Source organism: Amblyomma maculatum, chromosome 3, assembly GCF_055883805.1.
Source record: "Amblyomma maculatum isolate TAMU_Amacu chromosome 3, ASM5588380v1, whole genome shotgun sequence".
In the NCBI taxonomy this organism is placed as follows: domain Eukaryota; kingdom Metazoa; phylum Arthropoda; class Arachnida; order Ixodida; family Ixodidae; genus Amblyomma; species Amblyomma maculatum.
Genome location: NC_139346.1, coordinates 173,312,518 through 173,456,696, shown reverse-complemented (window position 1 = coordinate 173,456,696; position 144,179 = coordinate 173,312,518). Strand labels below are relative to the sequence as shown.

Here is a 144,179-nt window from a genome sequence, read left to right as displayed (position 1 = left end):
TAATGTTAAAGAGTGTAAGACTGCTGACGCACTTGTTGACTTGACGGAATGTGATTCAGTTTGGTGTTTTATTGAAGTCACCTGAATGCATAAGGTAAGAATCCAACTTGCAAATTCACGTAGTGCAGCGGTATCCACTGGTTTCCACTCGGTATTCACTCCCTCCACCTTATTTATAACATACTGCGGAGTATATTAACTAAGGAGAATGACAGCGAGCTTATTCTCAAATACGTTGCGTTTTCACACCTTCCAAAAAACTTTGTAAAATTTATTTGCTATTATTGACAGTGTACTGAAGATAGCGCGGTACCTCATTGCGTACTATCCTTCTACAAGTGTCCACCCACCTTTTTTTTTTGTCTGTGTAGTCCCTTCACCACTGTAGTGTTGATGACTGCGCAAAGAAATAATAGAAACAGGATTCCTACTGTCTGAAACAAAATAACTCCGGCAAATAAAGCGCCTACATTGTGGATATATTGTACTGACAGATGCGGAAAGAAGTAACGTGAACTGAGCATAACTAACCCCAGCTCTTGTCTTGTTCACCTACACAACTCCATGATGTTAACTGTGCTGTGCGGGAATCTTACGTCGCCATACATGGCCTGTAGAATGTGCCAGCGCTATAAAGCCCATGTATTTTTTTCTTTCTCCCAGGAAAGCAAAAGAGAGATTTAGCTTGCCGGAGACGTACTGACTTAGATGTATACGGGTTTGCCGGACCCCTCATGCGCACACGCATTGACAGGGGTGAGTGCAATCGCACCCACTACTGCCTGGGAAGGGTACGGTAAAACGGTGTACATGAATACGTCTCCGGCAAGCTAAATCTCTCTAAAAACGCTTCCTAATCGCGCTTGTTCGAGGACACATTCGCTGCAGTTAATTCGGCTTCCAGGAAAGAGTGTGTGCTTGCTGCGCAGTTGCTATACCATAATATGACAGGAATCGAGTCTAGTGACTTGATACTTTTCGCAACAGCTGCATAGCTTGGCTTCGAATCACTCAGCCGTTTGGCTAATCTAGGCGTCACGTTGCCAATGCTTGGAAACGCGCTGTTGTCCGTAAAGATCGCTCACAGCGGGGGCTGCGCATTCCTCATCGTATTGCTCATCAGACCGTATTGCAGCTGCGTTACACGGTGATTGCTTCCGTGTCACTGTTGTTGGAGCATTGGCCATTGCACGCTCTGGGCTCTCCTCTCAGTTTTGTCTAAACACAGTTTCTTATTTCTTTTTTCGCTGCAGGTGCAGTGATTCTGTGTGCATTGACGAACTGAGCAAACTATTTTTACTCTTGCGCTTGGTTCCTCTCAAAGAAATTCTTGCGCGCCTTTGCGCACACACCTACGCTCCGACTGCATACCTACCGTTACTTTCTGTTGACGGCTGACTCCGAGCTAGCCATCCGGAGATAAAATAATTTGCCTAACGGGAAAACGACTACAGCGGTAATCAGGGTGAGAGCACGCAGGCGGGGCAGCAGATGCCGAGCATGCTTCGGCATTTACACGTGTGTACCTCTGCTGTACTGTAAAAGGTTCCTTGCGAGCCATTGGACACAAGTGCTTTGAAACTCTCAAACCGTGGACATTATCAATAAGCCCAGTGTAGTGCCGCGGAGGTGAAGCTTTAACTTCTGCACAGAAATGGCTCATTGCCACTGAGGATGCTGTTCAGTTCCAGTTCAGTCGTTCAGTCGTGTCCGACTCTTCGTGACTCTATGTACCATGTCACGCCACGCTTTCCGGTCTCTCACTATCTTCCTGACATCACATAACTTCATCTGCAGTGCCTCGAGGATGCCATCTAACCATCGCGTTCGCTGCCTACCCCTTCTCCGGCGACCCGCAACCTTTCCCAACATCAAATCTTTCTCCAGCTGCTCCTCTCTTCTCATCAGATGACCAAGGTAGCTGAGCTTTAACTATAGAATTTGACCCTCCAATGAGCAGTCAGGGTTTATGGTCGACAATATCGACTGATTTGATCTTCTTGCAGTCCAAGGAACTCTCAAGAGTCTCCGCCAGCACCACAATTCAAACGCGTCAATTCTTCGGCGGTCAGCCTTTTGTCACAGTCCAACTCTCGCATCCAGTTGTTCGCTTTAACATTCACTCTTAGGACATGTATTCATAAGATTTTGATTTAGGGGTATGAGAACTGTGTAAAATTATCCACACAAATAAACAAAATAAATACATCGTTTCTTGAGGAGGTTGTGCTCATAGACTATTTCGCAAGCTACAAGAGTAACCTCAAATTTTATCCACTGGAGGTTGGAGTCTGTCATTAAAGACAGATGGGGGGAGTCGGGACTGTGTGTATTGCGCTGCATATTGTAACCTCCGAACCTACGTTGCCGTGCCTTTTAAATGATTGCCAGAGGGTGAACACTGTGAAGGCCGCCCACATTTCTGACATATTCCTTCTTTGTCTCTCCCTGGTCATGTCTCGCAGATTGTCGTCATCATCGGCGCCCTGTGCGGAATGTCCACGGTGCTCATCGGCACCCTGTTCGCCCTCACCAGGATCGCGTACGCCATGGCTGACGATGGCCTCATCATGCACATGTTCGGCACAGTCAACAAGCGCACCAAGATACCGCTCATTGCCATGTACGTGTTTTCGGCTCTCGCCGGCCTGCTGGCGGTCATCCTGGACATCGAGACCTTGGTGGAGATGATGTCCATCGGAACGCTGTTCGCCTACCTCGTAGTCAGTGGTGGCATCATCATCTTCAGATACAGGAAGCCTGCCAAGAAGGTACGTGCGCTTTGCCCCTCGTTGATATCACTCTTCCTCACTCCGCTAGGCTTACCGTTGACGGCGAGAGAGTGCGCTGATGAAATCGCACCTTGTGCTTCCCTTCTTCTCCGCTTCCTGCGCGCCTCGATGGTGGCTCCGCCGGTGCCGTGCGTGCCCTAGCAGGCGACGGCTTGAACTCTGGGTGAGAAAATGCGCGGGAACATTTTTTGAGCCACTAGTGAAGGGATTTTTCAGGGGTAATTTTCGTCATTCAGCCAGTATATTTATTTATTTGGTTACTATCAGGGTCGTTGAGGTGTTACAGATAGGAGTGGTAATACTACTTATGCAAAATTAAGTATAAGGAAAATTTTTCAACACAGATAATGAAGAAGCGCAGTGAGAGATTGGTCCGGCCGCACACCGGCGCTTCGTGGGGATTGTACGTGCATGCGGCGATGTAAACAATTCTCGAGTACACCTCGCTATAACTAAAATTATGTACTTAATTGATATTTTAATTCCTAAAACTTGTGAAGGCAGCCGCAGACTGCGCGCCGATGGTTCGCGGGGTTCGTCGCCGCAGCTGGGACCACGGAGTCGTGAGCCGGCCATGTAGCTCTGCTTGGTTTGATGCAGTGTGCGTTTGTGTAAAAAAAGCAACAGCAGCATGCCTGCACAAAGCGCGGAGCTTCGGCAACGACGCCTCCCGCGGATGGCGATGATATGCGCTGCTGCCTGCCTGCCGTACTCGTCTCTAGGCCTAGTCTGTTTCGGCGGACAGCTCTCCTGATTCCTGAACAGGTCAACGGCCTCAAAATTGTAACAAAAATTCGTTTCTTGCCATCGGTTTACATGGAAGCCCATCTGAGTGAAATACATCGGATAGGACGTGCGTTTGGCGGTCGTAACTTGTTATCCACAAGTAGCGCCGACGAGTGCTGTCGGCCGCTCGTAGCATTGCTCGGCGGAACTGGTCGCACCGGCGCTTCGTGATGATTGTACGCGCATCTAAGCACTCGCCGATTTCAGTTCATTGCAGTTAATTTTATACTCTATGACCATTTTCATTCGTAAAATTCGCGAATTTTATCCACAACCAGCAAATTTGTACAAGAGAAAGCGGCGCTCAAGACGGTGCACGAAAGCGGTACCTCAGTGCGATGCAAACTAAAGCCCACAAACATTTACGTGCTGTTAATATCGAAGGCTCAGCTCCCTTCCACGCGGCGGGATGTTCCACTCTAGAGGCGACGACGCGGCGGCGGCGGCGGCTCCGTGCACGGCTAGCTCCTTTGTCGGTAAAACGCGGTGGTGTAAGACAACACATCGGTATTTTGCCGCGCGCCAGACAACCACTTCTACGCGACTGCCGGTCGGTGCCTTGGCTCTCACGGCTTGTATCAAGGCCGGAGACTGATGATGAACAGGTATGACGTGATCGGATCAGCGAAGGTTGCGTGGGCGAGCTGTATTGTTGTGCGGTGAGAACGCCGATTCGACGTCCGGTCGAGGAATTCCACTTGTGTTGTGTTGCAAGCCAAGGTGGTGTTCTGCCGGACTCGTGTTCTCACGGTCGAGGCCTGGGACTGTGAATGCCGATGCGCCCAGCCGGCGCCAAGTGTGAATTTCGGCCCGTAACTGCAAGAAGCCACAACATCCTCTCCGAGATCATCGACCGGGTCTAACATGCGACTCCTGGACAGGCGTCTTCGCTGCCGTAAGCCTCTGCCCATTCCTCCAAACCTCCTACTGCTTATCACCTCTTCGCGACGGGACCTGAGGAGATCGACCTGGGTGAGAGCCGAACCGAGGGTTCCACAGTGCCCTCGTTCATCGTTTAAGCAAGTTCAGAGTAAGACAGGCCCGCGTATAGCGCATGACGATATTGTAGCGAAATGGGCGGATCCTGACATCGGCGCCGCAACGAGCAACAAGTTTCCGCGGTGTGGCGCGGCGTTGCCCAACTGTCGAAGAACAAGTCCGCGAGCGCTGTTGGCGGGAAGCGACATGTTTCTGAATAATTCGTGTTGAGGCGACGTGAGAGTGTCGCCAACACTACGAGAACACGCTGTTGAAGGACTGAGTTAACAAACTGTTTCCGCAGTGTGACTCCGCCTTCGGTTTTTTCCTGATACGGCAAATCGGCAAAGAATGGCCTGCTTTGACCCTTCAGCAGCTGCTCTGAGCTGTTCGAGAAGAGGTAGGAAAATTGTTCCGGGAGGGCGGCTGACAGCGGCTCTTGTGTTCAGTTTTCCAAAACCAACCGTTGCGATGAGTAAATAGACACTCTGCTCCTCGGTATACCTGTCGTATCCAAGCGCATTTTCCCGTAAACTTGCTCGAAGAGACTAAAGAAGGGTGGACAGCGTCCATATAGTTGCTGCCGAGTATCGAAGTGCTCTGCACTTCTTGCCATTTATCTTAACCTCCAGCATATACATTTCCAACAGTGTCATGTCTATGTCTGTCTGCCGAATTTTTGCAAATGCAACTTTCTCTTCGCAGTTCTTTGCGATGTGCCCTTCCTTTCTGCTGTTATAGTAATTCAATAGCTTCCATCTTTGAAAAGAACTTGTCGCATCGTTGTCCTGCTGGGGAACATCGTTAGCATTTTTAGTCATTCTGTTCTTCCCTTACCGTTTTCTTTTTTAAGAGTCCAGTATTTGCGGGACTTGCGACGCGTGAATGGCTTTCGTTCGTTGGGCTTCCTCGAGAAAACATCTTTCTTGTCTATTTTTTCTAACCGAACGGCCCCGCTGTGCAATCTTCGGCGGATGTAAAATTCTTCTGCTAGTTCTGCTGCCTTGATAAACTTAGCCTCATTTAGCCTGTCTAGCAATCAGAGTCTGACATCATCGATGCATCGGTAAAACTGCTCTAACGCGATGCATTCTACGACTTTATCGCGGCCGTCGTAAACCTCTTCGCCCTTGAGCCACTCGACTAGATCGGCTTTTAGACAAAACGCGATGTCGACGTGCGACTCATTGTCCATATGTGCATGCCGAAACCTCTGTCGGAAAGCTTCAGGCGACAATCTGTACTTCCGCAGTAGCGCTTCCTTGACATCGCTGTAGCTTTCAAACGCCTATTTGCACAGAAACGTGATTACGTCAGATGCCTCCCCGGGAAGCAAAGCTATTAAATTATGTGCCACGATGAATTGCTTGATGTCATTCCGTTCGCACAGAGGCTCAAATTTCACGAGTAATTTAGCCATATCCTCGCCGACTAAGGGCAGCATTTAGTCATGGATTTTTGGACCGTTAGAGGGAAATGTCGTAGAAGCAAGACTAGTGGCTAGCTTATGACGAGTTTTATCTCTTTCATTTTAAGCTCGTGATCACGGCATTCTTTTTCTTTCTTGCCCTCTTGCTCACGCCTGTACTCGATTTCTACCCACACCTCTGCAGCTTCCTCAACCGTCACGTCCCTTTTAAAACGCGAAAGGCTAACACAATGCTGCTCTCAAACCTTTCTCTAAGCTATCATGCTGCTGAGAAGCTGAGTCAGAGAAAGTCTGGTGTTTAAAGGGAAACATGGCGTACTCACTGCTCCGAGGTGCGTGACGCCGGTCGATCCGCAGCTTCCACCCAACATTGCGAGGTCACCGGTGCCAGCCAGTTGCACGTTCACGCCTGGGACATCCGACCGCTTTTTAGCAATGTAGCGCCACGGTCACGCCTGGGCATCCCACCGCTGCCACTAATGTTGTGCTGAAGGAGTGCTCGTTTCAAATCTCCCGCGCACGAAGGCGACTCGCCGCCAGGGGCACGGCGCCGGGTTGTCTGGGACTTTGGGTGTTCTGGAACGCGTTGGCCGCCGATGCTTACTGGCAACACGGTTCTGCTTTGCGGAGGAGCGCCAGGGTTTGCGAACGGGAAGTTAGGCAGAGAAGCTTGACGTTCGAATGAGCGGAATGTGGGCGGCTTGCCCAGGCACAACATCGCATAGCTTTTACTTGAGGTAGTGGGTATGTCATTTGAATTGAAATTTGCTTGCGCTTGACTGGATGTCTGCAAAGTGACATAAAATAAAGGAACTAAGAGCAGGCAACATGTATGAGTACTGTATGACAGTATAGAGATATCAATATATCAAGTGAATCATAGGCTATGATTCGTCGTGTTCCTTGAAAATGGGAATCTGTATTCAAAAAGGGTTAAAATAAGGAGGAAGAGTGGATTGTACCGCATAAAGTAATGAGAAATAAAGGGAGTGAGCTAGTAGCGAAGCTACTGAAACTGTAAGCGCCAGTAGCTATTCAGCAGGAAACAAGTGTGAGTTACATCCTTCTGGATGAAGAATTTTAAGCTCTATGTAGGTTGTGTTGAAATTGAATTTAAAACAAAACTACCAAGAACAGCATTAGATTCATGCGGTGGATGGTGAGTTACAGACACTGATGCTTATGACAGCTAATAAACGTTGTCGTAGGAAGGACAGGCGCCTCTGTAAGTGCAATGAGTGACTTTCGAGAATAGCTTCCTGTTCAGTCTTTAACTCCTGTGCGTCATATGTTTTGTTTTCCTGTCCTCCTGCCTTTGACACGCGTCATAATCATATGTCTAAGGTAGAATGGTACAGGTGATTTTTATTCAAAGACTCTGTGTGGCCTTGGATGGGGCTGTTTTTAGCTTAAAGTAAGTCGTGTAGGTTACTGTCCTCCAGAAACCAGACGAAGTTCCGTATCTTATACTTAATCCATTAGCCACAAGGGCAGGTCTTCCTCCCATGTAGCCGACAGTCCTTCTTGTAGTCGTCTCGTTCTTGATGCTGCACAAATGCTGCAGGAAGCTATCGTTTTCACTGATAACTTTTTCGTGAAAGCGCAATGCCCCCTTTCGTGTTCGCACACTTGAACATTTATTTTATGGTGTAGATTTAATTTACGTTCCCAGTACCGGGTATGGCGCTCTGTTAAGAAATGAACCCCGACAGGTGAAGGTGGCAGGTTTATTACAAAGCGCTGCCAGTTAAGAACACACTGCTGTAAGAACAGTGGAAGAAATTCTGTAGTGTAGCGCTTAAACGAATCGGTAACGATGTTTTAAAGCTATTCTTTAAATGCAGTGCGACGAGTTTTGTTGCATATAAAGCTCGATTTCGAGGGCTTGGCAGAGAAGAAACAGTTCCGGGCTCGTATGCTTCTCTCGCATCAGTTGCGTCGGGACTGAAGGTCTTTGCATGGTAACATTTAGATCAAAACATTAGAGCTGCATTTAGTTTGAATTTGGATTCGAGACTGATGTTTAGGATGCAACATATAAAAATAATTGCCAGTTTTTAGCATATCTACGAAAATTTGTCCAGCTTAATGTAGTGTTTAAGTTCAAAGTTCAAATAATGTGCATATTAAAATATTAACGTTATGTGTTCATTTTAAGAGCGTAGCTCTTACTGCTTCGATTTGTTGGTTTCTCGTCTTTTTCTCGGTCACTCTCAGATTCAAGGTGGCGACCAAGTCACGTGATCAGCGCTACTGCATTGCGAATAATTTCTTAGCTACCATGTGACCACCCATACAATGGAGTCCACCACCTAGCTGGTCCAGCATGTGTAGAGTCAATGTTCGCCAAAAGAAAAAAAAAAAAGGTTACCGGGCCTACCCCACCTCTGCATTAATTACTATACTATCGACCGGTCTTTATACCCTACCTGGAGAAAAAAAAAAAAGGTTACCGGGCCTACCCCACCTCTGCATTAACTACTATACTATCGACCGGTCTTTATACCCTACCTGGAAATGGGTTTGTGTGTTGCATTATTGGCAAAATTGTGGTTTACCCATTTGAGATACAGGCTTCTTAGTGGTGTCAAACGAATCGGCACCATATGGCGCACAGAATTGTTTTTCGAGTTGATCCTAACATGTGCGAGGGATTCGCACAGACGACCTTTGGTCCTCTAAACCGTGATGTGGTGCGACTTTCTAGGGACCGTGCTGGATGAACCAGTGGCCGTATAGAGGTGCGGTGTTACCAAGCGAACCGTTGTTTTGTGGTGTACACTTTGGTACCAGACCTAGGATTAAATTCTGTAAAACCCGAGCTAACGTTTTTAATAGTACGCCTGCGGGGGTCGAGCTCGTTTTAACAATAACATAACATTAAAGTAAAGCATGCAACATTACTGTAGCTTGCATAAAATTATATAAAAACAGTGTAATGCTGAGTGCTGCTTGAGCCCTGGAACACCACACGGCCAGTGCAGCGTTTTGTAACTGTGAAAAGGGAGGCGGGTTATCTGACAATAAGTGCACAATAACGAGGTGCGTTTAAGCGTCTTCGATCATGATTAGTGTATAAGAGTATAGCAAAGTAGCGCGAAATGGTGTTTGCGTATAGAAGGATACAAATGTAAGGCCAGGAACGGCGGAGAGATCAGCAGGAGGAATGTGTCATTGGCCTGCTACTCTATGCTGAGGAAGAAAGAAGGGAACTTACATTTAGATGGGTTATGGCTGTCCAAAGTATTTAAGAAGGAAATAAATACCGATGTAAATTTTATAATATCGGAGGCGATGCCATATTGTAATGCCGACACGTCCACGAAAGTGCATACACACTAACACTTTGAATACAGCCTGGTGAAATGACGTCAACAGGACAACGAGGAGAGGCCATGAATTGTAGCTTGTCCACATGTCAGCTCATGGGAGCGAGCTTTGTACAAGTTTCTTGTGGTTTCGTCACACGGTCTGCTTACACATCATTTACACGCCTGGACTTGCGTGCACATGTAAATTTTATTACAAGCCCATCGGAGTGCTCGTACCACTGATACATGACCCCTTTCCACCTTCATCCTCTCTCTCTCTTTCTACTTCCCTTTGACTAGTGCAGCGTAGGAGGTGAATGGAAAGGTTAGGTTTCCCCGCTGCAAAGACAGTTACTGCACCTTGTCATACGACCAGTACCCTTTACTACTAAAAATACTAATATAAAATGAATGCTTCTCAGACGGATCCCTCGCTATTCACGGCATAAACCATTTGGTATTTGCGTGCTACGTATTGTAATCACAAGATACGACTTCCGCATCGTAACCTGACAAAACTGTTTTGTTTGCATTACTTCTCACCAACCACAGGAGGTCGTGGAGATGGGCGTCATCAACGAAAAGCAGGCCAACGGCTCCAGCAGTCCGACTTCGGCTGCTTCCGCTGGCGACTACTGCCGTATCCAGCCGCGCTTCAGCTTCATGGCCTCGATGCTGGGCGGCGTGACCACAGACACGCTCATCGCACTCTGCGTGTTCGGCATTGTGTGCGTCACGCTGGTGCTGGGCTTTTACGCCCAGAGCCTCTGGGCCGAGATCTCTGAAGGCGTCTGGTGGGCGGTGCTCGTTCTAATCGTGCTGTTCTTGGTCCTGCTGACTCTGTGCTTCCTAATCGCCATCCACGAACAGGCAATCACCGAGCAGCGATACAAGGTGGGCCCCACGCTCATCCGCTCTCACAGCTCCTCTGTGTGCAGGTAGCTTTGATGCGAAGGGGAGCACTCAGTGCTTCACAAGGACTCACGCGCTCAGTGCTTCATAAGGACTCACATTTATGCGATGTCTTCACTAGCATTGCCATTTCTGCACTGACATTTCTAGGACTACATCATCTTGCAAGTGCTTGAAACTCAGGAGGATGAAATGCAGAGCATGATCGGGGACCAAGAAAGGCAAAGCAGAACGGTCGGGCTAAATATTATTGCGCAAAAAGACAAAAAAAGAATGTTTGACGGCCTCTTAAGGGAACACTAGTTTGTGATAGGTAAAGAGGCACTGGAAGTGGTGTGGGATTACACCTAATTTTTCTTTAGAAGGACGTGCGCTGCTTGGATTCGCGAGGGCATTAATGGGCGACAACACAAGACAATCGGTTAAGCGCAAGATCGTTTGCGCGCTTAACCGTTTGTGCCGTCTATTAAAGCTGCCCTCGTAAATCCAAGCAGCGTACGTCTTTCCCAAAAACATGTTCCAAATAACCCAATCCTAAGCACTTCTGAAAATTTTTACTTGGAGCCAACAGTGACTGCAGATTGGGACCACGCAAGTGAAACAACCAGAAAAATAACAATGAAGTGGAGCGCAGCTCGTATGCACACTTAGATCATGGTCAGCCATTTATCAGTATACCTCAAGGGGAAAGTAATGACAGCTGTATGTTACCGGTACTCACCTATAGGGCAGAAATATGGAGGCTAACAAAGAGGGCCGAACTTAACTTGAGGGCAAAGCAGTGAGCTATTGAAAGGAAGATGATAGGCGTAGCGTTAAAAGACAGGAAGTGTGCAGAGTGGGCTGGGGTACAATGTCGAGTTAGTGACATTGTTGAAATCAAGAAGACGAAATGGGCATGGACAAGGCATATAATGACAAGGCAGCATAACCGATGGCCGCTAAGGGTCACCTATTGTATTATAAGGAAAGGCAAGCATAGCAGGGGCAGCAGGAAGTCAGCGGGCGGATAAGATTAGGAAGGAATGCAGCTGGCACAGGACCGGATTAACCGCAGGGATATGGGAAAGGCCTTTCCCCTGCAGTGGGCGTAGCCTGGCTGGTGATGATGCACTGAAGCTCGCCGTGTAAGTCAATCAGAAGAAATAGTTCAGGAAGAAAAAGCACGATCGTCACTAAAGCCATTAGCGTGGTAAATCTGAATTAGCCTACCAGATTCGGTTGGCTAGTTGAAGTACGTAAGTTGGTCCTGTAGTTCATTGCGCAGATTGACAGATACCAATCAATTGTGTGGCTAACCAAAAGTTTCCTGCTGTTGGCCAGAGCGCAGCAGGATGACTTGCCAAACGCCCGCAGAAATACGTGCATGCAAAATAATTACTGCTTGTATGCTCTTACTGCTTGTGTTCCACACATCGCCAGTACCTGTGCATAGCTGCGCACGTTTAACAGCCATAATGCAGTGCCGTGCTTCGTAGAAAAAAAGAAAAAAACTTGAAATCAGCGCAGTCTTGAAATCTTAAAATAAGAAGAGTGTGCATGAAAAGGTTAAGAAAAGACGCGTAAATTTGTAGCACTGACTTCAAGACTTACATAATTTCCAAACTGCTCTTAGCTGCTTCTTTTGCCACGTGAGAAAAGTAAACCTAATTCACAAGCAGATTACGCAGATGTATTGCGTAAGGACATGAGTAAAAGCTATTTTACAAGCAGATTACGCAGATGTATTGCATGTTTACTTTTTATTTTATGTTTATTTTATTATTGATGTTTTTTTTTAATCTGAATATTTCTTAGACCTTGACTTGTGTTTGTAAATGGCATTGAAAAATATGCGTCTGAATGTCGCCGCTGCGCCTTTTGTTATCGCTCTTCCGGATTTTTTGGACTTGGCAGGTTTACTTGTTTAAAAGGTTATTTCATCAATGACGTGCTAAAAGTCTACTCCTATTAGAGATACCAACTGCCGTGATTCAGTACGATAACATTGCGGCAATATTGATCCACTACCATGATCCACTGTCACGATCCACTACCTTGATCATGCGTTGCCAACGATCCCGACTCCCTACTGGTTGCTTCAAGGCAGGCGAGAGTGCCGCCTGTTATTTGCTATATAGACTTTGCGAGAGTTCTCGCGACGGTGCAACCAAGCTGTACAGCGGAGCCATACGTCGTTATTGCAGGAGTCGAGCTGCGAAACTAGAAATGCAGTCGAGAAATAATTATTTTGTCTGTCCTAATATAAATAAGTCACCGACGCTACATTTCGAACACAGCGCGGCACGCCGTCCCCACGAGTGATGATGCAGTGTAGCCGGAGTGCCTGTCGGTATGGCTTTATGATGGTACATAGTTCCTTGGCCGTGAAAGAAAAGAAATGCGGAACTCTGGCAAAGACAACTGGTGTCACTTGACGCCCTTCAGGCGATCTGCGCTTGAGTAGAGCCACCCCGCAGTAGCGGGTCATGGTAGCGGATTCGCGGATCACGCTGTGTTGTAACTCTAATAATGCTGGTTCCTAGCTGCCTGCTCGTGACAAGTTGACTTCAGTGTCGCTTCTGTTTCTTTACTGCACAGATGCCTTTTGTCCCCTTTCTCCCGATCCTGAGCATTGTGGTCAACACTATTCTCCTGACGACCCTGCACGGACTGACCTGGCTTCGTCTTCTTGTCTGGGTCGCAATAGGTGCGTAAAGTAACTGTTTAGCAATTTTGCGTTGCAAAGCTCATGTCTTCACGAGAACACTTTTCCAGAACGAAAACGATGTTTATACATTGACACGATATTAGTGGCCAAAAGTACGTGTTTACTGCTTTCAGACTGAAAATTAGCTGACGATCGTATTCATAACATACTTTGCTGCCCCACCTTATTACTTTTGCAACGTCTCGTGAAAGGCTACCATGCCAAAAATATTTGAAATAAGTAAAAACAGAAATATTTGCCTTCAAATATTGAATATGCTCGAAGTGTTGTAATACAAGGTTCCCAATGTATAAACCACAAAAAGAACTGGCAAGTATTACCGAGAAGCGCTGAGTCTACTGATGTTTCAATGTGCCCATTTTACTCCGGTTGTGACGAAAAAGTAGCAACATAGAACGTTGCTTTTAGCCAGAGCCTAATCGGTGCACCTCTCAAGCTTGCAATAAATACATCTCATGGAACAGCGCGACAAAACACGGAGACAGAAGAAAGCAAAGCACAGAACAGCGCTCGCCCTGTGTCTTTATTTCTTCTGTCCCCTTGTTTTGCCGTGTTGTTCGATGCAATGGATCGTTAACAACTCGCTCTACGTCGTAATAAAATGTCTGACGGACGACTGCAATAGGGTGCTTTAGACATGACTGTAGGAAAAATGTGCTAAAAAGTAATTGTTTGCATATAGTTTTTAGTTGTACGGCTCGCATACTACGGCTCGAGCTCTTTCGAAAGATTCTAACGCCCCGACTGTCTTTTATGTCTTCACTCGGATTCTGTCCAGGGCTTACGGGCTACTTCATCTACGGAATTCAGCACAGCAAGTTGAACAAGAAGCTGCAGGAGCAGAGTCACAATCACGCTGTTGATGGCGGCCCCGCAAGCAATGGGAAGTCTCAGCAGCAACATTCTGCCAATAGCCACCTTTGAGGGAGGGCTCTTTCGGCCCGCCTTCATTTCCGACGTGGCATAGGTCGGAGTGGGTGACATTGTAGTGGACAGCTTGTGCACGGTACGATGGTAGCTCCACCATAACCAGCCTCGTACCTGCATTCAAGTTGGACAGACGGGTGACGAACCAGTTTGTTTACGTTTGCGTGAGTGCGTGGAGACGAGCAAGCGGCGAGGTGCCTACACTCACGAGAGCAGCGGCAACCTCCACGTGCCTCAGCGATGACTGTGGCGCTACTCTCATCTGTACATAGCTTCTTTTCACGCAGTTTTGTATGAACGGCTCTGAACGGCGCATCTAAAGTGCGAGTGTGTGTGAGGGAGGACGGGGGCGAACAATGAAATGTGTCCGCCCTGGAACGGTTTGGACACAGCGCATGATGCATGGATGGAATCCTCCGTTCCTCATTCCTTGCGTATGCTCGCAGATCTCGTGTCATCGACGAAGGCAGCTGACCTCGCCACTTGAATGATCACCTTCACATTTTCGCGTTGTTTGTTTGTACTTTTCCTGTCATCTTCCCATTTCAACCCCGATGGGACGAAAGGTGATGACCAAAGCAGAACGCTTTTTTTTTCTTTTTTGTAGTAGTAGTAGTTTTTCCTCCTTATAGGAGGTAAATTTGTTCGCTTCCCCAAATGAACTGTAGCAAATTATTGGCGCTGCTTCTTTTTGCCTGTGAACTGATCTCGAGCCGAAGGATCAGACTGCATTTGTCAAAGCAACGCAGATTTCGAATATTCCATCTTGAACTCGCGCTGGTGTTGCAGCCAACAAAACAGTCTCTGTTTCAGGAATTTATAGGATCAGTTGACTTTTAGCGTAGATTTATTATTTGAGGTCAATGCTTTTACTGTTTAGAAAATGCCATTTTTAGCTGAATATATTCACTCTGCGATGGTTGTAAGCTCATTAAGAGGGAAAACAAAACAAAATGACCAACTGTCTTTGTCGTTAAACAAGTATTGCCGTGATTCATTTTATAAATAAGTCATAATTTTTTTTTTACCTAACTTCAGCTCCACTGTTCTGTACATTGTATTTTTTGTTCTCTTGCATTTTGCACCGAGCTATCCGGTCTTCTTTCGCGTAGATATTTGTATGGCTTCCTTTTCCTTTTAATTAATGTATCCCCGCTTTTTCTATGCGCGCCTTGTAAATAATCTGCAGACATAACTATTTATACGTCTTAAGCTTTCTCAAGCCAGCGTTTTCAGCCTGTTGTTTTTACATTGCTTTTAACACAGAAGCTAAGTTTTTCGCGCCCTATCATACACCGCTTAAATGGTTTGATATTTTCGCCGGCATTCTCAGGATCATGTGGGTGCTGACCGAAGAACACAGGAGAAAGTATGGAAACGCAAAGGGGTAGTTAAAGCATAAGTAATTCGAACGTTCACAACCAGTCCTTTAGGGACCTTATATTTAACTTCATAATGATTATTACTTGCTTTTAGGGTTATTTATGCTGGCTGAAAACCTATAGATATGTACATAAACCTGTACCCATAGTTGTGCATAGCCTGTGCACATATACATATGTGTACCATATGTGTACATAGTAGCTCTGCTATATCAGGTAGCTATGAGAGCGAATATCACATAAAGCGTATCTTTTTTTTTCCGACTAATGTTGTCTTTTTTTTTTCTGATCATGCCCTCAGCGCATACTAGAAAACCAAACTAGAAAACTAAATCTCTTTGTATAAGTCACGTATTCTTCTTTCTCTGCAAGATGCACTGCTGGGTGCAATTCCTGATTTTATAAAGAAAGCAAAGTGAATGAAGTGACTGCCGTCTTTACGTGCATGTAAGTGACAGCTGTGATCTTCGCCTTGAAAATGTGTCAATCTCGAATGTTGTTTTTGTTGACAACACTAGAGTAAACTATAGTGGTGCTAATCTTTTTTCCAAGTAATAAACGAATTGCTTCATAAACGGAGACTGTTTTTTAACTGTATTCTATTCTGCTCCTTTTTCCGCATCCTCTAACCACTGCATAATGACACTCGTCGCAGCAAAATGCCTTGTAATCACAGCAACAGCGATGAACAGAGATTAATTAAGCATGCTAAACTGTACAACGCACGCTTTGGGCGTATCGCTTCAGAAGGTAGTGCATCGCCTCGTCCGCGGACTTATGCACCAGGCGCCTGGGATTCGCTGGTTTTGTCCACCCACGTGGGACGCTACTATTCACTAGAAAAAAGAAACCAATCTTCATTATGACATCATTAGGAAAACTCTTCGTACATTTCCTCTTTCTGATAAATCCCTCACTGACACGCAAACACGTATTCTTCGACGCATACAACTAAATACACTCCTTACTCCTGCCCGATCGTTTCTATACCACATCAGACATTCTCCCACATTCCCGGATTCTCCTGAACCCTATGCTAACTCGGAACACTGCATGTTTTCCTGCCCTGTTTCAATTAAGCCACCTCACTTTCCGCACCCTCTTCTCCTAACGTGGCGGGCTTGGTTAGCCTCTGAGCAGCTGAAAGACCAGTTAGTCTTGGTGACCCTGGCCCAGGACATTCTCGACGCTTTGGTGCGGTAAATAGTTTTCCTCCTCCTCCTCCTCCTCCTCCTCCTCCTCCTCCTCCTCCTCCTCCTCCTCCTCCTCCTCCTCCTCCTCCTCCTCCTCCTCCTCCTCCTCCTCCTCCTCCTCAAAAGCCGCATGTATCTAATTTTGCAAAGTGTCCTTGCTGCCACCGTATAACCATGAACTTGTTCACGCATCATTAATTGGGCGACTAGGGCATTGATTAGCACAAAATTTGAGAGAATTACCCGATTTCACTTGATGTCATTAACCAATGGACCTCAGCGCCGGAAGGTGAATAATAAAATCCGTAAATGCTTACAAATATCTCGGTGAACAGTAATGCAGGCAAAGTACAATACCAGCAGCATCTTCAGGACTATTGAAAAAAGAACAGTGTTTTTGCAATTTGCAGTGCAGCACGTGCGTGAATATTATTTGTCGTCAGACACCAGCTCTGGCATTGAGCACCAGATGCTTAGTTTCATCGAGAGATAATTGAGTGCACAACCTCCAGCAAGAACGTACTTTAATGAAAGACACTGTCGAGTTAGTTGGTTCCTAACGTTTTAAAGGTGCACTAGAGAGCGTTCTGGAGAATTTTGTTTTCGCATCTATTTTGTTTAAAGGTTTCCGTGATGTTTTTGTCGCAGGCAACATTGTCGTAGCACAGCCGTACTCTTTGTTTTCGTTAGGCTCAACCTATTCACTCTGCGGTGGCCAATAGAAATGCTGTAATTCGTTAATATACAAACGCGATGTTTATTACGCTTCCGGACTCAAAGTAAATATTATTTTGGTAAGACCGCTACGTAGTTGTGGTTCAGAGAACATTCCACGAAATAAGTTCGAAGCAGGCGGACGATGTTCATAAGATCTCACTACGCGTGTCACTCCGCGATAGAGCAGCAAGCCGCCATACAGTCGCATGAGGCGCTCCTTGTGTTGATTGATTCCTCCTACCGTCGGCGGTGACGTCAAAAAGAAAAGGAACGGGAGCTGGGACGTTTGATCCGATTTTAATTATAAAGTCTCCTTACTTTGAGTTTTCCTGTTGCACTGTTCCTACTGGTTAAAAATTAGCAGAAGATGTTTACACGCTAGTACAGCACATCCCGACCAGCCTACAAATATCCGAACTTTTGTGGGACAATAATGCGAAGTTTTTAAGAATGCTGGGAGAGTTTAACCGAGTTCCCATCACTAAAAAAGTAGTTAAAATTCTCTTTAGCAGACCTTTAAGCCAAAAAGGATTGCGCTGCAAGAGAGTTTTAATGTTGCAGTATTCTTACCGGGTTAAATTTTATCACAACACGTTTACACGCTAGTAGAGTGAACTAGCATATCGGGACGAGCCTACAAATATGCGAACGTCTGTTATAAAGTGACTTGAACGCTGCAGTAAAAAATTGGAGCCATGTTGCACAGCGTTCTTTTCTGACAATATATATATTTTTTTCATTAGCAGACTGGGACACAATGCCTCTTATAGAGAACATGATCCACTGCATCCTTGAAAGCGTGCGTACACAACAGGAGCAAGCGGAAAAAGTTCGTTGTGAAGTGAGGCTGCAGGTAAACCAGCTGGTATTCACCGATAAATGAAGGCACAGTTATGCATGGTGCAGTACCGGTCTGTCTCTTCAGCATATATGTCGATATAGGAACTTGAAAATTGGGCTTCAGCGCTGACTGACACAAAGCGTTTCGGAAAACTGCGCATTACTACAGCGTAGGGAATTGTTAGTGCTGTCCACGGAATAAGATAGGCGCTGTCTGACTACTGGTCCAAGGCAACTGGCCGTTACGTATACAGGGTGTCTAGGCTAACCTTAGCCAAGGGTTAAAAATAAGCTATTTGAATTAGGCTAGGCAACCACTTTCATACAGCTGCCAGCTGTCTAGAGCACCGCAGGTGATTTTTTTTTTCAATTAACTAATTAGTAATGAAGATAATTTTTCAATTTACTAACTATTCACTTTAAACAATAAATGTGATATGCAGAATTGGGGAGCACTCTCTAAAACCCCCCTTTCATTTATTTTCGATAAAGAAAATCTCACGTGTATCTTGTTTCAGAGCTCTAAAGAACGCCTGCGAAATACGAAAACTATCACGTGACTACCGCATTCGCGCGCCACGATTGTGGTGCTCCCAATCATGGTTTGAGTGAACGAATTAGCTGCGGCCGTAAGTCGACGGCCCAGTTTCAGTGGTAGCTGATATGTTGGCGATGGTTGAGCTCGCTGCAGTCACATGAGCCGACTAGCTGATGAAGGCGAAGAAGCCAGCGCAGACATATCGGCCTGTTGCTGCTGATGGAGGTACTGCTTCAACTGATTTCGTGAACTCAAACCAGGGTTGAGAGCAGCACAATCGTGGCGCGCGAATGCACTAGTAACGTGATAATTTTTGTATTTCGCGGAGTTATTATTTTTTTTTCAGCTCGGAAAAAATGAATGGAATATTGTAACTTCCGACTCGAGAGCGTTTTCCACTCATCTGGGCTGCGGCTGTGGAGAAGGTAGTACGGATGTCCAGAACAAAGTACCGGGGACACACGGCGAGCATCTGGGGAGCTAATGGAGCATACAGGTTGAATTCCCGAGATTGGCGAATTCTTGCCGGACAACAGCCTGTATAAGGGATACCGTAGGGGCACTGTCTGGTACCGATAGTTGAGAAACTGAGGGGCACACTGCTTCTAACTCCCGGCGCACAAGTCATGTCAGGCTGTCGAATGTTGGCAGAGGGCAAGGTGGGGTTGAATCCACGCAGAACGACGTCGCAACCGTGTTCGGCAGCCGCGTGAACTGAGAGGAAAACGGCGGCTTTTCGCTTGTTCAAACCGGCGGAATTCTTTTAGGATCGCGTCAACCGTTCCGCAGTCCTTGTACACAAGCAATTTGAAGGCATCGTCTGCTATTCCCTTTATTACATGACCAACTTTATCACCCTCTGACATTGCGGTGTCAACTTTCGTGCAGAGAGCCAAAATGTCCTGAATGTGTGACATTTACGATTCTGTGGACGATTGCTTTCGGCATGCGAGCTCCTTCTTCGCGGTCAGGTGACGTCCGATTGGCTTACCAAACAAGTCAGAAAGTTTCCGCTTGCAGAGTCCTCCACATCAGCACCTTCCACTCCATTGAAGGTTCCGGGATCACGCGGGTGGGCAATGATGATAGCCGGGGTGAGGGACGCCGCTCGTGCGGCCCCGTCGCTGGTCATGTCTAAAGAGCCGGGAAGTCGAAGACCACTGCGGAGTTCCGTGCTTGCTTAGGCTACCCCACACCTCCAACCAAAGATGTAACGTCGATACACGCACACAGAGACTGGATGTATTAACAAATATTTACAAAAGGGTAGCTGACCACAGACTAACAACTTCAGGCCAGCGGCGCTCAGCACGAACCACCCACACTTCGTCGTCCTCGCGTTCCCCACATTCCACACGCGAGCACAGCACTTTGTCCTCGTCGTCCCTTGACAATATGTGTTTCCTAAAAGTGCTTTCCAACTTCGCAAATCACATTGCCCAATGTCAATATTTATTCATTTAGAACAATTATCTTAATTACTAATTAGGTAATTGCAAAACAAAAATTGCCTTTGCTGCGCAAGACGGCTAACAGCTCTATGTAACTGGCTTCCCTGGTCTATCTGAAATATTTTGTTCTTAACCCTTGGTTAAAGTTCGCTTGGACACCCTGTAGATGAAATAGAATATGGACTTAGGTTAGGTTTGATTTAATTTCTGATCAGTAACGTGTCTATCAAGTGGCATTCGAGTGGCGACACAAAGTGCAACCGGCTCGCCGAAACGATCGTGTGAATACTGCAGTCAGCATTTCGAAAATCTAAGCGGTTTTCAGCGCGGCACGATTTACGACTCTACATTCTGTTTTATAGGAATTATTACGGTGTGATACTGCGCGAAAAATTGCGCGAGTTATTCGACTGCTAACATGACATCTGTCGGGCAGAAACTATAAAGACTGCTTCTGAATTATAAACAATTGTAGCTAAATAGATGTGCCCGTTTCCTTGTTACCTTGATAAACAACTGAATAAGGCTGAGTAGGTAGATGCGCGACACGACAAAAGCTATTCTTTGTAGGTATACTGAAAAAACCAATACGAGTGATAGCCAATACGTTGTTGGGAGATGAACCTGGCGAAACACACGAGGAGTATCGTAAGGTGGGCAAAGGGAAGGAAGACGAACGGTGTCCGGAGACGGCGGTTTCATCGCCCTGAACGCCCGCCGAGCGGCCGCTCGCAAGTGTTGTGGCGCTGGTGCGTGTGCGTATGTGTGTGCACGCGCTGGCGGCCTAACCACCAGATGCGGGCGCCTGACCGCCGAGACATCCGAACCAACAATGGGCCTTGAGCGGGCGCCGATGAGGCGACGAGGATTCCTTTTACCGCCGCCGCTGAATCATATTGGCACCGCAACTGCCAGGGTACCAGAGCCCACGCAAACTGGGGGCCTCCCTGGAACGAAAACGGCAAAAAGAAAAAGGAAACAAAGGAAGACCTTGAGAGTGGAACACGGGCAACTGTCGGCGCAGACAGTGGCTTGCAAGATTCAGAACGAAACAGTCGTCGATGTTATTTTAGGTACAGTTTTCTTTATATCGTGTACCCATTATATCAGTTGTTAAGTTTACCGCAGTTTTCTTCTGTGACCAACTCACATCTATATCTACATGATAGTATAGTATCGGAATAGTATCTTTCACACATCACGTCTAAGGCGAGATCACTGCCACGTTCTCAAAGCTTGCGATTACAGGAGACTTATAGAGTGAACCAGTCGTGTCATGTTCAGTGGAAATAAGGAAAGGATTGTTCGTTTGTTTTATGGGGTTTAACGTCCCAAAGCAACTCTGCCTGTGGAGACGACCGACGCCGCAGTGGAGGGCTGCGAAAATTTCTACCACCTAGGGTTCTCTAACGTGCACTGACATCGCACAGCATACGGGCGTCTTGCTTTTCGCCTCCACCGAAAAGCGGAAAAAGTGGCTTGACTTGAGTCAAATTAGATTTGCATATAGCGGTAAAAGCCTATAACTTCAAAGATGATGCAGCTGGAAGCAATGACCCTAAGACGCGCGGAAATTGGAGCGACAATAAGAACAAAATTGGAACAACAAGAAAGAAGATATATAGGAACGAGAAAATATGAGCGAGACGCGCAAACACTGTTAGGCTGTCCGGCGTCCTGGTTATTCAACTTGGGCAGAGAGTAGCTAAGTATGCATTGCCGGAAAGTCCGGCTGATGAGTTTTCACGAGGATCGATGCTCCCGTAGAAAGAACACAAGAATGTATACAGAGCTGATACTCTAATATTTATTTTTTGAAAGGACCCGATGGGGGGTGGGGGGGGGGGGGGGGGGGGCATGTGTCCACTGAGGTTATTAATCGACTCAAATGCCAGTGTCGGCCCCTTTGTTTGATGGGTAATCTGTTCTTTCTTTTCTGTCACTGTCACTGTCAACAGATCGCGTGAAAACTGCGGCCACCTGTGAATCCTATTACGGCGCTGCTTTCTCGCCGACTGGAGCTAGGCGGTTGTGCGATATCCATGAAATCGAAATCTACGTTAGCCCCAGCACGTATACCATGACCCGGGTAAGCAGATTTTGGCGTCCCATTTCAGAGACGAGCGCACGATTAGTGAGGGACTCGCTGCTGCTAAAAATGGCTAAACATTCCATCTGCGTGGATGTAGTCAACTGTATGAGTCTATTATGGAACAATAACAAACATAAAAATGGCGGCGAATAGTCGTAATATAAATAAACCGCCTACATGGTGGTCCACAGTGAAAGAAAATTTGTGAAAATATGGCCGAATGCAAGAATGGATCACACTGGGGACTGTCGAGGCGGATATGCCGGATGTATGTGTACACGACTGCAGATTATCCGTGGCGACCTGAGATTCATTCGCGCTTCTTTGGCACCAGTGGCACGCGGATCACCCCAGGCCCTCCACAGTAAGAGTTAGTACCTTTTTCCTGGAGCTAAGCACGGGACTTTCCACTGCTTCATTCTTGTTTATAAACATCGTACTCATCCTTTCATGCTTGTTGTCTTATGAGCGCTGTCTAGCTCGTAACATGACCCGAAACAATACGATCTCCCGGGGACACGGCCGTAATATCCGTCTTATCTGTTTCTTCGGCCCACTTGTTGACATAGCTCCATCACGAGCCTTAGTTTCTTGCTGGATGGGCTTGCGTCCTGCACTATGGTTCGCGAACTTTCAAGGACACCCCCGGCAAATCTTGATGCCCTGAGCTCCTGGGCGATTTATACATAACAGTCATATTTTCGTTTTAGCCAAAATACCTTCATAAATTTGGAGTCTGCGTGGCGCGGTTTGTAAGATTATTTGTCTGTATCAAGGCGACGACTTTCGAACACGGTCACTGGCAAATTTGTCGCTCATTGATCGAAAATGAACCTGCGGATTTTTCCTACTGGAGACCACCACAAAGCTCTCCCCCACGCCGGGGAGAGCGCCCACACATCGCATAAAGCTATTCTTTACTGCTTCTACCAGCGACCCTCCTTTAATCCTTCTTTTGCCCCTTATGTGGGAAAGTATGCACTACTGACTATATACAACTCGACAATTCCGGGTCATTTTTACACATCAACATATCCCCGATTCGACACTTGCCTTCAAGGATGGGACGGCTAATGGACTCGAGTCTGACGGCTAGCAATGGCCGGTTGAAAACTAAGTTCGGTTAAGTTGGCCTTGGTCGTAGGCCAGTTGAATAGGCATAAAGTAGATCGCGCAAGCTGGTAGAGGTCTGTTTTTATTTTGCTCCTACTACTACGATTTTTGGGTTGAGCGTCGTTGTCGCAGTAACAGCCGCACAGCATTATCTACGATAAGAACTCGGAGGTGGAAAGATCACGGCAACGCACCACTTTTAGTGGTCTAATCGCAGTGACGACACAGGTTAATAGGCAGTTCTCCCTCGTAACTACTCTCTTACTGCTCAGAACACAAGGCGTCTTTTACCAAGGACGTCTACAGAAGAACTCTGTGAGAGTGAATATGCTGCAAAGATAAGAGTGGTCTGCAACTGTACATATATGTATGCCGATCTCATGTTCGTTACTTCATCGTATAGCAAAAAGGAAATATCACTACCGCTGTCGGTAAACCTTGCGAGTGGTAACCACCCTGTCGTTTCTTATTTCGGTGAATAAAGTTTTGTTATCATTATTATTCCCGTGCGCCGCTTTAAATCATTATTCGCACTTACAGTGATGGAGAGGCCACTCTTTTATTAGCATCACACTTCCTCTTGCGAGCTGTCCTTCGAGTCTCTTTCGTTCACAGGCTGTTCACTTTATGCAACCATCGACAAGAGCACAGGAAAACACGTGCTTCCGCTGCCAGCACTTCCGCAGTCGAAGCGCATGGCCGCGGGAGGCGAGGGAGGAAGAACCGGGGGGCCGGACACGTGTCTGCGAGCGTGCACAGGCTCCGCTCGAGACAGACACTGGCGGTCCAGACAGGCAAACAAAAACCCCGCTCCTACTTCTGCTGCTGCCTGTGCGACGGCTCTGACTCATGGCGCACGCGCACTGCCACCCAGCCCGGGGTTCACGCGGTGTGCTTCGCCGGAGCAGTTTATTGATCGCGCATGGGGGACCCCGACGAACAGACCCAGGCCGCCTCTACCGGCAGCGCCCACGCGAGACACCCCGCATGTGATTCGTTCGTCCGAGGGGGAGCGGCCATTGCGTGCAACGCACACACGTCCGGAGCACTGTTGTTTCGTTGACCAGCTGGTCTCCTGCAGAGTCATAAGCCCGTGTGCCCGAGAGCGGTCGTTCACGCATCAGGACTCGGGCGGTAGAACAGCATGTTGACTACCCCGCTAGGATTTCTCTCGCAGCGTCAGTGATTGCACGACTCCTCCACCCTGGAAAGCGAGGTGAGATATTCGCCGAATTATCGCAGTGATTAGCGAGTTACCAGGACGTGAGCGAGTTCCCCAAAAAAAGCAAAATGCCACCTAGTTTCCACTAATAGACACCGCTCGTTTGCTCTCTTCCCACTTTAAAAGCGACTGTCAGCTGTTTTTCTCCAGCTGCGCTTGCGATCCCGGCAATTGCACATATGGTGCCGCATGCAGTGACTTTGTTGCATCGCCGGTTGCTGCACTGTCGCAGTGTCAGTTTCGCTTGGGTTCCATGCGTTATAAGGGGAATTAGTGCGGAGAAACGAGCTTGTTGAGACATGCAAACTCTTGTTTCCGTCGTTGCAAGAGCGAGGCCTCTTAGCGTTCTTGCAGCGAAGCACATATGGTTGCTTTGAACCCCGCGCCTCCCGTTACTGTTCGCGCTGTGATGCGTGCGGACTTCGCTGTTTGTGGTAAATGGCCCAACGCTACGTGCAAGTAACGTGATATTATTGCATGGATTAGGTAAGAATTAGTTTGCTGGTAACATAATAGGAAGCAATGTAGTGCAGGTGAATGCCATATGCCGGTGAATGGAAGTTTTGTGCTTTCTGAAATTTTGTACACCGGCTGCAGGGAATGCACAATTGCCGGTTTAATTTTAATACTGCAATTTTTTCTTGCAGTCGGTTACAGTTCCGTGCTATTGTGTCAGCCAGGAAGCCTTTTTATTTCCACAAACAGTCAGCGCACAGTATGTGACACAACCATTACGGAGAAAATATTGACGCTGCCAATTGTACGATTTCGGGTGATTCTATACTCTACGGTCTGTGCTGAAATATATCATGAGCAATCGCCAAGCCGTAAAAGGGCAAGGATGTTTTTGTTCGCAGACAGATGAAAGTGGCATTTTCATATACGTATGTAAACTCACGTCTATTCAAGGAAATCTGTTTTCACTTGTTTGAAACCTGAAACATGCTCGGCACGACAAAGATTCAAGAAAGATAAATTTTGCATCTTTTTTATTGTGTATATTCTTCTAAAACTCCGTGGTTCTCATCACTCTTGTCTACCTCTCGGTATGATAAAGAACGGCTTGTGTAAATCAGGCTTCGGAAAGGCGAGTGGAAACAATAAAGCTGGAATTTGTCAAGCAGACAATTCGACATTAGTCAACACCGTGACAGGAAACACTGCGTCATTTCCGCCTCTTCGAGCTAAACAGCATGAAATGCTTCGAAGCGACCTTTGGAAACATGTGCTGCTGCCACCGCACGTGGCTTTGCGGACGTATATCTCACTCTATGTACTTGCTCAGTTCAGAACTGCTTGCGATGCTAAAATCTAACGTGAACTTTTGACAGCTTCCTAACAAGAGCTGAAGGAATATGGCTTGCTTCTATGTATCCTCCGCTCCAGATTCTTCTCGAAGCATATGAAGATTTCCAAGGCTCAGAACTGAGATATTGGATTACATGCGGGTTATACATGGTAATGTGTTATTATGGCTTACGTATTTTTTTTCTCGCAAAGGTTTAAAAAAAACAGTAATCACCTAATAATGGTGTGCCAGCTAATCAATGAGTCGTGAGGTTACGTAGTTACTCAGTGCTGAAACTGTTTTTCCCGACTCCTCCAGGTTGTGACGCTGAGGAGTTGACCGGAAACGTTCACTCTACTGCCTAGTCTCCCAATACGCTTCCCGTCGTCAAGATGGATTCGGGTTTCAAGGCTTTCCTCCGCAAGCTCCGGAGGACGAAACCGTTGGGCACTGACCTGCTCGAGACGTCTCTGAAACGATGTCTGTCCACCTTCGACATCACCCTCCTGGGCATCGGACACATGATGGGCTCGGGCATCTACGTCCTCACTGCCACCGTAGCCAAATCAGTGGCCGGTCCTGCTGTGGTCCTGTCCTTCCTGATCAGCGGTGTGGCTTCTCTACTGGCTGCCTTCAGCTATGCCGAGTTCGGCGTTCGTTTTCCCAAGGCCGGCTCGGCCTACTCCTACACGTATTTGGCCGTCGGCGAGTTCTGGGCGTTCATCGTCGGTTGGAACGTGGTGCTAGAGAATGTCATCGGTCTCGCAGCAGTGGCGAGGGCATGCAGCGCCTACGTAGACTCACTGCTAGGCAACGTCATCAAGGTGTGGACGGCGGAGCACGTGGGCAAGATACATGCGACATTCTTCTCGGAGGAACCGGACCTTTTCGCATTCGTCTTCATAGTGGTCTTCGTGATCGTCATGTCGCTAGGCGTCCGGGCTTCGTCGCATATCAATAACATATTCTCCATCGTGAATATTGGCATCGCTCTGCTCATAATCGGCGTGGGATCGTACTTCGCCAAGACCGAGAACTGGACCAATCCGGCTACAGGAGGGTTCATGCCTTACGGGTGGCACGGCGTGCTGGCTGCATCAGCTTCCTGCTTCTACGCTTACATAGGGTTCGATTCCATCGCCACGTCTGGAGAGGAGGCTAGCGACCCGCAGAAATCACTACCTCTCGCGACGTTCATTTCCATGAGCATCGTTACTGTCATCTACATATCAATATCGGCGGTGTTGACGCTCATGGTGAACTACACCGACATAACGAGCGAGTCCGGTCTCCCAGACGCTCTTGCTGCCAACGGTGCCACTTGGGCTAAGGTAAGATGGCTACGTTTGCACCAATCATTCAATTAAACGAATGAAATCTGGCTCTTCAGTGTGTTTAGATTGATGAAGGGGCACATAATTAGACGAAGCATTTGTTTAATCGATTATTGCATTAAATATTTCGTATATGAACTACTCGCTGTCACTGATAAAAGGGCACTTTAAAACTGCATATTCGTATTCTTTTCTGTGGCTTTTTGTACGGCTGTACAACTTTGTGAAATATGCTTCAGTCCTGATTTTTTTAAAAATAAATGCTGAATTTCTCCCTAGAGCTCTTTAACCGACAGTCTTGTAGCGGCAGTCGAGTGGGTCCTCACTAGGGTTGTGCGAACGGTACTTTTCCCATACCGAATCGAACACGAACAGTGCAGCTTTGCTATCCAGTCGAATACGAATGATGTAGCTAAAGATCGAATCGAACACGAATCGAATGCTCTGCAGGTTATGTTCATATCATTTTTTGCGCTGATTATGAAATATAAAGTCATGTCTAAAATTCAATTTCATTCAGAATGCTGTTTGATATTCAGTTTACAACAATGCACAGCTGTGTCAACCTTGACCACAGGTAAGATCAAGTCCGAATCTTAAAAAAAAAAAAAATGCGAAAGTATCAGTAATCAGAACAAAGTAGTGCTCGCGGTAACGTGAAGTAGAATTTGAACGTGATAATAAAATTACTAGATGCAGCTTGGCTAGATGTACAGTATGGCACGACTAGAGCGCACAACTAGAAATAAAGTACTGTTAATATTGCATCAGTCGAATAACATCGCATCAACTAAGAGAAGATAAGACTTTCTCAGACTAGTCATCAAAAATATTTAAAATGCTTGACTAGATTTTAGCACTAACATAGCTGGGAAAGGGCATAGAAAATGTAGACACAACACTGGACTAACGTACAGTTATTCCTTAATGGGTTATTGGCTAGGAATAAAATTGGTCGTAACAGTATGAGGAACGATCATTCGCAAAGATAAAATTTGATATCACAAAATGTGGAATATTAAAGTAGTGCAGAACCAGTGCAACAAAGCGCTTAAAAAAAAAAATTGTGAAAGACCGGTCATGTCGCAATGGCAGCACTGTACATAAAACGAGTATTCGAGAATTATTCGGAATTTTGCGAAGATATTTGAACAGTTTAGAATAATTTTCAGTTTACACTATTTGATTGGTTTAACAAAATGAATATGAGGATATGCGATTCGATATTCGAAAACGTTGGGCATTCGCACAACCGCAGCCCTCACCACTCACATCACAGTGTGTCACCAGTCATAAGTAGACAAAGACGGTTAGTATTCTGTCATTCTGCCTTTGATAAACTATTGAAAGTCATTCAAGCGACCTATCGCTCATCATTCGAAAAGGACGGTATTCTGCTATGACCTTCTGATTTAGAGAATCGTGAGATGTACATACGAACCTCGAAACGAGTGAATTACATCCACTCTAACCAATTTAGAGGCAGCACACAGGTACGCACATATCTACCGGGAAAAATTACACTAAAGGCAGAGAAACCACGCTATCAGATGTATCTCAAAGTATACATATATGCACCGCGAAACGAGCGCATGGGTTGATTGTGAGAGCGCGGGTTGACGTGATTGCGAGAAGGTTGGTTGACGTCATTAGTGACGTTATGAAAAACAGGCATAGGTCGTGTCAGTAACCACATTTATAACAACAAGACGCTTGGTGACAACAGAAACACGGGCAGCGCAGGTGTAACGAAACTTCATCAGAGAATCGTGCAGGAATTCTATGCCACATTGGACAATGGTAAAAATAAATACTCTATACTCCGCACTGGTAATCTGTAAATCGCAAATTTTTAACTTTTAGAGTTCTAAACCTGAGAACTGTATGCCGGAAATCACGATAGCCGGGTTTCGGAGCCGAGCATCGCCACAGGTGCGATCGAAGAGCTTTTGTCTTGACAACAGTTTTCTTTTTTGCGGCGGCTAGCAAACGCTGCCTTTTTTGGTTTTAACCAGCTAACTTTGGCGGCTTCATTTACGCGGTGATCAGGCCGCGGCTGCTCAGAGGGTGTGGTTCCAACTGCTGCGCCAAGGCGGCGTGCTTAAATACCGGCTACGGCGGCCGCATTTGGACGGAGGCGAGATGAGAACATACGCCTGTGTTGTGCGATGTTAGTGTGCAACAAATTACAACAGGAGGTCGAAATTATACAGCGGTGACTCGTATAGCCCACGAGAAGCTTCCTGGCAAATCGTTTACATACATCAGGGTTACTATTTATGACTGAAAAACAAAGCTATCTCTCCGAGGTTCTTGTCTCATAAAAAGAACTACAAGCCACCTACGATGCTAATTAAAGGTCTCGTAGAAAGAGGCTTTCAAAGTTCCATCAAAATCACTTAACGGGATTTCTTGTCTTTCTCCGTTCTCTTCCCAGGTGATCGTGATAATCGGCGCCGTGTGTGGTATGGTGACCGTGCTGATGGGCAACGTGTACGCGCTCACGCGCATCGTGTACGCTATGGCCGAGGACGGCCTCTTGTTCTCCTGGTTCTCCCGCGTGCACCAGCGCACGCAGCTGCCGCTCACGGCTATGTACTCATTTTCGGTGCTGTCCGCCTTCTTGGCCGTCTTTCTGGACATTCACACCTTGGTCGAGATGATGTCCATTGGCACGCTGCTCGCCTACCTCGTGGTCAGTGCGTCGCTCATAATCGTCCGGTACATGCCCGTTTCCAGACTCATGGTGAGGAAGTCACGATTTCTCTGCACCGTATGGTTGAAAGTGCTTGCTTATCGTGAACATGCATGTTGGCAAATCTTCGGGTGATGTTTCCATGGACCTAGAGTTAAATATCATCGGCGTCCGTGTTAAGAGGCGTTGCTGATCGGTCCCTCACCGTGCAATTAGTTTTCACGGCGATCGCACTCCACAGTTTAAACACAAACACAAAGAGAAGGAATACACAAAACACGGACGAAAGCTGCACTCTCAACTGGTTTATTGGGAAAAATTTCCAGTATAAAAGGTTCACACGTCTGCGCACTATAGAGAGGATAAGAACCCGCAACCATGTGCCAAGGTAAAACGAGAAAACATCTTATCACAATGTGGTTGCGGGTTCTTATCCTTCTATGTAGTGCGCAGACGCGTGAGCTTTTTATACTGGAAATTTTTCCCAATAAACCAGTTGAGAGTGTAGCGTTCGTCCGTGTTTTGTGTGTTCCTTCTCTTTGTGTTTGTTCCTAATCGCTGCCGGTATGAATCAAGAATGTTATCAACTTGGCCAAAAACTTGTTTTACACTCCTCAGTATCACAGAAACGACTATTCGGTCTGCTGTACAGTATAGCACTGAACATGGAACATTTTTGCTAAATTGTTAACTCTTACTTCTCACGTTTGGCGATTTCGCGTAGGTTTGTCCGGGTCTGTCACGTGACCACCAAGGGCTTGAGTTCGAATTTCTAAGTTCGAAGCAGTGTTCACATAGGTGGGTTGACACCTTATCCCAAGATGGCGGCCATTCTAAGGCCCATCCTGTTTTACGTGATGCCACCCAAGATGTCGGCCACCTTAAGTTCCACCCTAGGTCATGTGGTGTCACCCAAGATGGCGGCCACTCTAGGTTGCGCGGTGCCACCTAAGATAGCGGCCACCCTGAGGCCCACCGTAGGTCACGTGTAGTTTTATCTTCTTATTACCTTCACACTCACACTTCATTTCACCTTGGGCAGAGAAATTTTCTGGCAGAAACTGGTTGATCTCTTTCAGATTGAGCTCCCAATGCACGCATTAAGGAACAAATTCTGTGCCGCACGTGAACGACACCTTCTCATGGTTTTCTTGACAATAAAGTGACAATTATATGGATTTTATGCGGAGAACTTAGCTGTAAAACAGGGGAGAGTGATATCTTTTTCGCTTTGCAAGGCGGAGCTAAAACCTTTGTACCCTTTTAGAGAGGTATAGTCCTGGACTGCGTATTTATAGAAACTCAGACTTTTCCGCGTAGTCGGTTTGGACATTTGAACCTCTACGTCACAGTTTCATGCCACCACTCGACTTGTGGCGCAGCACATAAGGTCCTCATTACTCAGTAACCTTTTACAGGGATGCGCATAATATTGATGCACCTTGCCGTGCCATTCCTTAACCACCTGTTCTCATTCCTTTATTCTATTTGTCATGGCGAAAGGCAGCTTACCTGATTGGCATATATGTGGTTTGACCTCCCTGTGTTTTGCTTGCGCACCTTTCTCGCTGCCATATTGAGGTAGCATTATAGCTTTCAACACCTGGCTGATATTTGACTGCTGAAAAATTTCGCAGGGTGAAGACAATCAGGACCCTCCCGACATGGCCAAGCCTTCGTTGCCCGAAGAGGAAGGTATCTTCGACGGAGCTGGCGACGTGGCCGGTCGGCTGCGGGCCACGTTCGCCTTCTTGCACCGACTCTACCCGTTCAACCAGCCGCCGGGTATAGTGGTCTCGTACTGCATCACGACGCTCACCCTTGACGTCTTTCTGCTGAGCTTCCTGACGCAGCTGCTCATAGAACCCATCGCCAGAGGAAGCTTCTGGGCCATCCTCCTCGTGGTGTTCCTCTCGCTGGTGGCGCTGTTCTGCTTCGTGGTCATCCTCATGCACCAGCAGTCCACCACATTGCTTCACTACAAGGTAAGCGTTCGCAGCACGTTTGGGCTAGTTGGGCAAGAAAGAATGGAAGCCGCTAACGGTGAGTGACGAGTGCTAGCGGTTCAGTAAATGACTACCACATTGATGACAACACGCCGAACTACCATAAATGACCACTGAACTCCCCCAGAATCGCCATTGAACTGCCATTGGTGGAGCACTAATACCTGCATGCCCTATGAATGGTTTGGTGAATTCATGGCTGAAAAGAAGTGCTTGTACTCTGAATCACAATCAGGGCCAAGGTCTTCGGTTTGAATACGGTTACCTGAGATGGCCTTTGCAGGAAGGTGGAGGCTCAGGTAAAATGCACGCGCCCCAAGTCAGCAGCTTTCTAGTCCGGCTTTTTTGCAGGCGAAATTGGGCATATATGGGCGAGACGGGGCCATCGCTGACAATTATTGCAAAATGAGGAAAACTATATCAATGCAGCTTGCACCCTAAAACAAAACTCTGTATCATCTTATTTATGGACCTGCAAAAATTGTGCTTTATGAGCGCGAAAGTTACTTTCGCATTGTGGTTGTGTCATTGGGATACATCAGCATGCATGTAAACGGAAATTAACTGCAACCATCAGTCTGATTAGCGAAGTTCAGGTTTTTTGCAATGCTTGTTGACAGTACGTAGACACTTCGGCGCGAAATCGAAGATGTGTTCGGTTGTGTAGCGTTGGCGCTTTTGATATGGCTTCAGAACTTGTCAGTTAATGGCCACGAAAAGCAACCTCAGCCTGAATATTTCGTATTTGGGCACCCAGGCAGTGCTATAGGGGAAATCCTGCGTGCGCTTCAAAACTACTTGCGGTCGTATGAGACATAGCTTGCCACCTTTGGCAAACATTCTATTCACGTTTGTTGCTTATTCGAGAGAAGTTTAAGGAGTAACAAGACTGCGTAAAGCATGATGGGCAACACCATGTTTATTACAACTCATTCATTGTAGTCGGTAACAAGACTCACGAACGCAATGTTCGCTTTAAAGGTATAGGAAGAAACCAAAGCATATGTTTAATTCGACTACATCTTTAATTTGTTCGGCGAAAACGAGGTGAGTGCTAACTTCTTTTTCTGATGAAAATCTTCAACAACAGCAGCGGCAATCGCGGTCACTTTTTAGAGAAATTTGATTAAGATTTGGACGTATAACAAGAATTAATGCTTATAAATGTGTAGAGAGAGACAAACTTATTTAGAGCAGGCGAGAGAAACTAGAGCACTGCGCTTATGTCTGCTAAAGAGCGCAAATGGTGAAAGCTGCTTTACAGGACTGTCTTCACTAACGGCATCGTCATTGTCATCCCTACTGTTAACCTCATCATTATCATTACTATCATTATGATCAATTAAATACACAGCTATTGCCATCGCCACTACGATCATATCATGTTCCCTGACTTCATCTTCGTCATCGCTCTATTCTTTAGGCAAGGAGAATTACTATCGGTTCCTCACGAGCCTGGTGTGGCAGAGTGGTTTGCGTGCTTGGCTGACAATCTGAAGTGAAGTCGATTCTCGACGGAGACACATTTATTTTTAACTGTCAGTTTGTGCGAACCTGCCGACAATTCCACAACCCATGAGCCCATAAAGGCTTTCGCCCTAATATTCGCCCTAGGTGGGCAGTCTCCTTAGTTCAGGAAGCTGTCAAACCGAGCCATATCTCCTCTGTCCTGTCGACCAGACAGATTGGGGCATGGCAGCTGCAGCCTCCAACTGGTCTTTGATGGTTAAGAAAATTTTGATGGTCTTTGATGGTGATGGTTTCATATAGTCCCTTGCATCCTGCACCATTTGTTATAGGGCGTTCGCAAGTTACAGAATGCACATTCATCGCTGCAGGTGGTGAGCGAGATACTATCCAGTAAGATGTAGTAAGGGAAACATGACACGGTTTGAACGCACTTGAACTGAGTAGGGCGTGCGAAAGTTTTTGCGCTCAGATGGAAGTCGATGAGGACGATGTGAAATACACAACACGAGAGCGTTTTTTTTTTTGCGTTTTGTTTTGCAATATGTACGCTGGGCAGTCGGCTGCGGCGATATCTAAGACGTACCTTATCGATTCTCATGAGGAATTCCTAGGTTAGTATCCGATTAACTACGTTGATTTATTTTAGTGTAAAAGCACTACAACTGGACAGACACGCGTTAGACAATTTCGCTGGGCTTTACTCGAAATTTAACCTTGTTAGACCGATGACACCGTGTGAAAACGCTCTTTGAATTACCGCGCCAAAATACGTGGATGGTGACATCACGATCTGACGGGCCAATCAGGAGTCAGGCATAAACAAGGTGATTGTCCGGCTCTGGCGATCGTATGAATGCTTTCGTAACAGAAAAAAAAAGGGAAAATATAGAGAAAGAGCGAGAGAATGGAAAGGCAAAAACTCTGTGTGTGCGTGCACATTTCAGAAAACTTCATCCTATAATTTTGTCTGCAGATCATGTCATTAAGTTTTACTGCTTTGATCGTTGTCTCCTGCATTCAGAGGCCAGAAAGTTACTCTTTTTATTTGTTTACGCGTTGACTGAACTTTGCACATGACGCATTCATTTCAGATGCCACTGGTGCCATTGCTGCCTACGTTAAGTATCATCATCAACGCGACGCTGATGACGACGTTGCAGCCGCTTACTTGGGCCCGGCTGCTTATATGGGTCGCTGTTGGTAAGGTGGACCTTTACTGTTACTATCGCGACTGCAAGAAATCGTTATATCGTGCTCAATGCAGACGAAAACACCCGCTTAATTTTATCACACTGCGTGTTTCTGCCCCGCTACGTAGTCTCTGCAGGTAAATATGCGCGATGATCTGATCAACACCATTCAATATTCAGCGAGGAAGTCAGTGGTGCGTGACGTATTACGCTCCGAAAAGGAAAAGCAAACAGGAAGTTATGGAGCCAGCCACAGCTGTTTCTCCCATGGAACGCGGATCTATTGCTGATTCGGCAGCTCCAACAGCAGCTGTGTTAACTATACCGGCTGGCGTGCCAACTGCGCTTTGTTCTTTGCATTTTGCTTCTCTAGTTGCCTGCACCTAAACAAGTAGCTGCAGCTTCATGGTCTCCCTCCTTTTACAAGCAGATGCATTGGCGCCTCTCGCCAGTTTTCGTTTGACCATGATTAGTTAATTCCGGAAAATAACGTAGTAGGCAAGTAGTTAGCCCGGTCTGCTCTTCAGCAGTTGTATTAAGTGCAATAACTAGTGAGACCGTACACAAGTGCAACTAGGAGTGGGGTATAGTGACACTGTAGTACATTTTGTTAGCTTATAACTGCGTGGCTTTTTCTACACTGAACGGAACTAGTGACATGCAGCATGTTCCCGTATTTATGAGCTTTTTGCATGCCGCGGTAGTGCGAAGCTGGTCGCCAACGGTTGGTCGGGCGGTGGTAGACAGTACATAAGTTGGGATTTGTGGATCACCCATGACGTCATCATTATTCATGTATGTAGATGGGAAGTGCGCGCACTGCTGTTTGTACTGGTACTGAGACCGGGAGCCAGGAAAAGAAGTCGACAAAGGCTTAACGAAGCAAATTTACTCCAGAACGACTATTTTTAAACAGGAAGCCATACTATAAAATTGAAAACCAAAACATGTCTTAACGAATGCGGTTGCTTTCGTGCATTATAAGCTAAAAGGTATCGGTACTGGATCACGGCTTCGTTACTTGCATTTGATAGATGCGTTTATTCTTTGGAAAGGGAGAGAAGTAGGCCGAAATATTCACTGAGTAGGCTTAACACGAGCCTATAGATATTTGGGTAAATTAATTGTACACACATATATGCAACCTGTCAAGCAAACTAAGCAGAAAAGTGTACAAAAGCTTTTCCAGAAACGCGTGAATATATTTTAACGTTCCTAGTGGCGGCCTTGTACTCTTTTATAACCAGCTTTATGCCTAACGTATCCTAAATCCATGTCAATGTCACGCATCCATCTCAAACCTGTCTCAACCCATCATGGTAATTAACCTTGTTGTAGTTATTGTGTTTGGCTGAAACGTTTGTTCGCTTCTGCTTGCAGTTCTCGAAGACCGACCTAATTCTTAAGAATAGACTGCCTTGATTTCATAGCAGAAATTGTCCTCTGAGCTTCAGTAAGCAATATCTATATATGTTTCAGATGTGTCCCAAATAACTACTCTTGCCTGTAGAGTGCTCGGCCGCATTATCTAAGATAACTTCGCCTCAGCACGTTTTTTTTTTTTTCATTTTTGTTTCGTCTTGCCTCTCTCCTAAATTTATATTGGATTTAACAATATACTTCTCTCCTAAATTTATATTGGATTTAACAATATGCGTCAAATCATGTCTGCAAACTGAATTTTAACAGCTTTTGTGAGCTGACAAACTTTCCTCATCTTTCCTCAGGAGTCTTTTATATCAAGGTGTCATAGTGAGCTCAGTATTATGCCTTATCAAATACGAACGGAAGCATGTTACAACAAGTTCTGCCAAGAGAATAGTGTAGCACTTAAATTATTGTACCATCTGTTTTTTCTCAGCAAACGAACTTGGGTGCGCATTGAAGTATTGGAGAACCCTTTTCTTCATTGCTTCGTCTTTTGCTCTGAAATTAACGTATACTTACTCGGGCACACCGCTTTCGATGTGGAGTTTTATACTGGTCTAGAACTCATCCGCTCTCAATATTGCGCAGGGCTCCTGGTTTACTTTATTTACGGCATCAAGCACAGCAAACTGAACCCGGACAGCGTCATCTCTCCTCAGACATCGCTGTTGGCCATGGAGTCTCGAGACCAGCCTCGCAAATGGGGTGCCATGGACAAGGAAGTGTCCGCCACCGGACTGGCCGAAGCGGGCGATATCACCGACGACAAGGAGCCACTCGTATCGTCGTCATCGCCCCCTCCGAAATCTTCGTCTTAGGTGTACATGACAGTATTTTCTTTCGTTGCTTGGATGTCACACTGCACGTTACTATATTTATTGTCATTGAGAACAGTCGGAAGCTAGGCGCTCAGTGCCACTCGATCGGAGAGTGTCACTCTTCTGCATCAACGTTGTGCAGCTACGCTGTCGTCCAGGAGACATTACTGCCTGTACATCTGTCGCTAGGAAGTGAATGAGGGGTTGTCAATGGACGTGGCTGTGCGTCGCAGTCTACTTAATATACGCCGATCTAATTCGAGATGAGAGGAACGAGTAATTCGGGAAGGTGTCAACAGGAACGAGTTGATTAACACAACTCTATGGCCAGCGGCATAGCCAGAAATATTTTTCAGCTGCTGTTCTAAGCCGACGGTAAAAAAAAAAAGAAAAAGAAAAGATGAGCGAAATAAAGGCCGAAAAGAGGGGACCGCTGCTCGTGTGTTGCCTACCTTGAGTAAAAGTAGGGTCCTTTGCCACTACCGGGATGCAAAAGAAATGCCAGCGTTGCACGGAGGCTAACTTTCCTTCGTTCATTGCTGGAAATTCTTTCACAACAATTCTCTCGTGCCATCAGAAATAACCTGAGAGACGGTTTCTAGCACTCTCATGCTATATTACACAAAACCGTCACGGCTCTAAAATACCCACCCGCCATTTTTGAAAACTATGTGATGCATCTACGTGCGCTGTCCTCTATTGAAAACCGCGTTTGAAACGCCCACAAGAAAGAACTTTTACGACCAATAGAATAGGGCAGAAATAAGCAAAATAATAAGGGAGCGTTCCGGCTGCCTGGCTGGTTTATCTTGTCTAATTGTCGACCCTGTCTGCAAGACTAACGCTCCGTGTAGCTAACAGGCTGCTCCTGCACTTCATCCGAAAATGGCTGAAGTTTAACCCTTCTAAACCTAGTTAGACGAAGCGAAAACGTTGTTTTGCTTGGTCTTGTTTTGGTTAGACTCAGGTTTAGACATAGCCAGACATGGTTTAGCAGCGATAAAATTGCCGAGGCTATGGAGTCGAGGACGCCGTCAACTACAAGGTAACGCACGCGATGCTGGATCTGCCGTCAAAGGTCAAAAGTCAAGTGGCTGTAGGTGGTACCATGTTTAAGCTAATGGCCAACAATGTAGACGCTCGGGCATGTTGGTTAGACATTATCGGCGCAGCGCATACCACGAGGACGAGATGAGACACATCAGCACTATGCGTCTCCTCTCGTCCTCGTCGTATACGCTGCACGATAACGTCTGCTTTATCGCACTGCGACCTCTGGCTCTCTGAAGGTCAAGCGGCCCGGACTGGCTGACCTTGGCTGATAGATGGCGTTGTAAAGCTTTCACTTCAAAATTCAAAATTATTAAGAATTATGCATTATGAATTAAGAATTATGAATAGCAGGCAAGATGAACATCTGGCTTGCTATTCAGCTCTGGGGAACGACAAGTAGAGAGCAAGGGGGTTCGTAATGGTTGATGCTGTGTTAAGAGAGATGAAAATGTATACAGACACATTCATTGACATCACACTTAGGAGCCGAGATGTGTGTTACTAAAGATTCTTAAAATGCAGGAGTTAATAGAAATGACGAAAAAGTAATCAAATCAAGTCCTTGGTGCCGATGTCAGGTATTTTGTGTTTGCTTCGGCCGCGACACTAACAAAAACAATGACGATGTTACAGTCTGAAACAGTCTGGACGCAGCATGTTGAATAATTGCCTGGCAACTACAACGATGAGATGAAATTAGTGTACACCTTCAGTATACGCAGAATAATCTACGAATGGTGCGTGTACGCCAAGGTCGTTGGCACTCCGGGAACTTACTTTACTTCAGCAGACAACTAACCTTTAAGAATTAACAAAAGCTCAGGACGTCAGAATTAAAGTATGTGCCTTTTATGACATTTGCCTGAGCGGGAGGCTGTTTTTATTATTTGTAGACTCTGAAGATCCGTACAATATTCCCAATGCTCCGATTTGTAAAAAAAAAAAAAAAAAAAAAAAGATAATAAGGTTGAGGATAACTTACACGTTCATTGTTTCAGAAGCCAGCGTGTAGTACCTGAGGTTCTTCGCTATATCTTTCAACTTCTTACCCGGCAGCCAGCTAGCTGCTAAAAATAATTAGTTGTTATGCCCAGGTTGTTGAGAGCCTTGCCTAAATCTATTTGCAGTGAGCGTCATCCTACCTTACAACCACCCTGTTTGCATGACTGTTTGCCTCTTCTGCCACAGTTAGCGCTTGGAAGCAGCTGAAGATCGTTAAATATGTAAACGTTAGATGAGAGCTCATTATTTTTTATTCTCTCTCACACCTTTATTTCGTAACCGGGGTTCTTTAAATTTCACTGTAAACCGACGGTTCACGGGCGCATAGTTTTTCAAATCCGTCGAAACGCAGTCGCCGCGGCAGAGGTTTGATCCACCATTCAGCAGTAAAACGCTGTAACTACTGAGCCGCCGCGGCGGGGCACTAGGTGACTAGTTTACGAGGTGCTGTGGCAAGCAATTTCGATCAGTAATGGCAGAAATAACTAAACAAATCATTTGAATTTTCTCTGTAGGCACCTCCGTTCTTCGTAAATGCGACCCAAACGTTCAAATTTCGCGCATTAGGCGACCTGAATTGGTGCTGCCACGGGGCGGCAGCCAGCGTTACTTGGCGGAAGCAACGTTCATAGACCGTGGCATTTTCTCTTTATTTTTTTTCCCCAAAAAGTCTGCACTATTTTTAGCAAGCTGATGAACTAGAATGAAGGTACAGTGTCTGCCGAACTATCAAGGTAACAAGCAAGCACGGAGGCAAGCAAGTCAATGTAAAGCTAAGGCGTATCAAATATCCTATGACTTGTTTTAAAGTTTCAACTTGTTTGAGGTCTTCGCGCCATCTATCCACAACGGAGCAAACGTTTTGCGAGATTGATCGCGCGGTTTTCGCACCAATCCATCAGGTGGAGACGCTGCGCGGAGGGAAAGTGCTGTGGTATGGGATGGTAGAATGGCGCCAAATGGCAAATTCATTGTCCTGTAGATGGTTTGCCATGGGTTCAATAATTAATTTAAACTTTCTAATTGCTTTGTTTGATGCCCCACAATACTTTGAGGAAATGCTCTGCAGTTCTCATTGCATCATGTAGATCGAAATGCCTTCCGCAACGACCTCCTGGCACTGCCGGCAGTAGGAGAGACAACAATTGGTAAAACGTAGTTCTTCAAAAGAAGAAAAAGAAACCGTCAACGAGATGCTAGCACCAAGAAGTATTTTTCAGTATAAACCTACACCAGTACGCTCAACTTGTAGCCATTTGTTAAACGTTAAGCCTGGTTCGAAAACTATATCGCCTCCGTTCGTTCCAGGCTTAGAGTAAGCAATCATGTGACCACAAATTACTGATTTGTTTTGACCTGTGAGTCAACACGTCAATGGTTTGTTCTCCCTGGCGAAAAAGGGATTGATTCCATGGTCTCGGAGTGCTGACATCGAAGTGAATTATCAAGATAAACGTTACTCGATCCTCGCCTCTGCAAACTGATGCAGCGTTCAGCCAGTTGAAAGACGCGGATGAGTGCCATATGATTTGTCAAGCGCCGGTGCCATTGAACTTGTGGCGCCAGGCGCTGCTGTGTAGCTTGACAGTGACGCAGCCAAGATGACGAGGGTCCCAAAGCAGCTAACGGCCTGTCTTGCGTAGCCTAATTAGCATTAAAAGCAATGGTAGCCGATGGGCGACCATTTGAAAAAACTGAAAATGAACCAATGTGCAATTTGTTCTTTGAGAAGAATGCTCTTTTATAGGTGGTTACTTAATACTCTGTCTAGAAAATGATGTTGGTGCTTTCAAGTAGGCCGCTTATTAGTGCATTTGCGAACTGCAGTGGTGGCCTCAGCAAACATAACACATTGAGTAACTTTATGGTACGTCCTGTTTTATATCTTGCGAAACCAAGTATGCGTGTTCCGGTCAAATGCAGCCCGGGTACGGCTTAGGGACGTAGTCGCGGTATTTATTATCTTTAACAGGCTTACTTTGACCAAAGCGGCGTACGCCCTTCTCTCATTGCTGAGCAATTTCGCACAACGAAGACTGATTTTGATGGCCGTAAAAAATTAATGAAATGTAAATGCGTGTGTCATGTGCATTGTTTTGTTTTAGGATTGTTTGCTGAAAATGTTGTAGATTTATTACGTATGAACAAAGCAGAGGTGTTTACGGAGGGGTAAAGATCGAATTAAGTGCACGATGTTCATTCTTGGGCCCAAGATTACAGCGATGTGAATAAAGAGAATTTTGAACAGCTGGGTGGGCGTAACAAGGGCAGGTGGGGGCGTCCTGCCTACAGCCGGTTTGTGTTGGCACACGCCAACGCTAGAGGGCTTTTGGAGTGCTAGAACTGTCTGATAATAGCTCTTGGGAATCTATATGAGAAGTGATGCCCTTGGACGCTCTCTACTCAAACCAACCTATCAAATGTAAGAACCTCGATGTCTTTCATGTGAGTCATCAAGAGAAGAAGCAAGTATATCAAGAGTACGGACCACTTATTTTCGAGATGCTACTTAACGCTTTAAAAAATGCGGCAGTACGTTAAATATCTACAGTTGTGAATGCGCAAAAGTCGTATTCCTGTGATCCTGTAGATTGGGTGAAAATACTTTTAGTGATTTAACTTTGTTGCAACGGTGATTGGTCATTCATGTGACGAAAAATGGCAAACTGTTTGCTTTCTTGCATGTGCTGAAGAGTGTTGTGACCAATGTTTTAAGATGTTGTGAATATGGTTTAGAGGCACTGTTGACACGCCTTTAATAAAGGAGATTATATGTTTGTTGCTAAACTGTTCTCGCCAATCCTTGCAAATTGTTGCTGCTCTTCATGTAGCATGTATGGCTCGAAGAATGTCTATCCTCAGTCTTCGCAGGTACTGACGGATGCGCTGCGTCACCCATATGATTCCATCAGCCTGAAGCCTTCGAAGCAACTTTACAAATACATTCAGTTATAATATGAGTGGGTCTATGATAAACTATTTAACTTAACTTAACTTAACTTAACTTAACTTCACTTAACTTAACTTAACTTAACTTAACTTAACTTAACACACACACACACACACACACACACACACACACACACACACACACACACACACACACACACACACACACACACACACACACACACACACACACACACACACACACACACACACACACACACACACACACACACACACACACACGCACACGCACACGCACACGCACACGCACAAGCACACACACACACACACACACACACACACACACACACACACACACACACACACACACACACACACACACACACACACACACACACACACACACACACACACACACACACACACACACACACACACACACACACAATCCCGGCCTCGGCGGCAGCTTTTCGATGGAGGCGAAAAGCAAGGCGCCCGTGTGCTGTGCGATGTCAGTGCACGTTAAAGAACCCCAGGTGGTCGAAATTTCCGGAGTCCTCCACTACGGCGTCTCTCATAGCCTGAGTTGCTTTGGGACGTTAAACCCCACAAACCAAACCAAACCAAACCACACACACACACACACACACACACACACACACACACACACACACACACACACACACACACACACACACACACACACACACACACACACACACACACACACACACACACACACACACACACACACACACACACACACACACACACACACACACACACACACACACACACACACACACACACACACACACACACACACACACACACGCACGCACGCACGCACGCACACACACACACACACACACACACGCACGCACACGCACACACACACGCACACACACACACGCACGCACGCGCACACACACACACACGCACGCACGCACGCACACGCACACGCGCACGCACGCACGCACGGAGGAGAAAAAGAAGACGCACTCAAAATAGGCTGACAGCTGCCTGCCGCGCATGCCGTGCACACTGAACCCTGGCCAATCCCCCTTCGTGGGTATGTGCCAAATATCAAGGAAGAAGAAGAAGAAGGCAGCTGTACCCGAATTCGTAACCGAATTGAGCTAAAAAATATAATCTGATTTTACCAAGCGAATTTTTTAAAATGAAGCCCGAAAATAAAGGGCCCTAATCAATCATTAAGCGCAGCCACCAAATACACTATCCCGTTACACAAGCTAAAGTTCTTAAATTTTCTTTCAGGGCTCAGTGCAACGAGCTTATCGGGGCTGGACTCTAGTTTTACTAGATCACCATACGTACACTTTATGAACGACCCTTTAAGAAGGGCTTCCTAAGCGTTCTTTGGCGTACTCTGAGAGCATCAGAGTAATTGCTCCGTGGTTTAATTTTGTCGAGTTCGCTGCAGCCCCGCAATAACAGGTACTGCTTCCCTTGCGGCATTGCTTCCTTGACCATCCCCGGCGCTTGAGCAGAGCCGTTGTCGTCTCAGTGGTACGAAGGCAGGACCTTTGCTCATTTTTTTTTTAACCCGGTATCATTGCTGTTTTTTAGGCGATGCTTACCTGATAAAAACGTTCTCTAGCTATGGGCCTGGTGCGCTGCAGTTTGGGGTGTACATGTGGCGCCATCTAGGAGCCGCCCCTTCACTGATGTTTACCTCTTTCTTTGACTTGATTATTACGAGCGAAAGCACCCGCCGCGATTGCTCAGTTCTTAAGACTCTCGACTACTGAATCCGAATACCCAGGTTCCAACCTACCGGTTGTAATCCGCGGGTTTTTTTTTTTTTTTTTTTTTTGTGTGTGAAAGCAGTAAAAGAGGTCATGACCAATCATGGTCAGTTAATGGCCCCGGCTTCCACCTGGCCTACCCCGATGTGAAGAAACTTAGCTGTGCCGCCTGTGGGTTGGAGTAGCATTTAAAACTCTTATTCTTTTGTGATAGGTATGGCAAATAGCCCTGCATGTACAAACTGCGGGTGCGACGAGACTATATAGGCCACATTATTTGCGAGTGCCCCATATACAGCGAGGAAAGACAGTGTCTATACCGTGCACTGGAGCGTCTAGATGGACGCCAGCTGACTGAAATTAAGATCCTAGGTCCCTGGCCACGGCGATCGTCTGCGGTGAAGCCTCCCAGGCACTGCTCCGCTTTATGAAAAGCACAGGACTGATAGAAAGGCTATGATTTTTATGTTACGTGATATGACTGTCGTGATGTGATATGACTGTACTGTCTTCACCCATCCCTCTCTCACCCACAACTTTTATACCCACCTACCCCTCTCCCCCAGTGCAGGGTAGCAATCCAGTTCCTTAAGCGGTTAACCTCCCTGCCTTTCTTCCTCATTTTCCTCCTCCTCCTCCTCCTATGGGCCCCATCACACTCTTTGCTGGCTGGTGAACTTAGGAGACCCGTCGGGAAGACTCGCGCGTCGGAGTCGCTACATCAGACTTCGTTTTAATTACACCCGTGCGTAGGTCAGATGACTGTGACCTCACGAGACTGCTTAGCCAATCAGAGCAGCGCCAGAAACAAGATCGGGCAAGAATCTTGGTCAGTGATGGTGCTTTCAAACTGATATAGGTTTGTATTCTTTGAGCTCTATTCGGGTACAAATTTGATTTGAGGAAAAAGTTACAAACCATGGTTTTAATTTCCTGTCTTTCTTTTTGCACGAAACAGCAATTAACTTCAAAAGTTCTTGTTTTTGTGGTGCATGAAGTGTGTTTTCTTTCTCAGTCTTCTCGCAAGTAAGGTAAAAATGGCACGTTCCGCTAAATGACATTTTTATCATCATCAGCCAGATTATGCCCACTGCAGGGCTAAGACCTCTCGCATTTTCCTCTATTAACCTGGTCCTGTGCTAGCTGCATCCCACTTGATGCCTGGAAATTCCTTAACCTCTTCCACCCACAAAATGTTCTGCCGCCCCTGCTACGCTTTTACTCTTGAGACCATCGGTTGTCTTCCCTTCTGGCTATATGTCCTGCCCATGCCCATTTCTTCTGCTCAATTGCCACTAGAATATCAGTAATTTGAGTTATTATCATAACCCATTATTCACGCTTGCTATCTCTTAACGTTACACCTACCATGTTTCGTTCCATAGCCCTTTGCATCGACTTCATCTTAAGTTGAAACCTGTTCGTTTACCTTCATTTTTTCAGCCCCATAGGTAAGTACAGGTAGGATGCTACTGTTATACATTTTCCTGGGTATAACATTTTCCTCTTAAGGAATACCGTTGAGCTGCTAGTCATAATGTTTGAATAACTTCCAAATGCGCTCCATGCCAATCTTCATTTGTTTTTATTTTTTATAATGTATTGCAATTACTCTGCCATACGCACTGCGGTATTCTTTGGAGAACATCCGTGTCCGTGCAGTTTCTGCTTACTATTGTGTGTACACTTTGAAAACATTCGTTACCCATTACACAGCGGCCGTTTTAGATGCACGCGTGGCTCTTGAGGAAGGAGTCGTTGGCGCCTTTAATGCGTGTAGCGCATCATGCGATACTGACAATATTATTTCTACTAAGTGTCCGTGTCCCTGCCTTTCGCTTTTAGCATATATACTACTCTTCAAACGTATCCTTAAGCTGAGCCTTGTCATTAATAACATGCGTTAGAGCATTATCGGTGCCTCCACGCATTGATGATGGCATCGACGTCCTCCGTTTTAGCTTCGTTGCCTATGTTTCCTTCATTGCTTTACGATCCGGATACCGGCGAACTTCCATGCATGTCCGAATGACAAACAGAAGATATGGAATTTTTAATCGCTGATCGGCTGTTGTATGAATTCAAGGTGGTGCCATTTGGCCTTTGCAACGCTCCTGTCACCATTGAAACTCACATGACGTGTTTGCATGCGTCACCCGGGAGACGTGAATTTCGGAATTCGGAGACTTCCAAGGAACACCACTGCTGTTCAACACTGTCCATCATCGGGGAAGACACTGTGTGAGACTCTAAGAAGCGTCGCTTCGGTGAGCGCCAAGTTGTTGTGCTTGGCCAATTCGTAAATATGGTGGCAGGTCAGATGCGTATAAGGTTGAAGCTGAGAACTGTGTCAGAAATCTAAAATTGCTGAAAGAGCTTGGAGGTTGTCGGGCCTTGCTTCTGAATTTTGGCGCTTCTACCCCACGTTGTTTCACATAGTCTGCCCGCTTACATGCATCTTAGAGAAAGGTATACCTTTCAAGTGTACACTTGGAAGATATATCTGAATGAGATTGCGCGTTTTGCCTGCTCAAGTTTCTGCTAACATCTGGGGGCGCGGGGGGGGGGGGGGGGGCTAATGCTGCGTAATTTCTGCCCAGCAGCGCTGACTGAACTGCACACTAACGCCTGTCGAATCGACGCGGGTGCTGCGTTAATGCAACGCCATGACACTAGTCAACAAGTTGTCGCTAATGTAAGCTGGGCTCTGAGCGAGTCCGAAAGAAATTACACTATCGATGAACTAGAGTGCCTCACCGTCGTTTTGGCCTACATCGATTCCGTTCTTATCTTATGTTCGTTTTTTCACAATGGTCACATATCACCGTTCACTTGGTGGCTCATGCATATGGGTTCCCCTGTGGTTGGTTTATTCTTTGGGTATAACTGCTCAAGGAACTCAACTTCACAATGTTTTTGTAAAGTGGCCGCTAGCCCGTCGACGCTGATTGCTTCTCGTGGCTGCCGATAGCCTCTATTAAAGTTGCGATGAAGAAAAATTCGGGATGAATATCCAAACGTCGCTTCCCAGGCGTTTCCGGATTTTGTAACATATTAAGGCAGAATAGTGAAAGTATCAGCACATGCGCCACTTTTCGAAGAAATCCATAGCCCGGAATTGACGAGCCCTTTCTGCATTGGCGACAGTGGGCTTACAAAGCCAATTACGTTCGAAGTGCGCGCTTTCTCTTCGTCGCTCCGTGCTCGTATTGCACGATGATGTCACGTTTGGACAAGTGGGATTTGTCAGGATGCCAACAAAACGTATCGCTGGCCAAAGATGTGCCACTGGATTAAGCTTTACGTGACCACCTCGTGCAGTGTCAGCAGCAGCATAAACTTCCTACAAAATCGCCGCCAGATTGCTTGCACTCTGAGGCACCCCAATCATCCTCTATGAGGTCTTGGCCTCCTAGGCTCATTTCTCCGATCGTCCAAAGGTAACCGACGAGTTAAAATGCCTTCATTGACCACCTCACCCGTATCTTCGAACCTGCCGCCATATTGTCTGCTATCGCTGCTGATGTCTCTATCCTAATTGTTCATAACGCTCTACATCACATACCTCCTTGTGTTATCAGGGACCATGGCCGGTAGTTTACGGCAGATGTATTAGCAGAGCAGGAGCTTTGATCTTGCCATCTTGCTAGTTACGTCACTCGACGCCATATCACTCCTTGACGAATCGACTCGCTGAACGCACAAACCGGGAACTCATCAATATGCTCGTCACGTACTTAGGTACAGTCTTTGCCAAAAGTTTAGAGTTCAGGGTGTTTGCTTCTGAGCCACGCACAGTTGCTCGCAATAAATTCCCAGAGTTCAAAATCTCGTACAGGTAAGATTTTTTGTCATATCCTCTCCAATAGAAACGCGTTACATGAACGCGAAAGGAGCGCCAGTACAAGGCTGCGAAGAAGAATCCCGGCTCTAAACTTTTGACAAAGACTACACGTCGACTCTCGGGGCAGGAATTGGGACGGCATGCTTTCCTTCATACTAAAACGCTGTAATGTTCAGAACAAATGGTGTGGTCGTTTTTTTTCTTCTTTGTCCATCCGCCTCGAAACTGTATCGATACCATGTTAACTTTCTATTTTCACAAAGAGAATTCAATCCCAGCATACTAGTCCTCGCTGAAGAAACTCCTTGGCTCGCCTGATACGCACCATGCATGGTCTGGCAAGGTCACTGTACTAGGACCGACAGCACAAGGATGTCTGGTACGCGCCCGGGGATTTTATATGGCTCTCGACGCCTGTCCGAAAGGGCGGTTTGATTGAGAAGCTCCTGCCCCAAGACTCGGACCCGTTCATTGCGCTCTCTAGCGTCAGTGATCTGAACTACGTGACACTTCGCCAAACTGCACAAAGTCGTCGCTCAAGGAAAGCCCACGACGCGCACGTCACTTGGGTGAAGCTCCTCCACTCTCAGCGACCTCGCTTGACTGTCTGAAAGGGCTTCGTCCACGAAAGGAGAAATGTCACGCAGGCCGGCGAAACAACAAATAACTGTAGGTATAGAAGAAGAGGTTCAGCATCTTAGTGCCGATTCGCCTAACGCAAGTCGGCGTACAGCTGCAAACAAGATATTTATCATTGTGTTTAAAATCACCCGTTAGGTGTGAACACCCCTCTGGAAAAACTGGGGACACTTAAGCCCCGCCTTCAAGGGTATCAAGCGAACGGGGTAATGGCTCGCATCTGCGGCACTCCTAGTGGATCCCTGTTCTGGCGCATGTACTTTGATCTTGGCTTATTATCATTAATTCTTTAATACGTGCCTGTATGATCTCACATACATAGTAGCATTAAGTCGTAAGCTACTGCATTTTTATACACCACACGACATAATTATGGGCAGCCCAAATTATTCGTCCAATATTGGTAATACGTACGCAATATCCGGCCCAATATAGGGCCAGTGACTTGCCAATATAGTACCAACATCGGGCTAATGGTGTGTGCTGCCTAGGAATAAAGTACCGCTTTAGCCAAGCCACACGAATTACGTACCTACATGGCCTAGGGAAAGCGCGTCTATAAGGGATTCAAGGATCAAAAAGAAGGCTATTTTCATATCACCGTCCCATCTCAAAGGAACTACTAGAATTGGCAGCTCCCACCAATCGGCCGGCCATGTCACGTGATCTCGCGACGTCATAGAACCCGCCGACCAATCAGCAACCGATCGTGTCAACCACTAAGTACCATTTGCCAGAAGCTTGCTCGTGATTTCTCGCCTCGATGCCAATGCTGACTCCGACAACGCCTGCTTTCTGGAGAACGGGGATCGTGACCCTATCGCATTACTAACTGCGAGGCATCTGCTAATCTCTATGTCGTTTCTGTAGCCTCGCACATTTGAGAATTACATTGCCTGGAAGACGCCTTTTCGTTTACGTGCGTAGCTTACCGGGATTCTTAAAACCTCTGCGCAGGTTACAAGAATCTTTTCACCCGTAAGCGTATATAGGTTTCGGTGCATGGTATGCGACTGCAAAAAAAAAAAAAAAAAAAAAAAAAAAAAAACACCTTGTGTGTTACAATGGGTTATACAAGGTTTTAGCAGGAAATACAGTGGTTCGAATACCGGACATAAATTGAGGTTTGCTCATCTTCTTCAGCTAACATCAGTAATCAATCGCAGGGAAGTATTGTAATTTTTGTTTTTCGTTTACCTTGTACCTACCTCATTTCTTGATTACACGATGAGTCAGTCTTCAGTCGAAATCATCATTTAAAAAGAGACGAACTGGGAGCCAGAACCAAGATGTGGAGTACTTTACCGTTGACAGAACGAAATTGCTCGCAATCTGCATCTATTTTTTTCAGCCACGTCCAGCTTAGCTTTTGCCGGTATTTTTTTTTTAAATCAATTTTTCTCACGCCCGTGTAATTCTGGTACCATGCCATTTCTTTTCTAAGGTGTAGATGGGCTAAGCCTGCGACATTCGCCTTTAGTGATGCAGGTAGGATAACGGTTCTACGGAGGAAACGACCCTCTTCAGACAGGAGCCGGAGACTGGAGCGCCGGTGTATTATGTTTTTTTTTTTGCTTTGTAATAGGAGCCTATTCCCACTACGGTCGCTTTCTTGGACACGAATCTAGAAGATGTGAACGAACGTCGCTGAAACGGGGTGCAAATGATTGATATTGCCGAGAGGGTGAAGTTATGCCAGAAGTTATTGAAGTGGAATCAGAAAACGAATGCGCAAGGTCAGTATAGGGTGCGAGCACTATTCAGTGCAGCAGCTGCGAGTAACAAGTTTATTTCAGGTGTCGTCGTATTCAAAAGACGTGGCAGAATAACAGACATCACGTGAGAAAAAGATGTGCGTATGTACAAGAAGGGTGTGCGGAAGGATAACCTTCTTCAGAAAGGAAAGTCGTGACCGTGACGCTTCAGGTAGCTCTGCGCCATCTTCTCGAATGCCTGTAGAAGAGAAGAAGTCACGAAATTAGTTGAAATCAGCCACGTAAAATATGTTCCGAAAGAAACTTCAACAGAAGGCAATTTGAGAGAGCGCTTATTGACGGTGGTTGCCCACAACGAACTCTGGTTATCATAATTGTTTTTTTTTCTAAAAAAAAAAAACAGGAAATGTTAGAGAAGAGCATAGATGTATAATTCAATGCAATGTATAAAGGGCGATAGAAATCACACGACAGAGGCTAACGATAGGCAATATTCTGTCTAGTTATTTTACAAGACCTTGAGCCCGTATAAAGTGCCGTGATGCATGATATTAATGTGAGGCTCGAAATAGGAAGAAGGTATTGAAAAACCGGCAGGATCAGTAGAAGAACCAGATACACATTCTGGATGGCAAGCGTGCTGCTTCATTATTCGCTAAATGTGGTCATAAACGCATAGCTAGCTTAGAGAAAAACGAACAAATTGCGGAACAAATACCTGAAATTATTCGATGTGTTTAGAACAAGCACATTGCTTGTTCGCCAACTTATGTTTCAACAAGTTCGTAGAATTATTAAGTCGTTCGCAAGTAAGGTAAGGAAATGCTGAAGCTGTATTTCAATAGCGTATCGGGAGCCAAACTCCTCTCTACTTAGAGGCATTATTAGTCTCCAAGAGTAAGCCATTAGTACTCCGACAACCTCTGGCGCTGCATGGTTATACACAAACACAACACACACACAAGCGAATTAAACCAAGACGTTCACGCAGATGATGCGCCATTAGTGTTTTGCGTATGGAGGCCTTCAGTGTTCAGTAAAGATGTTGTGCATGCTAGGTCATGTCTCACTTTGGGGTGTTGAAGAACTCACGTATATCATTTAGATAAACAATGAATGTCTAAATCGAGCAGCTCTCATCGCATGCTGCTAAAGGCAACAGTACGAGTGCGCGCCACTAAAACGCGGTGGTGTAAGGGTCGCTGTACTGCTTAACAGCTCTGTTTGAAATAATTAAGCATGAAATGACGTATAGGTGGTCTTTGCATTTGGTGGCCTTTATTTTCTGATTAGCATCGAACGACAAGGCGCTGGACTCTCTACCCACTGTGGCGACGACGACTGAATGCTTTTTACATGAATATATTATCGGTTGAATGTGGGTGACGACCACAGTACAGTACTATCAGAAGCCATTGAGACAGGGCTGTAATAAAACTCTAGATTGTTCCCGTTGAGCCGGACCAAGAGGTAGGAATCAGAACTCGAGCTGCCAAAGCCCGACCCGATGACGTCACATGAACTGTATTTAGTGGAATGAGATCGCAGTGGTCTCGATAACGTTGAGGAAAATAGCCCGAAGTGAACATGAATTCAGCCTTTTTGATTCGTTGCATAGACCTTGCGCGCAGCAGATCATGGCAGCATAAAATTAGGGCGACGCCTCAAGAAAGACAAAATAAACTGGTCTCCGCGCTTACTAAGTACAGCACGCTTAATCACGACGACAGTGTGACAACTTCTAAAATCACAATGGTGTCGTTTCAGCGGGCTGGTAATGGCTGCCGATATCTAAATATGTGGAAATCATTTACCAGCCACTGACGCTATGTTCGTGTCGCTACGGATCAGACAGAAGCGTTACATCGTGCGATATCCTTAAGAAACCGACTCCGTATACATCACTTAATGCAACTCGCAGCTGTAGCTTAGTGGCTATATATATGACAGCCAGCTGGTGAACCCAAAGACGCCGGATAGAACTCGAATCGTGGCGGCCATATTTTTATGGAGCCGCAATGCAAAATCACCCGTGGACTGTGCGATGTCAGCTCAGTGAAAGAACCACGGGCGGCCTAAATTTATCCGTAGCCAAACACTACTGCGTGCTTATAACACCACGAACGGTTTTGGGACGTCGCACATAATGTACAAAGGGGGACTACCTCTTTTCTGCCTTGTACATATGGGATATTTCGCTTTGACATTGGACTGCAGTAGAATGCATGCTGCGTTTAAGCCTCGGAATTCTAGATCGGACGTAACGCTTCCTGCGTGCAAAGGGTCTACTGTTCTAGCGAATCATTTGCGACAGCTTTCTTATTCGCCTCATAAGATGCAGGACGCCGTTGGACGAAGTGCGCGACCACACAGACGGTGCCATTCCTGCTACCAGCACACATTTTTCAGATCTTCCATGTCTCCCTAGCTGTTCAGTTTTTGTATAAAGCAGCATTCCAAATGTACGCTACCTCAATCTCGGCCAGTATCTCCGGGTCGATGTTGCAGCGTACGTTCCCGTCAGGGTCCTCGGAGAACAGCTTTGACCCGCTGTCCAGGCTACGCAAGTCGTCCTCGGAGCAGCAGCTGCCGCTGTCCGTGTGCAGAAGGGGAAGTTCCTCGTTCCTGGCCGCCACCGCCGCAGCCAAGGCATGGGGACCGTCCTTGGTGCCGTCTCTGCCGGGCTCGGCTCCTGGTGATGCCGCCTCTTCGGGAGGCGAGGAACCGGCCCTCCAAGCCGGGTGGCCGTTCCCTTCGGCCTTCGATGAAGGCGGGTGCTCGACTGCCGGTGACGGCAAGCGGGACTCCTGCTCCAGGAGCTGTAGATACGGCAGTTCCATGTGAGGCTCCTCTGCCGACATGAGCGAAGCCGCATCGCCCGAGGCCTCGGCGCAGGCGACGACAGCTGCGACGGCTGCGGCAGAGCGTGTGCTGCTGTGGTGAGCCTTTAGTCGCTTGTGTTCGGAGCGGCTCCGGAACGACTGCGTAATAAAAGGAATTCGAAATAAGGAATCACCGATTGGCAATGTGCAACACTGACACAGTGGTGCGATGCTGTCGTTCGCCAGTTATATTTTTATTTCAGATACTGTCAATCCCCGTTGGGAGTTTTACAGGATGGGCATATAATTGAACGCCGACTATAATAATGGCGATACAAATGTTACAAATACACGAATATAGAAAAAAACAGCTGCTGCACGTGGTATGCTTCTGCATCGGTTTCAACAAAGGTATATCTAGACTTATACAAAGCTATACAAGGCATGTAACACCGCAAGGAAGTGTGCAAAACTAATGTCACCAACCTACACCACCACTAATGAAAGAATGCTTCGGACCATCATCATTTGTAGTAACGTTGGCTTGCACGCGCGTAATCTTTTCTTTTCACATTTCCCCCCGCTTTTCTCTAATTCATGGGTCGAATAGCATGCCCAAAATACACCTGCGTGGTCACCTTCTACGCTTAAATTATTGTATCTTCCTAATTTGTCGTCAGAAGACAAAATTTTATCTACGTCGCCTCGCTTACTTCCCCTTCATTTCAGAAAGAACCCTTTCCAACGACCGATTTAACATCACATGGGCTTGACCAGCTAGTTGGTAACGCCAAGTAGAAGATCAGAAATTAATCATTTTTAGAGGGCATAATTGGTCACGCACGTCTCCCGGTTTGACCTTGCGATGCGTGCTGCCGAAACGTCCCTTGCGCGACTCCAGAAAGTCTCCGATGATGCGCAGTGGACTCCGACGGCTCTTAGAAGCCGTGCGTGTATCTTCCATCTCCTTCGAGTCCGAGCTCTTGGTTGTGTCGTCCGACTCGTCGCCTGCCTTGCCCGAGCCGTTGTTCACTGCAAAATGAATAGAGGGGGAGAGGCAAATGAAACCTACTTCTACAAGACGCATGCAACATCTCGCGAAGTGTCTTTCCTTAGCTACAAGAAAGAGAAAAAGAAAAATCTGGCCCCCAATATCTTCAGTCTGAAAATGTGATTTATTTTATGTTATGAGCGCTTTAAGTGTATTTCGCCACCGTTCCCAATTTGCACACTGTTTACCTCGGCTCAACTAAGTATTTCAATTTGTGCCCTTGGTTCCAAGCGTACCAATGCGGCAGATTGCCTACTTAGTTTCTACATACGTCAAGACTGCGGTAGAAAATGCGCCTATCTCAACTGATCCCACGGCAATGTTGCTTTTTTTTTTGTCCTATAAAAGATACAGAAATAATTTAGTCCGCACCACTCATTTTTTTTGTATTATTCTGCTCTAGACCTTTCCTTTTTTTTTATTAAGTCAGATAATTTGCATAAGCTCGAAAGAAGCCAATTTAATCTTCTTGGATTCGACTCCGGATAACACAGAATTTAAGGGAGGATTTTGAATCGTACTCTGGTACGCATGCATTTAATACCTAGCAGAATGTCAAACTGACCGTTTTAGCGCCAGAAAAAAAAAAAAAAAAAAAGAACATGAGAAAAGAAGACGTAGGGAGCGCGCTTGAAGGGTTATGCGAAATGCGAACAAAGATATATAAGCCTCTTTTCGATTACGATAGCGGAATAAAGGCAGGAAGTGACGCGTCTTATTCGTGCTTTTCATTGCCGTTCTGGTCCATGAAATAGCGAAACGAATGTTCACCATTCTTTCTTTCTACCTGTCTCACAGTTTCCTTTTTTTTTTTTCTTCTTAAGAACGGAGTGCGGCTCAGTTTGTAGGTTTAGCTTTGTAGCTCAGTAGGTGGCTGACGGAGAAAACAGGTGACAGATTTATTAAAAGGAGGACGCAAAATTTAAGATGCGCCACTAAGACAAACACTACCATAAAAAATTGAAAAGAAATTAGTCCTCACTCATTATGGATTTGTTCTTGGAATTGGTACAGGCATGTTTCAAAGATGGTTTGAACCATATAAAGAGCTCCCGATAAGCTCAAGTGAATGGGTGAAAAAATAATCTAATTACGTTAATTTGCTTGAAGTTCATTTCTTTTTAATCTCAATTACGGAACATTGAAACAAATTTATGTAATGCAGGATTGTTGAAGCAATTGTTGTAATATCCGAGTAGCGAATATGTTTGTTGGAAAACGATATTACGTAATAACGTCGATGGATCAGTCTTCTATGCAAGAGACGCGATGCGTCTAATAAAGCAGATAAAGCAAGAAAGGAAACTAATTGTTTGCCATTAGAAAATTGTATGTTCCCGAATGGGGGAACAGTATGAGGCGATCGGGTGGATGACGGAATAAATGTTTTGTGGCCCCTAGCACCTTCCGTTCTTTCTGTTCCTGAAATGAAGGCATTTGGCTCAGTTGGTACTGCCTTTTCTTTTTCACAAAGATGATGGCATCCATGTCCACATTTAACTAAAAATAAAGATTTCATATTCGTACCTTTTCAATACAATAAAATGCCAATGATTTCTTGGTTTCTAGAAGCTTTCTAAGAAGCAATACACGCTGTCCAGTATTATAACAGACAGGTATATAAACTGAAACTGGCTGTGCAACGTCTTTCTCACACCCCAAGTCGCTCTTGTTTTCTTCATTGTAGAAGCTTTTCACTTATTATTGGACTGCTCTACCCCCTGTTCATCTGTTCACGTAGCCTCGGCGCCTGTTCACGTGAACCAAATATGACATTTGCTACCTTCAGATGAATTCCCAAAAATAATAATAACGATTGGACTATCCACAATGGCTTTAGAAAGGCGATTTTGGCTCAGATCCGGCAAGGCTGCTACTTGTTGGTTCGGTGTTTAGGATGGGAGGGACTGGGGCACCGAGAATATTTTCAAAAAAAAAAAAATAAATTAGTTCTGGTTTAACTCTGGCTAACCTTGGTTGAATTGGGATAGCAACGGCGGAAGCTTCTTTTGCCTGATACATTATTCCCCTATCACGGCCTATCAGTGTAAGGTGCTACATTATTGGGGACACTAAAGGTCATCCTTTAAGGGTATAACGCGAGAGCGTAAGTTATACCAGCTTACATATAAATGAGAAGGGTTCAATGCTGCTGAACCGAGTGTGGAGCGAAAGCATTAGCTGCCGGTGACCGAGCGTTCTTCTTCTTCTTTTCCTTTTCCTTTCTCTTTTTCTTCTTTTCCTTTTTCCTTTACTTTTTCTTCTTTTTTTTCTTTTCCTCTTTCTTTGTATTTCTCCTTCTTTTTTTCTTTTTCTCTTTCTTTTTATTTTTCTTCTTTTCCTTCTACTTCTTCCTCTTCCTCCTCTTCTTCTTCTTTCTCTCTCTCTCTCTCTTTCTTTCTACTTCTTCTTCTTCTGAATTACATGATTTCATGCTGACCTAAAGCTGTAGAAAATGCACTGATACACCCTAAGTCGTGAAATACTGAGGGAGGTAGCAATTCGGGCTAGTTGGTCTAGATAGTTCATTGCGATACTCTAATGCAGCGACAAAAAAACAAGAACACTCGACTAAGACACTACAAACGCTGACACTGCCAACTGAAGCACGTTTTTTTTTTTTTTCCCTTTTCTTTCCTATGCCAACAATTGCAGGTCTTCAGTTTTTCTTCTTCTTCTTAAGCCAATAAAAAACAATTGAGGTAAATCAATTCCTTTTTCAAGATCACCATTGAAGCCGAGATAACACAGTTCTGTTTCCTCACATGAATGACAAAGGCTTCATCTGGTCGTTCTTTATTTATGTCTTCATTGAACACGCGTCTGCTCCAGCAACGAACCGCATTCCTTGCATTGTCTGCAATGAATTGGAAGATTGCTTCCCGTACCTGTCCTCACTGATTTTGAATGCTCACGGAGCAGTTCATTAAGACACTTGCCTGTATGACTGACATTGTTTGGCCACATTTATACGGAATCTAATATACCACTCCTCTCTGACAAGGGCAAATCGGGTTTCGTATCTTATACGTACTGCACCGCGGCCGTTTAGTTCCTTGAGATTGACCCTCCGGTAAGAGCGCCGAGTTTTTCTGGCGCCGAAAACACGCCACGAATGGCAGCACGTTGTCCAGCGTTCTTTATCCGATGCGAAACAGAATGCATGTACGAAAATATGGCAGTCTTCATTGTACACTTTCCACTGTCGCCCCTTTTCCTTGCCTCTAGGAATTTCTGTCAGAATTAACGCCGATCGGTTTTTGAGATAAATCAGGGGCAACCCTGACTCTTCCAGTCTCTTGATCTGTGATGCGAAGGTGTAACCAACTTCATGATGGCAAGATCTTGTAAGTGCATTTTGCATCGCAGCAATGGCAACACTTCGTTTAAAAACCTTCGAGTTTGCAGACCTATAAGACAGAGGACATTTTCTTGATCGTAGAGCATACTTTCAGTACAGGTGGTGACGGTTAAAGTTAAAACCAAATCCAGGATCATAATCTTCTTCTTCTTCTTCTTCTTCTTCTTCTTCTTCTTCTTCTTCTTCTTCTTCTTCTTCTTCTTCTTCTTCTTCTTCTTCTTCTTCTTCTTCTTCTTCTTCTTCTTCTTCTTCTTCTTCTAAAAGACATTACAGATGATGGTAATGTGATCATTGGTAAGTTCATCATGCTGACAGTCGAAAAGCACGAGATAGTCTCAACGGACCAGATCCTTGTAATGTTAACGTATCGAGCTTTCCTTCCAATTTCCTGTTACGGCTTGCCAACTGCAGGTCGCAGAGCACTGGAGCTGTGCAAGAACCGATGCACAGACCTTTATTCTGAGTGAAAATACTTCCTTGAAATTCGGCCCACGATGGCATTAAAATCCTTGGAACCATTGGAATCCAAAAATGATTCCGGTGTTGTCCCACAAGCAGTATGAAAACGGACAATGCCATACCCTTCTATGCCTTCAGTGACTGCTTCAAAAATATCCTCTTTAGAATATAGGCCCCTTACTTCAATTGAAAAACCACTCACTGATGTAGGACTTCTGTTTCGAAGGTGATAAGAATCATTAAAAAAGACTTGTACGAGGTCAGTGCTCAACGAGTTCAAGTATCTTTGTAGGAACCCACCCAAATGAACACTGCCAAGTCCCACGCTCTGAAATGACGACTCGGAAGAGAACTGTATCCTTATGAGACTTCACAGTTAAGAAAACTTCCAGGCACAACCAGTTATCCTGTTAACGGATACTTGTAGTGCTGGGAAGAAAGATGGGGTGGAGTGGCAAGACGTTTCTTGCATACGACGTTCTTCTCATATATCCGCTGGGAGGGGGCAGACGCTCCAGAAGGCAATGATGTGAAAGCCATGAAATATGCACTGGCGTATATACCTGTTGGTGTGTGACGTAGTTTTGCGGTGGCTGTGTCTTATGGGATCATATACAACGTCCTCAGTGAACAAATACTGGCGGCTTCGTTTTCGCATACCATGGCTTGGCTGTTGTGAAAAGCTTTCTCGGTGAGCAGGTGTCTCTTGTGTTGCAGTGCCGGGTGAGATATTGCATGCTGCCTCAGCGAAATCGCTCGTCATGCCGTTTAAATTGATCAGGGTAATAGTGATGATTTCATAGATTTGTAGCATTTGTACACTTCGCTACAAAGCAAAGAACGGTAAGTCGAGTCCGAATTAGTTCCGACCCCCTGATGGTAATAAACGTGCACCGAAATACGAGCGCAGTAATCGGCGTCGGCCCGGCGTTCTCAGACTCATCAGCTCAATTAACCTCTGAAGTAGGTTATGGTAAAAGATGGCGTATAGTTACGTTTTCTTTTCTTTAGTTTTCATTTCTAATGTACAGACTCGAAAAGCAAGCTAGGCAAGACAGTATCAAATAGGACGTAGTGGCTGACACCAACAGGCCTGCTTGGCAAGCGCTACGACGATCTGCAGTCTCTAGAAGGAGGGTTCTCGTGGTGTCCAAGGTTGACTTTGGAGAAGCGGATGCACTGGACCTTGACCAACATGGCTCCATTTACCTCCTGTTAACGCGATATCGTTGAAGGGCCAATGTCTCTGGCAGGCTTTAGGTGATAAGCGGTACGGCCATCAAAGCTTCGCACTGAACCAGTTGATTTACGCTCATCTTAAGGTAAAAGTGCGCTAACGATATACAAGGGGACATAGCGACGGTGCCTTAATTGTGCTGTGCTTTTGTATTTTGTTAATGCACGTTTAGGTTAAGGTGACATGTCCGGCTACTAATTGACCGCCGAGTTATCTGAAGTCACGAGACCACACGACTTGATTGAGCTGGCACAAGCTGCCAACTCGAGACGCTCCTGATAGATGGGATGGTAAGACTGGAATCGAACCAGGGACCCTTAATTGGGTCACGAGTCAGACCTAGGCCACGTAGGCTTATTCGCATACGGCTTCTCGGGGATCTTTTCGTATAATTTTGCACCTCACGACTGAATACTATTGAGAATGTATTCATTATTAGAGACACGGATTAAAATATTGGTAATTAAGTGGCTATCAAGGTTCATGTACGTGAGCTAGGATTTGAAAAGGGAGCGGTTAACGTTATCGCGTCATGATTTTAAGGTGGAGCCCTATTTGTTTTTCTCTCCAGAACCTGACATCTCTGGCGGAGAATCCGATTGCAATACCAAAGGGCGACGCTGGTTCTTTGAATGTTTATCGGCCACTTGCGCGGCTGTGACGGGCTCATGCGAGACTGGAAACCTAAAGGAGCGCCCAGATACAGTTGCCGGATGGTAAAACGTTCCTCTTAAGTATTTGTCTCAATTAAAGAAAAAAAAAGAAAATATATAGCACTGAGGTGTCAAAGAGAAACCTCAAAAAAACGTATAGACATATTCTGTATCAAGGACCACAACCTGGTATGGTCGGTAACCTCAAATGGTGAGGTAAAAAATAAACGGACAGGATTACAAGATTTACTTTGAGGAAAGAGGAGCAGTGACGTCACTCATACAGGCAGATGGGAAAAGGTGGGTTGTCTGAGGCAACATTCGTGTTTCGCGGGATATATTTTGTCCTTGTTTCTTACAAAACCCTTTTTGAGTAGAAGTGTTTCTTTTTTTCGGCTGCCGGAGGACTCACGGGAGTTGTTGGAGGCGGACTTCTTGATGACTGAGCCGTTGGCGTCCTCTTTCTTCTTGGCGCGGGATGAAGGCATGAACTTGGCGGCGCGTACGCGCAGCGACCCGCCCGAGCGCCCTTCGTCCCGCGAAACCGTGATGCGGGGCGTCGACGAGTCGCCGCCGCCCCAGTTCTCCCGGAAAGCGTCCTCTGGCGACAGAAACCTGTTCTCGAACAGGTGCTGGTACACCTGCGTGGACAGAAATGCGCATGAGTGCACTGTATTACTAGTCGAGGTCTTCTCATAAAGAAGTATCCCAGGCGAAAAAAACAACAACTACAGAACAGTGTCAAAAATATTGTTGTTGTTGTGGCTGTAGGAAGAAGGAAAAGAAAATGCACGGGCCTTCTACTGGCTCTGTAGTTGAGTCACCTTCCCTGCCTCTTGCAGACAGAAGAGAAGAGAGAGAAGAAAGAAAAGGAAGAGGGAGAGAAAGACGCGCGCCGCAACAACAGCCATCGCCCACCACCGAAACGGTGGCGGGTGCAATGACGGCCTACAACAGCTAAAAATTCGGTGGCAGGCTAGCCCCCGCCGCAAGCGGCGGTGACCTACCTGTTCCAGTGACAAAATATTCTGTAGTTGTGTTGTAAACGTTAGAATTTTCTGTAGTTTTGTAGTACTTTCTTTTAGGTTCGCAGTTTTTTCTGTCGTACTTTCCTGCAGTCTGTAGTTCTGTAGTACTTTTCTGTCGTAACTACATAAATTTCTTACGTTACTATAGAATTTTTTGTTGTCACAGCAGGTTCACGGTCAAGAACTGCACAGATATTCTGTTGTGACAACAGAAAATCTTTTGTGTTTTTTTTTTAGACTGAGATGGACTAGCTGCTGGTGTCGGCAAGCCCTTACTTGATACCCTCTACGCTATTTTTAGAGCACCATGCAGGCGTGGCACAAATAAAGACCGGAGCCGGACTGATGCGAACGGTGAAGATGTAAACAGGAACCCCTTCCGGCCTCTGTTCATGCTTACGTGTTGTGCTGAGGATCGACACCTCAAGGAATACGCATCGACTAGCTTAGAAACGTGCATGGTCGCCCTGAATTCGTGCCTCTTTCACGACGCACCACAAGCGTTTTTTCATGGATTATTCAGGCATAGAGTTTTCCCTCGGGTTGCCGCTAGATCTCGAAACAAAGTTTGAGCGTTTGGGGAAGGTTGCGATAAGAATCGCGCTACACCTTTCACCGCGCTACTCTCAGGTGCGCGCAACAGTCCAGCTGGCAAAAAAAGCCGCCGTTAAGTAAACGAGGTATGCGATGGACTAAAAACGCAGCTCTCTTTCAGCACACAATCAAGTCTAACACCACGGAAGAACAATAAATCATTCATGTTTTGCTTCTTCTGCGCTAGGAAAAACGTCGAATCGCTGATGGCGGTACATTTAGAATAGCTCATTCTCTATGTGTTCCCATTCACTGAATTTGAATTTTGTGTACTATAGAAGAAAAAAAAATGGCGCCACTATTGACACGAGTTACCTGAATGACACTTCAGTGACCGCCTCCCCAACACTGTAAAGTGTCAGCTTCCTATTTGGGTTGGCTAGCATTTGGCCTAAAATGTGGCTTTGGCAGCGGATTCACAGCTACGCGTCATGATCCGTAACGATATATACTTTGAAAACAACAATGATAATATCAATATGTGGTGGCAAAAAAGCCCCGTTGGAGCGAAAAGCTGGTGTAGGCAGGCTAACACACATGCCACCTCTCTCAATTTTGGCACCTGTCAATCGAGGCAATTGGCGTGTCAACCTTGCCCTGTGTAGCAACCTTAGAAGGTGACAGGTGGCCCTTACCGTATACCTGTCACCTCGTTGCAGGGAGGCGCCTCGCTCATTTATTCATCGCGGCGAGCCCGTAGCTTTATCGCCTAACGTAAAGCCCATCAATCACATCTACTCGGGCAGTGGAGTCACATTTGGTCAGGGGGGTCACATTTGGTCGTTCGGGTCTCTTCTTGTGTCTTGTGGTCATGTGTAGCGTCTCGAGTCAGTCTCTCCTTCGTCGTGTCTTGTGGTCGGGGCGGGGGGACGGGGCGGAGGAACGGCAAGGTCTTGCTGGGTCAGGCAGGCTGGGGAACAACCATGCGATGCCTCCGGACCTTCAGCCGATGGTGCAAGAAGTCGCAGGGCACCGAAGCTCTGGACCAGGATGAGGGGGGTGATGATGAAGTACCCAATATCTTCAACCAAATGTTACGAGGCGGCAAGCCGATGAAAACAGGAGAACAGAGGACAGAGAGATGTTCGATGACAGTGAGATGACGTTTAATGAAATGTTACCGGGCCTAGCGCGAGCGCTCCTGTCCGCGCCACTGCCCTCTTCCGTAACAATATGCACGTCTCATTGCAACCCTGCTCTCTGAATTCCGCCATTAGGTACGCTGGAGAGTGTTGGAAGGCGTGACTTGGTCCTGCACATTACTATACCCCTTATTGAATAAAGGTGCAGACATATCGGAATACATGTGAGAGCTTGCCCGAAAACTTGCGCCGCAGCACTTGAACTTTGGGAAGTGCTTGAAAAACACAATGAACCGCTGGTGCGCGAGACAATATAGAGGCAGCTGAGATAGCTAGACTATATATAAGAACAGTGCTTGAGAGAAAGGTCCCAGCTTCTATTAAAAAAAAAAGGAACCCGATATGTTAAAAGTATAATTATTTTCTTGAGTGCACAGAAGCGTGTGTATCGCGTATAGGGGAGAAGTTATATACTAGTGCCCACAAAACAAAGCGGAGCAAGAGTTTGGGGAAAAAGCGGTCTCCTTCGTCCGGGGTGTTGACGAGGCGAACGCCAAAAGTGTCAAGCTGAACATCCGGGTGACCTGCACGCATCCAAGCTATACACATGAGCATCCGATTGCAGGGCACGCCTCGAAATGAAATTTTCTTCGTTCCGTTTTATTTTTAGGGCACTAGTACGTATTTGTGGCACGTGTGATGCTCGTATACACGGATGTGTGTTTCTCTAAATAACGATTGTTGGAAGTGAGCGCTCGTTGTGTCGTCCTCTTGTCTCATTTTCCCGTTACGTTGTCTGTGCTGTTAACTTGTAAGGAATCCCCAACAAGCCAAATCTACTGTTCTAACTATACCCCTGTTAGCTGATCTGCCGGTCATATAACCAATTCGATTTTTGTTGATGGCATGACGTTACTAAACGGCTATTTAACTCAACAGACGAGGCAACCTACCACTGTGGGCTCGTGCGGTGCCGTCTCCATTGCTGCTTGAGCAGACGACGCGTGTCTTCGCTTCAGAAGTTCAGTGATTTGGACAGTAAACGGCATTAACAGTAACCTGCTTCGACTTAGGTGTTTAAATAACTCCAACAGGGACATTCCAACGTCAAAGTTTTATTGCTGACAGAGGTTGAGAAATTTCAGCGTACGTGCCGCTGCATCGTATACGGACGCCAGCAGAATAGGCGGAGTAACATAAGGAGTGTTGCTGGGGAAAATCAAGCCGTACCTAGGGAACTTCGTCATCACCTGGCTACTTAGCTGGCCGGTGGCTTTCTGCTGTAGTCCGTCCCGTTTCGCGCCTCTTATTCAGTGCTTTATTATGCCGGAAAGCTTCGTCCGCCGATACTGTGCTTTTTATCATCGATGGCCGAGTGTCCAGTGCATCTTTTGGGATTACCTTCTTGGGAATTTCGGTTCACAATTCCTCACAAGTGACGAAGCAACGAAGCAATCAGGCTTTAGGCCTAAATCACGCCGACGGTATGCATTGTTGGGCGCTGCCGCTTACGAAGGCGAAGAAACGAAGATGGACATATGCTTTGGTGCTTTGCCCGCCTACCTGTTGAAGACACAATCACGTCACTTTGCCAGCAAGCTGTATACGTAAAGAAGAAACACTGCCTGCCTGTTCCAGCATCTATACCTTCCGGCCTCGGCTGGCGTGGGCCACGTAGCTCGGTGTAATATTCAAGGTTAACTGTATTCAGGAATTTGAATTACTGCTGTGTGAATTTGCTAGGTACAGTACTCACGGATTGAAATAGGACACTCGGAGCGCGTGGCCGTCACTGCATGCAGCGCCGCCTGTGGATGCTCATGGAACCAAGGTGCTGCATTGTGGTATAGCGCGAGGGGGAGAACATCTAAGAAGCAGAACTGCTCCTTCCGGTCGCCAATAAGCCGGCCTGTTGTTTACCACACTGCCTTACATGCAGCGACGGCCACGCGCTCCGAGTGTCCTATTTCAATCCGTGAGTACTGTACATTCCCTTTCAGTGTGCATTGTGTGTAGTGCTTGAAGTTTCGAAAACACTGCAACAACGTCCGTCGTGCTGACCAGATGGCTGTACTGTATTCTTCCCGTGTGCTACGTTGGGACACACGAAAGCGGTGAGTACATTTTCTCTCACCAGCGTAGTGACACACGCATATTTGCTTGCATTTATTCGTTTGTCGTCTGAGTAACGATAATGTTCAGCGTTAATCAGATTTGTTTACAATCTAGTTTGTGGGTACCTGTCTCTATTCATCTTGCTTTTGCCGCGTCTTTCGCAAGAGGCACACCTCTGAACACAACATGCAGATTGGCAGTAACCACACTAATGTTTTGTTAATATATGAATAAGTGCTTGATTTAAAACAGCGCTGATGGCCGTTATACTGGCTTTTAAAAACGCTTCTAACTTCACCCTAAAGACATTTCAACTTGTCATGCATTTAGCTTTTTTTTTCTTGCAATGCTTTTGGTGGCACAGAGTGCTCCTAATCTTATCAGTTATGTGTTATGTCAATTTCCTGCGTTCGAAATATGAGTCATGCCTGAACTGGTCCTCAGTTTAGACTTTGCATTATTTGTCCCTGTTATGTGAAGTTCTTGCGCGAAGATGACTGAACAAGTTGGTTCTTCGTAACAGCGTAGGAGACATAGACGATAAAGTGCGTAGTTGCGCGTCTGAGCAGGGCCATGACTTTCTGCAGCCGTTTACGGTAAAACCAGTTGCTTGATATTCTTGGAAACCAGCGCCGTACAGGCTTCAGAGCCAATTTGATTACTCTTTCTGTTTATGCGCCTTGCGCGTAGGAAAACAAACTTGCTTATTTTATTCCGTCATAGACCCAATTCTTATGCATGTATTTACATTGAGCTCAATATATTTCTATTTGGGATGAAGGAAATGCCTTTTCTTTTAACTTATGGTTGTGTTTTTTGTATTTTTCTTGATGATTATTTTTTTCTTGGAAGGTGGTGGCGTGTACTTTTGATTGGTATTCGTATAATCTCTAATCTGGGAACCATGCGTCTGAAGTCATACCCTTTGTTCTTCTTATGTTCGCGTCCCGCTGTGCTGCTTTACCACAAATGATGCCTTCTCTTTGTAGCCAAGAACACCACAGTGACTTGACATTCTCTGTTATCGTCCAGCCACTTCATGATGTTGAGCGCGGCGTGAAACATTTGTGTAAGGAAAAATGATCGTGGTCGACGAGAGTCACGGGCGTCTCAGCTCTCTTGTTCAGCTTCTGGCGAAATAACGAACGTGGTTGCATTTTCGAAGCGTAGTTAACGCATTTATGTGCGCGTCTTTCACGCGATCGTTTGACTGAGCAGCAGGAGCGGGCCCAACGCGAGCGCTTCTGTCTACGCCACTGCCAGCTCCTTCGTCTTCATTGTTCGTAGCCCTGCCCTTGGCCATCGAGCGATCGTCCCAAATGGGCGCACGGAGACTTGCAGATGTGTTACCTTGCGACTAGGATTGGTGTCTAACAACTGCTTCGCGAATGATTGACTACTCATTCTCGCCATGATTAACGTGTGCGCCGCTCCGAGTGTGTCAGCGCTTTGGTGCAGTCGTAAGGCTGAGTCTGATCATCCAGCCGATAAAGCTCGCCGAGAAGGCGAAACGTGATCGGCTCGAGGCATAGACCGATGAAGAGCAATAAGCTCGCATAGACGAGAAACGTCAGTATGACTTTGTAGCCATGCTTAACAATGTTGATCCTCGGATCATCATCATCATCATCATCATCATCATCATCATCATCATCATCATCATCATCGTCATCATCATCATCATCGTCATCATCATCAGCCTTACTATGCCCACTGCAGGGTGAAGGCCTCTCCCATATTTCTCTAATTAACCCGGTTCTGTGCTAGCTGCATCCACTTGACCCCTGCGAACTGCTTAACCTCATCCGCCCACCTATGGATAATTACGTTTAACCGGCAAAGCCCTAGCAACCTTTCTAGAGCCACGACGAATAAACGTGATGGCAAAGCCATTTAGCATATAAAGGAGAAACGAGCTACTAATGTTAATTTAAGCTTCTGAAGCACTGTATCCAAACGGGAGAATAATCGTTGTCAAATTCTGCTGATGCTTCAGCCGCAACTACAGCAATGGAGACGCCGACTACATCTGTTACGTCAGCTGTGCGGAGAAGAGGACATGAGCAGGCCCCGTCTGTCTAGGTTGCATCGCTCGAACGCGACAGTCGGCATCTTCGCATCTCGGCGCCTGCGAACGGGCATGGATAATATAGGAGGCTGTGGATGGATCGACGGACGGATGGTCGGATGGATAATTTTAGGAGCATCTCCTTTGGAACAGGGGGGTGCTGGGCGCCATCATGCTCTGTATTTTGATCTGTTTATATTTTTCTAACCATTCTGTCAATCTTGAATGTACTGTCATAAATTAGCTTTTATCCCTTAAGAAAACAATCTGCTAACATTTTTGTTTTGCAAATGTTTACTGCTGAGTTTTTATCCCTGATTCGCTGTAATGCTTTTGAGTCACCAATGTTTCCGGTCCCTTTTTGATAGCGTGTACCGCGGATTAGTTCACATTACATTTGTTACTTCTAAACGCTAGACACCAAGGGAGAGTGACTGTGCCTTTATCAACAGCAGGTACCAATATTGTAGCGCCCCCTATACCGCTTCGGTTTGGGCATGCAATATAGGGAATACTATCTGTGCGCACTCTCCTCATTGGCGAACGGTGAATGTCAACGCCAAGGCCGGATTAAAAAAAAATGGTGTCCTGGAGCTCGGCTTCTCAGGGTCTATGGCTTGGGAAAGGAGCCTACGGCCTCAAATCCCAACCAGGCGGGGGGCTCGCTGTGACTCTACGGTTTACGGAGCTTCTCCCAAAAGCACACCCCTGGAAAAGCCGAGCGCCAGGCCGGGGGACGCTTGTACCCATTTTTACCGGTGGGTGTCCGGCGGTGGATTTCGAACTAACCACCTCCCGCATGTAGCACCTTCCCCTTGGCGGATCTTACTTAGTTTCATATTACACTTGTGAAATATGCCCCGTTTAATTTTAGTTACATGAACCTAAAAAAAAAAAAAGAACAAGATGTGATCACCATGATTACAAGGAGGCTGGTTGCATTAGTTTTTCAGCACGCAGAACACAAACAGAGCCATTAAGGCTAAGACGAGCAGATAACAAATAAGGGACTAGTCCGAGACTCACTCTGATGCGGCCTCTTTTCATCTTCTAAATCGGGCGAAAAGAAGTGATGGAACTACTTCAGAGATTTAAGGTGATAATTATGGTGGCGGTGGAGAGCAATTTTCCTCTCTATTTTTTCTACTGACCAGTTACATTATTTCATTGTTGACCACAGACACAAGACGAACGGATTGGTAGGAAGCCATTAAAACCTTTTCTCCAATCCCTAATCAAATGCGGATCACCTATTAAAAAATGGACCTCCAAAAATGGCGGGAAATTCTTCTTGCACCTCGACAAGGTCTTGCAACAGGTGAACAAAGATTAGGCGGGGACCCGGTCTCCTCTTTCTGTTGTTTTCCTCTTCGTACAAGTTGCGCAAAGTTGAGTCGTTCTTTGTTTCATATATGAAGAAGGTTAGAATAAATGAAACCCCTCCTCTTGCCCTCGGAGACGACGCCCTGGGCTGCAGCCTCCTTGGCCCCTACCTATGTCCAGCTCTGGTCAGCGCCTAAATATGTTCTTACACTGTGGGCTAAGTGCAGGCCGGCCCTTCGGCATCATCTGCGCATGCTCTGTTGGAGGTGGTGGCTGCGACCGATATATAAATCCTTTTAATGACCGACGAGACAATGAACAATACAAGACAATTGACGGTTGACTTCACGGTTTATGAAAAGAGAGTCCCCAAGTACAGGTCTACTGCTGAAAGCAAAACTAATACTGAAAGAAGTAATTGCGGGAAAGTAGGGATGCGTTATAGAACTTACTGTCCAGTCGAGTCACGAAACAGCGTTGATATTGATATGCTGTGCAGGTTAAAATGAGACCAAGAGAATGATGCAAACATTTTTTGGTATGAAGACATATTCGATAAGAGCATTGTATTCCATCACAAGAAAACGACCTCGCATTCAACCACGTAGGGCTGCTGCCAGAAAGGCTGGGATCAAATTCGGTGGATGTCAAACTGCCATCAGTGAGTGGGCTAAAGTGCGAATCTCAAAGAAGAATCTTATTTTAAGCTAGGTGAATGGCGAATAAATGGCAACTACCAAGGAGACGGCAATATCAAAGAGGGGTGTCCGACATAAAAATTATTCTGGTTCCCTACTAAGGCTTAAGCTTTGACTTTCCGATGTCAGTGGTGAGAAAGCGTATCCGATCTTTTTTTTTTTTTTTTTGTATCCTTTGCAACATGTATATGGTTTTGCCTGTCACAATTGTGTATACGCTTGCAATGCTATAATGCTTCCAAGATGGCGATTTAGTTCTTGTGTTTACTTAGCACACAACACTTCGCAGTCTGTGACTTTTGGACTCAAATGCTTAACATAGAGAATATTTAGCACTGTGTGCATGATAAATGGTATTCAGTGAAGACTAAAAGCTAAAACGACGATGACGTACGCCTAGGCCGGATCCTAGATCTGAGTGCGATAGCTGGTTTTCTAATTTTGTACAACTCCGGAAAGCAGGTAGTACGGCAGAGTACAAACCGCATGACCCAGCGTCACCCGGATGACGCTTATTGTATAGCGCTTTTTGACGAAGATTTTAAGGGGGAATGTAACAACCTATTCAAACTTGAGCCCAGTTCCGGTGCCATTTCTTGGACTTACTAGCCGACTCTGTAAAAAAAGTGTGATACAAGTTCTTCATTTCCACAGCTTAAGTCGTGCGTTGTCAGTCGTCTGCTGCAGCACGAAGAGAGGTGGACAACTTGGCGATCCATTCTAACGCAAAAACGCCAAAGACGAAAACAACGACAATGAAATCTACACGGCGAGTCGACAGGCATGTCGTGTCTTTCTTATAGCAGCAATAATTATTTATTTATTTATTTATTTATTTATTTATTTATTTATTTATTTATTTAGTTATTTATTTATTTATTTATTTATTTATTTATTTATTTATTTATTTATTTATTTATTTATTTATTTATTTATTTATTTATTTATTTATTTAAGAAATACTGCAGGGATATTAAATGCCCCAGCAGGAGAGGTCGTTTGCCTCAGAGGTCATGTAGTTTGAAAACAATAAAACAAAGAATAAATAATTTGGCTTCTTGCAGTTGTTTATGAAGCCCGTACTTAAATCGCTACACAATTCCCCCTATAGGCTTTACACAAATCGCAACATAGCCTCCATACATCAGTAGAGTTAGTTGTTGGGCCAGTTGGTATTCTAGATTTAAGGACATAGTTTTCAGCGCAAAGGCACGCGGCCAAAAGAAAGAAGAAGAAAGACTATAGGGACGAACACAGCGCTGTGTTCGTCCCTATAGTCTTCCTTCTTCTTCTTTCCTTTGGCCGCGTGCCTTTGCGCTGAAAACTATGTCCTTAAAGCTTCCATACACGTCCGGGGTTTCTTCTTGCTAGATTTTGGAAGAGTATGTCATGCAGAAAAACGGAACAGATGGGCACAGAAATATGGCTTACCAAGATACTTTGTTGGGCGAGTTGGTAGTTATTCATTATTAATATAAACAGCGCGAACACGAAGACAAGGGACAAGAAACAAGAAAGCCACAGTAAAAGCGCTGACTCACAACTGTGCGTAAGCCCTTTACTCCAAGGCCCAGAAAAACAAACATGAAGAAAACGAAACGGTCACGTGAAACAACCCCTGGGTTCACCTGCTGCATAAAAAATTACTTTAAAAAATCACTTAAAAAACGACAGCTCTTTGCTTGAAAGAGCAAGAGAAGCCTTGCTGACACACTTATTGTCCGTTGAAATAAAATACGATTCCACTAACTCTCTCGTTATCTTCGCTTTGTGGCGATATAAAATCTTAACACTGTCAAACTTAGGAGTGCACTTCTTCTTCTCCTCCTTCATTATTTCACATGACTGGCAATGTGATATCAGAAACGTTTTGTCCTTCCCTCTTTCCAAGTTGTTCCAGTGTTCCAGTGTATTAATAAGAGACTACAGGAACACTGGAACAACTTGGAAAGTGGGAAGGACAAAACGTTTCTGCTATCACATTGCCAGTCATGTGAAATAATGAAGAAGGAGAAGAAGAAGCGCACTCCTAAGTTTGACAAGGTTAAGATTTTATATCGCCACAATGAGAAGATAACGAGAGAGTTAGTGGAATCGTATCTTATTTCAACGAACAATAAGTGTGTCAGCAAGACTTCTCTTGCTCTTTCAAGCAAAGAGCTGTCTTTTTTAAGTGATTTTTTAAAGTAATTTTTTCTGCAGCAGGTGAACCCAGGGGTTGTTTCACGTGAATGTTTCGTTTTCTTCATGTTTGTTTTTATGGGCCTTGGAGTAAAGGGCTTAGGCTTAGTTGTGAGTCAGCGCTTGTACTGTGGCTTTCTTGTTTCTTGTCCCTTGTCTTCGTGTTCGCGCTGTTTATATTAATAAAGATGGGCACAGAATAGGTTAAATGTCGGGCGGAAAGAGATGTAGTAGTCGAGAGTGGGAAAAGAGAAAGAGAGAAGCAGAGAGAGAGAATGGAAGCGTACCTCTTCCATCTTCTTGTCCCATTCTCGGCGCACCTTCTGCGCCTGGCGCTCGGTCTGTCCCAGGTTTCCCTCGAGCAGGCGCAGCTTCTGCGTGAGCTCCTGGAGCTGCTCTTCGACCAGCTCGCGTCCCTCCGGTAGCTCGGGGATGGCCCTGGGCTGGGACTTCTTGCTCGGCTTGCGCAGCTGCTTCTGCAGGGTCTCCACCTGTGTGGTCGCAGTTTGTTGCGTATGCGTCAATAGAGAGTTATAGCATGGCGAGGTTCGCAATCCGTTACCGTGATCCGTCACCGCGCGCTTCACTGCGCATGCTCAGGTCTCTTTCAGGGGGCCAGATGGCGCCATATGCTGAATGGCGGCACGCTTTCCTACCACGTCGGGACCACTTCAGCGCGTAAGCACTGGCGGCACGCGTTAGCGGGTCACAGTGGAGGTTTGCGGCAATGTACATAACTCTATTAATAACCGAAAGCAAACGAAAATATATTATGTGCTACAAGAAATGCCACGATGGGGGGTGCGGTATGGTACGATACGGTGCGCTGTCGTCCAGAACCTTCACCTACCTGAGCTACTAGAAATTCGGAAATATTTAATGCGTGCTGATATGCTGATGCCATACATTATGTGGGCTGTTATGAATTTTCTTCCACAGAAATACGGCCGTCGCTGAGTAGGATTCGGGTCCAAGAGAGAATTCAGCAGCTGAGAGCCATATCAGTATATTACCACGGCCGGGAGAATATAAAAAGCTTGATTTGGGAGTTTTCTGGTTACTCTGGTTACGAAATGTTTTCGCAAGAGCGCTAAAAGACGCCAAAAATTGTGAGAGAATACAAGGGGGGGGGGGGGGGGGGGGGGGTTCCAAGGGAAGGAAAGCGTAGCAGGGGGCGGCAGAAAGTTAGGTAGGCGGATGAGGTTAAGAAGTTCGCAGGGGTCAAGTGGATGCAGCTAGCACAGAATCGGGCTAAGTGGAGAAATATGGGAGAGGCCTTCGCCCTGCAGTGGGTATAGTCAGGCTGATGATGATGATGATGATGATGATGACGACAAGGGGTGGGGGCGGGGGGGGGGGGGAGTGAGAATACAAAGACGTGACGAAAGCGGCCAAGGAAGAATATTACCTGCTAGTTTTGTTGTCTCCTTGTCTCCACAAATTGTATATTAGCACGAAATCATTAGCCCGCCGTTTAATGCCTAGCGATTTCAAGACAATAAAGTGAAAATAGGCTCCGGCACCTGTTCCGAGTTGTTTGAAAACGGAGTTTGGAGATGCTTCTAGTATATGGGGCATTTCCTTCATTCACAGTAACTGCCCTTCCCCTTTAGGTTTTAGAGAATTCGCTTGCAGGCCTTTAAAGCGGAAACAGCTGATGCAGCAAAACAATTTTCCTTGCGGGTTTTACGGCTAATCATATATCGACCGCCGTTAGAAATGAAAAGCTTCGATAGATGTTGTACGAAGAGATGTATGAACAGTACTCACAGCTAAGCTGATGGAGCCCCGCGGTTCGCACTGGCGCAAAGGGACGCTACATTATTTTCCCAGATTTCCGCAGCTGCATAAATATTCTCTTTCCCGAGGAGCAGAAACGAGAATCGCCAGCGTACCTGAGCCGCATGCATATTACGCCTTGTGTAACGTAATCATTAATAAATTCAGTTTTTGTTTAAAGGAATATGCCCTGCCTGCGTCGCTCCTCTTCTAATGTGGTTGCGGAATCGTTTTAAATGCCAAAATCCAGTCCATCCCTCCCCCGGCTTAGATGTTTTTAAAAACTATTATATGTTTCTGAACACTCTCCGCCGTTTGCGATCGTGGGCTTTGCAGTCTTACTTCATAAGCTTTCATTCATTTTTTTTTATTGGCCCTCCTATATGAGTGCGGGTACTATACCAGGCCTTGCTCGAGCTTGACGGCATTAATTTTGTATCTCTACCTCAATTAATTTCGGCGGAGGCAAGTTCGGAGAGTTTTCTCCCAATCGATCTTGCTAACTACGTCGTCGGCTGCACCCGTCACCCATCCATCTGACCGCGAGAAATTATGTGGCTTTAGTGAGCGTCTTTTAGTGTGCGTTTTTTTTGCTCGTTTATTTTTTCACTCCAAAGTTTGGTATTGAAAGTACGGACAGAGGAACTGCCCGGGGGCTTACTCGTACCGAAAGAAAAGTTAATAATTGGAAACAAAAAATAAACAAACAAGCATGCACAAAACCCTTACCGTCAAGAAATATAAAGCAAGCATGTCTCAATCAATCAAGGAGAGCAAGTAAATGCTTTTTTCTTTCTTCTTTATTTTATTCGATGTTTTATTTAGCCCGGATCAAAGAAAGTTTTCGTTGTTCGCGGCGAGTCTAAAGAACTCAAAAAAAAAAAAAAAAAAAAAGAGGTGAGGCAACCACGGCTGCACGAAAATCTTGCGACTCGGTCCCTGGGGAAGTATTGGAGGTTGCGTTCAAAACAATGAGGCATTCCCCGCAACAACAATGCCTCGGGGCAACAAGACGTCCAACATTGCTCACACGCTCTGTGCTCCCTCCCGGTAAAAGCATGCAGCGTCCCGAAAGCTTCACGCTTAGCAGTACATAAATTGCGAGTAGAATTCAATTTTATTTTGCGAATTATTGCGCGCGTCACAACTGGCGGACGCATGTGCCACATATTTCTCGTCACTCATTGAAAGGCCCTTCAACAACTAGCATCATTCACACACAAGCATTCGTTAGAAGCAGGTGAGGACATGTTTGAGGTCATCCTGTGTGTAACCCTTAACGGTCTTTCAGATTCCGCTATGCTGCATGGCATTAGAGAGGCAGAAAGGTAGTCCTTCTCGAACCAACGCGAAAAAATGAAGCTGCCTAGTTCTGAATCAAGAGAATGTAATGACTTTCAACGACTCCCGAGGCTTACAATTCTCATGGAAGCACTGCGCAGGCGAAGCCAGAACAAAGCGACCATATCTCACTATGGCGGACAGCTGATGAGGAGGCGTACCCGAAAGAAAACATACGAAGTAGCTGAAAGAAAACCGGCTTGTTTATTCAGTTGCATGAACCTTTCATTGCGAAAAAAAAAAATGAACAAAGCTGAATGGGCTTCTCATTTCGTCCCTCGGGGACGCATAGGTGAACACAGAAAACAGCAAGAAAAGGAAACCCGCTGAAACATGCGTGCGGGCATTTTTTGTGCGCACATATAGACGGTAATAGATTGTGCGTGCATCTAACCTTGAGTTCAGTGGATATCTTCCGCTGCCTCAAGTGAGTTGCCTTGCGCAGCGCCTCCTGGTGGGCCATGATGGAGGCTTGTTCCACTTCTTCGACGTCCTGTGACATACCCATAGACTCCTGCGGCAAGGACGTACACGAAAAAAACAACAAAAAGTTTATAAGCTAACACGAAGGTTATCGCGCAGTTAAGGTTAAAATCTATCTTTCTTCAGCCATCCTAGAAAGTGTGCATTCGTCTCAATGTGCGACTTCGCTGTCTCGTCTTCGCATCTTAAGTTTAGTCACGTGACACCCCCACCTTGTACTGTCGCTCACATGTTTCCATTCGCATAAAACTATAGGGGCTAGAATACAGGGTGTCTGAGGAATATTAGGATATTGGAAAGTCCTTTTTATGAAAAATAGATGACGACATCGAAGGTTTAGAGAAAACACTGCAACTGAGTCTTTGCAAGCAGCAGTACGGTGTGACAGAGTTCTTTAACCAGTGGTGCGATAGTGGTGTCAACGATGTAGGATCTCGCAAGTATAATGGACTACTCTTAGTTTCATCCGCCCTTCAATCGGCACACAGGAGATGAACCCCATTATGCTCAGGTGGTTCAAGGTACGAAACGAAAGACCGGCTCAACTTTGCGTCGAAGAAAAATAACAGCACCTTGGACATCAACACGAGCCGAATCTCTTTTTGAGTGAGGAGTATTGTAAGGAGAAAGACACGTAAAAATACTCACATCTCCTTTCTTGAGTTTCTTGCCGTCGGATTTCTTCTTGAGGAGTTCGTCGAGCAGTTCGAGAGTTTGCGCCAACACGTTTTCATCGAGCTGAACCTTGCTCTGGGCTCCAGTTGCTGCGAACATGGGACGGGAAAACGACGGCGGGGGATGAAGGTTGAAAAGCTCTCGAAAACAAACGAGTCCTAGTACGACTCAATGGACTTCCTGCATTTGCGTCGGAAGTCAGCTTCAGAGTGTCGAAACGACGCCAGGCGCACGGCGCAGGCTTCACGCATTATCTATACACACGAAGGACGCCTTGCGAAATCCGAGTTCCGCCCTCAGAGCTTTAATATTGCTGCCTGGCTCTCTGCGGAGTAGAAAAATGTGCTGCCTGGCTCTCTGCGGAGTAGAAAAATAGTGCCACAGAAAATAATGACGGGTAAAGCTTGCACTTATCGTCGTCGCTTTATTTTCTTTGGCCTGAAGGGCATCTGGGATGTGCACACGTATGGTGAGTTGAGAAAACGCTTGATTTAGATCGACGATAGGATACAGCAGTGCTCAACGGAGACCATCCGTACATATTTCTCTCTCTCTCGTTACCCTCCTTCGCCTCATTCATTTCTTCAAAAGTCATCTCAGCTGACTAGCCTTGCCTCTCATTTCAACCTAAACTAGTTAATCCTCACTCCTATCTCCCTACTTTTTGCATGCAAGAAAGGGAATTCCCGGGAGGCCTAATTTAAAGGGCTCAGTTCGGAACCGTCGACAACAAACGCTAGTTCATCAAATTTACCTTCATTTGGCTTACAACGGAACGTTTGCATTGTGGCGATAGCAACTGATTGGTACAAACTGAAGGAAAATGAACAGCACCAATGACTACCTCATTATGCTTGTTCCGCATCCACTCGTTTTGAATCTTTAACAGGAATAGCTGATCACCGGAAGTTAAATACGTGTTCACAAAGAATAAAGTGTTTACAAGAACTGAGCAGACTTAATCTCGATATTTGCAAGTGGCATAGTAGGGCGGTTCATATTGTAGTACGATGCTTATCCATATCTCAGGAGAAAATTTAAGCTTAGATCTTTATCGCACAAATTATTGTTTCTTCCGTGACTGATGTGGCCGAAAGCAATGACATGGTGGGTTAACTTGGGGTTAATCATACATTACTTAGCACATTCATTAGTTATGATTTCTAGTGCTTCTTCCTGACTTTCTATTGTTTTGCTTTATTCGAACGGAATTACCTCGGTGACATGTTTGTGTCCTAAGTTGACGGGAGCGACACATAGGACGCCTCGCTTTCACCATCATGTAAGAACGGCTCACATGACCTAGGGTTAGCGTGCTTGAATCGGGGTTTCGGGTGTCCCGGTGGGTTCTAGTGGACCAAGTTGGTAGCTTCTGCCGATTCGGCCATCACATATGGTCACGCGAGGTACCACAATTACCCTTCCGGCCAACCAGTGCCAGGCCCTGTGACCCGCCAGCTAACCTATCTGGCAGAGGCATGTTTGCAGAGATCTTGCATACATACATACATACATACATACATACATACATACATACATACATACATACATACATACATACATACATACATACATACATACATACATACATACATACATACATACATACATACATACATACATACATACATACATACATACATACATACATACATACATACATACATACATACATACATACATACATACATACATACATACATACATACATACATACATGCACGCGTGCATGCATGTATGCAGCGCCATCTGGGCGGGGTCAAGGCCTGTGATAGTGCCCTAAAAACGGACATTAAAAGACACAATTGCGATACTAATTATTCTCAGATTTGCTCCTTTTCAACGATTACAAGCAGTACTGAACTGCGTTAAACCTCCTTCTTAAGTCGTGTGCGTCCAAACAATACTCTATTTGGCCCTTGCAGGCCGCCAAAAAGTTGCGATTCCATATTTTGTGTACCCGCGACGTTTCACTTATAGTTGGTGCGACAAAACTTGCTTAGTTCTGCGAATAAGGAGACCTTTTCAGATCAAGACAGTTTACTGTTTTTCGAATTAGATGTACTGCGACAGAGATAATATTGACTTCGGCCATAATTTTAAAGCGAGACCTCCGACGCCCCAATCCAGAGCGAAACTCAGCCCTGTTGCGTCGCTGTGCGATGCCGTGTCACGAAAGCCCTGATTCGTCGACAAGGCCATGACGTCATAGCCAAGTGCTCTCTCTCGAGAAACCTTTAGCACCAGGCAGTGCTCACATTAAATTTGACGTCAAGTGTGGCAATGAAGTGAATAAAGCATGATGCGTAATGCAGATTAAGAGTTGCCGCAGGTCCCAAATGATTTAACCTTAGGATTCCGCTTTAAGAAAACTGTCAATATCTGATTTCAAGTGGCATTCGAACCAACAACTCGCTGATTGCGAGTCAGAACCGCTACCGAATAGGTTACGGAATGCCCGCCAGAAAAACAGCACGTCACTGGTTGGTGGTGAAGTGATGGTGCAGAACTTAATAATAATAATTAGTTCACAGGAAGGGAAGTACTTTGCTTTGGGCTAGTTGGTTCATGGTTGAAGTGGGTTATGAAGACGGCGCGAAAGGGACGAGGACAAGGAAGGAACACCAAAATAACAGGACAGGCGCCTGTCCTGTTATTTTGGTGTTCCTTCCTTGTCCTCGCCTGTCCTGTTATTTTGGTGTTCCTTCCTTGTCCTCGTCCCTTTCGCGCCGTCTTCATAATCCACTTCAACAGGAAGGGAAAAGCGCAGTATCTGTCACACTTACTCTGTGGACACCTGAACCGCACCGTAAGAGAAGGCAGGAAGGTGGGAGTGAAAGTGGAAAAAGAGAAAGAGGAGCCGTATTTGCGGGCTACGGAGTAATTTTGATCACTTGGGGACCTTTAAAGTGCGCTGACATCGCACAGCACGCGGACGCCACTTCGTTTCGCCTCCATCGTAACGCAGCCGCCGTGGTCGGGTTCGAACCCGGGAACTCCGGCACAGTAGTCGGGCGTCTTACCACTGCGCCACCCCCCGGACCCGTATTCCGAGTTTGCGTCGTTTTCACAAGTGTCGTTATCTAAGTGACCTGAAATCATATGATTGGTAGAAATGCTGGAACAGGACGTGGTACTGACTTCCTATTCCGGTGTTTCCTCCATTCAGGTGATTTGAGGTCAGGGAGATAACGACACTTCTGAAAACGACACACACTCAGAATATGGACCCAGAATAAAATGATAATAGCGCTGGACATTGTACGGCGCTCTATCCCGTCTCCTTACCGGCGGGGAAGCTGGAGCATCCTTCGAGGTTCAGCCCCTGAATGCTGAGCGAGCACGCTTGCGTCCTCCGCCGGAGTTCTTCGCCCCAGGACTGTTGCTCTTGCACCGTGTCGGCCGCGAAACACACCGGCGCGCTCTCCTGAGGGGAAAAAGAGGCGTAGTTTCAGCAATGACGAAATTCGCTGCTAGCAACATAAATATACAGGGACTAGAAAGTCTCCAATAAGAAGCAAGATAAGAACGCAAGCGGAAAATAACGCATAGCGACGTGCAAGCGGTTGATATGAACTTGTCTATACTCCGTTTCATACATCAAGTGCAACACTACCAAAGCTACAGCGCTTGTTCGCGCTCTCCGCTTCCGCGATAAAAAATAGTACCTGCTCTTGACGAGAGAAAATAATAGTTGCTTTGTCTGCAAGCTTAATACATTTTACATTTGCCATCAACTTCATAAAAAGCACCTTATTTAGGGAGAAAAGGTCGGATTCGGCTAATTTGTATGTTTTTTTATGTCATTTTTGTTCGTGCCGCGTTTTGCTGCCCCGCAACCTTGCCAGCTGTGCCACCAGATGGCGCTGGCTGTGCCCTCCGCGCTGCGCATCCCTTTTTGAGAAAATGGTTCATTGGTGCGCATTTTTTCTATAAGATCCACTTTGTGAAGATGTCTAAGCATGCGAAGCATGTTATTGCAAACGTGTATGCTCGGAATAGAGCCCGTTTCGGCAGGAACCACTCGCCTACAGAACGAGCGCGTAGTGATACGCCTCCTGTTTTTTTTCTTGCGGACTACTTGCGTAGCTTTCGCTGTGTTGCACCTGATGTATGAAACGGAGTATAGTTTGAATGGCTCATCGTCTAGCAGGCGTTCTACCACTTAATTGCTTTATGGGATGCGTATTTAAAAATATTCAAAGTATTTAAAAATTGTCTTTTTTGACATATGAAGACGGCTGCTTCTGCACTATTGTACCAGGACATCATAAAGCAGGTTTATAAGGTTAACCGGCAAGCTAATTAAGCCCTTTTTTATAATTGGCTTTTGGAGTTTAAAGTTTATTTCTTTATTTTACAAGAAAGGGGAAGCCAAGGCAAAAGGCGGCAAGCCTGACTGGGCCTTGGCTCCCAAAACAGATAACAACAGACAACAGCACACACCTCTAGTGTGTGTGTATATATATATATATATATATATATATATATATATATATATATATATATATATATATATATATATATATATATAAACATTATGCAGCACTTACATAGGATATGTAAAAGATATGAATACATGAAGTATTCATTGGATATACAAATCAACAGATCACGCTGTCAATAACATAAATATTTGCACTAACAGCAAAAAATATTTACAAAAAAAAAGATTACATATGAGAAAATACAGTTACTACCACCATCGAAATTATAGGGGATATTCATTTAAATATTGTTTTACGTTCTTTTTAAATACCCTAGGTGCCACTGAAAATTCCACATTTGGTGTGTTGTTGATTAGGGATGACACCTGAGAAGTTAATTTCTGTTTTCCATAGTTGGTTCGAGTAATAGGTACAAGTTTTTTCGTGTTTCGTTTCATTTTTAGTCTACCGCTAGTAACAGCAACATAAATTTTTAGAATTGGGGGAAAAAAAAAAACGGGATTATCCTCAGGGCTGTGGCTTAAGAGATTTTATATACCTCGCGCGCGAAGACGCGTGCTTTCGGAAAACCGCTCTCTAAGCACAGCGCCCAGCGCCGCTAGTCAACGGCCAAGTGTCACGTAACCTTCGCTATCCTGAGTGGGCTGGAACAGCAAGCAGCTTCGAGCACCTCAGCGCAGATGGGACTGAGAAAGTGCCGTAGCAATGCGCCATTGATTGACGGCGCTGTGCGCTGTTTGGGGAAGTTTAGTTTCTAAACGGCCCGTCGTTGGGCGCGAGATAGCCAAATTTTCTTAGCTACAGTGTCGAGGGTAATCGCGTTTTCGGAAGTTGAAATGGCTAGTACTAATGATCAACTAAAGCTGTCAAATTAGAATTAGACGCGTCACCTGAACTTGATATGGTTAGTGCTAATGATCCGCGAAAAATCTGAAATTAGAATTAGACGCCTAACTTCAGCAGTAGAAAGTATCGGAAATAGGTTTAGCAGCTTATGTATACAGGCTAACATTATTCTCCCTCTTTCTGGTGCCCACTAACATTGAGATAATTGCACCACAGAAGTTGTCTTGGTAACAGTTAAGAAGCCTATTTTCAAACATTAGTAACCGGCTTCCTTGAATCACTCGGTATAAGAGATGCTATAAAGGATGGCATAAAATATGATTTAATTTATGAATCTAGAAGTAGCCATCTAGTGGGCTCCTTGAAGGAAGCAATTTCGGCTGGTGACAAGGCTGGCGTTTTTTTTCCATTCTGAAGTCGAACCTTCTTGGACATCATTGTTAACTGCGAGCGAAGTGCGGAATATTGAAAAATCCTCTGAGCAAAACGTAAAAGGAAATGAACTAATATTCGAATTCATAGGAAAATTGTGCTTCGAAAAATCGTCCTGTATCCGTAACGAGCAACGACTGCCATTGAAAACCATTTGTGACATTATTTAGCAGAAAACTGCAAACGTCACAAGGAAGGGTCTGTGGATATATTGATCTTTATGATGCAACTTTGTGACATGCGAAACAAATTGCGTTCATAGGCAATATTCAATTAGAAAAAAATGCGGCAGCCGAAATTTCTTCGCATATCTCCTCCACTTCCTGAGCCTTGCATTTCAGAAGTCCATCATTTCGACATTTCCTTCCTAATATTCAGGCGCCATAATACTCACCGTATATGTGCTAGGGCAGCGATAAAGCACGCGAGGAAAGTGGTTTGAGATGAATGTTCGAAATGTCAGCTGCGCGATATAAAAAGTAGGAAAAGGAATAAAAAAATGCAAAGACGGGAAGACCGGTATTTGCGGAAAGAAATACGACGGTTAAAATATAAAAAATCACAAACTACGACTAACAAAGGCTGACAGGGCATCAAGTATGAAAAGCTATGGTTCCGAGTGATGAAAGCGAAATGAGAGAGAGAGAGAAAAAAGAGGCCCCATTGCTTTTTATTGCGCCATAAAGGGAAGTCGGGCTCTGTGGAGAACTGGAGGAGTGTAAAAGCAAACGCATGCGATATTCGCCGACGTAGGTTGAATCGACGCGCACATCATAGCTGCCACCGATTTATCTTCCGTGCGGTCCATTGCCTGTGCCTGCTGCAGTGCGGAGCAAAGCCTCGAACGGAGCAGTACGCGAATGGAACTCGTTCAGGCAGCTACGGAGGGGGCGGACTTCTCTTTTACTCCGCTGAATGGACCAGACATGCGCGCATAGTGCTGTGCTTGCTCGCAACGACGTATTCTACAAGCGCAAAAATGCTGCTGCCGATATGCGGCAAAGTTTTTCCGTTGGTGTTTTCAAAGCTCAGTTTTCTGGTATTTGTCGGCAAATATAATTTCTCACGTATGTACCTCCCCCCCCACCCCTCTCTCTCTTCTCTCTTTCTCTCTCTTTTGTTATAATGATAAAACGCGAATGGCATATCTGTGTGGGCAGAAATCATTCGGAGATTACATCGGATACTCTGTGAGCCCGATAATTATTGTATGAGCATTTAGCGCGAAAGGTAAATGATGAAGCACATATTAGCTTGGTCGTAGTATTAAATGCTACCAGCGGTAAACAATGCACAAGAGGTTAGATGACGGAATCGTCATACGAAAAAATATAGGGACGGTTAAGTCGCCGTAGGAGTGGAGTATGCCATAGCATTAGAAATGATGTTGGTGCTGTACGCTTCTTTCAATGCAGTCCCACGGTATAGTCGATTTTGTTACTCTTTATTTTTTAATCTTTAGCACTTATAGTAGGTTTTGGATCCAACATAGCACCACCGCTGTTGGCACCTGCAACTTTACGTGGTCTTATGACGTCGCACATCTCACCGACCACTCAGTGCTATCGGCTATGCCACCTACCAAATTACACCTGCCACAGCACCTGCCAAGTCGGCCATGTCACGTCACGTGGGCTCACGACGTGCACACTTCTACTATAATTCAGCGCTCAGCGAGCAGTTTCCGTGATCTGGTTACCGAAACGCAGAGTACTGATTGGTTTACAGAAATTCTACATTGATTGATTGATTGGTTGAGCGGACCTTTTCTGATCAATAACAGAAATTTGTAGCGGAGAGCATGAAGTGTCTGGTGGGATAGCGGTGGTAGTGGGTCAGTGATGGAAGTGTCGCTTAAATATTGCAGTAGCTAAAACGAGACTCTTTTTCGAGAAACTTCCGGAATTAGAAGCGTTGTTACTTAAGGAGAAGCCTGCTTAAGTTAGAAACTGCTTAAAACTAGCGATAAGAGTGAATATGCTGCACTGAGAAGTGGATATTGAGGACAAGTTGGAGTCTCCCAATCTTGAGAGGTGGGTAAGGCAGCGAAAAATGTATAAAAAAGATCAACAGCACCACTTAATCTAAAAAGAACATATACACCTTCTCCCAACACCCTTGTCTTACCCGTTTCAATTTTTCCCGTTGCCCGAGTAATTCTTTTTCAGTAGCCATCTAGCTACGATACGGATGTGAAATATAAGGATCTGTCCCGGGCTAAAACTGAGTACAGTAGTTGAAATTCAGTGTACTTATTTCATCGTTCTTTTCTTTCTTTTAAAACCGAGAAGCTGAGCGCGCAGCTGCCCCATACCAGTTGCCCGGGTGCGCGCTGCGCGTGGTGCAGTAGGCCGATGGTGGTTTGCAGACGTCACTATGCATGCGTATAGTTGCTTTCGACCACAAAACTATTAATCCTTAAGCACCGGCGCACAAAAAACACGCACATATGTATGGCCCAGCTGTTACCGAGGTGCAGCTGAAAGCTGCTTAAATGATGAGGGGGACATAGCGAAGCTTCACTAACTGTGGTGATCTGGAGTGACAAATGCCTGCCCTCTGCTTATAAAAGGAGGCCACGTGTTCGCGCATGCGCACATGCTGATCCCCAATTCGCCGTAACCAACGCATTGTGAAGCAAGAAGGGATGCGATTGCTCATCGTTAAGGCTGTTGCTGGCGCTGACCTTTAACGCCGTCGCTATTGTCCCAGGCTACACGAATACACTGACAGGGCGATTTCTTTACGAATTTGCCGTGTTTCGCCTGGGAGCCGTCATTCCAAAGAGCCTAAGATTCAGATCCCCGAGTACCAAAAATATACAAAGGTGGCCTGAGCCAAGCTGCAAGCAAATTCCTTCCCCGAATCACTGCGGTGGTCTGAAGGGTATCGTAACATACGTTCTGTCGTGCCGAATTCCCTCACACACGCACAAAAAAAAAATAAAAAATAAAGGACTCTACAGTTCAACAGTGAAGAAAACGAATCGAAATAGGACGCACATGGGTGCCCGAACCGGTCGGCGCGCCGGCGCTATGCCTGAAATCCACTTTGCGAACACCTTTATTAGATATTCTTCGAGTACAAGAAGATCTACAGGCCAGGCCAATGTATGTGGCCGCTTCGCTATGGTTCTTTCGTTCGCGAGAGCTCCCCGGCCAAGTGCTCACGCATCGGCGCATTGTGCATGGTGGTGGTCGGAGATGTACTTTGGGAAGGCAGCTTACGAAAGACTACCGGGTAGCGAAGGAAAGAGCGCTTTCCTGAAGGATGCAACGCCGATGTCGGGAGTAGAAAATTCTGTCTGGTGCGGGAAGTTCGGAGAAGCCAGTTCGAATATTGTTGTCTACGAGAGGTAAGAGGCGAGCTCTGAGAACGCGGAATTCTCCTGGAATAGGGATTTGTCGAGAACAGGAAGCCTGGATTTGCCAGTTACCTACTTTTTTTCTTATTGGTGCAGGCGAAATGAAGTTGTCTTCAAGCAGAGTTTTCTTATGCCCGGGGCTTGGCATTATATGGCTCCGAGTTGGAACGCGGCAATAGAAAGCCTCGTAGAATAGAGGGATTGGTTAGGGCTTCTCAATACAGTCGTGCAACTGCTAAACACATTCACAGAATTTATTGGCTAGTGGTAATGACTTTACGCAGACAATGCCATGGCCAAACCGAATAAAGTAGGCGTACATGTCGCTTAGAGGGATCGCACTTCGTCAAGGGGGGAGCTTCGCCACGATGCTGGCCATGAAATCCACTTAGAATGCCACATCCGGGAAAGATATCCTTCCTAAGTGATTTCTCTCAGCCCCTGCATCGGCTCTGACGAACATTGGTGACAGAGTTCTTTAGTGACACTTGAAATTAAGGTTGCCGAAGTTCCAGCTCATACACCGATGAATAGACGTTATTTTTTTTTTTTTTTGTTAAGGCTAGTGTTCAGTTAAGGCTAGCTAGCCAGAGCGCATATTACCCACGGGTACTCCTGTAGAACGCTGAGCTCAGGAAAAGTGACGAGTTGTTAGGCCAGAGCAGTCAAATTTGTAGGAGGAAGAACTGCTGAATAAGACTCCACACGCCCGGGGTACGCATTCACACGCGCGCACTAAAGTTTCGTTATTCACAAAGATACGCACTACAATATGCCGAGTGGAATTGTCACGAATTTCGAGCCGACAAAAGGACTTGCCTTGGCAACGGAATGGAACCTTGCTCGTTCGCGGTGCCATTAGAGGCTTTTAGGGGAACACCTTACGGCGTTATCGCTTCGCCATAGAAGAAGCCAACAAAGGAGGTAAGAGACGAGAAGGCGGAGCAGTCTGACGCTGGCGATGACTGGAGGGCGTCTTTATTGGCCCGCTCTCGCATTAGCGGAACCGGATATCTTAACGGCGTAGCCATAGATGCCAGAACAAAGTGAAGAAACTGCGCATCGTATAGCGTATAGTTGCGTATAGTGGCGTATAGTTGCAAGAAACAAAAATTGCTGAGATTTAACGTCATTAAACCTAGTATAAATTGCGAAAGCACAAGTTGGGCGGGGTTTATCTTCGTAGATGGTAGATGTCGATTGCGTTGCCGGTGTCTTCTCGTTCGCCGTCGTTCACGCATCTTGCTGGGGCGTATCTGGGCCTCCGACAACTGCCGCTAAGGACCAGGCTCGCTAATCTATTTTATAGGAGACTAAATTCGTCCTGTTCACCAGCTGGACGAGTTTATGCTGTTGAATCGCGTGAAACATTTTATTTAATTTGACCTTTCGGAAAACGTAAAAACTCCTACCTGCAAGAAGCTTCCTCAAAGCTCGAGGCTTCGGACCTACTTCTTGTGTTTCTTAACTCTTCAAGAAAAAAAAAAAAAAAAAGCAACTTCTGTGTTCTCTCCAGGGGCGGCATTTCGCAGGGCGTCCTTTTACCGGTTTTCCTCCATTCGCTTTTGCGGCCTGTGACGTCATGCTTGAAAGCAAAGCGGTCAGTGTCACTTTGCCACTATGTTACAGGGGGAGGGATTAGCCAGTGGTGAGGAAACAAAGAAATAACAGCTAAAAGACAGTTGTACCATACAGGCTGCACAGGCAATGGAATTTTCGTCATCCGTCACAAGATAAGGGTGCAAACTATGATAAGATATGGATACTACGCGGGCCTAACGTCCCAAAGCGGCACAGGATTAATGGATGATGCCATTTTGAAAGGACGCAGAATAATTAATTATTTATGTTGTAACCCCAAAGACTTCAGTAAGAGGCTTTATACGAGTGTTGCGTGGGTACTCAGAATTCAAAGAATAAAATTGAAGGACGGTTTTCTGCACGATGCCTACACAGAGGGCATAAATACAGTTTTTACACAGGCAAATAGCTCACGGTATCAAAGTAAAAGCGCTACAGTGGTTACAAGAAACGATAACACAAAAAAGATAAACAGCCGCCTAACAGCGAACGAGAAGCAGGATAACCCATTGGTGAGCAAGAAAAACTGGTAACTAAAAACAGAAGTACAATAGGTGAATGTCTCAGCAGTAACGTACCGGAAACTAAATACGTCACTAGATTTCATAATCAAATCTTCAATTGTTGCAGCGATGTCGGAAAGGTGGTTCCTGTCGTTTGCTGCCCGGATGAAGAAAGATGCTCAAATTTTCCTGTTTTTGAGCAAGGGTTTGACACTTGATTGTTTTTGTGACGAGCTGGAAACGGGGAGTGCTTTGTGACGTAGGTGCTCGATGTAAGTGAATAGCAAATTCGATGAACGAGACTTAAACTGACTAAATTCAAGCGGTGCTTTAGTATGCCGGAATGGTTTTTTATTTCAGTTACACTAGTGTGGGGTGTATAATCCTAGCATAGAAATCAAACGGCGCGATTTCGATATTTTCAGTACTGTCATAAATGTACTGTTTATGTGGGTTCTGAATGGCGGCTGCGTATTCTAATTTAAGGCGTATTAATGTGGTGTAGGCTAGTAATTTTACATATGCTGGAGCGAGCTTCATGGAGTGTTGAATGTAGCCCAGAAATCGATGTGATGCTGATGGGATGTGGTTAATGTGGGTTGACAACGTAAGATCGTTAGGTCGGTGTAATCCTATAGATACTTGTATGTTTTAGAATCCCGCTACCAAGAGCCGCATATAATGTAGCTACGTGCAGCTAAATTGGAGCGCATATGAAAATGCATCTTCTTACATTTTGCCGTGTTTAAGTACATTATGTCATTTTTTGCGCCAATACTGTACAACTGGTAGGTCACGTTGCAAGCTAAGACTATGTTCAAGACTAGTTATTATAATATAAATAATGCTGTCGTCTGCAAAAGGTCGAATGATACTGTTTACGCACCGAGGAAGATAGTTAATAAAGATAAGAAAGAGCAGGGGTCCGAGCACCGATCCCTGGGTGACTCCAGAAAGAACATGGTGAGATTTAAACTAAGCTGTGTTACTAATTACTACAAACTGCTTCCTCTAAGGAGAAGTACAAATGGGCCGAGATATAAGTGATAATTTGTACATTACCCGTTAAAGGAACTAAAAAAGTTTTTCCTAAGTCAAGAAAGAGAAAGTGAATTTCGACAAGCACCTAGTAACCGACATCACGGTGTCGGTTACTAAGTTCTTGTCCATGTTCACGTGTAAGTTGTGAAGAAATTCTGCCAACTGCGTTTCACAGGAAAGGTCTTTAGAGAACCACTGTTGTGCTGGGTGAATAAAATTATGGTTTTCGAGATGTTTGACAAATAACGTTAGAGAGAATGTGATCAGTGATTCTATATGAAAGGCTAGCTAACAATAAGTGTCTGAAATTGCACATTTTTCACTTGCTGCACGATTTTAAGATTGGTATGAACTTCGCCATCTTCCATTCACCAGGTGCACAGACCGAATAAAGTGAATACATAAATATCAATGTCAGGAATTCACTTCTTATTACCTGCGTGGTTGTCAGTGCCTTAGAATTTATATTATCTGTACAGGCGGCTGATGACTGCTTGAAATTATTGAATACATAGCTGTTACTAGTAGGCGTAGTTACTATTGGCTTCACTTATTAGCTGTTGGGAGGGGTTGGAATTGTTCAGCGTACTCCTGTATGAAGTCTCAGCAAAAGAGCGGTTAAAGGATTGTGCTGGATTACTGTCCTTGACTGGTTTATCGCAACTTTCAGTGATGGGAACTGCACTGTTTGGCGACGAATTTATTGTTTTTTAAAACTATCGGAGGTTCGTCTTAAGCATGATTGGTAATGTCATGTAAACAAAAAAAAAAATATTATTTGGCTTTGCGTACCCACTTCGCGGCTTCTTTATTAGCTTTGCTGCATGCCTCCCGCATGGTTGGAATATTTTCAATTTTGACATTCTCTATAGCTGTTTACTTCCACCTATGAGGCTTTTAATCGATGTATTGAATCACTGGGCTGATGCATTATTTTTGATAGCTGTGATGGGTATGAACTACTGAAAGAGGTTTTTAGCTTCTTTTGAAAAGTGCATCAGTTTTTTTTTTCTCAGTAGAACGCGCATGGAATCCCCTTTTATAACGGACACAAATTTTCCAGCTAATTGTTTGTCGCTGTGTAATCAACGCGTGCATACAGGTTTTCTTTATGGCACAGCAATGTAAACCTAGCGAGGATAACTTTATGGTCGCTTATTTCTTTACGGTAATGAACGGGCAGCCGACAAGAAGTGTCACATGTTAGGAGAAGATCTAGTGTATTTGCGGTGCTAGTCGTTTCCCTGGTAAACTGAGTGATTACATGCGTTAGCTGGTAGTTCAATAAGCAGTTAACAAAAATTTGAAGTTAAGCATGAATTTTGTAACCAGTCAATGTTAGGGCAGTCAAAATCTCCCAAAAGAACGAACTTTGCACGTGGGTACTTCGTATATAGCTAGTTTAAGGCGTCGTTGAAGTGTTCAATGAAGCCTGAGTTCAGTTTATGAGAACGATAGCAGGTGCTTAGCACGATAAGCCAGCGCAAGGCTTTGCAGCTGACTCAAGGGATTTCCAGGAGAGTGTCAGTGGACACATTGAAATGACACATGCCTTTTTTTTATCGCGATCAAGATGCGACCGCCTTTACCATATAAGCGATCTTGAAGTTATACTATGAATTTAGGGGATATTGAAACATGCACTGACATCTCAAAGCCAGCAGGTGTATTTGCGTATCGCCTCCAAGAAAATGCAGCCGCCACGCCCAGCATTCGAAACCGCGACATCAAGCTCAGCACAATAACACCATAGCTGCCTAGCTGCTGCGGGAGGTGTGTCTGAATGAAGGCAATTCAACAGAAGTTCAGAGCTCAGGATTATCTCTATGCAACAAAAAACTGAATGAAACCGAAAACAAAATTGCGGCCTTCCATACAAACTGTTCAAACGTAAAGCCGTGCTCGACGAGCATAGTCAGTTGCGAGAAGACAGCACAAGCTGGGAGTGCAGCATTATCTCTATGCAGCAAAAACTGTGAATTAAATTAAAAACGAAATTGCGGCCTTTCATGCAAACTGCACAAATGTAACGCGGTGCTCGACGAGCGTAGTTAGTTGCGAGAAGACATACCAGGTCCATGATGGCGCTAAGCGTAGTATATCCAGCGTTCCGATGGACCCCTACGCACACGTACTCGAAACACGCGCTTCTCAAGACAAAGCGACGCGACTTGAGCGCAAGCCGCGACGGCTGCGGTTCAGTCCCAAGTGAGCCCGTAGCCGGAAGCTGGAACGTTGCGGTGCGAGGTCGTGGAGGCTCCTTCTAACGCGGCTGTTTAAATGCACGCGAGGCGAAGACGACGGTGAAAGAAAAAGGGCGCTAAATATACGCGGGTACCAGGCTCGTACGTCAAGCGTGACTATGCAGATGAGCGTTTCAAGATTAGTTAATTAGCCGTGGGTGGCGATGCCACCCCCAGCCAGGGCCCCTTGTTCTTTCTTTTTCGGCTCTTCTTACGGAACCCCGGCTAATTATTTCTTGTCCGGTTTGGTGGCTTTGTTCCATGCCAATCGATCTATTGCGCGCCCGTCTCGGGAACACACCGCGTATTTGTGGTTCTCTTAAGGCACAGCTAGGAAGTGTGCGTGCGTGCGTTTGTGTGTGTGTGTGTGTGTGTGTGTGGGGGGGGGGGGGGGGGGTGATGGCTTTGCAGCCAAAGGGCCTGCTTCTAAGCCTTGTAGCGGGGCTTTCTTGTACTGGTGGAAGCTCTAAGCTTCCGAGGTGTCAGAAAGATAGTTGCCTTCAGCTTTGAGGTGAAACAATTGCCTGAAATACTCCAGTAGGCTGTATGCTTCTGACAATTATACTGCACACAGGGCCAAGTGGAAGAAATGTAATAAGAGTACTTTGTTATAGGCTAGTTGGGTCGACATGTTTGAAACCGGAAAACGGCGCGAATGTAACGGGGACAAAAAGGCACAGGAAGAAATGCAATGTACAGCATAAATTAAGCGTTTCACACTGCCAAGGAATTCTGTATTTGTCCTGTCAGACCAGTAATTGGGTGCGTCATTTCAAAAATAAAGGTGCAGTTTTCTGATTGATATATACCATACCTTTTACGGAAAGGTATTTACTGAATAAAACGTTCTCAAAGGGCAGGTAAAGAAGTGTAAAAAAAAAAAAAAAAATTTAAGCGATAAACGAACACGCCGTCGCTGTCTAGACAGCGTCATGGTATGGTATGCATGGTATGAACACTTTCCTTCATGAATTCGTCCTGCTGGAATCCTAGCACCAGGTGGCCGCCATTGTTGCCAAATCAAATATTGAAAACCCTCTACAGGATGCCCTAAAACTGGCTAAAATCCTATAAATTCAATGTTTGCATCAAAAAGGGAACGGAAATTTATTGGAATTTTATCTCGCTATTTGATTTTTACATAAGGTAACCAATATCAAAATATTTGTTCCTTTTGACTAGGAGATTTGGATGCGAATTCTTTAAAAACACTTGTTTATTTCCTGGCTAGGTGCTGACTGCAGGCGCTTCGGCTCGCATCTGTTTCGTCTTGGTTTGCCTAACACTTTATAGGTAATTGTATGTTCGTACTGCCAGTTCCGGGCAGGATTTTAGCATAGCTGCCAACATACGTTATCATATTGGGCTGGTCTTTTAAAGTTTGTAGTTTGAACAGCACTTATTTTAATTTCGAAGTCCGGCTGGAATAATTAGGATGATATTCATCATGCCTGTTCACGTTCAGTTCACTGTTAAATTTGTTGATGGTTAGTCAACTAAGCATGCGTTCATCCTGAGTGTTCTATCAGAGCAGCATTGGAGTGGGGAAAGGGAGCTCGGCCAACTCGAAAAATGAATTTTTGTGGGAAGAATTTCTGCACTTACTTGTTCACTTCATCTCAGTTATCCAAAATTTGTTCCAGCTGACGATAGGCCGCTTCTTACATATCAGTTAAATGACAACGAATATTTTTCGTGGCTCTTGTGAATTTCATAAGGGACACCGGCGACTATTGTACTACACAGAGGGCGTTCATTTGCATTCGAAACTTTCAGCCCCTAGTCTCAAAACTTAACCCCTTGCAGCCACTCTTTGCTAAATTTCTGCACATACTTGACAGGTACCTGTCCACCGGAAATCATGCAGCGCAACAGAAGACTCGGCAATGGCGTAAAAAAATGCCGCATAAATTAATTCAAGGCATGCCAGGCGTTTTCCAGTATTCGCCACCTTGACATCTCAGGACTTCATGCCCTCACAGCGACGCTGTCTTGCAGAAATCAACACAATTTTGAAGAACTTCGTCTATTCAAAGTAATTATGTAGGACCACAGAAAACAGCCAGAAAAAAAAAAATGTTTGCCCGCTAAAATGCGAAAAAAGAAAAGCGCTAAATTTAGCGGAAAAACTGCCACCTCGGGAACAACGCTGGCCGCACTCCAACACTTTGAAGCGATCCGTTGGATGTGAACGCATGCGCGGTCAGCGTCTCCCTTCATCCTCGTCCGTGTGCGCTCGTACGTGCTGTACGATGTGAATGCAACTCGCAAAAAAAAACAAAAAAAAAAAAACAAATCGTAGGGATTTACCGCAGATAAACAGGGTAGGACATGTGAATGTTTTTGCGCAGAAATGGAAGCTGATGGAGACGACGACGACGTGCAGTATACAGCGCGAGAGTGCGACTGGCCAATCCCCTACTGTGCGTATGTGCTGTATGTACAGAGGAGAGAAAGAGAAAGAAAGATTGTGTTGCAGTCTGCACGCGGGGCGATCGGCTGAGGCAGGACGTTTTCACAGGTCGGCCCGAGCCGCCCGAAGGACTGATCCAGTTTGACAAATTGGCTGAATTTAAGAAGTTTTACTGCTACGTCTAAATGGATGTTTGGCACGTCCCTGCGTTCTTTCCTGGCTGGACTGCACTTATTTTAAGACAGGCATTAAAAAAGAAAAAGCGAGTTTTGATAACTACGACGTTCCGTTATAGCTTCCCACGAGAAATTGCAGTGCTCGAATCCGCTCTTCTCCGATGAATATTCTCTTTCTTTTTTCGTTTTCTTTTTGTGGGAGAGCCGGCGGACACACAAGTGTTAGACGACTTTGGCTCAAAACATCCGGACTAGCCTTTTTGCACTGACATTTTGCGCTAGTTACCGATATAGGGCTTCAAAAAAACGTCAGTGTCTAATCCAGGAATACCACCATAAGATGCTAAGGACACCCGCCAAGTGACGTTAGAGACAGCGGCGTCTCTAAATATAGTGGTTACGAAAAGATTATCATATTGGAAGAAGCGTCTGGACTATTTCAAACTGAAAGCTGCTGCATTCGGAGTAGAAGAAAAGTCAGGAGAAAAGGGAAGTGGTGATGTTAAGTATGTCATTTTTAATTTCCTCTAGTTTGTGTGAGCAAAGGATGCAAGAGGATCTTCAAGTGAGTGGGGTATGGTTCGTTTGCATCTTCCTTTTTTTTTTTTTTTTTTCTGACCAGTTACACTGCTATAGGGCAGTGTACAGATGAGAGAAGACATCTCATAGTAATTTCGGTACACCCATGTGGTTTATTATGGGGGTGGCGTATGATGTTGAGCTATGCTGACCCTAGAGATGCTGCCCACATATGATGGTTAAACACGTTCACAAGCTGAGCCATCACAGCAGTCAGTGGGAGAATCATTGATGAAGCACGCGTCTGACCTTAAATGACCTGCGTATGTGCGAATAAGATGATGTGGAGGTGTCTTGGGAAGTAACAGGTGAAATATTCGCAATGATATAAATTTGTCTAAAGGTACAGAGGGGAGCACTGTGAAAGGATCGAACGGCTGAACGGCACAAATTAGCAACTCCTCAAGCGTAAATAGATAATTAGACGCATGCTACCTACTCTTTTTTTTTTTTCGCGAAGTTTATTGCCTCAGGGCATAAAAGGAATGTTATGATGGATGAAGGGTGTTGAAGGATGAAGGGGCTACCTACTTTCTCAGTATATTTTTTATGCAAGAATTAAATATTTAATTGATTTCTAAGCTTGACGCAGTAATAGATGTGGATTAGGTTTTTAAACTTCAGGTGAAGTGCCGTCGTTTTCATTGATTGCGTCCCTTCTACTGTCATATTTGGTCGGGCCAGGAAGGCTACACACCCTGCAATATATGTCAAGAATTATAAGCGAGGTAAAGCGATAGGCAAGAAGTACAAGATTGTGTTGAGGGCAAACAAAGGTTTCATGAAAACTGCTGTGTAAAAAATATCCCCTCCGCGCTTACGAACGATCGACAGATGGTTTCCTGAAGTTGCATCTCAACACTAACATGAGCCGTTCGACAGTTGTGCTGCTACTTCCCAATAAATTTATACACTAACACTAATAATTATTTGTGATATGGTAGCCCCTGACAAGAACAGCGCATTTTCTTTCAGTGAAGAGGATTAAGGCAAAAAACAGTTGGAAATCATTATAAGACCTACAGCTTACGGAAGTGTGTCTCTGGAAACGAAATAAGCTCCACACCAACTTTTCCCGATAACAAGATCTGAGTGCTGGCTGCATTGCACTCTCGCCAATCCGCTATAGGACTGAGACACGTCCGAAAGGGAGTAGTAACTCCTTCACAATTACCCTCACTGTCCAAAATACAACCCATAACCTCCCAACTCTGGTGCAGGTTTACGTCAATAGCCGCTCGTAAAAGGTTATGGTCTATCGGATCGAAATTGAAAAAGAAAGTAACCAGATCGTTAAGAAATTGATGGACGAGTTGTCCAATCGACACATGGTAGTCTCGGTTACGTCCTCAGTCTCTTTCTTACCACCTAGAGAAGGATTTAATGTGCTGAGCTTGAAGCGGCGGCGGAGCCACTTGTCCTCTTCCTAACAGCCATCGTCGAGAAGTGGCCTTTTATCTCCGCCAAATCTTTGTAGCCACCTAATAGGGAGGTTGTGGAACTTAGAAAGGGAGGAGGAGAAGGGCAAGGACACTAAGATGAACCTAACGAGCTGCAGAGGCAGGACCGTCACGGGCGCCGTGAGTGCTTGCTGCATGCCCACGAGCCGCCCCGATCCAGCTCGACGTAGTTATCTCTAGCTAACGAGGCTTTGCTAACTCGCTCCAGGATCGATGGGCCTCCGCCGCCGCCAACGCCAAGACTTCCCTCTCCTTTGGCCAGAGTTAATTGAAGGAGGAACACATCCCTTCTTGCTGCCTGCGCCACCTCTGCTCCGCTACCCTCCTTCCTATACACCGCAAGGGAATGCGCCGAGGAGGGATACCGCTGGGGAGGAAGGGACGAACAGTGGGGATTTCGGGATAGGAAGAGAGAGGGGCGAGAAGCGGTTCGCCACTCGTGGTAGGCTAGGATCGCGCACACGAGGGTTGAGACTCGGAGGGGAGAAAGCCGCGAAGGTGGTGCCGCTCGCCCTCCTGCGGGAGCGGGCGGGCGCGTGTTTATGAGTGGGATAATTTTGGCGCCCCCTTCCATCGTCCGGTCGAATCCGGGATCCATAAGCTATCTAGCTGCGAAGCTGCCCACCTCGGCAACCGCGCCGGTGGTAGCTCCGTCGGTTCTTCTTGTATCGAGCTGCTATGCACAGATAGCTTGAAAAGGAGTGCCTACTTCTGGGCAGGAATTGAGACATTGTGCAACTACGGAGCGTAAGGAAACGAAGGAAGACAGGGATATGGCCCCAGATATGGCACCACATGATTCGCATTTAGTGCCTGTGGCCCTATTTGAAGGAAATATTTAGCGATATAGACGATATGTGCGGCACATTATAAAAAAAAATTCGCATACTAAGCTTGTAATAAGTTAATGTAAATGTTGGGTTAATGCAAATTTGTTTTGAATTGCTTCAGTACCCACATTTGTTATAGAACCTAAAAATGACCGAAACGAGCAGAAATGCAATTGAAATCACAAGTGGCCCACTTGCACGGTGTAATATGAAAACGCTCGCCTTTGTTCTTCAGTAACCTTCCCTGTTCCCGAGTACTGTCAGCCCTGGTTTAATATAAGATCAAAGTTGCAAAATAAAATTTCCTGCTATGTCTACAAGCCAAAATTGACTCATGCCGCCGAGGTGGTGCAACGGCTATGGCACTCGGCTTATGCGCCGAAGGATGCAGGATCGAATCCTAGCCGCGGCGGACGCTTTCAGGTGGAGGCGAAAAGCAAGGTGTCCGGGCACTGTGCGTTGTCAGTGCACGTTAAAGAACCCCAAGTGGGCCAAATTTCCGGAGCCATCCACTAAGACGTCTTTTATAGTCGCTTTGGGGCGTTAAACCACATAAACGATGCCAAAATGGGCAACATTGCGAAGGCTGGTAGAGTAGGTCAAGCGCAATGCAAACAGGGTTTGAGATAAATTTAAGCATATTCTAGCCTCCACTGTAAGAAATAAACGTGTGAAGGAATTCGCGACGTATTTTTGCATCAGTTAGAACCTAGACAGCTTAAGAAAGTGACAGTGCTTCTTTGTTACGCTCTTAGCAAAAAATATTACTCCATTAATAGTACTCTCATCCATAAAACTGGATTTGAGGTTCAAAATTCAGTTGAAACTAATTTTGTGATTAAGTATGAATTTCAAAAGGGATAAAAATGTCGGAGACGTGATAATTTATTACGAGACTTCGCAAGTGTCCTGTCTTCATCCATCTCATTTGAGGTCTTGTGAAAAAAAAGTAGTCGATACTCTTCCACGTTGAGGGCGGCACAAGATTAATTTATGCTTTAAAATACAGCAATTTCTAGTGACTGCTATGAAAATTCGTCGTGCGAGTTATTTCAGAGAGAAATATTACGGAAAGAAAAGAGGCACCGGTAAAATGCTTGTTTCCTTTCCTCCAATATACTGCCCTTTGTTTTTTTGGGTTACAGAGATATTGACGTATGTTGCTAAGGTTACGTAACGCATCCCTCGCCATGCAATAAGTACATTTTTCTATAGGCTGCACACCGAGATATCGCCTATTAAAAATTTGTTAGAAGGGACATTTTCGTGTCTATAGTAACGACCACAATTGTTCCAGAAATAATTGAGCATTGCTTCATTAATTGCAAAGAGCAATACTACTTTCTGGCACTTTGCAACGAACATTGAAAAAAGAAGAAAGATTTGACACAGCATTCTACTAATTATCTCTGTGTACTGTCATGTAATACTCATGATCATAATAAGGGAGTAATTAATCATTGACATCCATGACATCCAAGGAAAGCTATACAACTTTCTCAGAAACTTCGTAGTTAACGAAAAGATTTTCCAGAACCGGATCCCCGGATGAGGATGAATTTTTCTTTAACTACTACGTTTCTGAGAACGTTGTATAGCTTTTCTTTGTAGCCGTATGACTGCTCTTGGGTAGATGTCAATGATTAATTACTTCCTTATTACAAATCTACTTCACCTTGGGGGATTCCCTTAAATATCCGACCAATGTTCATGATCCTTTAGACATGTTATTTCTAACAGGACGACACACTCACTAGAAAACACATTCGATGGACATACATTGAGAATTTATTGTATCTGCTAAACACCACGGGGTAGGCTGATTATTCATCTAAAGAGAAGTATGTGCCAAGGCTTATTTGTACTGGAATGACAGTGGCTCTAGCGCTGTGCCCCGCATTGCCCGTTTTAAAGTGGAAGTCTTTGTTTGCTAATGGGTGGTGTGGGGAGCGAACGTGGACAGATTGTGTCAGCAAAAGGGTCCGCACAAACTGTCATTATTCTACGTGTGTAATAGAACCAAATTTGCTGTTCAATCTAATTAGAGTATCGCTATCGTGATGGTGGCCTCCAAATTTGGATGGACCGCTCCGAAAATTTCGCCCCTTGACTCCCAAAATTTAACCTCGCCAGAACAGACCAAAATTGAGGCTTAGTTTAATTCTAGTATGGTCAACTCGATAGGGATCTGCAAACTAGGATGAGCCACCCGACAAAATTGGCTCCTTGGACACCCAAAAATTGATCTCGTCAGAATTTGGCTAAAATTGATGCCTAACATAATGCGAGTATAGCCGTCTCAGTGATGCTCTCCAAACTGGGATGTGCCACCTCCAAGATTTGTCCCTCCGGAACCCAAAATTTTGACCTCGTCACAATTTGCCTAAACTTGATGCGTAACCTAAATTGAGTATGAACTTCGTCCACATTTCGCCAAGATTTGTGTCTAACCTAATTTGAGCGCGACGAACTCAATGCGAACATTCAAATTTTATTAGGCTACCCCCCTCATTTTTTTTTCCTTAGTCGCTAAAAGTCGCCTTCTTACAAATTTGACTCTAAAGACGCCAATTAATTAAGCAAAGGTACAGAGCACCGTAAAGCATAACTCATAACGGGACTAGGCACCAAACTGGCAATGATTTCGCATTTATGCACGTAAGCAGACTGAAGTGCACCCCTGTATTTTTTATAGGGTGTTGTTGCTTAGATGTGTGCGTCCCCCCCCCCCTCCCCCAACACACACACGCACGCACACACACGCACACGCGCGCGCGTTGAAAAAACCAAGTCGGCGCAATGGCGTAACGCAGCGGCCAGCGAAGCTGGTCTCACTGTATCCCGATTCAAAACTCACTGGCGGCAAGCTGTCTTTTTTTTTTTTTTTAAACTACCCCACGAAATACCAGAATGTTGATAGTAATGCTTAGTAATGAAAGCGAAAATTGCGTCCACAAGCAACTCCTGGAAAACAAAACAAAAATACGTTTGCCTAGCCATATATAGTCGCCTGCAAGATCGAGGATCAAGGCAGGGTTTACTGCACTTGCCTGAGCGCGGCTGCCTCACTCCGTTTTAAAGGCCACGTGCAAGCAATATCAAAGAAGTCAACAGATGAACCGCTTTGCCAAACCGTTTTGCCGCGATGAACCGTTCATGCCGTGCCAACTGATTGCGGCAGCTTGACGCGCTGCATTTGTGTTGAACTTGATTTTAGAGCAGTCTCCGAATAAAAATACGGCTGTGCTTATTCGAATCCCATGCCAATTATTCGTAAAGTAATAAAGAAGTCAAGACTTATATAGTCGATTCACTTTCAGTAAATTTGTACGTACAATATGTGATTCGTTCGAACAATCGGGTCGCAGAATATTCTATTCGCTATTCGACTTGTTCGAATATTCATCCACCCCTACTTGTTACCTCCAGTATATGTTAGACACCTTACAATTACGTCATGGCGGCTGCCCTTTAAACGCACTGGAAGCATTAGTGTACGCTATATACGTTCATCGCCTACGGATTTTCCGCGAAGCAGAGTAGAAGAAAGGAAGTTAAACCTAACCAGGACCCGTTGCTCTTACGCCACAGACGACCCCACCTACATGGCCCGTGACAGGCCACGCGTCAAATGTGATCGCATGGGCTCATACGCTTAACAAATGTTCTGCGCCGATTTCGGAGTCGAACATATGCCTTCCACAGTAACAGGAATCTGGCCGGATCCGGCGTTGCACAAGAGCTCAACCCTGAGACTACGAAACATAAGTCCTGCAACTGCTACCCACGCGCCAGATGACATCCGGACGCCGAAGCAATGCCGGCAGCGACATACAGAGGGAGCTGTTGTGTCTCGAGGGTCGCGTTGCAGATCAAAGACGTCGTCGGCGACAGCATAGACGGATATATCGTATTACGGGAACACGGACCTCTTAGCGCTAGAAGAACGGTGAGGCTTACTCGGAAATCGGATCGCAACCTCTAGATTTCTATCGACCGCTAAGAGCTTGCGACTCTGTTTCTGGCCCAGTACATGAGAACGAAGGAGAGCGAGCATGCGGCGTAGGAAAAGCGGTAGAAATAAAGCCACTAAAGAAAAGCTACACGGCGAGCTATACGTAGCGACTGTGCAAGCTGGAATTGAGAAAACAAGTGAAGGCGAATGGAGAACAATGCTCAACGTAATGAGAGTGGAATTACTTGTAGAAATTCTGCGAATAGGTTTAGAAACGTACGCGGGAGCGCGGATTACTAGTAAAGTTATGCGTTACGTTATATCGTTACGTACTCGGTGGCTTGGGGCCAGATACGAAGGCGAGGAGCTTTAGTGCTAGGTGGCCACCCCAGAGGGTATTCGGCAGAAGAAGCACATTAAGTAACGCAGAAATCTGGGCGAGTTGGTCAACGTTCATGATGTAAAAAATAGCGTGAAAAACACAAGGACAGAAAGGTCGACGCACTACCTTTCGACACTTCTACCTTTACCTTTCTACACTTCTACGTTCTACCTTTTCTATTCTACCTTTACCCAGATTGTCCTGGCAAAGGTAGAACACTAGCGATTAGTTGCAAACCTATCTTTGAAAGCGCATGTATACTTTTCAAACACCCTGACCAGCTGGTCCGTGAAATTGTGGAGGCCTACCACATACGTATCAGTCCCGATCTGTGTATCAGCCAGCCGTCGGTAAATTTGGCAGATTGTGAGCATGGTTTTTTAGCTTCCGCCATGCAGCATTAATGACAAATGTTTTCTTCCCGGGTTTTTTCCTTGATAAGTGACACGTGTTGCTGCGTTGGTTTTTTACCCATGACTAGTTCTCGAGGTAACCTGTTTTGTTTTGTGTTTTTCCGTGTGCCATGTATATATTGCGTGTAATCAGCAATAAATCTTAGTTCCGAGTTAGCGCTTGTCTGCGTCACCCTTTCTGTCCTTGTGTTTTTCGCGCTAAAGAAGAAACACAGACGCGAAGGAGCGAGTCTCACTTTGTCCTCGTCAGCCCCGGTCGCTGAGAGGCACGTGGCAACATTTTTAGCATCTCGAGAAGTGCTTTTTGGCGGCTTTACAGTCCTGTGGCAATGTATACCTTGGGTTCACGCAATCCCAGAGTCTTCAAGAGTGCAAAGAATAGTGTAGGCGAATATCCGACATATTGAGCTCGACTTTAACCAAGCCGTATTAACGTGTCTGCGTAGGGTAGGGGTGACGTGCTTGCCTCGACCTCCAAGAGCACTGTAAGGTTGATTCTTATTCCACTTTCACACCTCACATGACCAGCACGAGTTAGCAGCTCCTTACAATTTTTGTTTGCATAACAGGATCTCGCACAAGCACAAACAATCGAATATTCAGTGCTCGGCCATGTCAGTTGCCAGCTGCCGCCTGCCAGCGCACGCCATCGCGTTAAAAGGGCTTGAACGACCACCGCCGTAGCCATCGCTGGCCTTTCATCGCCTAACTAGCGTATGAAGTGCACCTGTTCAACCGCACGAGTTTGCTACTGCAGCGCTAGTTACAAGCTTGGTTTGATTGTTTTTGTGGCTGGTTGCTCAACCGCTTCCAATATGGCGGCCTTTAGGGGGGGGGGGGGGGGGGGGTGCGGCGACCGTGCTATAGATGCACCTAAAACATTTTCTCGTTTGCTATTACCATAATTACAACTTTTCAGTCATGTAATTAGTTAAGCGACTGTGATATCCCTTCATGTTAAATTCGTAGACAGAAATATAAGGATCAGTGATAGTGCTCCTTTTACATTTCTGTTGTTGCATCTATTGCAAAGGCATTGCGATGAGTATAGAGATACACCTGTCCATTTTCATTTGTATATTCATGTGCTCCTCATTCGCAATGCTCACAACGAACCTAGGCCCACGCTAATCCTATGAGGGAGAGATATGGGCAGCGTTTTCAGAACCATGTGTTTCCAATTGAGAGCCCCCCTTTGGTATACTATAGGATGTGATGATGAATTACTGCTTTTCGTAGCCTTTTCTAGATAAAAATAACTTCTTTTCCATTCTCCTGCAACATATAGTCGAGAAAAAGTTCTATACAAGATAGAAATGGGCTGCCCTGCTGTCTTATGCTAGCTTTTCTAAAAGAAAACTCCATGCCAGCTTACAAATACAGCCTACAAATGGTTAGCAAGAGAGGATTCGAAAGCAAAGAAAATGAAAATGATTATATGATTTATTGTTAGGGCGAACAGTGAAATTTATTCTACCTTTTCTTGTTAGCACAAAGTCAGTTTGCAAGGAACAAGACCGGTATTGTTTCCAGTTTGAAATGAGTGCTGTCCGCTATGGAATATGTCGGCGGCCTTGTACTGAATAGCAGTCTGTGCATGCAGCACTTCCCTTTGCTCATGATAATAGATTTTACTGGTGATAGCCGAGCACTTGTTTGTGCATATTTAGTTTCCATAAATTCATCATTTTCTTGATTTTATGAGTGCGTTAGTTTCCGTCACTTTGCAGACATTGTAAGAAAATTTCAATGTGATGTTCAACGTCTGGAGTCTACACAAGAGCTTTGAACGGCCGGCGCCGCAGTGGGCGATTTTGGATTAATTTAAAACGTCTGGGAATATTTTGCATGCGCTGGCATCGCGCAGCTCAAATGCCCTGTTTTTGGTCTCGCTTACATTGATAGAAGGCCATATTTTCACCCACGGTTCCTGTGTGTCAATAGCCGAGCGCACCGCACTAATTACTTATACACCGCTGCGGGCGTCAAAACGATTGCATGTGTTTTCAGCGCAAAATTATGTTCGCGATATCATTATAGTAGAATCATTTGTGGCGGCTATACTGAAAAGGCATACCTGAACTTTGGTCTCCGCTTCATACCCGGAAAAACGAAAATGGAATAGCATTATTTATTTATTTATTTTGCTGAGGATATTTTTTCTGTCTGCATTTGTCGTGGTCTGCCGAGCTCAAGTGTTACCTGTCGGTTCTTCTGTTGCCTGACCTCCATGCATGGACTGGATGAAGCAGCAAGGGTTTTCGGGTTGGGCTAAAAAATGCTGTAACGTGACTAGTTCTAACACTGTTATAAAAAAGCTTCCACAGAATACTACGTCCAATGTCATTTTATAGTTCTTACCTTTACTGCTACCTACAAAAAATGTTGTCATGACTTTTACTACAAGAGTTGCTGGCTATAAGCAACGATACTACAGTTGCTGTTTCTGCTAATACTAAGTGCCCCTTTACCAGAATTACAGTTGTGTGACTACACTATCTAAGCACTCCACTGACCGACTGCAAGACAAGGTACGTGCCGCTTACCGCTCGCAAAATTGAAGGACCCCAACAGCGTAGCCTCAATGAGCAAACTGCGGTGCGCAAATTCGACGTGCTATGCACAGGGCTCAGGGAAGACGGCCATGGCACTCGCTCACTAGCAGGAGGAAATGCATGGGAATGTAGTGAAATGATAAAATAACCTATACGTGGCCTTCACCGATACCACTATTACTATTGCCCCTACCGTTGCTAATGCTGCTACCACTGCTCCCAGTTTCTATAACAACCACTCTGAAAGCAATAACCGCAGCCACTGAAAGCAGCTAGTGCGATTAATTTGATTATTAATGTTAATAATACTACAACAGTCACTTGGTATGTAGCTAACGCAAGCCCCTATTATTCTAGCGTCAGTTACATTTAATTTTGAGTAGTGCTTTCATGAATGTAGAGAAAAAATAATCTTGTGGAATAAGTATGCAGGCAGTGCTGTGCCGTAAAAGATGAGGGGGATTATATGGCAACCTGGATGGAGAGTCAAGGTAAATGTGAAAAAGAGAGCGATGCGAAGAAAACAGAATTTGGATTTTGCTACAACTTGTGTTTCTTGGAAAGCTTCCTTTAGTGCACGCGCAGGTGAGTAGAACAAATAAAAGTTTGGTCCCTTATGATGTCTTTTAAGAGGAGAATGGCGAAAGCCTACCCTTCCTCTCCTACTATTTCCTTCTCATCGTTTGCCTCTTATCGGCGCGTATTGTAGTGCTACATATAATTGCAATTGGTTTACAGGATATGAAAGGCGCCTTATCTGACACTTTCTCCGGCAAGTGTGAGTTTGGACGATACACCATCGCTCCTGTCGCGTGGCGTTGCTTGGCGCGCGTTCAATTGTGGGATATCAGATGGTAGGAACGCTAGACAAGAACACATCTCGCAGAACCTCGCGGAACATGACAGATCTCGCGCACAGGTCTCGCGCACGAACGGGGTTCTATGAGCCTAGAAAGGCTTGGCTTGCTGGAAGCGAGTGGAGGGTGGCTGCTCATGGTCCTACGGTGCTGGGACTGATCGGTCATTGCCGCTCGCGAAGGGGGGGGGGGGGGGGGGGGGGGTTAGCCTGCCACCACATTTTTATCTATTGTAGGCCGTCATTGCACCCGCTACCGTTTCGGTGGTGGACGACGACTGTTTCGGCGCGCGTCTTTCTCTCCCTATTCTTTTTCTTTGTTCTCTGTTTTCTCTTCTGTCCGCATGAGGCTGTGGAGGTGGCTCAGCTACAGAGCCAGTAGCAGACCCGTGCATTTTCTTTTCCTTCTTCCTTCTGTCACAGCAACAACAAAGGCTTTCACATTTAAGCTAGCAGTACTAGTAGTCCAATGCAAAAACTGCCGGCTTTCACAGAAGAGAAACAAAGTGATGGATAGCTGCTTTCACGTATGTAACAGATAACGCCGTGAAGCAAATATAACGCGGAACAGCACAAAAAAGAAACGAATATAGGCTCATGAATGGTCACCGATGAGAAGAAGCGAGAACTGGTAAATTCCTGCTCCAGTACCCAACACTCTCTCCAGCGCTCTTTTAGAGCCCGGATCGGAAACAATGGCGATGAGAACTTTTCTTCTGCTGTCGTCCAAGGCCGGGATCCGCTGCCATTCCTTTGGGCCTCGCGAAATGAAGGAGCCGACTTGAGCGATTCGTTCCGCTGGCGTTCCATTCAGCGAGCATTGCACTTAGTTGCGGCTCGCCTGTACCGACCATGGATTGCATTCCACCGCCACGCTTGTTAGATTCCTTCCGGGCATCGCACAGTATAAGTCTATGATGAATGGGTGCCTGAACTTCTTTCGCCACAACGAGAGACATATAAGGCAAGAAGGATGCGTTAGCATGGAAGCCCATGATTATTTGTAAAGAAACAAATTTAAAGACCGTTTTTCAAAAAATGCAAGGAAAAATGTGTGTTCCCCACACGAAAGTGGGATGGGTCAAAACTCGTTTCTCAAGTAGTGCGCCCTGCAGGAGCTTGTACCCTGTGGAAAGCCGGCCTCTCCTGCATACCAAACGGATGCTCAGACCACGATACCAAGCTGCAATGTTGGTTTCAACAGGGTATTTGTTGCAATCAGATTAGATCTCACCAGTGGCATATGGTCGTGTTTTTCCACATTCTCGTGAATAATCTCTTAGGGATAAAATTATTGCATTGTTCCTTCCCAATCAGCACCGCAATAAACAACCCTTTCCTATTTTTTCTTTGGCTACAATGGCATGATGACTTCTTTTGCACGGAGAACATAGACCTTTCATGCTATGTCTTACTGCTGTGCTATCTGCTTATAAACCCTTTGATATGTATTGAAGCGAAAGCTCCAGTACGCCAGGTTGTCAAGCCGTTAGCATGGAATGAAATTCGACCATGAAAAACTTTCAAGGTAAAAAACAAACAGTGGCGATGCATTACCGGTTCAGGTGTTCACAGAACAAGTGTGACAGATACTGCATCTTTTGTTTCCTGTGAAGCAATTATAAGAAAAGTCAAGGAAACACCTCTGATTGAAAAGGCGATGTTACAGAGGTTATCGCTGAAACAGTCAGAGCTTTAGCTCTATCATGATCTAGGTTCAAGCCATGATTAAATCCCCACAATTTTGAAGTGATAGCTTCAATAAGCGAAATAAATCCAAGGTCACCGTGTGATTCCGACGACCTTTAAACATTTTCGAGGTCAAGTTGTAACCTAAGCCACAACCACTTTGGGTAGCTATGTTCCCACCAAGGTCAAGGTCAAAGGTGAACTGATATGAGAAGTAGCTTAACGCATGAGCAGCTGCGTGGCGAGACACATGATCGCTGATGTCAATGTTGCGCAGCTACGCCACGAAGTACGCAAGCTCAAACCAAGATGAACTTCTTTACGGATCATCGGAGTCTCCATGGTCATAACCAATGAAAAACCTCCTGCCGAATAAAGAGCTTTACCATGTGTAACCATGCTCCAGCTTTCGCTTCACACTAGGTTTAACCGAAACTAAACCACAGCAATTCTTTCTTTCTGACTGGGGCAACACGGCATATGTGTAATTGTGCAGTTACATGACATAACTATTAACCGGTTTTTCAAATGAATCTCATTTCTGCCAAAAATAAGTGTTCATATCAGAGAAGTGTAAGACTAGACCTGTATACTCTGCGATTAATAAAAAATACCCGTGTAGCAGCGTAACCGCGGCCACCGTATTGATGTATGTGGAGCACAGCGAAAGGCCGCTGCACGTGCTCGTGGGCTTACTTCCCCCTGCTCCGGCCTGAATTTTACGCTACGCCTGCGAGCTGTACAGCAAAATGGCGCCCATGGCATAGCGTAGCAGCTGCAATCTAACATAGCACTGGGTGCGTCATTCGATGCTTATCGTCATTAAGGGCAGAACATAATAATAATAATAATAATCTTTCTCACAGGAAGGGAAAGGCGCAGTATCTGTCACACTTGCTACGTGGACACCTGAGCCGCGCCGTAAGGGAAGGGAGGAAGGTGGGAGTGAAAGTGGAAAGAGAGAAAGGGGAGCCGTAGTGGAGGGCTACGGAGAAATTTCGACCACCTGGGGATCTTTAACGTGCGCTGACATCGCACAGCACACGGACGCCGCTTCGTTTCGCCTCCATCGAAACGCAGCAGCTGAGGTCGGGTTCGAACCCGGGAACTCCGGACAGTAGTCGGGCGTCTTACCACTTTACCACCACGGCGGGGCACACAGAACATCTGCCGACACAGTTTTTGAACCTATAATTACTTAAGCTTCTATTGTCGGCAAATTCAGTTAAAACGTCAGTGATGTTTCTTCGTGAATATACAAGAATCACCCAGTAAACATTATCGCCATTTTGGATACATACGGGTGCCGTGAAGATGGCCCATAAGAAGCTGAGAGTCTTCTCTTACGTTTCCACCGCTTTATTACCCAAAACCTTATTATTTCGCACAGTTCTGCGGTGCACCAGTTCTTTTCATAGACAGAAGGGTCATCGCTTTGTGTCGTGTTCGGACCAGCATTAATTATATTTAACAAATGCTTGCAAGCACCACTGAAATAATTTAATTGAGACAATGTTTGTTTTGTCATGAACTCTAAACAAGAATTACCCCACAAAGGAGCAGGTTATTATTTTTATGCCATTATATATCTGCCACTAAATATCCACGATGCTGTGCCCCTGGTAACAGAGGCATATTCACAAGTAAAATAACATTCATTTCATGTAATTAGCAATTGCAGAAAACATTCAAGCTCGGCAATAGAAATCTTCAGGTCAGTATTTAGAGGCGAATGAAACCTCGTTAAGAATCTTGGTAACTGCGACGGCTCCGTTCGTTTTAAAGTAAGAATCTGATTCCTTTGCTGACCGCAGGTGTTCCTCATTCTTAGTGACAAAAATCTAGCCCTAGGATATGGCAACATACCTTGCTTCTTATATAGCAAGTAGATTCCACTGAATGACAAGGTTCCCGATAGAGTTATTCGCGTCTATTTGTGGATAGTAGACGATGGAACCATACTGCCAGAAGCCTATTTACTTGTCTTCCCAGACAAGACTAGTTCAGCGCCCTCTGAGCCGGCAATCAATGCTTGGGTTTTAAAATTGCGTCAAGCTGCTGGTCTGCCAAAACCTAAACGAATGATGCGGCAAACGCTGCATGCCGCAGTATACATACATAATATTCTCCTGTGCACACGTGCAGTTTAGTTACGACCGTAAGTGTCAGCTATAGAATGGTTTCTTCATGGATATGATGCGGCGGCGAAGAGTCTGCGGTGGCGCATTCTCTCTTGGAACAGGACTGGGAGAATCACAATAGGAGGCAGGAAAGGCTCCGCACTGGACTAATGCAGCCGCAAATGCAACCCTTCCTGTGCGGACGCGATAGAGAAGGGTGTCTCACATTTTCTCTTGTTGAAATTTCCACTGAAGAAAAGGGGTATAAAGACGTGGCCACGTATTATTGGAGCCGCGCTTGATGAATGGAAAGCCATGGGAAACATATATAGTCGGGGGAAAATGAACAAAGATACCTCCAGACATATATTCTGGCATCGTTCATATATAAGGTATAACGGGTGACAAAACATATTTGCTATATATGCAAAATATCAGTGACAAAACGTTTAGAACGCTTGTCAGCATGATGCATCGGGCCGAGTATATTTAGCGGCGAAGCTGATGTGAACCGCAATGTGAGTGGTAAGATTGTGTTCGGGTTTTTTGGTTAGCCACTAGAAGCAGTTGTGGGCGCTGCATATCTGGTAGTAAATAGAGCTGGACGCGGGATCGAATCCCAGCTTCGGCGGCCACTATTCGATGGAGGCGAAAAGCAAGGCGCCCGTGTGCTGTGCGATGTCAGTGCACGTCAAAGAAACCCAGGTGGTCGAAATTTCAGGAGTCCTCCACTACGGCGTCTATTATAGCCTGATTCACTTTGGGGCGTTACACCCCACAAAGCAACCTAGTAAATAGAGCTAACCCGCACTTTGCGTCACTGTGAAATGCTGTATCAAATATTTCCACTGAACTCGGTGAGGTTGGATTATGTCATCAATTCCTGCAGCACGATTTATTGTTTCAGCACGTTTATTATGCAAGCACAGAACACGTTATTATCCGGGTGATGAATGATGTGATAATGCTTCAAAGCCTGCCAGCAAAGTGCACGCTTGCACGGCTTCCTCATGTCTTTGTAGGGCGCGGTTTATATGGGCCCGTTCGGTGGTTGGACCGCCGTAGTTGTCGGTGTAATCTAGCGAAAGGAAGTCACGAGCCATGAGCAACGAAGAGTCCCGAGTCAAAGAGAATTTGTCAGAAGAAAAACCAAGAGTCACGATCTTTCCGTCACTTGCTCGTGGTTGTTTTTTTTCGCCTTCTTCTGAGTAATTATCTTTGTCCTGTCAAAAAATTTAAGTACTTTGTAATTGCATGTCCATACATACAAACATCTCCCAAAGCCTTTGCCTCAGCATATCACAAAAACGCTTAAATAGCTGCGTTCAAATTAGAGAGATTTAGCATACCGTGGTCCGCGATCCGCCACCGTGACCCTCTACCGCTTGTGGGCGGGGCGTACAAGCTGATTGGTTCCAATGCGGCAGGTCTATGTGCCGACATCCAGTATGTGGCGCCATCTATCGGCATCAAATTGATCTGGGCATGCGCAGTGGAACGCGCGGTGGCGGATCACGGTAGTGTATCGCGGATCATGGTGTGCCAAAATCTCTCTATTATCGCATTAGGGAGTAACGTAATCGTCATAAGGTTTTTTTTATATTACATCTTTCGACTGGAAGCAATTCATGTTTACTTAGCGGAATCCGCAACCGTGTGGTTTTCAACGTTGGTACTTCATTTCAGTTTATTCTCACTTTTTTCTCCTCACCTTTATTATACTGATTGATTTATAGGAAGGGAAAGGCACGGCAACTGTCTCACTTGTTTTTTGTGGACACCTCAACCGTGCCGTAAGGGAAGGGAGGAAGGTGGAAGAGAAAGTGGAAAGAGAGAAAGAGGAGCGTTAGTGGAGGGCTACGGGGAAATTTAGACCGCCTGGGGATCTTTAACGTGCGCTGACATCGCACAGCACACGACGCCTCTTCATTTCGCCTCCATCGAAACGCAGCCGCCGAGGTCGGGTTCGAACCCGGGTACTGCGGCACAGTAGTCGGGCGTCTTACCACTGCACTACCCCGGCGGGGCACCTTTTTTTATACTGATATTTTTTATTACTGATATTTTTTTTTATATGAAGGGAAAGGCACGGTAACTGTCTCACTTGTTTTCCGTGGACACCTCAACCGCGCCGTAAGGGAAGGGAGGAAGGCGAGAGGGAAAGTGGAAAGAGAGAAAGAGGAGCCGTAGTGGAGGGCTACGGAGTAATTTCGACCACCTGGGGATCTTTACACTGCGCATTCGTATGTACAGAGAGAGAGAGAAAGAGAGGTTCCCAGCCTTACGTTTCCTTACAGCGCAGTCTTCTCAACCTCCCCGTTCTCCTTCATTACTTAGTCGCTCACTCAGTCCGCCAATCGAGCAGAGGCGCTGATTCAACCGATATTGTGCAACCTAAGTGAGTCGAAATGGTTTCGAGGGCTCCTTAAAACGTCTTTTCACAATTACCAAGTTTCTTAAGCGTGGAAATGCGCATGCGTGGGGAAACACTGCCTCCTTTCAAGAGTGAGTTGTCGTTCCTTTAGTTTGCGGATCTAAGGAAAATAGTAGGCAGAGACGCGGCCCGCGGAGGGGGGTTTAAAGTGCAGGAACCGCACCTGTATTGCGATCAAATGCAGTTCGATTGCACGGTTGACTCTAACCTTAAGAATACGGAACAGAGCAGTGGGTTTAAAAGGCGGGGAACTCGTCAAAGTTGTCGGAGAAGCAGCGTCCCAATTTGCTTCCCGAGCCACTTTTTTTTTTTTTCTTTCTTTGCACTCTTCAAACAAATCACTTGCTCCCTAACATTGAAGAGTCGACCGATGTAAAAACGGTCTTCTCTCCATCCCGTCCCTTCTTAGAAGGGGAGATAGACGGTGAGGAAGGTGAGAAAAAGAATGAAAAAAAAAAATGAGGAAGAGAGTTTCGTCGAAGATTGAAGGGAGGTCTTCTTCATCTTCTTTCGAAAGAGGTTTGCAAACAGCTGTCGAATTAGAAAACGGGGAAACGGTGGCGGCGTGATTCTCGAATAAAAGCAGACTGAATGTATGAAGCAGTCTGTAAAAATACGAAAAGAAGAGAGCAAATTGAAATGAAAATGTGGGCGGAAAGGGAGAAGCTAGGCTGGGCAAAGCTGAAGCGTCTTTCATTACTCGCGCTCTTTTTTGTTGTCTCTTTTTTTCCCCACGCTCTGCGTTCACACGGTCGAGCGCTGACGGTCCACATACCCTCGTCTATCCAGGTTCGAGATATGTATACGTGTTTAGAGAATCCCTTGAAAGGGCCTTTTTTTTTCAGCGCTCCGATATTGGCCCGGCCACGACCGAAGAAGCATTCTTGTCCGCGTTCCCGCGCGCTTTCAGGAAGCGCACTTTTAGCCAAGTGGCGTCATCGCCCGGTAGATTTGCAGCGTCACCGTACCGTGAGAAAGATGGAGTGGTTCAGAAGCTGAAAAAAAAAAAAAAAAAAGCATCGCAGAAGAGCGATCCGAGAAGTGGAAGTTTGTGTAAAAGAAAAAACAAAAAAACAACAACGAATGCATGCGCTCTAAAGTAAAAGGTTTTCCTTGTTTTCATGAAAGTGCTGCCGTCTGCTTCTGCCTTCTTTCATAGCGAAAGTTTAAAAGATGAGCGGCCTTCCATAGCTCTCCTAGGAGGAAATTGCCTCTTACGCCACATTAAATTCAACCCGTCAGGTCAGGCATGAGGTTTAGTTTAGTAATAGCAAACATTAAAACGAAGAAAAAAAAAAACGTTGCACAGTACCATGAATATTACGCTATTAAAGCCGATCTCCTTCCTCTGATGCGCTTCAGTAGTTATTTCAGTACCCTTTTGCATAGGAAATAATTATTTCGTGTCATATAGCCAATCGTTCGTTAACTACGACTCAATAAAGTAGGCTTTTGTGTAGTTAGATGACGCTGATTCAATTCTAATGGTACGTCATGCTTTTTATGTGTTTGTTCCCAAGAGGCGTGGTCAAAGACATGTATTATAGGATCAGCGCTGGAGTTTTCAATGTACCCCAGCGCCGTCCAGCGGCCGTCGTTCCAATCGTTTAGCAGGGTGACTGTGGCTGCCGCGGCTGGAGGCGCAGATTTGTGGATAAATTATCGCGCAACCGATCGCATGCTGCTTTTACAAGTGATCGGCTGCAATAAGAAGGTTGCTCTGCCTTCGATCCCGCCGTAGCCGTTCAGAAGAGAGGCGGCAGGGATGGATTCAAGCGGCTGGACGTGTACAATAGATGATTTTGTTTATGCGTGTGTGAAAATACACCAGTGCACACACTTGTGGTCGCATGTGTTGAACATTGCTTCTTCGCACACTAATAATTTGAAAGAGGACATTTTTTTCTTCAGTCCAGTTTCCCAAGGTCCTAGCGAGCATTCCCATTTACATAGCTTGAATGTGTCCACAAGCATACATTAAATGGCACTACTTGACCCCGTAGATGATCAACACCATTTCCTCAGCGTACCAAAACTCCTACACTTAGAACACGAATACCTGTCTGCACGTAATCTTGTTTTTAAGATAACAATATCTTATTTGCTTAATATGGTTTTGACAGGGGCCTTAACTATAACATCAAATCTTAATCCAACCTCCCCTTTTAAATATGTGGAATCCTCTAACCTTGGCGCTCTTTCTTTCCTTTTTCTCCCTTTGTTCTCTCCCCAGATGTAGGGTAGCCTACTCTCTCTCTCTCTCTCTCTCTGTAACCTTCATTTTACATCTGACTTAGTCTCCACTGTCAGTTTAGTTGTTCACCTGAAGCGAGGGCAGAAACTATTCGAGTTCTTTTTCTGTCTGCGGCACGTGCGGAGACGGAGGACACCCTCGGAACCAGGCAGAGGTCCGCCTATACCCTGCGGTAGGGTGAAACTCCGTGCACCCGCTCGTGGCCAGTGATTGCGCAATCAAATCGAGCACTCCTCCGGGAATCCCCCGCGGCGCGGGGGTGTCGAAACCGCCGCGGTGACCTATAAATCACAGTGGCCACCGCTTTTTACGCCGCCGGCGCTGACGGAACCACCCGTCTGTTTGTTCGCGCCGCCGTGTTATATCTGTGGAGCGAGGGTCTGGGATCGATAAATCATTTCGCGGTTGCGTTCCCGGTCGTACTGCCTGCAGCAGAGTGTGTTTTCTTCTGTTGCCAAAACGTCTCCCCTACGCCCTATCAACCGCCTCCCTGCCGCACATTCCGTCCTCGCAGTTCCGAGCACTCCTGTCGGCGCTGCCCCGTTCAGGGAGCGTTCTAGGGGGACGTATAATGCCGCGGCCATCGTATACCAGTATAACAATTGGCTGGCTCGCAGCTTGACTCGAAAACCGAATGAAGAGAGCGAGAAGAAGAAATTCTTGTAACCCGAAACTGACGAGAGACGGTGCTATCTCGTCGAAGCCAGTGTGCATTGGCCTGTTACTCGGTTTGCCCCAGTTTCAGCGTGCTAAACACTTTCCCTCCTAAGTATAGGGTTTTGTTTTCCGCCTGGCGTGGGGTTGCGGCTGTTTCGCGCCAGAATGTATTTCCAGTCGAATGGGCTCCTGGTAACTATGCACGCGTCAGAGGATAAAACGGAACCGGAGCATTATATAATGAGAAGAAAGCGGCGATCAAGGCCATCGAGGTTGTCACTGGGTGCTCTTGCATTGTATGGTAACTTTCTGGCTCCTCCTATTACAGAGCCCCTGATAAAGGGCCGCCTGAGGACATGCAAAACGATTAAGGGCTCGCTATTTTCCGTGTAATAATTGCGAATAAGCGCTTGTCAAATAAAGGAAACAAGTATATGCTTTTTGGGCATCATTTTGAATTGCGAGGCGCCCTTGAAATACTCTAAATTGCTGTTATGAACGGATTAATGGGAAATCTCTAATTTGCGGATGGCAGTCAAAATGTTGCTTTCAAAATTCTACTTACGGTCGCACTGAGTAGCAAACCAATAGAGTGAGTTTTTGACTGAAATTGTGCACAAACTGGGAAATATCGTATGATACTGTAATGAGCATATTGGTTTAAACGTTATAGTCTGCCGGTGCGCACCGAACTCTCGTTATTAAATTTAGTTCCGCGCTCGCACCAAGTAGTTAGAGCTTGCATAGAAAACCAAAAGGGGTAGATTTTTGTGAATAAACAAAAGCTGTAGATGGGTGTCCCATAGGAACCATGTCGTGTCGTAAAGTAAGGGACGAAGCAGGAGTTCGAAGAAGAGGGAATCATCGTAGCGAGGTGCTCCGGAATACGTTTGACCTCGTATATGTTTGGTTCACGTGCAATAACGTCATACGGTGCGTGCTTTTTTTTTAATGAATACAAAAATGCATTTTTCTATCTAAATGGTTTCACGTATACCAAGCTTGCATTAGTGAAATCAATCATTCGATCGATTCAAGCGCTCTTGTCGTCCTGCTGCATCTTGGCGATTCTGGTGAGAAGAAATTTCTGAATAGTTCATATAATATCATTTTTTCAATAGCACAAATAACCTTTCGTAGTTAGATCGGCTGTATATCGATGTAAACTATGTCGCCCTCGAATAATAACGAAGTATCTCTCTGTTTTCTACTTTATGGAAAGGGAGCAGGCACTCTCCGCAGCTCACGCATCTTTTTGCAAGGAAGCAATATGGCGGTGTAAATCATATGCTTTAAAGCTATTCTACGAGACGGAACTCTTGCAATAAAGCGAGGTCAGCAATAACCCAACCGAGACAGTTTCTGACACCGACATATGTGGGGGAGGCCATATAAAACTCGTCTCAAAAACACGTGCCCCTTTCTCTACATCTGTAGTGGCTCCGTGTTACGTATACAGTAGCGTGTCTCCCAAGCACGAACCAACGACCTCGCATTTACGTATATACAACGTGAGAGGTCGTATGCCAGAGCGCGCGGACAGCACGCTGTTTACATTTCCGGAGAGCCCTTGAATTAAGAGCAGCTGTGTTTACGTAAGAGAACTTTGCACCAGGGTGGTGGGTGGGCATGCCGTATACAGCGGTGTGTCAACGCTCAAACGCAAGGTCCCGAAGATCGGCTTTTCTTTCTTTCTTTCTTTCTTTCTTTCTTTCTTTCTTTCTTTCTTTCTTTCTTTCTTTCTTTCTTTCTTTCTTTCTTTCTTTCTTTCTTTCTTTCTTTCTTTCTTTCTTTCTTTCTTTCTTTCTTTCTTTCTTTCTTTCTTTCTTTCTTTCTTTCTTTCTTCTAGATATTAGAACCATTATCACCCTTTCTATGCCGCCTGGAGTCTCAAAGGTTACTATTAAAACTTGCTCGCCAAAAAATGCAGTAGCCGGTGCGTGCCCCTGCGTCTCCAAAGGAAGTCTGGATCTGGGCCTTACACAGCAGTAAACCAATTTATTCAACTAGGTCTTGATTTTTGGAGACGAAGACAGCGGTTAACCACCATTTGGTTAGCTCAACTGTACACTGACCATTCCTTGTGTGACTACTCAGGCACCGTTCTCCCTAGGCCGGAACAAGTTCATCAGTGCTTGAAAACGTTTATTTATTTACAGATACTGCTAATTTTATTCCGGATTGTGGCACGTAGACATGTGTAGGGCAAACAAGAGGGTCGCATATACAGCATGTTAGGAAACAAAATGGCATAAAAATGTTTACAATGCACTTTGAGAATACAAAATGTATAAAGTACAAATGTGCTCAGTATTATCTTACAAATAAAAAAAAAATCTAGCACAGCTGTTTCTGAGAAAGTGCATTCATGGAAATTACGCATGTATTACGTCACAACACTGAAAACAAAAATAAAGGCACTGCTTTTATCCTATGTATGCGCCTAAGGTACAAATATCAAGAGAAACAAAACCTAAGGGGCATCATAATGGCGGAACATGAGCATAAAAAAAATTATTGTTACAAAGATGAAAGCTTTTTCACTGCGATTGATAACTTAGTAAACGAGTAAGAATGAATAACGTATGGACTCAGGCTGTTCCATGCTGTTCTTGTGGCTAAAGGGAAAAATGAGTATTTGAAGCAGTCAGTGTGGAAGCGATATTTTGTAAGTCCAATCAAATGCTTATTACTCGTCGGTCGACCGACTAGTAATAAGCAAGTTGCAGAGAGAGTGATATACTTGCTAGAATCCACTTTTAACATAGAGTTCCTTACACTAACTAGAGGGAAAGCTGAGGGCGCTGCACTTCAGCCACCATGGGCGCGCTAAGAATCATGGGCCGGTGTGCTACTTGTTGCGGGACAGTCGGTTTTTCTCGGGTACGTGGAGTGGCGTTACTGCGATGTTTCTTTTTCGTCATCATCATCATTTGAAGGTGCGTACATAGACCACGAAAGCCATAGTAGCGAAGGCGCAAAAGCAGACGTCGTCAATAAATGGTTTCTGTTTCCCGAAATGCCACTAAAAACTTTCTTAAGTGATTGCACAACCATAAATATTTTCAACACGTTTTTTTTTTTTTTTCATTTTAGAATGTGCCTATTAAGTGCAAAATATTGGTATTTGTGCTGCCCAAAACTAAGGCAATAGGAGAAAGAGCCATCGCTTATATTCGATAAATCTCACGCTGACATGCTGTTTCTCTCCCTTTTTGAAATTTATAGTCACAATATTGAATGATAGGACATTATTTACGGTAGAACAACGTTTATCTTTGTATTAGTTTTGGCCAGAAGTTGTAGTTCTGCACTCGGTAGCTCTCCTGCCCATGATGCTTTGAGCGCCCATGGTGGCTGAACTGGTCGTCTAGAAACTCCATGTAAACTTCCCTAGATGGCAGCAGAGCTTTCCCTCTAAGTAAGAGTAAGGAACTGTATGACTTTTAAGTACAGAAAAATTAGTTGATGCATAAGTTTGAGCCGTGTGAGTAAAGCTCGGGTGTGAGGCGCTTTTACTCCCGCTCTTTTCGTTGTTTCGGTTGGCGAATCCGTTGTTCTGTATTTATTGAATATAAAACTAACTGCCTTCCTTTTGTACTGCTTCGATTTTATTTGTCTTAAATACAGTGCCGTAGTCAGAAATAAATTTCGGTTGGTGTTATGGGTCACTGGTAAAAAAGCAACAAAAAAAGGTGAAAAAGACTGAGAGGTTTGTGAAGAGAGGGAACGTAGAGCACAAAAAAATTCGGACAGTGTTCTGACCCCCCTGGCTACTTCCCCTGCTTGAATAGGAAAACAAAAGCCAAGACATTAGTATATTTCAAGACAGAGCGATTCAGTGCATTGTAAGCTAGTCATTTAGTTTGATCAAGAACTACTTTGAGGCGCCGCCAGATAAAAAGTGTCTGTTTTAGTGCAGTTGAGGTTATATCATTGATTTTAGCGATCTTTTTGAAGTCACAGGTTATTAATAGGCGTTTCTATTTATGCCCATTAACTGCCACGATAGGAATACCGCTTACAGTGTACTGAAATCTGGATATGTTTTTTTTTTCATATAGTTACTCACATGACAGCAGATGTAGCTGTGTTAAATTCTCCTTTGAAGGAAAATTTGAACAGCTCACAAATTTTTTACAGATAAATTTGCATCAAGTGTCACTGTCAGTTCAAGATTACGAGAGCATGTGCAGCATGATTTTCTATATTATCTGCGAATGCTGCCAGATCTGCTTGCCGTACACTTGTGTTTGACCTCCGCAGCGGCTGAGAGCGTTCTCTTTGAAGCAGGCCATCCAAAAGCCTAAATCTTTCTCGAGTCAATCTGACGTATTCCCGAGGGACTTGCAACCTGCTGTTCAGAGGTTCTAATGCGACTTCCCATCAAACATGTTCTGCCTCAATTGGCTGCGTTTTGTGCAGCAACTTCGCAGGCGTTTCCAGTGGGTACTTTCGCATATGTACAGCCTTTATCAAACGTTTACAGCTCAGAGGGTTTGCTTTTAAGCCGTATAATATGACTTCTGTAATAATCGTGGAACTCCTAGCCATTGGAGAGGGTAGGACGAAAAATATTCTTGCCTTCAGCAAGTATGGAAACCTGGGAATGTACTACGAGCCCCATAGTATTGCTCAGAAATAGACCCCGTGGGCTGTAAACTTTTGATAAAGGCTGTACATCCTAGGAAGCGAGATGACTGACAACCTCGCCCATAAAGCGCTGGCTACTGAATCGCAAATAATAGCCTCGCCACACTATACCCTATTGTTCAGAGACAGCAAAATTAACATTAACACCTAACCGCGTTATATGCAGGCAATGCGAGAGCTTCAAAAGTATTAATGCTAAACGTCAGTGCACTAGGTCATTATATCATAGAAGCATTTGCGTACCCCGCAACGTCTGTCTGCATACATCCATAGCATCTCTTCAGTTCGTCTAGCTAGTGGGTAGGAGTATCCCCGAATTCAGATATCTCATCAAGACGTTATTTTTCGCGTGGAAGTAGAGTAAGAAGGAAGGCTTTCACGCCTTCTACTGCAATTCGCTCAGGATACTGAAGTGTGCTAAATTGGTGACGCAGGCACTTTTTTTGGGTGCTCGTATGTCCTGCAGTAGGTCTGATAACTGTGCAACAAGCTCTTGTGATTAGGTTTTAATTAATGCGTCGCTAGGATGGAGCAACTACCAGCCGATTTAATACGAGGCTAATACGCCCTATAACAACCTCTATTTATCTATCAGAGCTATCGTGAATTATATATACTTTATTTTTTACACCCTGCTTTCGTGTGTTTTTTAACTAAGTGTTATCAAAGTGCTTCGTGTGTCTTTCCTATCTAATACCCTCCTCGGAGAGCCTTTAGGGTATTTTAATAAATAAATAAATAAATAAATAAATAAATAAATAAATAAATAAATAAATAAATAAATAAATAAATAAATAAATAAATAAATAAATAAATAAATAAATAAATAAATAAATAAATAAATAAATATTAGCCGGACAGCTGAGAACATATTTGACTGGCATAAATACTTGAACAATACAGAGCTATCTTAAATTATATTTACTTTATTTTTTACACCCTGCTTGCCTACTACTTCTGAAGAATGTCTTCTTTTTGTGACTGAAGGCGACTGTGCGTAATCGTATACACATATTGTTCTACCATTATGCTACCGTGATAAAATACCAAGAAACTGAAATAAAATCAAGGGACGGAGACCACGACCCAGGCATCCTTTGCATACTTGACCTGAAATTTAACTAGCGCTCCTGTATACTGCCGGCTATAGAGCACACGACTTTGAATATAGCAGAACTCTTGATGACGGCGAAATACAAGTATACCTTGAAGACGGGAATAAGGTAGTCGATTTGCAGGACGTGTATTGTGCGAATCATGACATGTCTGCCATCTTGTGCGTCTGAATTCGATTCGCAATGACCAATGCAGAGACGTGCGTAAAGGAGGAATTCAGAGAAAAAGCAAGTGCGTTTCGGAGCACTATAGCTGTCAGAGAACTAACGCCTCGGCCTTACTAGACACTCCGTCCGGTTGTCCTTAAAGAGAATAAGAATAAGGAAGAAAACAGGAGCAATGTGTCAATACTGTGTGTTCTGTACTACGCATCGAATTACATCGCGAGGAACTTGACAGACGCATTCTTGAAAAGCGTTTTATCCGACAAGTGCTCCTTACATGTCGCAACTCAAGAAGGGACAGTTCCAAAATGTCGTAGACAGGTACGATTCGTTGCCAAAGGTTCAGTCCGTCTAGACTACGTGTTTTCTGCGCGGGGACTCTGATGCAAGAGCACCTGGATACAAACTTCAAAAAAAAAAGTACAGGAAAAAAGAAACGCTGACAGGGGAAACGATGCGACCTGCGCTCGCTGTCTCTTGCAGTCAGCGTCCGTTTCTTTGGTCTCCATTTTTTGATGCGCTTATTCGTTCTAGTTATACGGTCATCTAATAGCCTTTTAGTTTAAACCAATGACCTTATATCTCTATACGTTAAAGAAGAAAGATTTTCTTGCATAACTGTACCTATGCGACTGTTTTTGCAGCGCCTTCGTCGTTGGCTTGAAGCCTGAGAAGTTTGTGAAGCAGCAGAGTCAGACAGGGTTAATTCAGATTTCCTACGGTGGCGTCCTGCGTTTATAGGCAAGAATAAATACTTGCAGTTCAAGAAAAATACTGTTCTTTACGATCGAACCCATTAATATACCTGACAAAATATTATTTTTTATCTGAAATTTGCGCTGTTCTCTAATGTAGTCTGTCAAATATTGAACCTGCAAACTAGGAAATGTACCATTTGTTCTAAATAAGCTGGAAACATACTTTACAGGTTCCAAGCACGTACCTCGCGCAGTATTGCGCTGGATATGAATTACTATGTAGTTTTCGTAGTACTGAATTTTTATCTTGTCGCGGAAATTTTGTAAGCAGTATGTGAGGTGCATGGGTTATATTCTCTTCTTTCTTCCTTTTGCCATTTCTTATAGAATACCTTTTCTTTGTTGGACAGCTTTTGTTATGCAATTTGTATTTCTATTCTTTGTAGCGTATGTTGAATGGAAGCGCATGTATTATATTGTGATTTTTTCACTTCGAAGATTGTACTCTGTATGTGAAGACGCCGCTGCCCGAATTGGCTTCCTGGCCCAGTCAAGCTGTGTTCAGAACTTTGTACCTAGCAAACCATCAACCTTGTACTGATGTTTAGAATATAGTTTATTTGGTTTGAGGTGCTCTCGTATGAGGTATGTTCGAGGGAAATTGCCTAAACGATTGTCCATGTGGACCGCTCACGCAGGCTTCTGTTTTGCTGGCTTTTGTTTTTCGACCGAGTTTGGTAACCAAGATGCTCCGCGCTGTTAGCATGTTAGCATGCGGTTGCTTGCATCCATAAAACGCCCGATGATATACCGGCCTTTGCAGCGTAAAAAAATATAAGCTTGCGACAATAATCACTCAGAGTTATGCCAGCTTTTCTGTACAGTGACACTGTGCAGATCCGTATCGAAATTACAAATACCTTTTTTTTTTAACTGAATTTGTTTCTATGTGATTGCTCCAGAATTTCCTCTCGCGCTGTATTTAGTATTTAAAGTGTCATTATGTCTGACTGCAAAGATAAGATGCTGTTTACAGTAAGCCACCCCAGTCTTGAGGAGATACTCGAAGCAAACCCAATCCCAAAACACAAAAGCTTCCCCGTTTTTCAAAACAGCCTTGCTTGACTCAGGACGACGCAGCCGCAGGTCTTGTGATCGGAGTTTAAACTCACGAAGAAGCCTTTCGAAGCTTGTTATTCTGACTGCGCTGCTTCTGCAAGACCTGATATCATGTTCTGCCAAGCGTGTAGCTTGAAGAACGGACCTGCGTAGAGATAGCTTCGCGAGTTCTTTTTTCTTTTTCTTTTTTTTTTTTTTTTGTTAACGTCAAAGCCTTCTTTCCGAAGAACGGTATTTCCTGGCTTTTCTTCATGCGCTACGCGCAGGAACTGTTTACACTCGCAAGCTCGTGCTTGGGGGACTCCTTTATATGTTCAGTTCCCGTGCGCGAGCTACAGGACGGACAAGCTTCGTAAACAGGATGGGAGTTGTTTATCGTAGACGTGGGATTGTAAACAAACACTGGTGTAATGGACGGTGAGGAGGTCATGTTTGGCAACCTTTCGGCTGGCGTGAATGTTTCATGAAATACGCGTGCTTGAAATACTAAACTGATTGTTTTGTCTCTGATAGTCTTCACGCGTTGAATCAACATTCAATGAAGATTTGTTTTTTTGTTTTTTTTTCGATCGAAACCTCTCTTCCAAGTGAAAACACTGAATCTTCCTGGAAACCTATAGTGTTACTCTTAATTAGCCGACTAAGTAAATATTACATTTAGATATTACAAATTGTCAGAACAAATCTGTTAATCTGTTTCTTTATTGACTCGATTTCGAATATATGCTCGTACTGGAGTTGAGGGCTGTCATTGTCAAATGCACTGAAGGTCCGTTCTTAAGTGTCTGTTGTCAAATTTTTCATCACCGCTATCTCCGATCAAGCACAGGAGCAAGCTTACAAATTCACTTAGCAAAATTGGGTCAGTTTTACTATTATTGACACTGATAAGCACTCAATAGGTCGACTGTACTTCAACCAGTATCAAATCTACAATAGCAGTCCTCTAACGCAATTTCGAAATTATTGCCCAAGAAGGGCCATTCCGTACCTGTCATTTCGTTTTCCTTCCGCCAAACCTGTGGAATTTCGGAATCGAGTGCCGGACGTCGTATTTGTGAGCGCCTGAGGCTTACTTGTAACGGTTGAATCGGGATATTGCTTCCTGTCATTATAACTACGAGCCTATGATATGAACAAAAGGCAAGAATGTATCAACAGTCCCTCCATAACCTCAGCGACGAGACAGCGCAGGCTCCCATGCAAACAAGCATTCCTTTCCTGATTCGCTTGCAGTCCCTCTATCTATATAACCTCGGCGTCTGTTCCTTGCAGTTCGCAAGTCGTACTCATAAAAACACACACGCGTGCACGCACACACTGGGTTCGTGGAACGCCGAGAGAGTCCAGAGCTCGGTCAGGCCTCCCTATTCTGGGTTGAAACCAAACCGCGGCTCGGAATGCTCCTTGCACTGAGGGCTCCGCTTCTCAGCTTCAAAGCGAAACGCCTGTGCCATTATCGGTCTCGGGGTGGTCTCACAACAAAAAGAAGAAAGGCCGCTTCCTTCAAGACTGATTTCGGTGAACTTGTAGTAATTGGCTTGCCTCCTCGGCTATCGTAACATTAGCCGTCGTAATTGGATAGATCGTTGTCTTCACTGCGTTACATGAGGAAACTTCGCCGCCTCTGCGCTTTACTAGCATATGTGCGGTACCTTGGCAGTACCGTACAGTATTTGTGTTACAAAGTAGCGAGTGGTATTGAGGCACGCTTCAGATGTTTTCTCTTCCTTTAGATTAGTCAAGCACGCTGATTCGTCAAGCACGAATTGGTTCATTATAATAGCCGTATTCCGGCTCATCTATAGATACATTACCGAGTCCTATAGACACTGTCGTTTTCTCCTGTTCTTAAGGAAGCTTAAGATTCCTGTCAGCTCGGTGACGTGCATTTGTGCCTGGAAATTAGATCATTTCAAATGCACAGCCAACAACTTTCATTGTTTACTGTGCAAACGAACACGGTAATTCAATGATAACATAAAGCGCTCTAGAAATGGGCGTCCTTGTGAATCGCGTTTAATTTCGGGATCACGTAATAAAAAGTTATTCTGCAATCCCTTCTTTCCCAGGAGGAACACAAAATGTAAAGGAAATGCCTGTTTTGGGTACAGATGTTCTTTTTTAAGGTGTTTTTATTTCCCTAACAGATATGTGCTAAGCGTTCCGCAAGGAGAGACAGGTCTGACAAAATATTAGGTAGTACGCAGCTCTCCAGTTCCCAGAAATCCTTATGACGCAAACTCGGGAAGAGCAAGAAGAAAGGTTGACGAATACACAAACACCATAAAACTCGCGTCTCGCGGCAATACCAACCAGTGCCGCATATACCTTTCGAGCGGCTGCGCGAAGGTGATTGCGCGCTCCCACTCGATCTCGTCTCTGCTTGGGCTCGACCCGACTCGACTCGGCTCGTTTAATTTCGCGACTCATCATTCACAGCCATGCAACCGCTTCGCCTCGGCTAACGGTGCGGACAGCAGGGCCTGCGTGAGACTGGCGAGGGGGCACTCGAGGTCGTCCGCGAACTTTCAAAACGAGCCCCTCCGGGCGATGTTCTGTACTGCACGGCAGGCGAGCGGCAAACTCGTTAGATATAAATTCCCGGATGCGGCGGTTCATTAACCAGCACGTTCAGCGTGCACAGCGCTGTCGTTAGCGATGCCGTTAAACTCGTGTGCCGGCGGCTGTGCCTCCCCGTTGTTCGTTGGAACATAAAATAAAATATACGTTTTCGGCGAGAGGAGAAGTATCCTCGGAATGTGTGCGTGCCCATAGAGGCGTCCCAAACGCGCGGGGCGGGTTTACGTGCCTGGTGCTTCAGGATACTGAACGCGCTACGCTGCCAGTGGCGACCGGCCGCATTACCGGCGCATTTGTTTCCGCCATAGCGGGCTATGCCGCCGTGAATATAGTTTTCTTTTTTCGCCTGGACGCAATTCACTGCCTTCCCTCAGCCCAAAGCAGCTCATATCATTTTGACGTACATCCTTTCTCGCATTAATACCGGTATTCAGAGTTGAGGCAACAAGCACTGGGCGCGAATAATTTGGGCGGTGAGATACGCAAGGGTAAGTACGCACGACAGCATAAAAGAACGCTGGACGAAGAAGCGTAGGTAGCGCTAATATTAATGGGAACACGATGCAATCACACAACCAACGGTCGCCCCATTTTTATACATGGCTGCCAAGCCGATTAATTTTTGTTTTTCATATGTGGTCTTCTTAAAAAATAACGCCTGCAGGAGCTTTCTAACTTAAGCAAAGAAGTAACAATAAAACAACTTCTTGTTCATCAGTTGGATATTTGGATATTCCCTTTTTAAATGTCAAAAAATATTATTATACTCCTTGTCACCCGTCATCAGACTGCACAGTTTGCTTTTCTGGCATGTATATTTTGTCATGCTGAAAACTTATGTAAGGTTTCTTTATATTCTTTCAATGCGTTTTGATCTTAAGGGTGCATAATTACGTGTACACCTAGTTCATTTGCATATACGCGTATACGGTCATTTGAATACACTGCCATAGTCCTTTAGTTATTCTGCGTATGCCTTTCAATCTTATATATAAACGTAACCTGTGCCAAATCTTTATTACCTTGGCGTCAAGGTAGAAAGCTGGGCTAGTTGCTGCCTCGTGCATAATTAAAGAGACTAGCGCATAGGAGGGGGCAAAAGAATACAAAAAAAAAAAAGACAGGACGAGCTCTAAGGCATTTATTAACCTTAACTTAGTTTTATTCGATTGTAAGAAACGCGATTGCAGACAGGTTTTTAAGGACCTTCTTGCTCTATTGTACTGTATTTGCGTTATTATATTTCATTTTTGCAATACATTGTGATGTAGGAGCGAAACGACGTAGAGATAAGGGGCAGAGCAATAACGGCATGAGATGAGAGCGATCATTATTTTGCAACATTTCCCGCTAAGGCTATCACAGTAACTGTTTCAATTAAAGATGCATTTCAAATAAAGTAATTCTAAAAATCATCGAGTTATAAATCCCCATTGCCGCAAATGTCGAGTCAATTCCCTGTGGGATAAGGTATATACGGTTTTCTCCGTCTCATTGCGAAGCGTATTGTTTGCACGTGTTATCCGGGAAAAAAAAAAAAAAAAAAAAATGTAGGACTCGCTAGCGAGCGCTTGAGGAAATGTGAACTCACGTATGCTCTTAAGTTATTTCGCATTCTGTTCCTAAATAATTTAAATAAACCTTATCTAGCTGTTCGTGCAGTTTTCCCCCTGTGGACATTTCCGCGTTGCATTGCTTTGCGTGGTCAGCTCTTTCTTCGGTTACTTGTTGAAAGGAAAAAAAAAAAAAAAAGACAAAGACAAAAACAGACCGGCATTTCACCAATTTACAGGCTGGTCAGGACCGGTGACATATCATCGTCTAAGAAGTCGTCGAGTAGCCAAGAGGCAGTGTAAAACACTACAGAGCTCGATTAACAGCACCTTCTGTGAATCAAATCACTCCATAGACCATAAATGCGCATCATTACCCTTATCATTACCATCGTCATCATCATGTAATTTGAGGTCATCACTTGAAAAAGGACTATCCCTTTGCAAATCAGACCTAAGCTGCACGGTCCTTTTGAGATAGCAAGTCTTGAGCGTATTGTGCAGACGTATCAGCAAGGAGCCACGCGCTGCTAATTATGCATAACGAAGATTCTTTTCCTTTTTTCTTATCAATTAATTTTCTTTTGGTATTTTGACTGAAGCGAAACAGTTGCATCGGCAAGGCTCTCAAGGAAGGTGTGTACAGCGATTAAATATCTTCCTTTTAACCATGAAAGCTCACATGGTGCATAGCAAGTATTTTCATTGTTGGAAAATTTGTTGAGCCCACTTTATTGTTCCGCTCTTTATTTTGGGGAACAGAGTCGGGCCCGCGAGACAATAAAAGATAAGAGCTGTTGTTTTGTTCTCGCCGCCCCTCTCCCCGCAATGAGCTGCTGCGAACAAACAAATATATAATAGAGTTTTAATATTGCCTTAGCATGATAAGCGGATATGTGTATTCCCGAAACTTTGCTGAATTACACCTTGAATTTGGTCACTGAAGCAAGGTCAGTCATAGCGAAAGGCAGAAGCACCAGTAGCTATCGGTAAAAGTACTAACCAGGACTGCAAAGCTGAAACGATCGGCTGTCGGCTGGAAGGATACTGTCATGTTTTCACTAAAAGTTCGCTAAAGCCGCAACGGCTTCTTGCGTAAATTGCTTGCGTATACAGTAAAGCTATTCTTGTTCGGTGCATGCGCACTTTATACCCTCAATTCCGCTCAGTACACAATCACCCAAAGCCCGCTATAACCAAATATCTCTATTGAATGCGCGCTATAAAGCCCTGGCCGGTAGGTGGCCCTCATTTGGAGGAACTTCTGTGCAACAACTGTCTGCCTAAATCCTTGCTGCTTGCACAAGCACCATCAAACTATGGGACAATGACTTAGCTGTGCTATCGCTATTAACGAGTCCCCAGCTGTGCTATCTCTATAAACAAATCTTAGACGAGTTAGAAAATGCGCGCTTACGAGAAGCTAAATGTTGCGCATAGTGAAGTTTCTAGTTGACGCATATGTTTCCTACGCACCGTGCTCGAAACGCTGTTTGAAAAATGCAGTACGGCGAGAAAAATAATTAGATAATTTATCGTGCAAGAAAGCTACCGCACGCCCATGTGCGTGCGTGAACGTAGCTAGTAATATGCAAGACATCCTCAAATGTATAGTCTAGCCTCATTAGGTGTTAGGTTCTGCACTCTGTACGTCTCTTTGATTTTATTTATCATTGCTTAAAAATGTCAGATAAAAGAATTGCAGCATTTGAAAAGTGTGCTTCTTGAAATTGAGTAGGATTTCAATTGGCAACATTGTACCACACTTAAGCGGAAGAAATTTGACACTGCTGGCGCGCTTTTTGTGCTCCAAGGTTTGTAGACCACTATCTTAGAAGCCTTGCCTAAATAACGTTTTGTAGCATGCTGCGTTATGCCCGAGTGATTTTTTACGCCTCGCAAAACTGCGCATATTATAAAGGACGTGCAATAAGAACCTGAGTGCGTGCAAGCTGACCTTGTAGTCCGCATAATCACGCCATGCTACAAGTGTTCAGCCTCAAATTTTAAGTGCAGTTCACTTTGCATCAGTGTGAACAGCTGGCCCCAGCCATATCATTTGCATCGCTTCCCGGGCAGGAAATCTCAAACCCCCTTTACAGCTGTTCGGCCAACCTTCACTTAAATATAAATTCAGTTACAAATGCATATTTTTCGAACGCAGCTCTCGCACGCTTGAGTGAGTCTGCTTCTTAAGAGTAACAGATTGTTCAGTTTTTGGAACCCTTCCTAACTCAGAAGCAAACTTCTCGCACGAGCCGTTTAGTGTTGTCACTCTGTACACATTTGGTATACAAAATAGGTGCGCCTGACATTGAGCAGTCGGAGAACTCAGACACATGAGCTGTATCGCTGCCTTTCAGATCGCGCAGAGTCCGCATCACGAGCAGCGTACATCCACTTTCTGTTCGCAGGTTCATTAAATGCACGTGTCACGAAAGTCACGGCACTCACGACCACGGGGCCACGGTCGTGTGCGTAACCCCGGATCATATACACGGGCGTCATAAAAAGAACACTCGCGGCAGAAGCTTCTGGAACTCACGGCGGGATGTATATACGTACGCTTCGTTGAAGGCTGTTTGGGCGTTTCCCGTTCGCACCCTGCAATAGATGAGAGTTGCGCTTTGAAACTTTCTCCTTGCATAGCCTTGTGACCGAGTGCTAAAGCGTGAAGGATACAGCGCTAGAGATTGCGCTCTTCATTAGACATTTTCTATTCCTTTTTTTTTTATTTTTTACAGAAACACGCGGTATTCCTCATATTCAGGAAGCAAAACTTGCTTCTTATAAATATGCAACCAACTTCAGACTCTTAAGTCACCTTTCTGACTTGGCAAAGGTTGTGTATTTGGGGATAAGGTCGGGCCATACGTGAAAGCTAAACATGTGCGCATGTCAAATATTTACTCTGTCGTCTAATGAAACTGGTGCAACAGTGTAAGTCACACCTAAACCGAGTGGACGTGTACTAAGACATAATCCAATAAGAAAAATCGTAGTGAACGTAATAGGTTTATATTTTTATGCTTTAGTTTTGGTATCACATTTGAGAGTGCATTGTTATTCGCTCATTCTGCTTCCTTCAACTCTCCAGGTTGCAATGGTTTAATAGCGAAAAGGAAATACTTCTTACCGTCTTTAAGTCGATAATCTTTAGAATCAACTTGCTTAGATGCTACAAAAACGCTAATATGAATGTTTCAAGACAGAAGGTGTACAAACATTTAATTTTAGCGACAGCATTGCTGATCGCTTGTCGGTTTCAATATATAGTTTAAGCATTTAGCGTAGCAGTCACGGCCGTAGTTGCAACGAGTGCCTAAAAGCCCGCAAAGTTGCAAAAGTATAACCCCGCGCTGAAAACCCGCAACGCTTAAGCGATAGCAGCCCTTGAATGTTGTTTATGCAACCCACGCTTTAAACGCTGCCTTTATCACGAGCTTGTCTGCTGTCTGTACTGCAGAAAATATTCCTCGTTATGGCCTAGCCTTCTTCCTCAGATGAGCGTCTTTCGATTAGTTTCAAGGATTTATTTAACGGAAATCTGTTGATGTGACACATATGAATATCGATCGCGCCAGGCGCTAAAAATCTGGGCGAAGGTTTAGCTGACCTAGGTCGTGCATCACCACTATGATTTCTGTCGGCTTTGTAAAAAAGAATCGGAAAAATACAGAATTGAAACATGGAATGCCCGTAAACGTTTAAGAGGCGGCGATTGTGGTTTATGCTTCAAGGACGAACCTGAGCCAGTAAAAAAAAAAAAAGAAAAAAAAGAAAAAAAAAAAAACGAAAACCTTATCAAGGCGAAAGCCTTTCTAAGAAGCTTAGGATGGTGGAAATGCTCGCAGGAAGTGTTAGCGCGAATTGACAGTTCGAAAAAAACTGTCGTTTCCGGAAATCGAACTACTATACCTCGTGTACAGCCCTATCCCCAGCCGAACACGCAAACCACTCAGCCACGTTGGCTTTTTTTGTTTCTTTATTGCGCGGGAAAAGGTTCGAGGAATAGAAACTAAAACAGCTCATGCATTAAATCACTAGGCTGCTTAATTTAGCCCCGTTATAACCCAGTAATTACCCATCACAACAAATGTCAAAATTCCGGGAGGCACATACAGGCATCGAGATGCGGTGGCAAACTAGGCGGCTTTTCCAGGGCAGCATACACTCCTCGCAGCAAAAGCGCACTGCTCTCGGAGTAAAGTTTCTGATGATCGCGGTGAATCAGCATGACGCCCATCACACGACTTTTCTACATACTAAATAGACCCATCAACGTAAGCAAATCACAAGGCACGTCACAGTTTTTCCGAACAGCTAAAAAGCGAATACTATATGGCGTGATTTCGATGTCCTTTAGAGCCCGCTGCAATACACAGCGCCATGGCACTGAATAAAAGCAGTGGTCAATAGTCTCTGGCGTGTTACACAGGCAGGAATTCACCGGCCATAGTATAAACATCTTGGCGTGAAACCATGCCTCAAAAGGCAGCGATGATGCGTGTAATTTGAAAAAGAAAGTTTTTGCAGCAGACCTAATGCGCATGCGCTTAACACGATTTAACACACTAGTGTCAAGAAACTCATGATAAGAATGCCGACACAACGGTACAAGGAACAGACTCCGTAAGAGCCTCAGTCATCTGCCTTCTGGATTGGCTATAGAGGTAAAATAAAGAAAAGCGCGCAGTGAGGAAGTTGAAGGTGTCCGCAACCTTATAAAGAATGGAATTCCCATAGATTCCCTTCATGCGCCTGTCCAGTAGGTACGAATAGGTAAGAAAAGTTAGAACTAAGACACCAAAGAAGCACAGATATTATGATTTGTGAATTTAGAAAATAAAAAAAAAAACAATAACATGAAGCTAGCTGGTGTGCGAACAAGTGAACAAGACCTAATCCACCAAACTCTATTGGAAGAAACAGATTATCACGATGCAGATCGGTTGCAACTGAGAGTACCGAACGAAAGTTGGGAATATTCTGTGTATTGCCTGCACCTTCTTTCTTGCACAGTAGAGAACTTGCAGGACGGAGGCAAGCTTTGCAAACAAGAATGTTGTACACATTTGCGTGCGAGCGAACACTGAAAGTTCCCGACCCATTCACGCCTGAGTTTGTCGCCTAATAGGTACGATTTCTGAATAATATGCCCCACTGTTGCGAAGCTGATGCAGAGGAATAGGTGGTATATGAGGCCACAATCCCAACCTATGACCCCCCAAACACTCAGTCTCGTACCCCACTGATCCAACCAGAACCATTTGGATTTGTGTAAATGAAGAGCCGCGTGCAGAGTGGGTCAGATAAATAACTCAAGTTACTGACATTCCAGTTGAAATTAAGAAGAAGAAGAAATGGGCATGCGCAGGACATGTGGTGCGAAGAGAGCAAAACCGATGGTCGCTTAGGGTAACAAACTGGATTCCAAGGAAAGGGAAGCGTAGCAGGGGGCGGCAGAAAGTTAGGTGCGCGGGTGAGGTTAAGAAGTTCGCAGGGGTCAAGTGGATACAACTAGCACAGAACCGGGTTAATTGGAGAAATATGGGAGAGGCATTCGCCCTGCAGTGGGTATAGTTAGGATGATGATGATGATGATGATGATGATGATGATGAAATGAAGAGCTGCATCAGATACCGCGCAAAATTGTTCAGTTATATGCAAAACCTCTAGTAGACTCTTTCTGTAAGAACAGAAAGGGGCGACATCATCAGCTAAGCCAAACTCCTAACTTCAGATTGAGCCAGGGCGGAATCACGAATAACATCGCTGTTATAGTAATGCGGAGACATTTGAGTTCAAGATGTAGGAGAGACTACTAAGGCGACAATGAACGCCCTTGGTGAGCAGATGACTGCAGTGGAATCGGTTCGGGTTAGCTCTTGGTTAAAATTAGCCTTGTATAATTATTATGCTCAGTAGGACAGGCACCGAAAATGGCGAGCGTCACATCAAGTAACTATCCTTAACGTCAGGGGTTTGCGCAACCGTCGAAGGCAAAATCCGTTACGTCATTTTCTAAATAAAGTGTGAGCGCGGTAGCCATCCAGGAAACCAAGCTGTCCTCTGACGATGATGCGGAAGCCGCTCTCGAGCCATTTTTACGAGAATACAATGTTATCCTTAACTACTCGATAAGCTTATCTGGAAGGTGCAGGCTATATCTGGCAAACACACTAGATATTACAGCGATGTTTTAGTGCATACACGACGAAGGATAACTTGAATGCTGTGACCTCGCCGTTTCGGATGTTCATTGGAAAATTATTTGCATATAAGCCCCTGTAAAGCAGCTGAATAGAAGGCTATATTTTTGTCATTAATTGGTTAATCATCTGCGTACAGATCGTAAAATTATACTATTGGGAGATTTAAATTGTGTTTGCAGAGATGAAGACCGAGCAGTGTTAAGTAAGCGTTATGACCTTATAGTGTTGCTCTATACTTACCGATTTAGCGTCTGAATACAGGCTTGCAGATGAAGATAATGATGACAATTCTCACTTCACTCGTTTTCATTCTTCCTCCACTGCATTGTTTTACAGGATTTACGCATAATTAGACGGGTTAGGCACAGTTTTTGGTTGTAGGGTGCGGCCTGTATTCTTCAGTGATAACTGCATGATGTCTGTGGAGATAAGTACAGTAGGTGCAGAGGGCACCGACTGTGGAAAATGAATGGTTGTATCCTGTCAGATGGAGGAGGAGGAGAAAACATTTATTTACGATGATTTGATTTGGGAAGGGAGGTGCGTTTGGTTGTGGAGCTGAGTGGCAGACCCTATTCCGGGACGCCATTGGCCACCGCCGCTGCCCGAGCTCTCTGGACCAGGACACGCTGGGCCTCCAGGTCCGAGCTGGACAGGGCCGCCTCCCAGCCCTCCCTAGTTGGCTGTTTTATTGCTTTTAGTTTTGTATTTTGCTGGCAGACCCACACAATGTGGTATAGGTCAGCATACTGCCCTCAGAATTTGCACCTACCCGTGAATGTCGGGTCCATGTGTTTTAGTATGGCGGATGGAACTTTTTAGTGCTGTGCCTACTTGCTTGAAAGACACATGGTCGCGCATTGATCTTACTATTTATCAAAAGTGGGACCTATTTGAACAACAGGCAAAGAATTCGGTCATTGCAGCTTTGACAACGATCGCATTCGTGAATAGGCACCACCTGCGTGAGCAAGGGCGTGCGTTCGAGTTCCACGAGCTCGGGCATGCCGGTATTGAGAGAAACCGATCGTAATTCTCCTTGCATATATAGCGTGATTATCGCGTTTTATCTCTCTATCGGCGATGTGTCGTAGCGATGACGGCGACAATGCAGCCAGTGACAATGTTGATAATGATGATAGCATCAATGAAAATGATGGTGCATTCATTTGATAATGATGATAGTAGCGACAGTGATGGGGATGACAATGTCGATGCAGTACGTAAAAACAGTCCTGTAAAGTGGCTTTCGTCATTCCCGCTCTCAAGCAGACTTAAGCGGAGTCCTATAATTTTTTATTCCACACATGAAGTTTCTCCACTTACGAGACGAAATGCTTTGCAGCGAGAGTTTAAATAAAGAATAAATTGCGACGTTTCAACGACGACAAAAAAGAGGCTGCTATTGTAATTCGCGAGTACCGTTCTAAAGCAGCTTGACGAGTGATGCATCGTCTAGGACAGTTGCTACAAAGACGTCAGGGGAGCGCAGCGAGCATTCCGATTATTTTTATTTCGAATATTTTATTTATATATTAAGGCTACTGTGACGTGTCTCGCTAGGAACACACCTGATGAGTGATTACTGCACTTCTCCACCGCATTGTATAAGCCTGCATCTTTTTTTTTAAGCAACGATGCTGTATCGCTGGGAACGAGATGCTCTTATACTATGTTCTATGCTACTATGTTACTGTAATATGTTACTATGTTCTTAATCTTGCTAAGTTCTTAAGCAACCACCAAAGCTAGAGAAACAGAATGGTACATTGCAAGTTTCCACAACAAACAAACTGAAAACAGAAAGTACACATTGATTATAAGAACGTTATCGTGTAACCAAAGGCGGCGTATAAAACATATTTATTTCAACCAGCCATCCGACGCATTCAATCATGAATCACTTCGATCTACAGGCATAACTGCAGTGTGCGTGCTCGCATGGGTGACTCTCGTGACCCTTGATATTTACCTTCGTACTGACTGCAGTACCGCTAACAGAGAGGTTCGAGAATCTCGGAAAAAGGCTAAAAGCATTGTATTATTGCGAGGACATTCCACGCGGTTACTTAGCAAAGCGAGGGGAATAAACAAAATGTGCAGGATTGAACAGGAGAGTAAGAAGTTGGGCCCTGTCGGAGGCCGTCTTTGAGCTTTCTGATTAAAGTTACGAGAAGCATCAGCCCAGAAGGAAACTGAAAACAACGGGGGAAGAAGATAAAGAGAAGAAAGCGTGATAAGGAGAACAGGGAGGTGTGTGTGAGGGGTTACAAGACATAGAGTGATGAAGTATATACAAGGCCTCCTGAGATGGAGAACACGAGAAAATTCCTAGTCCTTGTTTTCTACAAGAATTCCTCCCCCTTCCCACCTCTTTTTTCTGCCTGTAGGCGAACAGGGCGAGCTTTCCGAGCGCTGGAGCGGAATTGCTTTGGAACCGGTCCAATTAAACGTCCTCCTGAAGACACAAGAGCGCAGCATTGTGTTCTACGTACAAGGCGTCCTCTTGGGGGTGAAGAGAAAGGCCGCCTCGTGTGCTCCGAGAGATCAAAGCCTCGAAGAAGGAAAAAGAAAAAAAAGAATTCCGATCCCCCTCCATCCCTTGCTCCAAATGCCCTGCAGGCGACGCGCGAGGCCTTAAGGCAAACAGGAAGAAAGTATTTTTGTTCTGTCTATGCGCTTCTCTGTTTTCCCCGTTTTTGATTTATTTGAAAGCACGGGGCATAACAAACAAAACGTCGCAAGAATTCCTCGGCGTTTATATACGTTCTGAACCAATTTGTTAGCCCGTGGTCTCAGGAAGGACTAGTGAAAATAAACCCAAGAATGAATGAAAGAATGTAATATAACACGACAGATCAAGATGTTCTTCTATGTGCTTAACGATGCTACCCCGAGAAAGACTGTCCGGTAATTGATTAGGTTGTCTTGAATGAGAACATGTATCGGGGTCTTTGAATCAAAAGGGAGAGGTACGGAAGAGCTCACTCGCTTTAAGCCTAACAAGACGCTGCTGACATTAGTGTCATAAATGAGCGACATCACTGGTGTCACTGATTTGCGCAAGATTACTGAAAAAAAAAAAAAAATGAGCACCCTGAAAACGGAATAGGCCGGAGGTGCCCTATAGTAGCAACTGTCGTGGGTTAACAAGAGTGCATATATTGGTCGAGCCTCGCGCTCTACTGCGATGCCCGTAGTGCGTCAATAGTGGCGCAACACAGGATTTATAATTTTTGGGTGGGCAGATGTCTCAAGTAATGTGCGTTATAGGTGTGTGACGACACAGCGCATACAAAACAATTACTGCATTTCAAAACATAAACACAAATCTCACTGTCGAGATTGCTGTCACGAACCATCCTTCTACGCATGCAGAGCTTGAGGATATTTTCGTCAAGCGAAGATTTGATCATCCTCGCATAAAAGAGTGGCTGATTTCTAAATCTTTAGAAATCAGGCGGGGAGCTATACACGCCTCCTTTCTACAGTGTTAAACACAATCATTTCAGAGAAAAATAGCAAATTTAGTTCCTGGTGGATTTCTAGGGCAACAAACGTTACAAAGTAACATTTTTTTTTTTAAACGAATGTCCATACCTACCGCATCAAGTCTATTCAAAGACTTCGATGGCTGTCGCAAAGGCTTCGGCTCGGACAACATGACGACACGTTGTTATCCGAGATGACGACGTTGGTGCACTTAGTTTATTGCCACTTTATCGGTGACGTTCGTGCCTTCACAGGTAAGTTCCAATATTCACAAGCTTCCTGTGTGACTTTTCTGTCTTCGTATGAGCTGGGCGTAGTAGGCGAAATTTTACACCTCTACCTTCATGTACGTGCGCAGACACATATTCGACAACGTTGCACAACTTTGCCTCTTTGGCGCACCAGACGAGCATGAATGGCTTTCACACATGTATGTATGGGATGCAACCAGCTGGGAACGTGATACGAATACCAATTCGCGGGCGAAACTTGCACCCTACGCAGGCGGCAGGACCGCGGCCGGTCGAAAAGGAGTATCACAAGACCAACGCCGTCGTATGGGGCGTCAGTTTCGCAAAACTAGTATCCGGCAGAGTGACAAGATTCAATAATTCAGGCGTCTGCGCGTCTCCGCCTACTACTGCTGCTCCGCTTTGGGCTGTTCCAAATTGCAACATGCGTCGAGGATAACATGCAGCGGAGCACGTTTTCGATATCCACGGGCGGACGGACGCTAGCTGTTTGCGGAATGTCATCCCACGGGGACTCAGTCACTCCATGCCGGCGCGGGTGCGTCGAACTTGCAAAGGCGTGGTGGCAACGGCAGACGTCGGCAGCTTCTTACGACCTCATGACTTCAAGAATACAGAAAAAGAAAAACACGAGTATACGGAGTGGGCGTCGCGCATCCTTCAAAGGCAGCAGCAAAAGACACGCACCCAATCGACACAGGCTTTCGCGGAACACCGTTGGCACCGAAAACAACAGAATCTGCAAGAAACAACACAGCCGTCCGAGAGACAAGCGCGCGCAGCTGCTGCAAAATGCCTCAGAAGGAGCAGACGACGGCTATTGTAGCAGCCGCAAGCACCGGCGGCGGCAGCGAACCAACTCCTATGCAGACGGCCCGTTTTCTTACAGCGCGCGGCCGCTGTCGCTGGCTTTTTGCAAAAGCTGCCGCTAGGGGAGCTAGCTAGCTACCATTTTCGAGCGCATGCAGCGCAGACGAGGTTCATGGCGCAGGCGTTGGGATGTGTGCGTCTTGGAAACATGTGTTAAGCTGTTTTTCCCGCGCGGGGCCCTGGGCCGCATCAGCATGTTTCTCTTAACAAACGTTGCGGTCTCCCTCTCGCCACCCGCGGCTTGCGCCCAGCTCCCACCTTTTAAACGTTCGACCCTGCGGCGTTTGCTTCCCGCCCAAACTCGAAGCGAAGGGCTGAGGAGGTGGGTTTGTTTATCCTCCTGCTCCATGCTGGACCGCCCGGGGTTCGCGTGTAAGCCTCGTAAAGACAAGGCACGAGTATGCGTCGACGACGACGCGATGGGCCGTTGCTGTTGCTTTACGGACAAGCGCCGGCGCTCGGTTTTAAACCGAGAACTGGCTTGCGCAAACGGGCCAGCTGTGTATTGTATGGCTACGTTCTTTCCTTCCTTTTTTTTTTTTTTTTTTTTGTATACGCATTGTTTCTCCTCTGTTTCTCTTACTTGTCTCCCTAGGTTTTCTAGAGCGGAGTCGTACTTTCTTTTATCTCCTTGCTATCTTTCTGTCTCCCCGCAACAGATGTTCGCGGAATCTCGAAATACTAATTTTCAAACAAAGTGGGTGGGATCAGGGAGTGTAAACCAATAAAAAAGAAGGCGAAGATTGATGCATATTTTAAATACCTGTTGCATATTTATGGATAGCTGCATGCCTATTTTGCGCCATTCGTAGTATACGTTTCAGCCGCTAAAGTGAGTTTTCCAAATTAATATTTGCGATTTTCTAGACCAGACTTGGTTTATCGAGGAAAACGAGGGCAGTGTGCACAAGAGCTATCATCGCTTCCTTTCAGATGGTTACTTATAGTTATGAATAGTTATTCGCGGATAGTTGCGGATAGTCATTCGGCAGAGCTGGAATGCGTTTCGTCTGCTTTAGTTTATGCCTGCGCTTAGTCTACGCGTCGGCGATTCCAAACAGTCCGTGCTATTTCTGTACGAAGTCTCTGGTAGAGAAGGCTTTTGCAACACACATAACTCTTCGGATCAGACTCTGAAGATAGAAGCTGGTGTCACTGTGCGTTTCAACAGCTTGTCATTCCTCCTTGCTTCCGAGAAGCGCGGTTGTTGCGAGTAGTAATTCTTCGCGACCGACAGTTCCACGCCGTTTACGGAGGAAGCAGTCGCCCTTTCTTCACGCCTGAATCACGGTTGTTGTTACCGTTTTGTACCCTACACCAGAAATCAGCGACGATGGACGAATAGCAGACCACCTTCTTCGGAAGCACCGGAAAATGTGTGTACGTTGACCAAAGTGTTGTCTTCCAGGTGCTCTAAGCAGCGCCGCGGACTCCATTACGACGAACATGAACGCACTTCCTGTTTATGCACCGGGCTTGTTTTTCGCGGCTAGCTTTGCGCATGTACCTGGTCGGTCGGTTTCTCTTACAAGTGTGCGGCGTCCGACACTCGAGGTGGGTAAGGAGGAAGTGGTATTTCTGGGCTATTATTCCCGCCCGTTCTCTGCACGTCCGCTCGGGGAAACTTTTGTATCTTACGTCAGCGGGATTCTTGTCTGGGATTGTCATAAATAGAGGCCCGATTCTTAGGCGTTAAAATGTACGCTTTAGGGGACAAAAATAGGCAGTTAAGATTGTATTTTAGGTAGCGAACGGTGAAAAATAGACACTGTAAATTTAATCAAATGTGAACAATATGTCAGATTTAAACATTGGCGTGCAATGTCTAATACAAAATAAAAATGCAGGAGGCGATGAGGGATAAGTCGGGATTCAACAAAAGAGCGTAAACTGACCGCAGTTTTTAAACAGATCCGCAGCCAACCCTTCTAAAATACATTTTACGCGCCTGTAAGCACATAATGTTATGCAAATACAACTGTTAAATACCCTTACAATACTCACATAAAATATGAGAGGGTATATGAGCTACCTATATGAGTTACCTGATATATGAGTTCCTATTTATTGTGAACATACACAAAGCTTCGGCATTAAAAATACGTTGACGTTTCTGTAAACATACGGAGTGCTGAACTTAAAAGCTTCAAGTGTTTGTAGCCATGCCCCTTCTAATGTCCGACGTCACGTGAACACATCGTACGGCCGATTCGGGTGAAGCTGCCAACTTTGGTATCACCTTCAGGAGGAAGCGTGATATTGCAATCAGCATTGAGGGCCCTTGCATTATGAGCCAGGTACGCTTCCCCTATATGCCACGCACGCATATTCGTAAGGATTAAAAAGGATTTTTTTTATTGGGTGCCCTTTAACATACCGGTTGTATGCTGAAGAGTGTGTGTGAGATATTAGATGAAGAAATTAAGGGATTAGTAATTAAGCGAACAACAGAGTTTATGTGCGCGAACGACGTTCAGCAAGAAGTGCCGGCAAACTCGAGCCATACACTTAAAGGCGAAATTTATGTCCCTCCCCCATTTTTTTTAGGCAGTGCTCGCGCGAACGAAGTACGTGAAGTGTAATTTGAGACATCGCTTTAACAAATTGTCATGAATAAAATAAGTAAGTAAATAAATAAAGAATAAAGAAATTGATAGGGAGCTCAAGCCATCTCTTCACCTGGGAATCTGTCCCTGAGGGTATTTAAGTTATAAAGACGCACCAGCTCTTTAAACGAGAAAACGCAAGAAGGCGCTTTCACAAACACTCCTTTGGTTGAGTTAAGGTCTTTGAAATGTTTTCTGAGTTCTTCACAAATACTGTGAAGCTCATCTGCTAGGCACATTACATGTATTAACTGTGGGTAGAACGACTCACTCACTCACTCACTCACTCACTCACTCACTCACTCACTCACTCACTCACTCACTCACTCACTCACTCACTCACTCACTCACTCACTCACTCACTCACTCACTCACTCACTCACTCACTCACTCACTCACTCACTCACTCACTCACTCACTCACTCACTCACTCACTCACTCACTCACTCACTCACTCACTCACTCACTCACTCACTCACTCACTCACTCACTCACTCACTCACTCACTCACTCACTCACTCACTCACAGCAGCAATGTGCTCAGGCGTCACACAGCCAACATCACGGAACTAATTGACCCTCTCATAATGTACACTGAAACGAGCAAAACCTGGGCCCACTTGCACAAAACAATCTTAAGACTGTCTTAGCTAAGTCCAGACTTAACTGGAGTCTAAAGAATAGGCCACTAGCATGGCGGCTTAAGACTGGAGTAAAGACTGGGCTTCAGTCCTGACTTGAATAAGTCGCTTGTATGATTACGACTCTAGTGCTGTCTTGGTTAAGACACAAGGACGCCAGGTGTCTAAGTAGAGAAATTAGGGAAATACAGGGATGCGCTGGCACTGTCCCTGCTGTAAGATGTATACATTCCGTCAATTTTGCGTTGTGTAAAATCCGTGCCATTGCTTTTTGCGGCTTAAGATTGTGTTACGAGGAAAAATGCCCCAAGTGGTTGCTGAGGCCGTTCTGGGAAGCCACTCTGGTGAACGTGAACCCGAAGCGTTCGACGTTCGGAACACGAGCCGTCTTAAATAAGCTTGGTCTTTCTAAAGACACCATTTAAGTCTGGACTTAGCTCGGACTTTATCGTCCAAGCCGGCCCTGAAGCGGTCGAAGTATTACCAGAACAAGTAGCCACGTTTTTTTTTTTTTATTACAAGTACAGAGTTCACATAGTTGCTCGATTTGAGGACGCAGACTGTTTGCGACTAACTACGCGTTCGTTTAACGAGGGCTCCTCTCCCTGTTCTTAGCACTTGTGCGAGTTTGCGTGCCACAATACAGCGAATTAACAAAGGCATGCACACGGGCGTTAAGCTTCTCAAGCGCATCGTCTCTGCTTTGCTCACCTTGTATTTTTTGCTTCCCCCATGCAAATGCAACCACACGCGGGCGCTAGCGTTGGATAAAAACAGCTGCGCCCGTATGCTCAAAAAGATTTCATCGTCACAGCTGGCGCTTATCACAAACTGCTTTGTTGCGCCCGGAACAAGAAAGCTTTTTCTTTTCTTTTTTTTTTTTACGCTTAGAGAGCACTTTCTTTTCTTTTTTGTGGGGAGGGGGGGGGGGGAGTGTACGTTTACACTGGCGTGATCTCTCTAATTACAGCGCTTGTAATTGGAACTAGCGTTGCCGGTGCCTGACATGGTAACATACTTTTCTTCGGCGCAGAAGCGAGCGAGGTTAAAACAGGAACGAGTTTCAATTATTTTGCTATAGTTAACGTCACTTCTCTATTTGCTTCAATCTTCCAATTTTCCCCCGGAAACTTCCCATTTGTTCTCTTTGACAGGGCGGGCTGTACACAGTGTGCATATATCACTTTTATTCTTTTAACTTTACATTACAAACAAGCAAAGGCATGTAAGAACCACGTTTGCGTCCAGCTTAAAAGTGGCCTTCAATGTGAGAGCCTGCGCACAATTTGGAAATGTATTGAGGAGTGTAGATACTTTGTACAGCTTCTTTTGCACATCGTGTGTGGCTCTTGGCTTTTGTTGTTCAACTATATGTAAAAAAAAAAAAGTTTGAAATCGAGATAACAGTAATATTGAAAAAGTGTACAATATTTAACGAATCTTGCAACCGCCGTTATTGAAACCTAATTAGTCATCCGTTATTGAAACCTAATTAGTCATCCGTCATTGAAACCTAATTATCCATCGGTAAGAAGCTCCGTATTTTCACGAAAAAGTAGTAAACGTTCGCGGTAGGCAGCTCACAAGGACGCGGTTTGGAAAAGGTCTTCGAGAAAACACACCGGCAAAAAAATCTATTTTCTCTTTAAAATCGAATACAGTCCAAAATAGATAGGGCGTACCTATTCTAGCATCATTTTTCTATGAGACCCACATGAGGAGCTGAAGCCCAATTGCATTTACACGCAACGACACACTGTGACCAAGTGAATATATGCGTCTGTGGCTTGGTCGCTCCAGCCAGCTTTTCGGGGATGCGAGACCCTTCTTACATAGAATAAGCTGGGTTGTACAAACTATCATTGGTGAGACGAATTTGATTGAAGAACAGAAGCTGCAATTTCCGTGTCTTGAGCCTCACATGCCTTAAGCGTATGCTGTCTTATGTGTCCATCAGTAGCACAGCATATATGACTTTTACGGACGATTAGGGACTACATGCCCCCCGTAGTCTTTTATACTGTGCCCACTCAAGCTAAGGCATAACGGATGGTGGAGAATGTCTCAGCATCTTCTATTCGCTGATGACATTGTAATGCTTAGTTAGTCAAGGGACTAGTTGCAAGGAATCATTAATGATTTAAACAGGCAAAGCAGAGAGGTAGGCCTAAAGTCATTATCCAGAAGACTAAATTATTAGTGAACAGCCTCGAAAGGGAACAGCAGTTTAGCATAGGTAGCGAGGCGCGGGAAGCGGTAGGGAATACGTCTACTTAGGACACGTATTAGCAGTAGATCCTGACCACGAAAGGGAAATAACTAGGAGAATAAAATTCGGATGGAGCTCATTTGGTAAGTACTCGCCGATCATGACTAGCAGCTGAGCAGTATTGCTTAAGAGGAAAGTATACAATATTTGCATTTTACCGATACTCGCCCGTGGGGCGGAAACATGGAGGCTAACGAAAGGAGTTTCACTTAAGTTGAGGAGAACGGAGAGTTGAATGGAACGAAAAATGGTAGATGTAACTTTAAGGGATAGGAAGCGTGCGGGATGGTCAGAGAAATAACTCGAGTCAATGGCATTTTAGTTGAAATCAAGAAGTAAGAAATGGGGATAGGCAGGGCATGCAGTGCAAAGAGAGAATAACTAATGGTTGCTAAAGGTAACAAATTGGATTCCAAGGGAAGGCAAGCGTAGCAGAGGGCGGCAGAAAGTTAGGTGGCCGGATTAGATTAAGAAGTTTACATAGGTAAATGGGTGCAGATTACACAAGACCGGAATAATTGGAGGGTTATGATAGACGTCTTTGCCCTGCAATAGGTACAGTCCTGTAGCTGCTGTTAATTATGATGATGATGTTTTAAGCACAAAGGGGGGGGGGGAGATACTGCAAGAATTCTGCTGATTCTATGTTAATTACATTTTCTTTTGTCTTGTTAAACGATGACAGCGAGCCCTTATAGGCGGCTTGCTCTGCCCCCACCGAAAACAAACGTCCCTTGAGGAATAAATCTGCCCAAACCTATTAACTCTTACTATTTTAAAGCACTGGAAATGTAATGCGTAGGCTAGGTTTTAGACATGCTTGACGAATGCATTGTTCGCACGCTAGAAAGCACAAAGGCAGACAAACGCGGGAAACGCGCTGTGCCGTCACTGTCAGCCTTTATCAGCGTGGTTTCTATAATACAAGGCTCTTCAAAAGGCCTCTGACTTCAGCCGAGAACTTCGCCAGATTGAAATTTTCTGATGGCGATAGTGTTCGTGCGAGAGCATCAGGTTGCCAACATCACGTATATAGAGTTCATTTTACCACATAGAAAGCCACGAGAAACTCCCTCTTCGTAAAAGAAGCGAGAGAGAAAAGAAATCACGCGTGGGCGCACGCCCACTACAAAGCATCGAACTTCTTGTCGGTATCCAGCTCGCCGCACGAGACCAGAAACTTTACGTATCGTGCGCACGGTGCTGCTATTCAAAGTGTACGGCTGGGCCGCTGGGATGCCGCGGCGGCGAATAACGGTTAGGCGCGTCCTCGGGGAAATACCCGGGATGTAGCGTCCTTGGGAGCATGGAGGAAGGAAAAACTTCCTCCATGCTTGGGAGAACGGCGTCTGACCACCACGCTTCCGACGACCACGGTCAGAAGGGCAAAAAAAAAATAAGAGAGGAAGCGGGTGTCGCAAAGAGAGTCCCAGAAGTAGTAGTGTTTTGTTTGCGGCGCTACTATATACCCGCACGTCTGCCTTCATCGACGTCGTAGTCATCGTCTTGCGGTACCCCGCGCCATGGGGAGGTCGTTCGCTCGCTGACACACGCGTCGGCGCGCTCGCCCACAATCTCCTCGCATCGCTGCTTCAGGGCAAAGAAGAAGAAAGCAATGGGAGGAAAAAGAAAGAGCGTAATGAAACGGCGAATACGCTGATCTCGCGCACTGGATTCTGGCTCGTTATTATTATTATTTTTTGACACGCCCTCTCATTTCGTTCAGCTTTTCTGTTCATCTTTTCTCGTGTGTTGCGCGATGGTTTGAGAAACTCTTCCAAGACTTCCTGTGGTTTTGCGTGGGACAGTCGAGCGCCGGTTGCGGTGTGGCGGACTGTCGAAAGTGTCTCGGGCGGCACGAAAGGCGCTAGTGAGGAGATCCTGCTTCTGCTTGTCTGTGACAGAGACAGGCAGAAGCTCTTCTCCTTTCTCTTCGAGATGAAGTGTGGTCTCGTTATGATCCTCACGCGTTGGTAGATGTTCTTGACTATCGGCGGCGTATGACAATCTGATGGTGGTGTTGGGCGCGAAGGAGGGGGCGGGGTGTGTGTGGGGGAGGGGGGGGGAACTTTTGAAAACAAACGGTCTACGCGTTGTCTCAGAGATAGTGAAGGGCGGTATGATAGCCCGGGACGTGTGGTTGCCGACTTCTGGGTGCCCATTCACAGAAAAATCCAACATTATGGCGGGCCATACGAAGGAGGCTACATTATTTTACTGTTTTCTTTTTCGTTTTCTTTTTGCAGGTTTGTTGGCGACATAATAAATATATTGCTATCTGCGCTAATCGTGAGAAGAGCAGAAGAAGCTTTAGTGAGAACGAAGGCTCTCACGAATACTCTCAAAGTGTTGCAAATGGGACGTTGAGCGCACAGGACGTGTGTTTGGTATGCGCCGCCTGTAAGCAGAACTACCACGTTGGGAAATACGAACAGTCCATTACATAGGGGAATATTGTGGCAACGTGCCACGGTATTACAATACGAGTGAAAGAGAATATGTATTGAGATATGTTAAATAAACAAGAACAACAAACTAAATACCCTGGTGAAGAATTTTTTGTCGCTGTAGTTTTGTTGATCCAGACCTGAGATTCCTTTATTTTTCAGGTCATCATCATCATCATCATCATCATCATCATCATCATCATCATCATCATCCTGATTATACCCACTGCAGGGCGAAGGCCTCTCCCATATTTCTCCACTTAAATTTCAGGTCGTGACATGGTAAAGTAGTAAATGCTGTCAATTTTGTTTTTAAACCTTGCCTGTGGTCAGGGTGCCTTGGCCCTGGCATATCTGCCGAAGAAGGGCAGAGCTGAAGTATGCAGATTGTGAAGGAGCAAAATATAAACTGCAATTATTATGTGCATTAATACGTCGCAGCAACTGATGTAGTGAAGTGTTAAATTGCATTACAATGTACCAAATGGGATCTAATGTTCCCTACGTTGTGATTAGATTGATAAAACTAGCAAGCCGCTCCAACAAATTGATAGATCACAGTTGCCAAATAGACTTGGCTCATATTGCCATATTTAACAGCATACTGCTCCAAAAATGAGAAAAAAAGAGCAGAGAAAATAATGTAATGTAGTAAGAAAATAAAGCTACGCATCGCTCGTTCACATTTTCTGTTTTGAGAAAATTAGACCTTTTTTTTTATTATGAATGGTGATGTAGCGAGGTCGTGAGGGCACAGCTCTAAGTTGGTACTCTGTGTACTGAAATGAAGGCTGAAAGTCAAACCGGGGAACAGTAGACGCTGCGTAGCAGGAGACAAGGTAAGAGTGAAGCGATGGCAGCCGAGACAAAAACGATCATAGAAAGACTTCTAATAAAAGGAGGAAACCGAAATGCACTACAAAAGCAGTGACCCATAGATTGGAATCTAATGCCTGCCGTCACCCTAATAGCGTTGCCGCCAGCTTCCATCTTCGCCTTCAACTCTTGGGCTACTATAGCTAGTATATATTTTGCGTCATGAGGTCACGTGCTGCCGTTTCTATCGACAAGCGAGTAAGCGTATTTTCCTCACTATGTGCCTAACGTTTTCTTTGTAGGCAACGAATCGCCTTCAGATTCTTGCTTTATTTTTTTTTTTTTCGAGGACGTAAAGACAGCGCGAACATATCCTCCATTTAGAGGAAGGGGCGTGGAAGTTCCCATTACTCCCGTAATGAAAATCGACAGGCTGAACACATCCGGTTCGAGAAGAAGCTGTTCCCGAAACGTTCACTTCTTCTGACTCGACACTTTGCCGAAGAACTCGTGGAACACGGAAGTGTAATCTTTCTGTTCAATGTCGACCGCTATTCTGCCCGAGCGGTCTTGGCGTAGGAAAAAAAAAGAACCAAAGAGAATCATCGAACCTACGGTGATCATTACCGCTTGTTCGAAAGACACAGATTTAACACATTCGTGGAGAAGAGATGGAATCAGGCCAGTGTTCTTTACTAGAGAAGTTACAATTCTGGAAGACAGGTGAGCAACAATTTCTAGGGAAAGCGAGGAAAAGGAATATAGAAAGGTGAACTGCGTTTCTGAAATTTGAAGCGGGCTAGGTGGCATCCGTGGAAGGTACTATTAATTAGCTATCAGAGCTCTGGTTCAGCAAAAAAAAAAAAAAAAAAAAAAAAGAAAAGAAAGAAAGAAAAGAAAGCCTACTGGAGCGCAAAAAGGACATGAAAAAAAAGATAATCACTCAAACA

The 144,179-nt window shown here is 45.2% G+C and overlaps 3 protein-coding genes across 6 annotated transcripts in view; 2 read left to right on the top strand and 1 right to left on the bottom strand.

The window, feature by feature from the left end:
• Positions 1-15,486, top strand: part of LOC146196971 (cationic amino acid transporter 4-like) — a 115,239-nt gene extending 99,753 nt beyond the window's left edge. For all 3 annotated transcript variants that reach the window (XM_084598685.1, XM_084598684.1, XM_084598687.1), the window contains exons 3-6: positions 2,466-2,771; positions 9,849-10,190; positions 12,789-12,897; positions 13,697-15,486. In XM_084598685.1, coding sequence (XP_084454811.1) covers positions 2,466-2,771; positions 9,849-10,190; positions 12,789-12,897; positions 13,697-13,842 — 903 coding nt within the window. In that variant the 3' untranslated portion in view covers positions 13,843-15,486. The remainder of the gene's footprint in view (positions 1-2,465; positions 2,772-9,848; positions 10,191-12,788; positions 12,898-13,696) is intronic.
• An 8,410-nt stretch (positions 15,487-23,896) lies between these two features.
• On the top strand, positions 23,897-37,021 carry LOC146196970 (cationic amino acid transporter 4-like). Its single transcript, XM_084598683.1, has 6 exons — positions 23,897-24,387; positions 26,000-27,012; positions 29,453-29,761; positions 31,348-31,695; positions 34,278-34,386; positions 36,393-37,021. The coding sequence occupies exons 2-6, from the start codon at positions 26,074-26,076 to the stop codon at positions 36,620-36,622; spliced, it is 1,935 nt and encodes a 644-aa protein (XP_084454809.1). The 5' UTR covers positions 23,897-24,387; positions 26,000-26,073; the 3' UTR covers positions 36,623-37,021.
• Positions 37,022-49,562: 12,541 nt separating this feature from the next.
• On the bottom strand, positions 49,563-134,377 carry LOC146196969 (uncharacterized). Of its 2 annotated transcripts, XM_084598681.1 has the most exons (10): positions 133,442-134,377; positions 126,187-126,225; positions 77,793-77,931; positions 74,478-74,593; positions 73,741-73,860; positions 70,514-70,717; positions 59,550-59,778; positions 53,221-53,408; positions 52,026-52,535; positions 49,563-49,792 (listed from the first exon to the last, which is right to left on the bottom strand). In XM_084598681.1, the coding sequence occupies exons 1-10, from the start codon at positions 133,499-133,501 to the stop codon at positions 49,733-49,735; spliced, it is 1,665 nt and encodes a 554-aa protein (XP_084454807.1). In that variant the 5' UTR covers positions 133,502-134,377; the 3' UTR covers positions 49,563-49,732. The 2 variants fall into 2 exon arrangements, with proteins under 2 accessions (XP_084454807.1, XP_084454808.1); XM_084598682.1 differs by lacking the exon at positions 126,187-126,225.
• Positions 134,378-144,179: the final 9,802 nt, after the last annotated feature.

Coding starts and splice junctions, on each gene's coding strand:
- LOC146196970 (XM_084598683.1), top strand. CDS start 26,074: ATGGATTCGGGTTTCAAGGCTTTCCTCCGCAAGCTCCGGAGGACGAAA. Junction 27,013..29,452: donor ACGGTGCCACTTGGGCTAAG/GTAAGATGGCTA, acceptor TTCTCTTCCCAG/GTGATCGTGATAATCGGCGC. Junction 29,762..31,347: donor TGCCCGTTTCCAGACTCATG/GTGAGGAAGTCA, acceptor AAAATTTCGCAG/GGTGAAGACAATCAGGACCC.
- LOC146196969 (XM_084598681.1), bottom strand. CDS start 133,501: ATGTTGTCCGAGCCGAAGCCTTTGCGACAGCCATCGAAGTCTTTGAAT. Junction 126,226..133,441: donor CTTTGAATAGACTTGATGCG/GTAGGTATGGAC, acceptor CATCTATTGCAG/GGTGCGAACGGGAAACGCCC. Junction 52,536..53,220: donor GCAAGGTCAAACCGGGAGAC/GTGCGTGACCAA, acceptor TTTATTACGCAG/TCGTTCCGGAGCCGCTCCGA.